General features: G+C 35.7%; 4 protein-coding genes across 5 annotated transcripts; 2 read left to right on the forward strand and 2 right to left on the reverse strand.

Moving 5' to 3' along the window:
* Positions 1-4,276: 4,276 nt before the first annotated feature.
* On the reverse strand, positions 4,277-18,018 carry LOC123549713 (dual specificity protein phosphatase 3-like). 2 transcript variants are annotated; one of them, XM_045338028.2, is made up of 4 exons: positions 17,725-18,018; positions 8,502-8,694; positions 6,553-6,776; positions 4,277-6,168 (listed from the first exon to the last, which is right to left on the reverse strand). In XM_045338028.2, the coding sequence occupies exons 2-4, from the start codon at positions 8,672-8,674 to the stop codon at positions 5,954-5,956; spliced, it is 612 nt and encodes a 203-aa protein (XP_045193963.2). In that variant the 5' UTR covers positions 8,675-8,694; positions 17,725-18,018; the 3' UTR covers positions 4,277-5,953. The 2 variants fall into 2 exon arrangements, with proteins under 2 accessions (XP_045193963.2, XP_045193964.2); XM_045338029.2 differs by lacking the exons at positions 4,277-6,168; positions 6,553-6,776; positions 8,502-8,694 and adding exons at positions 14,420-15,158; positions 15,650-15,873; positions 16,500-16,694 and having other exon boundaries at positions 17,725-17,880.
* A 5,672-nt stretch (positions 18,019-23,690) lies between these two features.
* LOC123550325 (E3 ubiquitin-protein ligase RNF166-like) lies at positions 23,691-50,832 on the forward strand. The gene is made up of 6 exons (XM_045338756.2): positions 23,691-23,833; positions 30,598-30,754; positions 35,547-35,650; positions 36,652-36,766; positions 37,531-37,638; positions 40,711-50,832. Exons 1-6 carry the CDS (start codon positions 23,733-23,735, stop codon positions 40,774-40,776), a joined length of 651 nt encoding a protein of 216 aa, XP_045194691.1. The 5' UTR covers positions 23,691-23,732; the 3' UTR covers positions 40,777-50,832.
* LOC123549712 (negative elongation factor D-like) lies at positions 50,687-78,809 on the reverse strand. The gene is made up of 14 exons (XM_045338027.2): positions 77,496-78,809; positions 71,266-71,381; positions 70,685-70,904; positions 70,406-70,513; positions 68,980-69,132; positions 64,682-64,812; positions 62,472-62,592; positions 61,911-61,983; positions 59,769-59,881; positions 58,234-58,370; positions 57,491-57,701; positions 56,117-56,257; positions 52,905-53,034; positions 50,687-52,060 (listed from the first exon to the last, which is right to left on the reverse strand). Exons 1-14 carry the CDS (start codon positions 77,562-77,564, stop codon positions 52,029-52,031), a joined length of 1,755 nt encoding a protein of 584 aa, XP_045193962.1. The 5' UTR covers positions 77,565-78,809; the 3' UTR covers positions 50,687-52,028.
* A 9,494-nt stretch (positions 78,810-88,303) lies between these two features.
* LOC123549711 (dnaJ homolog subfamily A member 2-like) lies at positions 88,304-101,785 on the forward strand. Its single transcript, XM_045338026.2, has 10 exons — positions 88,304-88,454; positions 90,342-90,401; positions 91,106-91,211; positions 91,468-91,615; positions 91,998-92,078; positions 93,843-93,976; positions 94,875-95,017; positions 95,717-95,915; positions 96,795-96,922; positions 98,810-101,785. The coding sequence occupies exons 1-10, from the start codon at positions 88,386-88,388 to the stop codon at positions 99,002-99,004; spliced, it is 1,263 nt and encodes a 420-aa protein (XP_045193961.1). The 5' UTR covers positions 88,304-88,385; the 3' UTR covers positions 99,005-101,785.
* Positions 101,786-105,485: the final 3,700 nt, after the last annotated feature.

Raw genomic sequence — 105,485 nt, forward strand, 5'->3', positions numbered from 1 at the left:
ATTATTATTATTATTATTATTATATAGATAATAATTATCATCTAATTATTATTATTATTATTATATAATATTACAAATGAAATAATAAAAGACATTGTAATAATATTAAAAATAGTAATGATAATAAAACTCGGGTAAACAGTAGTGAAAATTCAATGAGTTCTTTGTGTTGACAAACAGTATTTTATAATATCATAATTATATTAATATAATGAAAAAGATCATACTGATGAAGGTGATCCTTCCATTATATTTGTATAAAAAATGTGGTGTAACAGGGTCTAAAGTTCACTATTCTAGCTACAACAACAACTCTGTTCTGTATGATAACTACTATTTAATATTGTACTAAGTTCTAAGATAATATATACATCAATGTCTTTCTTCATAATTCTCTAACATAGTTCACTAACATTTCCTCAGTTATTAACAGAACTTCTATTCTTCGACATAATTACTTCAACGTTAATTGCCTCGGTCTTTATCTAACTAATTCATTTTGCTAGTATCGAACATACGCATCTAACCTAAATGAGTACCAGAATGAAAACTGTCTATCGGATGACTAAAATGTTTTTCTCGGAGCACAAACGCAAATGACCATTAGAAAATAAACATGTCATAATTCCTATTTAGTCAGCTTGTCAAACAATTACTAACTGAACAAAAACAACAATCATGACGTGGACAGAGGGTAGTTAACCTGGGCGAGATATCATGACCTGTCACTTTCTCATATGACCAAGTGCTGAAATTATTTTAAGTAGCATTCCGAAATTCTTCTGTGTGTGACTTATAACTTGACCGAAAACAAGATGAATAAAGCTTATCTAATAAGTAAAATGAATTCTTAAAGTTATTATACGACAAAAACTTGCAAAAAGAATGGGAAAATGATTTTCTCATATACATGCAATCACCATCATTGGAATATAATATTACTGGATAAAATCAAATTATTGTGTTCTATCTATACTAAATCTTTAATTTCAGTAATAAGTTGCCTAAAGTGTACTTTTTTCATGCTTTACTTTATACACTGAAATGCACATTCGGCTTTCAAACTTAGACCAAAGAAGTATAAAATACACATCTATTTATTTTTATAGCTCTTTGCTTAGACAAAATTAAATGTTATTTACAATATTCTGCAAGCATTAATTAAAACAAAACGTTTAGATGAGTGAATGTCGCATTTTTCCAAAATGTCAAATTTGAATCTGTGCACATCTCCAGACAGAACTTAAAAAAAATAAAAACTTGATTTTTTTCCCTAAAACATAATAAAATCTGTAACATATTTCTAAATAAGTTTCTTATTATTTTATTATCATGTTTGATAAACAAATGATTTTCCTTTTTATGATAAATGTCAAAAATAGATATAACTTTTAAAGTTATCACATATTATTTTATGTTTTTCGGTGGTTTATCGAAATATAACGGTGAATTATATCCTGATAAACTCACTGGCCACTCAGTGAAAATTATCAAATCTGATACCCGGATTAACGTCAAAAAGTTTACCGAGCGTACTGAAAGCCGGAAACAATATGACGATGACGTCGTTAAAATGACGTCATCTTTGCGATGCTTCCTGATAAAATTTCCCGCAAATTTCGACATTTTATTGAAATAAACACAACAAAAGTAGAGTTTAAGACATAAAATAAACAGAAAAATTGTTGGTATCGATGTAATATCACGGTAATTTCACTCGTGAACACCAAAAGTTGTTATTTTCACTCGTGGCTGCGCCACTCGTGAAAATATCACTTTTGGTGCCCACTCGGTGAAATTATAACGTGATATTACACCGAAACCAACAATTATCCTCTATTTCTAACACAATCCAATCCATTTTCCTGTTAAACAAAGAAGGCTGAAAACAGTGAATTATTATACAACAATTCACTGTTCTGACGTCACAATTATTACGTCATAGCGTCAAACGGCTTAGCGGCGCGCTGGAAAAGAAACCGATTGAAAACGGGCAAATATTTAATGAATGCCGTCAAGGACATTTATTACATAAAATACACTCCACCTTCTTACTAACTGATACACTTATAAGGTAGACTGACTTTCCAGTAAACAGTGATCCTTGTTTACTGGAACCATACTGTGTTAGTCATTAACCCCCAACTGTGCCAATGCAGACAGAAATCCCTTGGCCCACTGCCAAGATCTAGGCCTTTAAACACACCTACCCAATTTATTGAATGGCATAAGGCCCTAGAGGCCAAATGTCCGATGACACCTACTTTTCCTAAATGGCCAAAGACATACATTCGGCTAGACAATTGTAAAATATTCCATTTATCGTGCAAAAAATTATATAGCTCGAGTTTGACAGTTGTAAATTAGGCCTACATGACTGTAAACATGCATTACCTTTATATCCGATCAACTTATATAACACTCTATCTTACAGGTTTCCCTACAATTTCTTTAAACAACCGAAATCTGTTATTCAGTAACGAAATCGGGCCTAAAATACCACCGTGTTTTATGTACGCCTTGGTCCCGGGCAGTTCCTACAAAAAAAGTACATTTCTAAAAACAAAACATATTTTTCCCTCGAAAATATGATTATATCTAAAAAAATCCAAACTAATGAAATGTCTAAGTTATGCTACACCCTTCGTTGTCCTGATATCCCGTTTCAATTATCTATATATTTTTATTCTATATGAAATTTCCTTCTTCTTACCTTCCATATGATGATAATTGTTCGGATTTTGAAACACTGCGGATTTGGGTAGCACTATATCTGAACATCTGTATTATATCACTCGTGAAATTGTATGTAATAGACGCGACAAAAATATTATGAATTTATCAAACTTAAAAGTTTTGTTTATGTTGATTTTTCTATACCTCGGTATGCGCTGCCAGGGCTGACTGCAATTAATTTTAGGAAGTGTCTAGAGGTACCTTAAATTTAGTTTAATACTTTACAGCTTCCTGTGGTGGAGGAAGACACCTAGTGCCGCTCCACGCATCATTTTAGGCATGGGCAGTAGAACCTTCTGCAAACTGACTGGACTGCTTCCATACACAAGGAATTCTACACTCAAGGCGAGGTTTTGAACCCACATCGGTGAGAGGCAGGTGATTCGAGTCAGCGATCATAATCACTCGGTCACGGAGCTAGGCTCCATTTCACGCGGTATCATTTATAGTAAACGGTCGTGTAATTGAGTGAAACGCACCCTTTTTTACAGATTAGACATATTTCAATGCCAATACATGCCTGTATAAAAATAAATGATAACATTGTTTGCATATATTAGGCAAAAGGGTTGAAAAACATTAGAAATAAGCCCTCCGTACTTTACATCGCAAATTCGAAGATGGTGTTTAAAAGCATCATTTGTTTCTGCTTTAAATGATCAGTCCGTTAAAATTTCCATATAATTGCGCATTGGCCCATTTGCTGACCAGATTATTATTTATTATTCTAATATGTCGAATATATTGCATGTAATGTTATATTCAATCGGTCATTTTCAAAGAAATTCATAAGATTAAATACACCAACACAAAACTTTTGATTGTAATTCTATGTGCGAATTTTTCATAAATGTTATTACATTTATTTACCATATTCATTTTATTATCAAAAGTATTACATTTGGTTATTTAACGAAACGTTTTAACATTTACGTTACCACATATGCAAACAATTAAAAATTCATATACTTTAAGATAGTTGACTCATTTTGACACTCGGCAATTACTGTGTGATAACGTATTCTTATTCAGGAATTCGGCATACAGTAAATGTAGCTCAACACGCACATCCCGCAGAAACCGGATAATACCGAAATTGCATACAGAAAATATGATATTTGCCTATTTTCATAAGGGTACCTTAAATAGGGTACCTTAAGGAGGTAGGTTACCTTGTTACAAGGGTAAATTCAAGTTAGTTTAACCGCAACATGTTTTTGTATTTCGTGTAATATGATGTTTTAACTGCTACAATCTCAATTTCGTTTGTCTCTGTCCCTTCAAGTTCAATTTTTATCTAGGTTTGAAGAACATGACCCTCTAAAGATATTTCATATTAAAAAAAGAAGGAAAATACGGATATTTAACACTTTTCAGCGTATTTTAGTTTCATTGATATTCGTAGAAGTCTGCATAAATATTAATTTTCCTAGTATGCACGTTAGCTTTCTAATATAAGCTTTAAATGCATATGTCGCGGGGCTCGTGTTTCCATGGTAACGCATTTTCTCTCATTTTTAAACAACTATGTATAAAAATAGGGGTTTTCGACCGCCTAAGTGGCATTCTGTTAATGACTAACATGGAATATTTGGGAAATATTAGAAGCAACATACCATGCACTTTACATGGTACCCTAGTTTTCTTAAAGTTTACAGTAACCATGGCAACATAGATGTTTAAAATAGCTTATATCTTACTTTTTGTCGTAATTTCTTATAAAAAAAATATTGAATAAGATTATCTTTCTAGTTACTGTAGCTTTAAAACATATTATTTCTAACGTAAGTTATATTTTCTTGTTATTTGCATTTATTCAAACAAATTTTACAGCTTAGAATACATACGGCAGTACCCCTCGCCTGGCATTTTTCATGGAAAAATCGTTCAGCATGCTGATATTATTCTTATGGATATTGTTGAAATGAAAATAAAAAGCCGAAGTTGTGTTTCTTAAATAGACCAGTGTCAACGCTTTTGAATTTTACATTTAGATACATAGGTCACGGGCTTCGTTTCCATGGTAACATCAATTAAATTTAAGGAATCACATTTTTCTACTGAAAATTGAACAGTTTTAGATCTTATTTTTAATATATAAGTAACAAATTATCAATGGAACCTGAAAAATAGGTAATACAAATCAAACTGCTAGATTTTTTATTTGAAAATGGCCGTTACAAGTAACCTTTCATCCAACTATATTCCAAATAACATTGGTTACCATCATCCATTTTCTTACAATCCGCATAACGTTTCAATATAACTACATAAAAGAAGCAAAATATTGATGATTATTCAGAGCAAAAGATTCATAACAAATATTTCAGCAAATATTTGTTATTTGAAGATAGTTAAAATAAAGAAAATGCACAGAAATACGTACTTTCAAGATAAAAGCTATTAATTTTGCGCGGTAACTGACACGTAACGTCATGACGTCAATGACGTCATTTTAAGGCAACATTGTTTTGAAGCGTTTCTGCGGCGATTGATTCATTATTTCTGCATTATTAAACCATAAAGTAACAGATCGGAGGCAGGTTCATGATTTGTTTTCAGGAGAATGAATATACAAACACATTTAATTTGTCGTAAACGTCGTCGTAAATCGTCACGTTAACTTCCGGTTGGACATGCGCACATACAAATATGAAGGTAACCTACCTCCTTAAATACAAAGATTGCACAGAAAGTTCTACAACTTTATGATAAATTTATGCAAAATGTTTGTTTCAATCCACCCCACCCACTTACGCACGTTACCCACTTGCCTCCAGAAAATACAGTTTTAGATTGTTGCATTTTTGCGATGGTTTCACAAAAACAATTGCATATCATTATCTAAACGAGCACCACTGTAACTGTCATGGCAGCTGATCAGAATTCTGCAAGGTGGCGACAATGCTTCGTATCATTAAAATCATACAAATATTGATGCAGGTTGTTCATCCTTCAGTTATACAAGTGATATAAATCAGAAACAATTTTCATCCTTCAGTTATGCAAATGTTATATAAGTAAGAAACATAAAGTTCGTTTTTCAGTTACACAAGTGAAAGTAAGTCAGAAACATAAAGTTCATTTTTCAGTTACACAAGTGAAAATAAGTCAGAAACATAATGTTCATTTTTCAGTTACACAAGTGAAAGTAAGTCAGGAACATAATGTTCATTATCCAACTACCTATAATGAAGTCATGCTATTATTAAAATCTTCAACAAGTCCTTTCTCCTTGTGTTTGCGATGAATACAAGCTATTACTAAGCTCTACTAGCTCTTTCAAAAAACCGTCATTTGGTAATATTTTTCGTTTGTTCCGCACGGTTTTCACGGCATCCATGACAGCCATGTTCCTCTTCATCAACAGAAACGCTAGAACAATAGTGGATGACCGGCTCACACCGGACATACAGTGAACATACACTTTACCTGAAATGAAAAAATGAAAGAAATAAATGGGAATATACTAGTATTTCGTTTCACTATCGAAACGTATGAGCATATTAGTTGTCATTGTATAAATTCTTCTTTATTGAATGACTGTTACATATACAAGGAAGAAGGAATACAGCAGTATGGAAATTGAAATGGTTCTGCAAACAATGGAAAATGTTGTTTTTTTTTCAGCGAATCCAAAAGCTTTATCATATACATTTGTATTTGCAACGTAAAACATTTTACCGCATGTATTCTGTTGGATGTGTCCTGTAGTTCCCTATGTCAGCAACCGCCGTTGGTAGAAGAATTTGTAATTTCAAACTAAATAATACGAAAAGTAAATAAAGACAATTCTATAAATATTTATGTACAAACCACCAGATTCCAATGCTTGTTCAATGAAATTTGCAGCGTCCAGAAAGTAAGGACTCATCCTAAATTTCCAAACATCAACAGCTGCAATACCATGGAACTTTATTCCGGAATCTTCAAAGAAGTTTTGGTCTGTATTGATCATGTTGAAAGTAGAACCACAAGCACAATTAACCACGTGCGTAATTCCAATCGGCTTCAGCTTCTCCGGTTTCTTAGCTATTGTGCTGGCAAAAGATTTAAATACCGAGATTCATTGAAACAGACAAGCATTACAATAAGGAGAGAAATAAACGAATTAAATAGTGTGTCCATCCAGGAAATCAGTTTCAAGATGAATCGCTTATGTAAAGACTCTTTGAAAGAATGAAAGCAGACTGCAAAAGCGATTATTTCTATGGTGGCATATATCTACCAACCTCATATTCACATATACTTATTTCTAACATTCCGATTATTTCTATGGTGGCATATATCTACCAACCTCATATTCACATATATTTATTTCTAACATTCCGATTATTTCTATGGTGGCATATATCTACCAACCTCATATTCACATATATTTATTTCTAACATTCCGATTATTTCTATGGTGGCATATATCTACCAACCTCATATTCACATATATTTATTTCTAACATTCCGATTATTTCTATGGTGGCATATATCTACCAACCTCATATTCACATATATTTATTTCTAACATTCCTATTCTTTCTATGGTGGCATATTTCTACCAACCTCATATTTACACATATTTGTTTCTAACATTCCGATTATTTCTATGGTGGCATATATCTACCAACCTCATAATTACATATATTTGTTTCTAACATTCCTTTAAAATGTCACTTCTTCTGTTATTGTCTGGCAAGTGGAAAAGGTTCGTGCTATCTACAAGGACAAAACTGCCTGTACAAACCTCATTCACTACTGCCAGCCGCATATTTACTTACGTTAAATATATATCTGATGTTTTTCAGTTATCTACATCATATGGATAACAAATATTTTAATTAGCTATTACATACATATCGCAAATAATTTACTGACTGTAGGACACACAAAAACAAACCGTAAGTCTCTACCTGTGAAAACCCGGTATGGAATAAATATCTAGATGAACAAGACACTCTGAAAGACAGCTATGTCCCCCGCCGCTGTTACGGATAGTGAAAGGGTTGATGGTATTGAGTGGAAGCATTGGCGTTGTTAAGTATATTTTATAGTCCATGTATGACGACATCAATACCTTAAGTTTTGAACTTGACCTTGAGTCTGCTTGGCTGACTCATGGGTTTTGCAAATCATCTCAGTAAGGTGAACACTTGACCAAAGTTTCAAGAAAATCCTTCAAGGGGTTTAGGAGATACAGAGCGGACACAAAATGGAAGGCTCAAACCTTTGACATTGAGTTGTGTCCTTGACCTTGGGTCGACATGGCTGACTCATGAGTTCTGCGCATCGTCTTGATGAGGTGATTATTTGACCTAAGTTTCATGAAAATCCTTCAAGGGGTTTAGGAGATAGAGAGAGGACACAAAATGGAAGACTCAAACCTTTGACCTTGAGTTTTGACCTTGACCTTGAGCCGACATGGCTGACTCATGAGTTCTGGACATCGTCTTGATGTGATCATTTGACCAAAGTTTCATGAAAATCCTTCATGGGGTTTATTTAAGTTATATGGAGCGGACACAATTGTTACGGACGGACGGATGGACGGACGGACGGAGACCATTCCTATAATCCCCGCCACGATTAATAAGTGGACATGTCAAGTGGTGCCAAGAAATATACCATCATACCTATCATGACACATTCACACAGCTTTATTATAACTATATATACAAAAACATACACAGTATAGATAACTGCACCATCTTATTATTATCATTTAATAACGGCATTGTATTTGTTCGGTAAACGAGAACTAAAATTTGTCTTACTAGTCACCAAGGAAGAGTGAGGGGTAAACTTCGTTGTAACTGTCCACAGGCGTGGTCATTAAGGTCATCCAGATATTTTGTTGAGACCCGGGAGATACATGCTCAGCCTCTAGCTTCTGTACATGTTCGTTCTTACTCATTAAATAGTCTTTCACTTCCTTACATGTAACCATTGCAACCAGCTCCACGGGTTCTGCAAAATTCAATACATGTGCAAAGATTTATGAACTGATGCAAATCTAAGATTGTACAAGAACAGGAAAGTTTTCCGTCGTGAAAGCCAATTACAAAAAATGTCAATAGCTGATGAATGCCTAAACCCTTTCCCAATAGACAGATGCTCAACCGCAATTCTAACCACATGGGTTAGAAGGAGAAGAATTCTATAAGACTGTGTCTTTCATTCTTATCCTTACCTATATCTTGTTCAAACTATGACGTATGTATTCAATTTGTACATGTATTACTAATACATGGAATAAAATATGTTTAAACTAAACTAACCACATGGGCCTGAAATCTATCCACAATACTCAAAAAGTCTACATATATAAAAGATGACTTTTGTACATATACGGTGGTCCATATTCCGTGTATGTAACTTTTGTTGTATAATTGATATGATTTCTGACTCTTGTGTTATACTAACATATCCGACTTCAAATTAGCTAAATCTGTTTGGACATGCGTTTACTACAAACTGGACAGAATAAACACAAAGTCCAACAATTAATTTCAATGTCAGGTCACAAGCATAGTTCATAAAATGAGTATAATAAACTAAAGTTTGCCGGTAATTCAAGAATTGTAAGTTTCGTGTTTAATTTACCTGGAATCCAGAGGTCTGTAAAATAACAACTCTTAGTGTTTTGTCAATAATGATGGACAATTGTATTGCATTGAAATTCAATAAAATTAAGTCTAAGCTACAAATTTTTCGAACACATCAGTCACACAACAATATTAATGAACTGGCCTATTAAAGAAATAACTTACTTTTTAATATAGCGTAGAACAGCGCCTGAGTTTAGTCAAAGCTATATAGACAAGAGCAATATCTTCTGAGGAAAGTCCATGCAATAATGGTTCACCCATTTAAAGTTACTCGTATGCATTTTCAGTACTATTTTAGTACTAGTCTTCATAAATTATTCATAATATGATGTACTAACGAACGGACGAATAAATGGTGTGCATACTTCCAAATTGCCTCCTATATTTGACCCAGTTTTCACGAAAGTTGTATTGAATTTATAAAATAACAAGCAAATTCAGTGAATTTATACCCCCGATGAATGTTTTTTTTTTTTTTTTTTTTTTTTTTTTTTTTTTGAAAAGTATTTTATTTCCAGATACACGCGAGTTATGTTCAAAAGGAACGTGCAATGGTTTGTTGGCTCCTATGTTTTATAAAATCAAGGAAAAAACTCTATTGTGATCTATAAATTTCATGAAGATTCATAAATTGATTACTTTGTTATCTGGGAATGTATGGACTGTAAAATAATTAAAGCGCAATAAATCTGGTTAATGAGGATATCCTGACGAAACTCTATATTTGTGTAAAGTTCCATGAAGATCCATCAATAGGTATACTTAGATTGGTCATAAATCCCTATTTTTTACCAAATCAAGGGAAACTCTGTTTATACTGGGTAAAGGGTGATAATACTAATTGTGAGCAAAGGTCATGTGCTAATTTATTATTTTTTGAGGTTTGTTGATTCTAATTAAAATACGTTTTGACTCATAAGCATTTCCAATTTACTTTTTACCAAATAAAGGGAAAAACTCTGTTTTACTAGGTCAAAGGGAATAATACTATTTCAAACGTCATGAGCTAATTAATAGTTATGAGAGGTTTGGTGATTCTACCTGAAATTAAAAGCATTTTCATCTTCTCCTTTTGTTCAAACAAATCAAGGGGAATAACTCTGCTTTTAATGGTTCAAGGTAGATAATACTATGTTTGAGCAAAGGTCTTGTGCTAATTAACCGTTGATGATGTGAGCTTTGGTGATTCTAGCTTAGATATTTTTGAATTATAAGCATTTTCAATTTCGGACGCATCCGGACGTTCAACAAAAAACAATATCCCTCCGCATTCGGTGGAGGATAAAATGATAAAGCTGTTACATGGCTGCTTAACTTTCTAATTAATTTATGACCCTACAAATTAACATTATACCGTAAAAAAGACAGACCACTTCTATCAAAATGAAGTCAGAGTTTTCTTGGCCCGCTGCAAGATTTAAACCTCTGGTACATCATCTAGTTACAAATCAGAAACAATGCTCTTGGCCATTTTTATCATTTTGCCTGGATCCCGAAAGAGCTCGTGCATCTCCTCACGCGCAAAGTGTCTTTAACAGTCTGATGGTCTTATTAAAAGAATTGTCAAATTATCGGCCACTGTCACTTTGGCGGTAACCTTTGGTCCACAGGTACATACAGGCCTGAATTTATAGAATGAAATGTTCTACCCCGCTTCACTTGTCACTGAATTCTTAGTAACAATCGCCATGACATTCTAAATACAGACATTCGAATTATAAAATTATCACCTAATGACCAAAGGAAATTACACGGTGCGCTCTAGACCGAAGTAGACTCAGTAACTAACGGGGACAGATTTAGAGTAGCGAACGACTGATCTGATAAGAATGACAGTTACTGATGTTTTACAGTAAAACTGTTGTAAAAGGTACACATATACTTGTGACTTTATATGTGCATTACAAGCAAGTAAACAAAAAAGTACTTGAAGAAGATGATTCATATTGATACATGTGTATAATTTTCTTCCTCAAGTTATGCAGGTATGAAAAACAAATGTTGTGGTCAGTTTCTGTTTAAAAAAATAGTTCTATTTTATGTTTTGTATTCCTCCAAGGATGGGGATTTTTGATCCAATATGAGATCAGAACATCAGAATAGCTACATATCTGGTTCATTTACGGTAATTGTTTTAAATTCTGTATATTAGTACATTTATTTATATTTGTTATCATGGACATGGATAATGTCGTATTATCCATAGACAGGTTTTCAATGCTATTCAATTATTGTGCGCATATTGCCTCAAGCAAAGATTTGTATACAAAAATAGAGTATCCTTTTGCATAACTTGAAATATATGCAGGTTGATAGAACATTATAAAACGATTTTAAAACGTTCCGACGATGTCACTGAAATAATTAAAAGTCTAATAAATCAGTTTTACAGGATCTGAAAAAAATAATCATCGTCATATTTTCCAAAAAAAAATGTATAATCATATTCGGTTTTAAATGTCAAAACTGAAAACAAATTTACACTATTACCCTGCTTAAAAGTATGAAAGATGCCATATATAAACTATTTCTTCAAACCCCTTGTTTAATAGTTCACTATCCCAAAAGGGGAAATGGTAGGTTGACAAAAATGTCGCCCCTTATTCGTTAGAGAAAGAGGCATCAATCCTGTGATGCGTGTATGTGGTCGCACGGTCACATTTTTTACAACGGTGTCCCTTTTAAGTGTGGTGAGATTTGTTCAGTCGGAAAGACTTTAAGTGTGCTGGGGTTACAATTTCTCACTGATCATTGCTAATGACCAGTGTGGAATGATCACAGCTCTGAGTACTTTTCGCAGAACATTGATCATCTAGTAGTGTTCACGGCACTGTGAGTACTACTTACTGGGCACTGTACTGTGAGTATTACTCACTAGGTAGTGTTCACGGCACGGTGAGTACTGCTCACTGAGTAGTATTCACGGTACTGTGAGTACTGCTCGCTGAGTAGTGTTCACGGCGCCGTGAGTATTGCTCACTGAGTACTGTTCACGGCGCCGTAAGTACTGCTCACTGAGTAGTGTTCAATTACCGTGAGTACTGCTTACTGAGAAGTGTTCACGGCATGGTGAGTACTGCTCACTGAGAAGTGTTCACATTACCATGAGTACTGCTCACTGAGTAGTATTCACGGTACTATGAGTACTACCCACTTAGTAGTGTTCACGGCACGGTGTGTACTGCTCATTGAGTAGTGTTCACGGCACGGTGAGTACTGCTCACTGAGAGGTGTTCACATTACCATGAGTACTGCTCACTGAGAAGTATTCACAGTACTATGAGTACTGCCCACTTAGTTGTGTTCACGGCACGGCGAGTATTGCTCACTGAGTAGTGTTCACGGTACGGTGAGTACTGCTCACTAAGAAGTGTTCAAATTACCATGAGTACTACTCACTGAGTAGTATTCACGGTACTATGAGTACTGCCCACTTAGTAGTGTTCACGGCACGGCGAGTACTGCTCATTGAGTAGTGTTCACGGCACGGTGAGTACTGCTCATTGAGTAGTGTTCACGGCACGGTGAGTACTGCTCATTGAGTAGTGTTCACGGCACGATGAGTACTGCTCACTGAGAAGTGTTCACCGAGAATGAATTTAAGGACATGTTTTTGCATAAATACTTTTGAAATCTGAAAATTGAAATCATATGCTAAATATATACTTTTATCTGTCCGATATTTGAGTTGTATGATTATTTGACCTCTAATTAGGCAATTTATGTTAAATACATACTCCTTAAATACATACTCCTAAAATCTGATATATCGTTGTAAAACATTAAACAGAAATATATTTATATGAAAACGTAGACATGATGGGGTGTTTAAACACTGTAGTCATCATTACTTTCGTGGCGACCATCTTGGACCCCATCTTGGATTTCTCAGATCGCCACCATTTATGCCAGTTTATGCTGGCAGCCTGATAATCTTCAGTCCTTTACGAACATTTTGGTGTATAACTTGCCCTGTTAAAAATTTGGTCTGGATTCAACTTTTGAATGGCCTAACTGTCGCCCTACTACAGGTAAAATTTTCTGTTTGTCCCGAACGGCTTTTATTGTATCTATGATCTGCATGTTTCTTTTCATCAGGAGAAATGCTAAAACAATAGCTGATGATCGACTGACACGGGACCTACAGTGAACGTAAACTTTGCCTGAAAATTCTCGAGACTATGCATTCAGTATATTGGGTACGGATTCCAAATAAATGGAGAGTGTCCAAATGAATACACGATATTCTTTCCATAACACAGTCGAATAAATAACAAGAGCTGTCGGAGGACAGCAAAGCTCGACTATTCAACGGTCTTGTCAATTGAATGAATATTAAAGTCGAAAAAAGGGCATAATTTTGTAAAAATCCAACGTAGAGTTATGGAACCTGTGCACTGCATGTCAGATCATCACAGTGAACAAGTGTGTGAAGTTTCAATCCATTCCCATTAGTGGGTACTGAGATACCGGCTTACATAGACTTGACCAAAAACATCTAAGTCAAAAAAAGGGGCATAATTTTGTGAAAATGCAAAGTAGAGTTATTGAACATGTGTACTGCATGTCAGATCATGACAGTGAACAAGTGTGTTAAGTTTCAATCCACTCCCATTAGTGGGTACTGAGACACCGGCTGACATATAAAATCTTAACCAAAATTTTCATAGTCGAAAAAAGGGGCATAATTTTGTAAAAAATAAAAATAGAGTTATGGAACCTGTGCATTGTAAGTCATTTTATCACAGTGAACAAGTGTGTGAACTTTCAATCCATTCCCACAAGTGGTTACTGAGATACCAGCTTACAAAAAACGTAACCAAATCGGGACGGCACTGTTCGCTATTCAGTCAGTATGGTTTTGGCAAAACAGCACTTTTAACAGTTAATGGTATGGCCCAAACTGAAAAATGGCCAGGTTCATTATAGAAATTTAGCAGAGTAAGGGTTGCAATGTGAGCTGAACATGCAACAGAAGTTCGCCTCTGCATTAATCAGAACGTCGAGAAGTTATAGTTCATACGTTCTGAAGAGGATAGTAGTTAAAACCCCACAATAAATATGAATCACATATTCACAAATAGTGATAACTTAAGAATTTTATTCATACATTGTATTAAATATAATGCAATGGATATGTATATTGATGTAGAGTTCGAGATACAGATTCAAACTTCGTGTAAACTTAAAATTAAACAAACGAAAAACATAATAACATAATAAGTGAAAATATACAAGTAATTTATACATGGTGTTAATTTGAATAACAAAATTTTGCACTAGTAAATTTTCTAAGTACTCTATATATCTATAGTACAGAACACCTGTACAATTTATGTCTGCATACCTTTCATATTATTATTTAACCTATTGGATATAAAATTCAAGTAAGTTTGGCGTATTGCAGCAAGTGTTTGTTCGAGATTAGATCGAATTTCAATCAAGTTACCCATAAGCTTAGAGTAGTTTGCACAAGCCCCATTTCCACCAACATTGTCTGCTTGCATGTCTGTTTGCGGTTAATACATTCTGTTTGTGATAATTATGCTATTTTAGAGTTCTGTGTTTCATCATAATTTTGAAAAATCCGTTTGTCTAAGATTGTGGATAGATAATCGGTTACTCATTCTGTTTGCGATGAATAAAGCCTATTGTTGAGTTCCACTAGTTCTTTCAAAAATCCATCATTAGGTAAAATGTTCCGTTTGTCTCGAACGGCTTTTATTGCATCAATGAGCTGCATGTTTCTTTTCATCAGAAGAAATGCTAAAACAATGGCTGATGATCTGCTGACACCGGACATACAGTGAACGTAAACTTTGCCTGAAAAATAATCAAAATATACAACAATATAAATGTTGTTGGTTTTTTTTGTTTTTGTTTGTTTTACTCCGCGCCAATTAATTAGGTTTGAAAACGAATAAAATGAAATACTGTTCCGCGTCATGTTTCTTTTTGAAACGGCAACCACCAAATTTTGATAAAAATTATTCGGTAGCGTGTAATAAAATGTCTTCACAGTAAGACCTTGACCTATTAAATTTCTACGACGGACTGGTCCATCATTCAATTATTCAAAGGGGTGTTCGACTGAATATCGAACAGGCTGATCTTGGCCTGCACTGGTCGCAAAGGCAGAATCACTTACCGCCAGCAGGGTAAAGGTTAAACAGCGCGTGGACAATAACTACACAGAGAATGCACATGTAATTCTATAGCAACTTGTCTATTTAAAGGCTTACGAGAAGATATATGTATATAATTTTACAGCATCTTGTCTATTTAACACTTTATTAGCTCAGTTAAAAACATACCCCCGGAATTTAAAGCGTTGTGTATGAAGTCAGCGGCGGCTTCGAAATGTGACGCCATCTTAAAGGTCATTATATCCGTGGCAGCAATGCCGTGGAACTTGATACCAGAGTCTTCAAAGTACTGTTGATCTGTATTTATCATGTTGAATTTTACACCACATGCACAGTTGACCACATGTGTCACTCCCTGAGCTTTGAGTTTTTCCGGATCTTTGGCGATGACGCTAAAACAGACAGAGTTGGTATAATTAATTACAGCAAAGACGCCAGGTGTGCCGGCGATTTTTTATGTATAAAATTAATAACAATTTTGTGGAAAATGGACTGTGACATAATCATTTTCATTTCATAAAAAATAAACATTAAAAATAGTATGACATGCCGTTAAAGTATTTACTTAACAGTTTATTGCCGGAGTAACATTAAATACTGACTCCGTTGAAAATAGACCCCATGGGTCCTTTTTCAACGTTGAGAATTGACCCCGTCAACATTTCGCCGACAAAAGTCCTTATTAACATCGAGAACTGACCCCGCCAACATTTCAACATTAAATTTTGATCAATGGGGTCAATTTTCAACGGGGTCAATATTTAATGTTACACCGGCTGTATGCCCAGTTTGTACTTGTAAGGTGTTCGACATTGCAAGACTTGCCGTTAAAATGTAAAATTTCAGTCAAAGGCGTGTTAACGTTTTGAGAAACTGTAAATGTTGTGTACAATTTGAATTTCATGAATGCCAGAACGTACATTGGAGAATAATGACAGAACATGCTCCTCTCCGAGTTACTCTCTCAGGTAGTACTTCCCGTAATCAAACCCGAGAGTGAATGAAAATTAGTACTTACTAGTCTCCAAGTACAATGGATGGGTAGACTTCATTATAGTTGTCACTAGGGGGCGGCATCAATGCCATCCATACATTCTGCTGGGCTCCTGCTGGCACTTTGCCCGTTGGTTTCCTATCAACGGTACTCATCAGATAGTCCTTAACGACCCTGAATGTAGGCATTTTCTCCATTGTTTGACTCTGGGTAAACTGCCTGTGTACAAACGAAGGGTTTTTAAAAGTGGTCCACATGGCTATACTGTTTTAGTATGATGCACACAAAATGAGATGGTTAAATGATGAAAACTCCTTATTAAATCTAGCTTTTCTGCCAATAAACGACAGTGAAAGGATTTTTATCTTTATGCTTGTATTCAATACACACACTAAAACAACGGATTTTAGCATAAATCTGCAATTACTGTTACCGGCATAAATCACTAGAGGCTTTAAGGCTAAACCTGCACATTGGGACTTCTGACAAATCTATCGCGCAAGCGATTTTTGGATGATTTGTAAAAAGTCCCAATGTGGTTTTTACTGATATAAATACACAATAATAAAATTACATTCCTAGATTACTTACTACAAAAATATGAGGTTTGTTTCCAAAAATATTTTAAAAAATCATTATAACTCTTCGACTTCTGACCTTTACAGTGAATAGATAGAACTGCCAAAAAGATCAGTCTACGTTTGATTACAATTTGCTTTACGATGACAAATGCAGAGTCGTGTCGATTCAATATTAATCTTTCCATGAAAAACACGTACGAAGAAGAATCTTTCCGTGAGAAAACCGAGTTTTATCTATTATTTAATGTTCTTTTTTATTTTCGAGTTCAAAGATTTTTTTTTTCGAACGATGTCATTTTGTTTACTTTTCTCGTGAACGACGTCAAATCACGCACACTGCCCGTCATGAGGAAGGTGCCGCCTTTACTATCATTGCACCAGTGTTGTTTCAATACGAAAATAAACATAGCTAGTGAATGTATAAAAATAAAATCAGATTTTGCGTTTCATATATACCTTAACGAGTTAAATAGGTTTCATTCCTGTAGTTCTCCTCGAAAGGAACGAGTAGCTTTAAACAACGTTGTTGTTCAAAATCACGCGTACATATTTCACGTGTGTAACTGCAACAAAATGTTCCGTGACAGGAGTAATAATGAACTTATAACCAAATAAAATTACTTTATACGATAAATTCAATAAAAAATAGACGAATAAAAATATCTTACCAGTTAAATATGAAACAAAACAACCGTCATTCTTCAAAATTCACACACGACGATATATATATACTCGTGTAAACAAAACTATTTATTTATAGAAATTACGGTAACTTGCCACAGGGACCGGTCGTTTTACCATAAAAGGCATTGCCTATGTCCGTGGTCTTTCACAAGTAATCGAAATGTGTAATAATTATTAATAAATTCCAGCCGCCTCAGTGACCGTCAGATCATTCCACTAAAATATTAGTCCTTGTAAATTTTCGGACGGTATAATTCACCACAGCAAGACGAAGTGCCGCGTCCAAATCTTTTAGGTAGCAGGGTACACTTAGATTCGAAAATTTTTGGCACGGACAGTCTTACATGTCGCGACTCGCATTGCACTTCCCTTATGAGCGGAATCATGGTGGTCATTTTATAAGTTGCGTGCATGTTTTGTGCTTTTAATTAATGGCAAGATCAGGATTCTCATACAAGAATAAAGAAAGTTATCAAAATGAAAGTTTTACACCATCCATGAAAAATAGCATGCCAAAATCATCAATTTTGCACTTTTTGAACAGCCTGCAATGATCCCGCTGCAAGAACAATGCCCAATTTTATTGCATTTCTCAATTTAATAGTCCTTACAGAACTTCAGGATATAGACCGAATGGGGGCCAATCCAGCTCGTTTTTTCATAAAATAGCGAAAATGTTCCAGAGTATCAATCATCAAGCACAGAACCATTCGGTGATTTGAATTTTCCGCGAAAAGGTGCCTCATTGATTTCATACAAAGCTACCAGCAGTTAGTCTTACAGCTGACATAAGAATTTTACATGTGTCGGCTGTATAAGTTTTCTAAAGAATTAACAATCATTATCTCTCACCTTAATTTACAGACATCCAGAATCACGAAGTTCTAATTATAACAAACATTGGGGCCAAAATTCGAAGTGTACCGTGCTACCTTTAAACGTCAAAGTCACACTGGGAGGTATCATGGGTCTGCTTTCCTTTATGCATAAAATATTCAAATAGCCTGCATAGACAAACATTAACCATAATGTGTGCGTTCCAGGCTCGTATCCCTATCTAAAAGATCAATGTCGCAGATCTAGTTTGTTTTAGATCTAGATATTTTTTCTTGTCCAGTCTATAACTTTTTACATGACTGATTGAATGATGGATAAATATATATATATAGATTCTGTAATATAATAATAATAGTAATAATAACAATAATAATAACAACAATAATAATAACAATAATAACAAGAGCACCGCCTTGCGGGTGCTGACGCTCATCTGATTTTTTTTGTGTAATAGAAATATTGTCCTACCCATGATTTTCTAAGTCTAAAAAGGGCCATCATTCTTGCAAAAAGCAGGATAGAGTTATGTTTCTTGATGTACAGTGTCCACTTATGATGGTGAAAAACTGTTGCAAGTTTTAAAGCAATAGCTTTGATAGTTTATGAGAAAAGTTGACTTAAACATAATACTCAACCAAGAAAATGATTTTCTAAGTCCAAAAGGGGCAATAATTATTGCAAAAAGCAGGATGGAGTTATGTTTCTTGCTGTACAGGGTCAGCTTATGATGGTGAACAAGTGTTGCAAGTTTCAAAGCAATAGCTTTAATAGTTTAAGAGAAAAAGTTGACCTAAACATAAAACTTAACCGAGAAATCTGATATTTTCTAAGTCCAAAAGTGGCCATAAATCTTGCAAAAAGCAGGATGGAGTTATGTCTCTTGCTGTACAGGGTCAACTTATGATGGTGAACAAGTGTTGCAAGTTTTAAAGCAATAGCTTTGACAGTTTAGGAGAAAAGCTGACCTAAACATAAAACTTAACCAAGAAAACTGATTTTCTAAGTCCAAAAGGGGCAATAATTCTTGCAAAAAGCAAGATGGAGTTATGTTTCTTGATGTACAGGGTCTGCTTATGATGGTGAACAAGTAGTCCAAGTTTCAAAGCAATAGCTTTGATAGTTTAGGAGAAAAGTTGACCTAAACATAAAACTTAACCAAGAAATCTGATATTTTCTAAGTACAAAAGGGGCCATAAATTTTGCAAAAATCAAGATGGAGTTATGTTTCTTCCTATACAGGGTCAGCTTATGATGGTGAACAAGTATTCCAAGTTTCAAAGCAATAGCTTTGATAGTTTAGGAGAAAAGCTGACCTAAACATAAAACTTAACCAGGCAACGCCGACGCAGACGCCGACGCCGACGCCGACGCCGACGCCGACAACCGCTCAAGTGATGACAATAACTCATCATTTTTTTTCAAAAAATCAGATGAGCTAATAATAATTATGATTATTTTTTATTATTATATTCATTACTATAACATTAAAGTAATAGTTATTATCATCTATATAATATCAAAATAATTACCATTATTATTATCATTCCACATTCACTGAAGAAAAAATAATTTCTTTCAACTCCACTGCACACATCTTCATGGTCTAGTTGGGGTCCCTGCTGTGCTAACTGCCCTCTAATCAGTTACTGTTACACAATCGCTGATAAGCAGCAGATAAGATGGGAGTTGTATATTGGATTTGGGGGCGGGGGGAAGGGGGGTGGGGTACACTTATATAGTAGTGAATCTAGGCCTTCGAGCATGCAAGACCTAGTTGTATCACCTAGCTAAAATCTAACATTTTTGGTTTAAACAATATTTATTTTTCAAATGAATTACATGCAATTCATACAATATACACACTACAAAGTTATAGCTATACAATATAACATAACAAATTTCAAAAGGTGTTAATGATTGCTCACATAATTGAGGAGAAAGCTTGGAGCTTATACTAATGCCTCGCTTCTGAAGGTCGTATAATGCTGCACTTACGGTGTTCAAACATTTCAGTTATATGGGTTTAAACCTACGTGTAACATTTTTCTAGCGCAATCTATTAACTTTTGTATTTTTGTTTTTCAAATAATTTGGAGCAGACATTAATCTTTTAAAATAAGCCTTACATTTAGACCCCTCGCTCAAAGGTCAAGATCACACATGTCTACAGGTTAAAGATATTATGTCATTGTCTTCTTCTTCTCTTCTTCTAATTACTACACTCCTTCGTAATTTTAAAGATTATGCGTAGGCGCTGAATAAAAATTTATGGTGTTTTTACAACAAATGTGTACGTGCCAAAACAATGTGGGAGATGTTTAAAGATTGAGGGCAGAGATTAGAACAGGCACAGTGACATAAGCTTTGAATGAGTTTTGTCTATAAATTTTTACACGCTCATAAAATAAGTTAATGGCTCATTGTCACAGGGGCAAATAATCAAAATGACTTATTCAAGTTATTGACAATGTTTTTCCCAGAAAACATTGTCATTGTAATATATTTAGAATCTAAGTGTATATGGCTCATGGACCCATACTGTATCCTAGATCACATCAAAGAACTATAAAATATTTTTATAGCTCTTTGCTTAGATTCATCAAAAGAAATGTGGGTTTGAAAGAAAAAACCAACTCTAAACCTTTCTGGAGTTACACCAAGTCGAAGAAACAAAACAATGTAGGAGCAGCACCACTAAAAAGACCAGGGAACTTATTTACAGACTCAAAATCAAAAGCAAACATATTGATAGATCATTTAAAATCATATTTCACTATGGAATCAGAAAAGGATACACTCACCCAAAGAAAATGATAGGAAATACCCTGACATCTCTCAGTTGAAAATAGGACCAACAGGGGTTATTAAGTAAAATTGACCCAACGCAAGCCATTTAGGGTCAGATGGTATACCAAACATTGTACTAAAATATTGTGCAGAAGAACTAGCACCAGTTCTTAGTGGAATTTTTCAATTATCAGTGGATACAGGAACATTACCTCAGGATTGGCGAAACGCAAATATATCGGCAGACTTTAAAAAAGGTGATCGTCATCAAGCAGAAAACTACTGCCCGGTAAGCTTAACATCAGTGTCGTGTAAATTACTCGAGCACATACTTTGTAAATTCATCCTGAGTCATCTGGAAAGGAATAACATCTTGACAAATCTAAATCATGGTTTTCGTTCTGGGTATTCCACAAAAACAAAACTTTTAGCCACTATGCAGGACCTAATGAAAAGCTTCGATCGTAACATACAAATGGACACAGCCATATTAGACTTCTCAAAGGCGTTCGACGCAGTCCCACATAACAAACTTTTACACAAAATTGAATCATATGGTATTACTGGAAACATTCATAAATGGTTAGGATCATTCTTGAAGGAAAGAAAAATGAAGGTACTTGGAGAAGGGGAACATTGCAAAGAAGTAGATGTGCTGGGACCTTTAATGTTCTTATGTCACATAAATGATCTACCAGATGTAGTAAAATCACAAGTACGATTGCTTACTGTATAGACTAATAAGAAACCAAAGTGTTCATCAAATCCTACAGAACGACCTATCCAACCTAGACGTTTGGGCAGAAGATTTGGGAATGCGTTTTAATGCTAAAAAGTGCTATATACTAAGTGTAAAGTCACGCTCTTCATTGTTTTATCAACTTGACAATACAATTCTGAAAGAGGTTGAAACAAACCCGTATCTCAAATGACTTACAGTGGTGCACCCATATAAGAAACATCTCTAAGAAAGCAAATTCAACTCTTGGGTTCTTAAAAAGAAACTTGAAGCATGCTCTTACGGATAGTAAAAGATTAGCATATGTTGCATTAGGTCAACGCTCGAATATGCGGCTATTGTGTGGGACCCGTATAAACAAAGTGATATTACTAATCTTGAAAAAAATTCAACGACAAACAGTTAGGTTTATTAAAAATGATTATAAATCTCAACACGATGGTTGTGTAACTGAAATGCTTAATGAACTTGGTTTACCACCTCTTGAAGATAGAAGGAAAGAAAAACGACTTATATGGTATTCAAGATCGCTAGGGTTATGGTACCAGCAACTAATGCTGACGAGTTCTTTAAAAAAATCCAGCTAAAAGGCAAATCAAAGTGAAAACATTTGACGATTTTAAAACCAGCAATATTGAGACCAAATTCCAAACAAATAACTCTCAGTGCTATAAAGTTGAACTTGCCAAACCTGGAGTATACAGAAATAGTTTCTTTTTAAAAACAATATCCGACTGGAACGCCCTTTATGACAATCAAATACGTGCAGAGACACTAAACGGCTTTAAATGTGCCGTACAGAAAAGGGACTAAATTCCCTACTCGCAAACCCGTAGTTAATGTGCCAGAATTCGGGACTTCTCCTACGCACACATGTATACAGATACAGATACAGATGTCAAAACAAACAACAGAAAAGTAAAAGAAACAGCTTACAACACCTATGTCCGCCCGCAGCTTGAATTATAATACTGTTCCACTATATGGCACCCTTGGCAAAAAAAAAAAAAATCCCTCACATACAAAATTGAACGAGTACACTGAACGATCTGCAGCTCGATACGTATGTTACAACTGTGGTCAAACGCAGTGTCACCCAAATGCTTAATGATCTCAACTGGCAATCCCTTGAACAAAGCCGCATTAAAAATTCCCTTATCAGGCCCTATATTTTCTTAAAATAAGGTAGGCCTACAGTCTTATTGCAGTTGACCATAACCACCTCACACCTACAAGGAACCTGAACTACTTGATCCCACAATCTCATACCATTCAAACTGCTTTTTTCCCAAGAACAATTCGTTCCTGAAATTGTCTTCCCCTACATATACAGTCCAGCCCAAGTTTGATTCTATTCACTGACAGGCTGGCATCTGTAACTTCTTATCTATATGTTTTATCTTAGTAATTGTAGTTCTTTTTAACTTTGCACCTAATGAGCTTGCTCATCCTTTAACTTCCGTCCCAGACAAGCGCCTCCCATGGCAGTTATAATCAGAATTGATTGTTGGGCAGTACACAGTAGATGTAGATGTTACTTCCAGCCTCATTATGCACGTGCCCAATATTTTCTCGCGTACATGATCCGCTACTGTGCGTACAAATAAAATATTTTCCGGAAGTAAACAAATGGCGACGGAAGAAATCTTGTCGTTGGAAAATTTTACTTGCTCCATTTGTCGTGATGTGTACACCAATCCTGTCTTAATACCGTGTGGAAACAACCATATGTAAGTTATATATATATGTTTTTGATTGTACTGTAGCAGTGCTGTCCAAGTAACAGGTCCGAAAACATCGATTGATTCACTTTCGATTTTGCATAATTTGCTACCCGTGTAAACGTAATATTTCCGGATTGCAACAATATTCGGATGAAATTTAGATTTCATAAGATGTAAAAGCGAACAACAGTAACCGTAGTATTTTCAAAACATTAAGATTATGTCTTGACAGTTCATATAAGTGTCATTAATGAGCCATACAGCCATGTAGATACCACTAATTACACAACTTCACAAGGACGTGGGGGACGATCTGGCTGGTCATGCATAGTCAGACCACTTTATTGGCTGGGCATGCAGGGGTTTTTTTTAACAGAAGGGGAAGGGGCCCAGGCCTGTGATTTGGGGAAAAAATAGCTCGGTGTTTGGGCAAAGGGGAATAAAAAACCTGATGTAAAGTCAATTTTTGAGGAAAACTGCATGATTTTAAAGAAATTTTCTGAGGGGAAGCCCTGGGCCTATTAACAGCCCTTATTATGAAAGATTAAAAGTACAGAAAATCTGAAATATTGTCTTGTTAATGTAATTATCCACAACGGGTGCCGGGCGGTATCTGTCATAATTGCCCGCGGTGAAAATAACTTTGGCACACTTTGTGTCAAACCTATCGATCGACCCTGCTTGATTGGATTAATCGTAATTAAATGATTATCTGATGGATATTTAATCCGGTATGATTTAAAAGACGATTTCTTTCATAATCTATAATAATTGTTTTAATAATGTGTGGAATAGGTTTTCTAGCCAAAGTACAAAGGCTATAGGGAACCGGAAGTTTATTTCTTTGCATAAAGCTGTCGTTCAAATTCACTTTCTTTCTTTTGTTAAGTGTCATGCATGTTACTATCTTAATTAACTTTACCATTTCAGCAAACCATGCCTTGCATTATCTGCGTTTACTGTGTCTCCAAAAGTGTACTCACCACATACTGTATGCCATATAATATTGGAATTATATAAACTAGTATGAACGAATGTGGAAAATACAAAAAGAAAAAAATTAATTAATTAAGTAATTTTTGTTAATTAGTATGTTTTATTTTCAATTTGCTATTCACTTGCAAACTTTAATCCAATTTTAAAAAAATGATGCACGTGAAATGCCATAGTATTGAACACCAATTAGTGATCAAAGAATCCGCTGGAAGCTTAAATAGCAATTAAATTATTTTGTAAATTCGCAAACATTTAATGACGCATATACAAAACAATACAATTTTACATTTAATTAATTTAAACATAATACATGTTTAGGGCTAAAAAATTGTTTGTTTCCGGTAGCGTGCTAAAAAAAATTAGGGTAGGTAGGTAGGTAAATTTTTATGCCCCCGGCATCTACTGATGCGGGAGGCATATAGTGATCGTCCTGTTCGTCCGTCCGTCCGTACGAGGTTAACCAAATGGGACCGTTTCGTCTAGCATCAATACCCCTTACTAGAATGACTTGATACTAATGCAGATGTAACCTGTGACCATTCTCCATCTTCAGACATCACCTGACCTCAGTTTGACCTTGACCTTGACCTCATTTTGGACTTAGGTTGCTTTATATGGGCCATCTCTTGGTTAACCAAATGGGACCGTTTCGTCTAGCATCAATACCCCTTACTAAAATGACTTGATACTAATGCAGATGTAACCTGTGACCATTCCCCATCTTCAGACATCACCTGACCTCAGTTTGACCTTGACCTTGACCTCATTTTGGACTTAGGTTGCTTTATATGGGCCATCTCTTGGTTAACCAAATGGGACCGTTTCGTCTAGCATTAATACCCCTTACAAGAATGAGTTGATACTAATACAGATGTAACCTGTGACCATTCCTCATCTTCAAACATCACCTGACCTCAGTTTGACCTTGACCTCGTTTTGGACTTAGGTTGCTTTGTATTGACAAGGATGCCACCGGGGGCATCCGCAGCTTCTTGTTTTTTAATAAGTGGGACTTTTCGCAAATTATTTTTGTGTCAAAAAACGAATAAAAATAAGGTGATTATGCCTTTAGAGCATCAGTAAGTTGATTTCTAATATCTCTGACCATGTTTAAAGCGGCATGCCTCCAGATCGTTTGACAACAAAAAAAATTAAATGTTTTTAGATATCTTGAAATAAATGCTATATTTCTTAAGCAGGCTTTAAAACTTAATTACTGACAACTTTATGTTACGGAAACACATGAGAATTTGCTATTTTTACTACTTTTTACGATGAAAATCGAAAAGCGTTTGTCATGCTTTTTCTCCAGGTAAGCTGTCTTGATCATAAATATCTATATTTTGAAGTCATTATTCACTCCTTCAGCTATAGCGCTATTGGTTACGACGACGGGAAAATGTCTTTATTACCGCGGCGGTCCGGGGTTTGATTCCCGACGTGGTCATCTTTTTTTCTTGATTTGAAACTTTTAAAATATTTTAGAAACAAAAACTCATATTGTAATGTTCATAATATGACCAAACTTCAATTTGAAAGAAAGATTATTTTTTAGCCAAATATGAAGGCATGCTGCTTTAAAGCATAAAAAGTGCAATTTTGCAACTTTTTATAAGTCCATGGCTTACCAGACACTTCTTAGACTCCAGCTGGAATACGGCTCTGAAATGTAGTCACCCTATACCCAAACCCTCATAGACTAGGTAGAGGGACTGTCCAGAGATGGGCAGCTCTTTGGATTAAGGCCAACTGCCATCAAACGAAACCTTCCAGTGTCACAGACCTGCTGCATGTTTCGACAACCTTTGTTTTTCTTTACTATTGCTTATATTTTACTGTAACTTCACATTAACATTGTTCAGCATGCAGACAAAGTATGTGCAGGGGCTGGGCCCATTATACCCAAGGTCAAGGTCACCAAGGTGTTATACTTAGGCTATTTTTAAGGTTAAAGTTTTCAGCAACCTCTGTTTTTCTGTCATATCTTTGTTACGATTGCTTATATCTTACTGTAACTTAACATAAACATTCTCTAGCATACAAATAAAGAATGTGCAGGGGCTGTGTTTCAGTTCACCACAATGTGCCCTTTGTTTTGTTTTCATTTACCACATTGCAATGTGCCCTTTACTTTGTTTCCATTTAGAAAAATATGTCCTTTATATTGTTTCCATTTACCAAACTATGTCCTTTATTGGCTCAACTATTCAAAGAATAAGTAGAGCTATCCTACTCACGTCGGCGTTGGCGTAACACTGGTTAAGTTTTTCGTACCAGTCCACATTTTGACAAAGTCTTTTGAGATACAGCTTTGAAGCTTTCAACACTTGTTTACCATCGCTATGGCCAGTTTTAGGCAAGAGCACATAACTCCACCAGGGATTTTGGCTGAATTATGGCCCCTTTCGACTTAGAAATCATGGTTACGTTTTTCGTACCAGTTCATATTTTGACAAAGTCTTTTGAGATAAATCTTTGAAACTTTCAGCACCTGTTAACCATCACCATGTCCAGTTATAGGCAAGAGTACATAACTCCGTCAAGGATTTTGGCAGAATTATGGCCCCTTTCGACTTAGAAATCTTGGTTAAGTTTTTCGTACCAGTTCATATTTTGACAAAGTCTTTTGAGATAAAGCTTGGAAACTTTCAACACTTGTCAACCATCACCATGTCCAGTTATAGGCAAGAGCACATAACTCAATCAGGGATTTTGCTGAATTATGGCCCTTTTTGACTTAGAAATCTGGGTTAAGTTTTTCGTACCAGTTCAAATTTTGACAAAGTCTTTGAAGATAAGGCTTTGAAATTTTCAACACCTGTTTACCATCACCATGTCCAGTTATAGGCAAGAGTACATACCTTCATCAAGGATTTTGGCTGAATTATGGCCCCTTTTGACTTAGAAGTCTTGGTTAAGTTTTTCGTACCAGTTCATATTTTGACAAAGTCTTTGAAGATAAGGCTTTGAAACTTTTATCACTTGTTCAGTATAATAGTCTCTACCTGTAGGAAAGAGTACATAACTCTGTCTCATATTTTGGCTGAATTATTGCCCTTTTTGGACTTGGAAATTGGTTCTGATTTCATACAAGTCCACGTTTTGTCAAAACTATTTGACATGGCTTTTAAACTTTGAACACTTGTTTATCATCATGATTTCCATCTGTAGGCAAGAGAACATAACTCTGACAACTATTTTGGCTGAATAATGGCCCTTTTTGGACTTTGAAATTGGTTCACACATTGCCATTTAGTGCAAGACTTATTGAAATCCACAAATACAGGAACATTGTTTGTCTAATGTATTTTTTTCTTTTGTCTGAATATCTGTAGAAATATTTTGACCCCATTCTTCAATCAGTTCTTCGAATAGTCAAGCGTGCTGTCATCCGACAGCTCTTGTATTGTTTCCATTTACCAAAATATGTCCTTTATATTGTTTCCATTTACCAAAATGTGTCCTTTATATTGTTTCCATTTACCAAAATATGTCCTTTATATTGTTTCCATTTACCAATTACCAAAATATGTCCTTTATATTGTTTCCATTTACCAAAATGTGTCCTTTATATTGTTTCCATTTACCAAAATATGCCCTCTATATTGTTCCCATTTACCTAAATATGTCCTTTACATTGTTTCCATTTACCAGTTACCTAAATATGTCCTTATATTGTTTCCATTTATCAGTTGCCAAAATATGTCCTTTTTATTGTTTCCATTTACCAGAATGTGTCCTTAATATTGTTTCCATTTACCAAAATATGCCCGTTATATTGTTTTGCCCTTTTCATCATAAACCAAAATGTTGGGTTTATTAGTCCCCTACTGGTTGAAAACCAGTTTCAGGGACTATAGGAATGCACTTTTCCGTCATTCCGTCATTCCGTCCGTCCGTCCGTCCGTCTGCAATTTCGTGTCCGGTCCATAACTCTGTCATCCATGAAGGGATTTTAATATTACTTGGCACAAATGTTCCCCATGATGAGACGACGTGTCGTGCGCAAAACCCGGACCCCTAGCTCAAAGGTCAAGGTCACAATTGGAGGTCAAAGGTCAACAGGGCTTTTTTCCTGTCCGGTCCGTAACTCTCCCATCCATGAAGGGATTTTAATATTACTTGGCACAAATGTTCCCCATGATGAGACGACGTGTCGAATGCAAAACCCGGACCCCTAGCTTAAAGGTCAAGGTCACAGTTGGAGGTCAAAGGTCAACAGGGCTTTTTTCCTGTCCGGTCCATAACTCTCCCATCCATGAAGGGATTTTAATAATTCTTGGCACAAATGTTCCCCATGATGAGATGACGTGTCATGCACAAAACCCGGACCCCTAGCTTAAAGGTCAAGGTCACAATTTGAGGTCAAAGGTCAACAGGGTTTTTTTCCTGTCCGGTCCATAACTCTGCCGTCCATGAAGGGATTTTAGTATTACTTGGCACAAATGTACCTGATAATAAGACGATGTGTCATGCACAACTTTCAGACCCCTAGCTCAAAGGTCAAGGTCACACTTAGCAGTCAAATGTTAACATAGCATGAACAGGGTCTGTTTCGTGTCCGGTCCATAACTCTAACATTCATGAAGGGATTTTAATATTACTTGGCACAAAAGTTCCCCATGATGAGACGACGTGTCATGCGCAAATCCCGGACCCTTATCTCAAAGGTCAAGGTCACAATTGGAGGTCAAAGGTCAGTAATTTTTTTTCTTGTCCGATCCAGAACTCTGTCATCCGTCAAGGGATTACAATATCACTTGGCATAATTGTTCCCCATGATGAGATGACATGTCATGCGCAACACCCAGTACCCTAGCTTAAAGGTCAAGGTCACACTTTGAGATCAAAGGTCAGTAGGATTTTTTTCCTGTCCAGTCTAAAACTTTGTCATGCAAAACAGGATTTAGATATCAGTTGGCACAAATATTCCCCTGGATGAGACAACATGTTATGCGCAAAACCCAAGCCCAGGGTCTAATGTCAAGGTCACACTTAGAGACCAAAGGTCAGACAAAAGAATGACTTTGTCTGGAGCATTTCTTCTTCATGCATGGAGGGATTTTGATGTAACTTGGCACAAATGTTCACCAACATAAGGCGGATTGCCATGCGCAAAAACCAGGTCCCTAAGGTCAAGGTCATATTTAGAGGTCAAAGGTCAAATTCAAGAATAATTTTGTCCGGAGCATTTCTTCTTTATGCATTGAGGGATTTTGATGTAACTTGGACCAAATGTTCACCACCATGAGGCACCCTTGTTTTTAGAATTACGTCCCTTTGTTGTTACTATAAATAGATTTTATTGTAACTTTTTTATGATTGGCCGTAGAGAAAAATCGAGACCACTTTTCTGTGGTACAACATGCATGTTACATCCAATTTTTAGGTGTATTTTGACTTATCTCTACCTGGTAAAGAGTTTCTTGTGGACTTATATAGATTTTTTTTTTTTTTTTTTAATTTAATTAATTTCCCTTTGTTGGTACTATAAATAACTTATATGATAACTTTTTTATAATCGGCAAAAACATTTCAATATGAAAACAACTGTGGGTTTTTATATATGCACATTTTAATCCAGGTGTGTTGTTATAACATATTGTATATAATAGTACAATATTGTTTATACATCATTGACAGATATCAGTTCATGATGTTATACTGCAGTAGAGAAAATTAGGTGCCTTCCAGTAGGGGACTTTGTATTGCATGGCAATACTTCATTCACTTGTTTTTTTTCCATTTTGCAAAATATGCTCTTTACTTCTCAGAGTGTGCAAAGAATGTGTCAAGCATGTCCTGGAAGATCAGGAACCCAAGTGTCCTGTTTGCCGTACAAAATTTCAGTCTAGAAGAATTAAGCTTCAGGATTCACTTGTTAGACGTATGGCAAGCACTCAGCTTCCATGTTTTGGATGTAATACACAGGTAATTCCATGTTTTCGATGTAATAGTAATACACAGGTAACTCCCATGTTCTAGATGTAATACACAGGTAACTCCATGTTCTAGATGTAATACACAGGTAACTCCGTGTTCTAGATGTAATGCACAGGTAACTCCATGTTCTAGATGTAATGCACAGGTAACTCCATGTTCTAGATGTAATACACAGGTAACTCCATGTTCTAGATGTAATGCACAGGTAACTCCATGTTCTAGATGTAATACACAGGTAACTCCATGTTCTAGATGTAATGTTCAGGTAACTCCATGTTCTAGATGTAATGCACAGGTAACTCCATGTCCTAGATGTAATGCACAGGTAACTCCATGTTCTAGATGTAATGCACAGGTAACTCCATGTTCTAGATGTAATGCACAAGTAACTCCATGTTCTAGATGTAATACACGGGACATTGTAGAACAGACATGTATAGATTGACACTACTTTGAAGAGCCAGACAGTCATGGTCTTTATTAGCTCCACTATTCGAAGAATAGTCTAGTTATTCTACTCACCCTGGTGTCAGAGTCAGCATCGGCGTCCCACCTTGGTTAAAGTTTTGCATGCAAGTACATATAGTTATCATTTAAAGGCGTATTGCTTTAAGATTTCTTTTTCTTTTTCTTGGTCAATTACCAACCTCACTGGGTCAAGTCCCATAACTCTGACACATGTATTTTGACCAAATTATGCCCCCTTTTGGACTTAGAAAATCCTAGTTAAAGTTTGCATGCAAGTTACTATCTCCTTAACTAATGCAAATATTGAATTGAAACTTCACACATTTCTTCGGGTTTGTAAAACTTGGTCATAGCATCAAGTTCCATAACTCTGACCTGTATTTTGCAAAATTATATCCCCTTTTGAACTTCAGGTTAAAACTTTGCATGCAAGTTACTATGTCCAAAACTAATGCCGATACTAGATTGAAACTCTATTGATATTTTAACACTTAGGGTAACATTCATGCTTCTGGGACAGCAATTTGAATAGTCGTGCATTGGCTGTCTTACAGACAGCTCTTGTTTGCAAATGGTCCTCATTTAAACGTAAAAAAACAGCTGCAATTAGTAGTGTTCCATTTACCAATTACCAAAATATATATATCCTATTCAGAAAAAGATAAATCTTTTTTATCACAGTTTTGACAGGCACTGTGCCACATTCAGAAAGAGATAGAATGATTTTCCTATACTTAGAAGTTAAAAGTGTAGACACAGGTAAGTTCTATGATTTGGATGTGAAGTTTGTAGCCTTAGTTAGGACAGGTAGGACATAGCTGAGTGTATGTCACAAAATTTAATAAAAGAAAAAGCAGGACATGCTCCTTCTGTTCCTTAGAATATCTGAGTGTAAGCAGTCTTATGTCCTCTCCGGGCAGGGATTGGGCATATTGTTTGTCCCGTCTTCCAGCCGCCGTACGTCAACTCATTTCCGAGCAATAACTGAGAACCATTTGACCTAGAACCTTCAAACTTCATAGGTTGTAGGGCTGCTGGAGTAGACGACCCCTATTGTTTTTGGGATCACTCAGTCAAAGGTCAAGGTCACAGGGGCCTGAACATTGAAAACCATTTCCGATCAATAACTAGAGAACCACTTGACCCAGAATGTTGAAACTTCATAGGATGATTGATCATGAAGAGTTGATGACCCCTATTGATTTTGGGGTCAAAGGTCAAGGTCACAGGGGCCTGAATATTGAAAATCATTTCCGATCAATAACTAGAGAACCACTTGACCCAGAATGTTGAAACTTCATAGGATGATTGTATGAAGAGTAGATGACCCCTATTGATTTTGGGATTCACTCCATCAAAGGTCAAGGTCACAGGGCCTGAACATTGAAAACCATTTCCGATCAATAACTAGAGAACCACTTGACCCAGAATGTGAAACTTCATAGGATGATTGGTCACGAAAGTAGATGACCCTATTGATTTTAGGGTCACTCCGTGAAAGGTCAAGGTCACAGGGGCCTGAACATTGAAAACGATTTTCGATCAATAACTAGAGAACCACTTGACCCAGAATGTTGAAACTTCATAGGATGATGGATCATGAAGAGTAGATGACCCCTATTGATTTCACATGAGCCTGAACAGTGACTTGAGAACCACTAGGCCAGGAGTGTTGAAATTTAGCGGGATGACTGGACATGCCAAGTAGACGATCCCTATTGCAGCCAACCATCAGTGTCTCTTTGACTTAAGCTCCTGACTCCTATTGACTTCTTGCCTTTAGGACTTTGCATTGGGGGAGACATGCGCTTTTTAACAAAAGCATTTTCTAGTTTTTATTGACATTAAGAAAGGGAACACATTAGTGATATGAGCCACACCATGAGAAAACCAGCATAGTGGCTTTACGACCAGCATGGATCCAGACCAGCCTGCGCACCTGCACAGTCTGGTCATGATCCATGCTGTTCGCTTTCAAAGCCTATTGCAGTTAGAGAAACCGTTAGCGAACAGCATGGATCCTGACCAGACTGTGCAGGTGTGCAGGCTGGTCTGGATCCATGCTGGTCGCAAAGCGACTATGTTGGTTTTCTCATGACGCAGCTCATATTATGACCTGACTTTTATTGAATTATTCCTATTGACATTCTAACCCTTACTTTTCAAGTAGCGAACTCCTGTAATTTTTCTCGTTCATAAAAAGAGAACTGTTTGCTCTCCAGGAGTGTGCTTAATAGGTACGTTTGCTAAAGCTGTAAATGATAACATCGTTTTGTATATTAAAAAAACTTAGGAACCATTCAAGATTTTTATGCATCATATGTCAAGTACACGGCTACTAAACACTAGCGCCACCACCAAATTGTGGTGATAAGGAAAAGAGCTATTGACATTTCCGTGGTGCAGCTATCGCCCGTTTCTACTTGTAAACACATGAGTAAAATTTATATTTTATCTTATATTTTTATTGATAAAGCTTTTTTTTGAAAATCGGAGAATGTAGTTCCGTGTAATAACACTTTTACTAGAGATTGGCTGTAATTTTATTAAAATATTATGCAAATTGTAGTGCCAGGAGCTTTTCTCCCGAACTGGACAGTGGCATATTTTCATATCTGCTAGTATTCGAACACCATTTCAATGATAAGACACACTGTAAAAACATACCTGCGCATGCAAATTGTGTAGAACTGAATAACACGTATTCCCATACACCAAAGAATTACGAAAAACACAGTAAAAAGTTAAAACACAACTATTTTTTAAAATGGTGGAGCTATCACCCAAGTGGTGGTGCCATACAGTAGTGGTGGTGCTGTTGTATATGATTAGTGGCTGATATATTCAATTTCAAAATATGAAAATGTCTGACTGCAAGCCACGGAAATTTCCACAATAATTGATGTTATCAACATATCCCACACTACACCCAAATTACGTTACTCAACAAAATACATGTAGTAACCTGTACATAATTGCAAAATAATCTACATGTATATGGATTCAGATTGTGCATCTAAGCTGTATTGATTAATCATATTTAATCAATTGGAATTGAAAATGTACTGTACTTTTCAGAAAGAATTGTGAAAGTAGGGTCTTTTGTTTACAATGCATGCAATGGCAAGTAACTTTCAGAATCTTAATATAACAAATAAATTCTACACAAATCTTTGTTTGAAATAAAAGTATTGCTACTATTTTTCATGACCTGAATTTAAAGTACACCTACGTTTGTATTTAGGTAGAATATTTAAAGGTTAGAAATAATTCTACATTAACATTTTAAACAAAGGAAATTTACTTTGACTACAAGAGTCCCAAGGGTCTGTGAGTATTTTGTTCTTTTTTTTTCTTGGATAGAGAATGTTTCATAAAGGTAAATAAACTATGATCGTGTTTTTCTCTCTTTAATAACATGATTCCTTGCAGGAATATTATCAGTTAGAGAATGTTGGTGTTTGTTTTGTTCCGGATGTGTCAGCAGTTCTTATTACTGAATGTCGTAACAGCGCCACCACTACTGTATAGCGCCATCACTAGAGTTATAGCGCCACCACTTTTAAAAATCCTGGAATATTTCTTCTAACCCGAGATTCTTTTATTCATGGTGTGTGCCTATATAGTTATTTATCATTTCTACACCATTTGCATGTGCAGGTATGTTCTTACAGTGTGTCCATTAATCGGAATGGTGTTCGAATACTGGCCGATATGAAAATGTGCCACTGTCAGATTCGGGAGAAAAGCTCCTGACACCACAATTTGCATATTATTTTTAAATTAATGAAATCACAGTCAACCACTAGTTAAAGTGTTGTTACACGGAACTACATTCTCCGATTTTTGAAAAAAGTTCTATCAATAAAAATATAAGATAAAATATAAATTTTACTCACGTCTTTACATTTTCAAACGGGTGATAGCTGCACCACGGAAATTTCGATAGCTCTTTTCCTTATCACCACAATTTGGTGGTGGCGCTAGCGTTTAGTAGCCGTGAAGTATGGCTTTTTAAAAAACCACAAGCTTTATTACTGACTAATGTTTTCAAATTTTGCATTCATGACTCTAATATCCGGCTTTCATATGAACAGGGACATAAATTCTGTTTTTCAGTGTGAGTAGGAAGATTTCAATACAAACCTTTACACAAAGTTTCTTTAAAATTATCCTGTTGTATAACCACAACTATGTAATTCATTACTGCAAGCATTGGTGACCTACATGTACACTTTTGTGATACACTAATATGATAAAAATTCAAACTATGAAGTGAAGCAACATATCATAATGGTTTAATCTGTTTCAGGTATTGGTGTCCCAAATGAACCAACATCTGGCTGACTGTGATAGGATAGATAAGAGTATAACATACTTCAAACCTGTGAAAGAAACAACTCAGAGAGTACCAAAGTAATTATCTAAATGATGTATTAGCCATGTAATTCTCATCTTAAACATAGAACATCATCATGTCATTTTCCAGTATACAGTCAAACTGCATTCACACCAGCTCAAATGATTCGAACACCACCCTTCGCTTGAACTCATTGTCAGGTCCCAGCAAAATCCCTATATAACGTATATTGTTGGAATTGGCTCAAACTACTGAACACTCAAACAAATTTTACTGGTCCTGTCGGGTTCAAGTGAACAAAGTTTGACTGTAAATATAAATGATTTCACAGTATATTATTATGTAGTAAATTACTTTTTACGACCGTGCTAATCACCTGGATCGGATGACGTCATTGCACGCGAGTGGTTTATTGCAGAATAACCCGAGATTGATTTTGCTCTACATGTATATGTAGTTATTTGCTGGTCATGTTAGAATATGTAGTAAATTAAAAAAGAATGTTAGTATTTAGAAAACTACTTTTTACAAAAAATCCTGAAACAAGCAGCATATTATATAATGTGAAAAGATAGTGTTATTATGATAGCATCCAGACTTCCGAAAAGTCGTCGGTCCGACGGACATGACCAGAAAATGTTGACACAGTCCGCTGTTTCTTAATCCGGATGTGGTCTGACTGACCGGCATTTATCGTACCCTGAGAACTGCAACATCATCATGATAATGGACAACACATCAAGATGGTGTCATTAACATATTATGCCAGGGCAGAACCAGGAAAGAAACATAAATTAATGCTCTACAATTGTAGTGAAAAGAAAAAAAATGTACGAAAATAAGAGGGTTGACCGAACATTTAATGAGAAATGGACTAAAAATCGCACCTGGCTCGTATATGATGGAGAAAAGCAACATATGTGGTGCACTAACATTTGTTTCGGGACATGACCAAGGTGATATTCCCCTCGGACTATCAGTGAATATCACCTTGGTCAGGTCCATAAACTTGGATATTCACCTCATCATCATACAATAACTGTTTGATATATTTCAGAAATTTGCCTAACAGATCGACATTCAAGTGTCCATACTGTAATTTGAAGAACCTGGATACGACTGGTCTAGTGAAACACTGTAATGAACAGCACAGCACAATTTCTGCTCCTGTGGTAAAGTTGATATTTCATACTTTTGTTCTTACTACTGCTGCCTTAAATCTCTGATTTGCTGTAACCATGTTATCATAGATCAGGTTGCAATTTTAGGGTGATATGAAAATGTTTATTTTTGAAGATTCTCATTTTCAAGTGTATCAACTATGTTTTGGTAGTGGGGCCCCTGTGGCCTAGTGGTTAAGGTAGTCAGCTTGAAATCACTTGCACCTGACCTCTGTGTGTTCAAGCCCTACTCAGCTCATCCTGTGAGGTAGATATCCAGCTGGCTACCTGACGATCAGAGGTTCTGTCCAGGTTCCACCCATGGTTAAATAATGCCCAAAGGGGTAGTGTCCCTGGGGTTTGTCTCCACAGTACAACACTGTAAAAATCACTTCTCTGTTTGACCTGACTCGAAGCCCAGTAAAAACAAAATTGTTTGGAGGAATGGGCACTTTTAGCAAATTGCATTTTAATAGCCTTGTTGGTCTCATCTTTTAGGAAAGCAAAACAAGCACCAGCAGTTAATGCATATAGTAAAACAAATACTGGTTACTATCATTTATAACCATATATCTTCTGCATCAGTTGTTCATATGCCTCAGGTTCATAACCATTCCTTTTGTTTTAATGTCTTCAGTTGGTACTGTGTGTTTTAATGTCTTCAGTTTGTACTGTTTTGTGTGTTTTAATGTCTTCAGTTTGTACTGTGTTGTGTGTTTTGATGTCCTTAGTGTGTTAGTATTTTTTTCTGTGTTGTAATTTCTGTTTCTTTTCAGGTGTGTCCGGTGTGTGCTTCTATGCCATGGGGAAATAAAAATCAGACAAGCATGGATTTTATACATCACCTGAATATGAGACACAAGTTTGAATATGATACCTATGTAGTAAGTATGCAGAGAGTCTTACTTATTTTGCTTGGTGGGATGGCAGATGTTATGATTTCATATTTATGTATTTCTATTTAATTTTACCTTTACCTATAGATAAATAACTGTTTACAGCACACCAACATGGTTCGAGTTATATGGAGTCAAACAGAACTAAAAATTTTAGTTCTACATTGTATTTACGTCAAAATAACAATATGAGCTTGAAACTTGTGAACATAAGGAATCAGATGGAGCTTTTTAAGACTTGAAAAGAAGTGAAAAATATGAAAAATTAACTGTAGATGTTGACGATATAATTCTGATATTCAAATCTATTTCTTAATATGCAGTGGCAGCCATTACGGGCACAGTGGCATCAGTTTTCTTTACTTACATAGTCGTTACTATATATTAAGGTAAACTAGAGCTATCACAAAAGGTGATTACTAACCCTAGACACCACTTTTGATACAAGGACAGCAAAATGTTGTGATCTTAGCCTTTGATCCTCAAAAGTGACCTTTACCATGGACCTAGTAACCTGATGTGTGTACTTTGCATAATGTTTTGATCAGGCATAATGTTTTATGTTTTGATCAGGCATAATGTTTTGATCAGGCATAATGTTTTATGTTTTGATCAGGCATAATGTTTTGATCAGGCTAGCAATTGATGTTAGTTTTATGAAAATCTTCCCAACTGTTCACAAGGTATGGAGGGGACACAAATTCTAGACAACAGATGGACAGACAGATGTGTGTCTCAAATAAAATCCTCACATACTTTGTATCAGGGGTTATGATTTATGAATAACATCTAAGGGCATCATATTAGTGGTATAAAATATCACCTTAATCTTAGTTCAAATGTAAATTATATGCTTTAAGTAAAATCCTACATTTAATTGTTTATAATATAACTTTGCCTTCAATACCATGTTTGACTGTTACCATACAAGGAAAGAAAAATGATGACAACTGGGTTAGCACAGTCGTAAAAAGTGATTAAATTTAATGTCTTTTCTTAAAACAAAGTCCTTAAAAATGTCTAAAGGTCCTTGGAAGTACTTAAATTTATTCTTTAGTCTTAAAAGTGCTTAAAAATCATTAAGTATGGTTAAACAATCCATAAATGGAGTGAAGTTTTTTATTATCTGCATGAAGAAACAATGAATAAACGTGTTAAATTTGGTGGCTGTATATGTATAGTGGCCAAAATACATTGCTAGTATCTGGGAAGAACTAACAGTGGGTCAAAAACACAGTTTCCTAGCTTGTGCATTCATCACTGCGTGAAGATGGCATTCAGCAGTTTTCAGTCTTTCCTTCCTGGTTGTCAAATAGTCATATTACTTTGATGAAAAGCGACTGATGAAGTTCCCATAGTTGAGCAGTGTTGACAATAAATTTGGAACAGACTGTTTTAATCACAAAATATTGTTATGGAGGTTACTGTCTGATTGAAACTCTGAAACTCTGTTTGGAAAGACAAGGTCTCATGGATTTAATTTAGTGACACACTGCTTGAAATAGTATTTAAAAAAATATAGAAAATAAGTCCTGGAAAATAAGAAAAATGTTTTTAAAAAGTCCTTCAATTTTTGTGTGATTGGTCTGTATGGACTGTGGTAATTGCGTACAATGGCTGGTGTTTTATTACAAAAACACTATTCAAATGGCTACAGGTATTGTTTTGCTCATTTTCAGACTCTTTCCATTCTCAAACATCTGTCTTATTGAACGTATTTTATTAATCCCCCGCCACAAGTGGTGGGGGTTATAGGAATGGTCTCCGTCCGTCGTTCCATCTTCCGTCCTTCCGTAACATTTTGTGTCCGCTCTGTATCTCCTAAACCCCTTGAAGGATTTTCATGAAACTTGGGTCAAATGATCACCTCATCAAGATGATGTGCGGAACCCATGAGTCAATAATGTCAGCTCAAGGTCAAGGTCACAACTCAAGGTCAAAGGTTTGAGCCTTCCATTTCGAGTCCACTCTGTATCTCCTAAACCCCTTGAAGAATAATCATGAAACTTGGGTCAAATGATCACCTCATTAAGACGATGTGCAGAACCCATGAGTCAGCCATGTCGGCTCAAGGTCAAGGTCACAACTCGAGGTCAAATATTTGAGCCTTCCATTTTCTGTCCGCTCTGTATCTCCTAAACCCCTTGAAGGATAATCATGAAACTTGGGTCAAATGATCACCTCATCAAGACAATGTGCAGAACCAATAAGTCAGCCATGTCAGCTCAAGGTCAAGGTCACAACTCGAGATCAAAGGTTTGAGCCTTCCATTTCGTGTCCACTCTGTATCTCCTAAACCCTTTGAAGGATAATCATGAAACTTGGGTCAAATGATCACCTCATCAAGACAATGTGCAGATACCATGAGTCAGCCATGTCAGCTAGAGGTCAAGGTCACAACTCAAGGTCAAAGGTTTGAGCCTTCCATTTCGTGTCCGCTCTGTATCTCCTAAACCCCTTGAAGGATAATTGTGAAACTTCGGTCAAATGATCCCCTCATCAAGACGATGTGCAGAACCCATGAGTCAGCCATATTGGCTCAGTGGCCAAGGTCACAACTCAAGGTCAACGGTTTGAGCCTTCCATTTCGTGTCCACTGTGTATCTCCTTGGGTCGAATGATCACCTCATCAAGATGATGTGCAGAACCCATCAGTCAGCCATGTTGGCTTAAGGTCAAGGTCACAACTCAAGGTCAAAGGTTTGAGCCACTATCCATAACAGTGGTGGGGGATATAGCTGTCTTTCAGACTGCTTTGTGTAAATATTGTGTTTTTCCCATAATAACAGTTACAAATGTTTAACACTTAGCCTGCTGGCAGCAAGTGATTCTTCCTTTGCGACCAGTGCAGACCAAAATCAACCTGACATCCGTGTAGTCTGATTACGGTCTGCACTGTTCGCTGTTCAGTCAGTATATTTATGGTAAGCACCCCTTTTAACTGTTAATGGTACTGTTCAAATTGAAAGATGGACAAGTTCATTATAGAAATTTAGCAGGGTAAGGGTTAAACGTTGTAAGGAAATGGAAACAGTATTACGACAACAGTTTGGTTTTCAGGATTACAAGCAAGATGATGAAGCAATGCTGTTAGCTGCTATACAGGCTTCATTGAAGGATTCCTGATTACACAGTTACGTAGATATGTTGACATTTATGCAGGAATGGCAAAGTATATCTGTCAGAAAGTTTGACGTGAAAGAATCTTGAGTCGAAAATTGTTCCTTGTATGAAACGTTTTTAGTTCTGCTATGCAGTTTTTTTATTGATGATGGTATGTTTGTAACTCTTTTATGTGATAAAATGTTGTTTTGATAAAATGAGTGATTTGCAAATTCCACTTTATTGATCTAACATCGTCATGTAGTTCCGTTTATGATCGACATTCATTTACATCCTGATTTGATTCAAATAGATCTTTTTTCTCCAATTTGTCATAAATACAAAAGTTTCTCACTAAAATGAGCAAACATAATTACTTTGTTTGCTGTATTGAGTTACAGACGTAATTTCATGTCAAATAGCGAATTTCTATATATCTTTTTGTTATGAACGTTAGACATTTCGTGACAGTCGGGCATCTGGGTAGGGGCACAAGTATTCAGCATACTAGCTAGAAAACTTTGTCAGATGAAAGAATTCTATATACCTGTAGTAAGATTTAACCCTGCTAAATGTTTAGCTCACCTGAGCACAGTTTTTGTGATCGCCATGTGTCCGTCGTCGTCCGTCCGTCGTAAACAATTTGACTGTTAACACTCTAGAGGTCACTATTTTGGCCCAATCTTAATGAAACTTGGTCAGAATGTTACCCTCAATAAAATCTCGGACGAGATAGATATTGGGTCATCTGGGATCAAAAACTAGGTCACCAGGTTAAATCAAAGGAAAAGCCTGTAAACATTCTAGAGGCCACATTTATGAACATATCTTAATGAAACTTGGTCAGAATGTTAACCTTGATGATCTTTAGGTCAAGTTCAAATCTGTGTCAGGTGGGGTCAAAAACTAGGTCACCCAGTCAAATCAAAGGAAAAGCTTGTTAACACACTAAGAGGCCATATTTATGACCCTATCTTCATGAAATTGGTCAAAATGTTTATCTTGGTGATCTTTAGCCAAATTTGGCCAAGTTTGAATCTGGGTCATGTGGGGTCAAAAACTAGGGCACTAGGTCAGATCAAAGAAAAATCTTGTTAACACTCTAGGGTCCACATTTTTTTTTTCAATCTTCATAAAACTTAGTCAGAATGTTTGGTATCATGAAGTCTTGTATGATTTCAACTCTGAGTCATGTAGGGTCAAAAACTAGGTCACTTAGTAAAATCAAAGGAAAAGCTTGTTTATACTCTAGAGGCCACTTTTTTGCTCCAATCTTCACAAAACTTTGTCAGAATGTTTGTTTTCATGAAATCATGGACGAGTTTTAATCTGGGTCATTTGGGGTCAAAAACTAGGTCACAAGGTCAAATGAAAGAAAATGCTTGTATACACTCGGGCAACTTTTTTGGTCCAATCTTAATGAAAATTGGTCAGAATATTTGTCTCCATGAAATTTCGGACAGGTTAAAAATTAGGTCTGGTTGGGTAAAAAACTAGGTTACTAGGCCATATCAAAGAAAAAAACACTAGAGGCCACATATTTGCTCCAATCTTTATGAAACTTGGTCAGAATGTTTATCTCCTTGAAAACTCGGACAATATGAAACTGGGTCATGTGGTGTCAAAAACTGAGTCACTAGGTCAAACATGTTTGTTATGATGTGTTACTCTGGTGAGCGACCTAGGGCGACCATGGCCCTCTTGTTTGAAAATACTTCTATATGTGGGTTAATATGATTTAATGGAGTATCGTTTAATGTTGAGGGAAATGAACAATATACTCTAGTTATCATGGGTTCGGAGTGGTCCAAACAGTAAATACATATTAAAAAAAATTGACCAAGGACAAAGTGTGCTTAACAAGCACAGGAGCTTGAGCCATCAATGCTAGAACAAGTAGTGATTACATGTATTTATCATTTGAGTAGAGATTATTTTCCAGTCTTTTTCCTTTAAACCTTTTTATCCTCCCAAATAGTCAATAATATTTCATTGTTATTATATATAAATATTATAGAGTATGTACATATATAATATAAATGTTTGTGTGTGTGATGTTGATTTAAGGTAATGGAAAACATAATGATAATCAGAAATTTACCTGCGATTACTTGTTATCATATATGTTTTTGGCAGTAATAGAAAATTGCGTTTTCATATCAGCCAGAAAATGCTGGAACAGTGTGTGGAGAGAATGTATCACTACTTGAATCAAATTAATCCAGTTTTTATTACCGTACATGTCCACTCAAGTCAAAGCATATGGTTAGGTTGCAACTTGCAAGTTTATAAAATGTTATTTATAGCTGTTCCCCGATTTTGACCGGTGATGCTAGATGATCAAGAAGGCGAGTTAAATAACTGCTGTGTTATTACATGATGTTGCGCAGAACACCACATTCTATTTTTAGCACAGAAAGTTCTGAAATTTCAGGCTTGCTAGTTGGGTTTAATTTACAGAAAATTAAAGTTACAGGATAAAAAAATCAGTAAACAGTTTTTAACAAAGTTTTTTTTCTTTCAATTATCGTATGAAAAGTTACTTAAGCAATAAGTGGAGCTTCAGGATATATGTTTTTGATTAGAGGACAAGTTGTTCATATGCATGTAACTTTTTTGTCTGTTCACTGTCAGTTTGTTACTGTTTCGGTTGATTCAGTGTGTTGCAGTTTTGTTAATCCCCCGCCGTGGCGGAGGGATTATAGGAATGGTCTGCGTCCGTCCTTCCGTCCGTAACAAAATCGTGTCCGGTCCATATCTCCTAAACCCCTTGAAGGATTTTCATGAAACTTGGGTCAAATGATCACCTCATCAAGACGATGTGCAGAACCCATGAGTCAGCCTTGTCAGTTCAAGGTCAAGGTCACAACTCAAGGTCAAAGGTTTGAGCCTGCCATTTTGTGTCTGCTCTATATCTCTTAAACCCCTTGAAGGAATTTTATAAAACTTGGGTCAAATGATCACCTCATCAAGACGATATGCAGAACCCATGAGTCAGTCATGCCGGCTCAAGGTCAAGGTCACAGCTTAGGGTCAAAGGTTTGAGCCTTCCATTTTGTGTCTGCTCTATATCTCCTAAACCCCTTGAAGGATTTTCATCAAACTTGGGTCAAATGATCACCTCATTAAGGCGATGTGCAGAACTAATGAGTCAGCCATGTCAGCTCAAGGTCAAGGTCACAACTGAAGGTCAAAGGTTTGAGCCTTCCATTTCGTGTCCGCTCTATATCTCCTAAACCCCTTGAAGGAATTTTATAAAACCTGGGTCAAATGATTACCTCATCAGAACGATGTGCAGAAATTATGAGTCAACCATGCCAGCTCAAGGTCAAGGTCACAACTAAGGGTCGAAGGTTTGAGCCTTCCATTTGGTGTCCACTCTGTATCTCCTTAACCCCTTGAAGGATTTTCATCAAACTTGTGTCAAATGATCACCTCATCAAGAACTCATGAGTCAGCCATGTCAACTCAAGGTCAAGGTCACAACTGAAGGTCAAAGGTTTCAGCTCTGTTTCTCCTAAACCCCTTGAAGGATTTTCATGAAACTTTGGCCAAATGATCACCTCATCAAGATGTTGTGCAGAATTCATGAGTCAGCCATGTCAGTTCAAGGTCAAGGTCACAGCTAAAATCAAAGGTTTATCCTTTCACTATCTATAGCAGTGGCGGGGGATTTAGCTGTCTTTCAGACTGCCTTGTTTTATTATTAGATGTATCTCTGTAAAGATTTATGAATGAAGTTGTTTACATTTGTTTCTATATACATGTTTGTTTCTTACATATCCATTAATATATTTCAATGTATTTTATTCAAGAAATAATATATCCCAAACAGTTATTGGTTGTTGAATAAAATTGTGTCACGAGGACTGTGTAATAACAGCACTAAGGACAATGGTTTTATTCAAGAGATAATCACTGTTTGAGATATATTATTTTGATTCTAACACATTTGCAAGGGTTATTTACATCTTTGATGACATCCACAAAATATTTACCTGTTTTGTGTGGTTTTCTTTTCCAGTGCGCCACTATACAGCATTCTTACCCATTGCGGGTCGTCGTAATCCCCCCCTTCAGACGAACCTCTGATTTATTTATTTTTATTAGCTCACCTGTCACAAAGTGACAAGGTGACCTTTTGTGATCGCGCGGTGTCCCGTCGTCCGTGCGTCCGTAAACTTTTGCTTGTGACCACTCTAGAGGTCACATTTTTTGTGGGATCTTTATAAAAGTTGATCAGAATGTTCATCTTGATGATATCTAGGTCAAGTTCGAAACTGGGTCACGTGCCGACAAAAACTAGGTCAGTAGGTCTAAAAATAGAAAAACCTTGTGACCTCTCTAGAGGCCATATATTTCACAAGATCTTCATGAAAATTGGTCAGAATGTTCATCTTGATGATATCTAGGTCAAGTTCGAAACTGGGTCACGTGCCATCAAAAACTAGGTCAGTAGGTCTAAAAATAGAAAAACCTTGTGACCTCTCTAGAGGCCATATATTTCATGAGATCTTCATGAAACTTGGTCAGAATGTTCACCTTGATGATATCTAGGTCAAGTTCGAAACTGGGTCACATGCCTTTAAAAACTAGGTCAGTAGGTCAGATAATAGAAAAACCTTGTGACCTCTCTAAAGGCCATATTTTTCATTGGATCTGTATGAAAGTTGGTCTGACTGTTCATCTTGATGATATCTAGGTCAGGTTTGAAACTGGGTCCCGTGCGGTCAAAAACTAGGTCAGTAGGTCTAAAAATAGAAAAACCTTGTGACCTCTCTAGAGGCCATATATTTCATGAGATCTTCATGAAAATTGGTCAGAATGTTCACCTTGATGATATCTAGGTCAAATTCGAAAGTGGGTCACGTGCCATCAACAACTAGGTCAGTACGTCAAATAATAGAAAAACCTTGTGACCTCTCTAGAGGCAATTTTTTTCATGGGATCTGTATGAAAGTTGGTCTGAATGTTCATCTTGATGATATCTAGGTCAAGTTCGAAACAGGGTCATGTGCGGTCAAAAACTAGGTCAGTAGGTCTAAAAATAGAAAAACCTTGTGACCTCTCTAGAGGCCATACTTGTGAATGGATCTCCATAAAAATTGGTCAGAATGTTCATCTTGATGATATCTAGGTCCTGTTTGAAAGTGGGTCACGTGCCTTCAAAAAGTAGGTCATTAGGTCAGATAATGAAAAAATGTTGTGACCTCTCTAGAGGCCATATTTTTCATAGGATCTGTATGAAAGTCAGTCTGAATGTTGGTCTTGATGATATATAGGTCAAGTTTGAAACTGGGTCAACTGCAATCAAAAACTAGGTCAGTAGGTCTTGAAATAGAAAAACCTTGTGACCTCTCTAGAGGCCATACCCTTGAATGGATCTTCATGAAAATTGGTCAGAATGTTCACCTTGATGATATCTAGGTCAAGTTTGAAATGGGTCACATGCCTTAAAAAACTAGGTCAGTAGGTCAAATAATAAAAAAACCTTGTGACCTCTCTAGAGGCCATACTTTTCATGGGATCTGTATGAAAGTTGGCCTGAATGTTCATCTTGATGATATCTAGGTCAAGTTTGAAATTGGGTCAACTGCGGTCAAAAACTAGGTCAGTAGGTCTAAAATAAGAAAAATCTTTTGACCTCTCTAGAGGCCATATTTTTCAATGGATTTTCATAAAAATGGATCTGAATGTTCACCTTGATGATATCTAGGTCAGTTTAGAAACTGGGTAATGTTCAATCAAAAACTAGGCCAGTAGGTATAAAAATAGAAAAACCTTGTGACCTCTCTAGAGGCCATATTTTTCATGAGATCTTCATGAAAATTAGTGAGATTATTCACCTTGATGATATCTAGGGAAAGTTCAAAACAGGATCACGTATCCTCGAAAACTAGGTCAATAGGTCAAATAATAGAAAAACCTTGTGACCTCTCTAGAGACCATATTTTTCAATGGATCTTCATGAAAATTGGTCAGCATTTTTATCTTGATAATATCTAGGTCAGATTCAAAACTGGGTCACATGAGCTCAAAAACTAGGCCACTATGTCAAATAATAGAAAAAACAACGTCATACTCAAAACTGGGTCATGTGGGAAGAGGTGAGCGATTCAGGACCATCATGGTCCTCTTGTTTATCTGGTGAGCATACGCACTTGTAAATACCATCGAGAATGGATTCAGCCAATCAGTGTTCACCATTATTACCGTAGTCATACCGACTTGAAAATTTAAACAAGATCTTAGCCAAATATTTGGTCATAATGAATTAAGAAGATACTACATTACTCACTGAGATTAATAAAGATTAATTTCTGTAATCGGATGTTTAAAAATTTACCTCAAGAAATAAGGATATTCCTTATGATTCGGTGTTGATATTGAAGTCGACGTGGTCACTCTTTTCTCGGCTGATTTTGATTAGTTCGCTAAGATTTTGTGCAAAATATCGCTGATTGGCTGAAACGTTTTACCTGTAATGTTGCCAAACTAAAAATACCAGCAAAATGTGCCAGAGGTTAAACTAGGGAGCCATGATAAACCTCTGGTATGCGAGAATGCTACGACGGTCAACACTAGGTTATAAAAAGTGTGGAGTTAGAACTGATTGTGTTGCATAATAACACATTCATTGTTTCACAAGAAAATAAATCAGGTTATGCTCGAGTTGACGTTATAATGAATTATATTAATCTGTTAAAGTAATGGTGATAAGGCCTAAAAATATCACTGAGAGAGCACTCGACCAAAAAAATAAAAGCTACCTCAGGTAAGCTGGCCTTTCCCCCCCCCCCCCCCCCCCCCCCAACCCCGTTAGACATAAACTCTATGATATACATGTAAATAATATTAGGCAACTTTTTTCTTCCCTGGTTAAAGTTTTGCATGCAAGTTACTATCTCCAAAACTAATGCAGATACTGGACTGAAACTCTATAGGTATTTTCACATTCAGGGTAATATTCCTGCTTCTGGGACACTTTGAATAGTTGAGTAGTTGAGCATTGGCTGTCTTAGGGACAGCTCTTGTTAATGTTTTATGCTAGAATAGCATTAGAGCATATTCATTTAATGTTATAACATCTTCGCAATACCTCATGATACATTGAAACCTTCGCCCTATTGGGCTCGGGTACAAGCCAGTCCCCTACGATTCTACAGATGTTATAACACGAAAAAACATGCATTACCTCTACATTCAAGTAACAGGTATTTTTCAAAAGTTGTGAAATAACTGTCCTTGTAATTTGCATTTTTTTAGCTCACCTGTCACAAAGTGACAAGGTGAGCTTTTGTGATCGCGCGGTGTCCGTCGTCCGTCTGTCAGTCAGTCCGTGCGTCCGTAAACTTTTGCTTGTGACCACTCTAGAGGTCACATTTTTCATGCGATCTTTATGAAAATTGGTCAGAATGTTCATCTTGATGATATCTAGGTCAAGTTCAAAACTGGGTCACGTGCCTTCAAAAACTAGGTCAGTAGGTCTAAAAATAGAAAAACATTGTGACCTCTCTAGAGGCCATATATTTCACAAGATCTTCATAAAAATTGGTCAGAATGTTCACCTTGATGATATCTAGGTCAAGTTCGAAACTGGGTCACGTATCATCAAAAACTAGGTCAGTAGGTCTAAAAATAGAAAAACCTTGTGACCTCTCTAGAGGCCAAATATTTCACAAGATCTTCATGAAAATTGGTCAGAACATTCACCTTGATGATATCTAGGCCAAGTTCAAAACTGGGTCACGTGCCATCAAAAACTAGGTCAGTAAGTCAAATAATAGAAAAACCTTGTGACCTCTCTAAAGGCCATATTTTTCATGGGATCTGTATGAGAGTTGGTCTGAATGTTCATCTTGATGATATCTAGGTCAAGTTCGAAACTGGGTCACGTGCGGTCAAAAACTAGGTCAGTAGGTCTAAAAATAGAAAAACCTTGTGACCTCTCTAGAGGCCATATATTTCATGAGATCTTCATGAAAATTGGTCAGAATGTTCATCTTGATGATATCTAGGTCAAGTTTGAAACTGGGTCACATGCCTTCAAAAACTAGGTCAGTAGGTCAAATAATAGAAAAACCTTGTGACCTCTCTAGAGGCAATATTTTTCATGGGATCTGTATGAAAGTTGGTCTGAATGTTCATCTTGATGATATCTAGGTCAAGTTCGAAAGTGGGTCACATGCCATCAAAAATAGGTCAGTAGGTCAAATAATAGAAAAACCTTGTGACCTCTCTAGAAGCCATATTTTTCAATGGATCTTCATGAAAATTGATCTGAATATTCACCTTGATGATATCTAGGTCAGTTTCGAAACTGGGTCACGTTCGGTCAAAAACTAGGCCAGAAGGTATAAAAATAGAAAAACCTTGTGACCTCTCTAGAGGCAATATTTTTCATGAGATCTTCATGAAAATTAGTGAGAATGTTCTCCTTGATGATATCTAGGTAAAGTTCAAAACAGGGTCACGTACCTTCGAAAACTAAGTCAATAGGTCAAATAATAGAAAAACCTTGTGACCTCTCTAGAGACCATATTTTTCAATGGATCTTCATGAAAATTGGTCAGAATTTTTATCTTGGTAATATCTAGGTCAAGTTCAAAACTGGGTCACATGGGCTCAAAAACTAGGTCAGTATGTCAAATAATAGAAAAAAACGAGGTCATACTCAAAACTGGGTCATGTGGGAAGAGGTGAGCGATTCAGGACCATCATGGTCCTCTTGTTTTATTGATTGTTTTGTTTGATTTTTGTAAACAAGTGTCAGAAGTTTTACTTGTGTACAGGAGTTTGCTGTCTGCCTCATCTATTGTTTGCACATAGTACATAATATATTGTCTAATATTTTCTATATTCTTTATTATTTCAGATTGTTCTTAACAAGTGTCAGAAGTTTTACTTGTGTACAGGAGTTTGCTGTCTGCCTCATCTATTGTTTGCACATAGTACATAATATATTGTCTAATATTTTCTATATTCTTTATTATTTCAGATTGTTCTTAACTTAAGTAATATTTTAATCGTATCTCACATGCATGTATGGTCAGGTAAAACAAAGTTGTCTCAAGTTTTAAGTAATTAGAAAAGCAACAAACTGGGCGCTTACAACAGTCTTTTCATTCGGAATTTATTAAACAAGTTTAATAAAGGAATAAAATGCAAGGTTAAAGGGTAAGGAAAGGCTGAAAATAAGTTAATTTTATATGAAAGCCATCATCAAGCCTTTCATAATGCTGAAAGAATTTTTAAAATCGGACAACTATTGAAAAAGATATGGCAGTTTGAAAATTAAGAAAATGGCTGATAATGGAGGCAGCCATTTTAGTGTGTATATGACGTCATTTACACACTGCTGAATATTTTATTTAGCAAATAACCTATTAAAAGACTAATTTTCATATGTTTCTTGAGTGTGAGGTGTAAAACATGAGAATTTCTTTCATTATAGCTGGAAAAAGTAGAGAAATTTTACAGTAATAAGTAAACGCAGTTCAAATGTGTATCTAAAAATGTAATAAATCCGCCATTTTTTTTTGTTGCCATGGAAACAAAATGGCTGCCAATTTGACAAAATATTTAAATGCACATAACTTTTTCATTTTTACTCGATTTTGAAATTCTTTCACTACTTTAAATGGTTTATGAAATCCAAGCTGACAAAATTAACACAAGAACAACGTTGCCTTTCCCTTTAAATAGATTCAAGTCTGGAAAAATAAAATGTCAGGTTGTTTTTTATCAGGTGTAAACTTTTCTGTTTAATTGTCAAAATTTGTTTTATAGACCAAGTAACCAGTAAATAAACCAATGTTTTCTATACCTGAAACAGTATATGACAAGGGATCTTGTCATTTCAACATCACGCATGTGATAAATACACTTATTTACTATACTGGCACTTCAAAAAGCTTTCCTTCCCTCTCACATCTTTATTTAATATTTGTATGTAGAAAATAACTGTATATGGTCTTTTGAAACCATTGTTTAGGTGTTATATTATTTTACTTTGTTGACGTAGATGCATTTTGTTGTTTTCAAATGAAAAAAAGGGAAAAATAAAAATCAGACATTTCATTTATTGTTAGTGTTAATTGTTGCAAATTATTTCAATAAAGTTGCACATATTTGCAAATTGCAACTCATGCCACTTATATTAGAGACTGATTTAACCTTTAGCCTGCTGCCGGCAACTGATTCTGCCTTTGCGACCAGAACAGACCAAGATCAGCCCAAACTGAATAAAGGAACTGTCCATTGTAGTAATTTAGCAGGGTAAAGGTTAACTTCAGACAGTTCTATGAAAATAAAAATTTCACTGGATTGTGTCCTTTCAATGTATTCAGGTTCCTATCATACATAAACCAACATGTATGAAATATCTTTCAGCACAGACATGTCAATGTTGCAGTTAGTAAGTGATGGTCAACTCTGTGTATGTATTTCTTTAATTTTCACAAAACAGTTTTCGAATTTTAGTCTGACCTAATAGGCTTCAACTTCCCCTGTTTAGTATAAAACTGATGTCTGGTATAAAAGGGAATGTAAGTTAATTTTATAGTATCAACATCTGTTCCTTTTGCAAAGTTCTCCGTAGAATTTCAAGGACAAGTTTCCACCTCCTTATTTCTAACTACTCAATGTATTTTCTGTAATGTCACACTGGCGAAATTGTAAGTCATAGGGTGACTTTTCTGCTTTTTATGGTGAAGAAAGATCCCTGTGCATCTCCAAACATTGTATAAGACAGTGGCAGGCACCCAGGTAAAACCACCAAACTCCCACAAACAAGCTTGATGCCTTCCTCGCATACAAAAATGTTACACCCCGAGTGAAGTTTGAACCCACAGCGGTTAGAGGAAAGAGATTCAATATGTGCAACCTTAACCACTCGGCCATGGAAGCACCCTTCTAGCAAGTCAAGCACAAGAACTGAAGGTGTTAATGTTCATGGTCAAATGCTTGTACAGCTTTCCAGCTGGGCAACGGCAAAGAAACACTTTAATACAAGTTTTTATTGTGACCTGCACAAACTGAAAGTAAATCTGGTTTCTTTCATCTAATGTCATTGGTTCCCGACTTTCCAATGTCATCATTTGATCCTGGATGTCTGTTGAAACTTGTGTGTATATTTTATACATATCTTCAACATGAATACACTCAACTTAAGTTGTAGAATCCCATGGCACACCTTATTCTTTTGCTCCTCCATAGTCTTTGCAGAAACCACAAACATTTACAAAGTATCTGTTGGCATGGTTTGTTTAATCCCTTCACGTTGCACTATAATTGGCTTTACAATGACCTGTAAAATAAAATATGATCTTTTAAGTAAGATATGTATGAAAACACACTTCAAGGCACTGGATACCTGACCAGTAAATGGCTATGCAGCTCACTGTTCAGAGTCATAAGAGCGAATATGGAGGTCCAGTGTGGCAGTGGAAACATGCCAGAGTAAGAAACCTGATGTCACGAGTTCATGCCCCACCTCCTCCAACTTAATTACTAACTTTTGAATAACAGTCCCATGTATGTGTGCTTTACACCTTGCATGCTAAAAAGCCAGACAAACTTCTAGAATAATAGTGTCTTCTTATAAGGTCCTTCACTGGTTGTAGGTTCAGATGGGTATCTGGCTCGAGGGTAAACTGTTGTGGTAACGAGGCTCTGCTCTTGCATGCCATATTCAAGAAACAACAGTAAAATAAAATCGAATGGATGACTTTCTTTATAACATTTTTTTGTTACAACAGCGTATTTAAATGAAGCGCAGGAATTCAACATCCGTAAACAGGAAAGACATCATGATGTTTCAATGACAAAAAATTATGTTCAGTTCCAGTTTTGTTTTATCATCTGCAGCAATAGCGTTGTCTTTTTTCCATGAAAGAACATTTTGTTTTTTTTTTAACCAAGAAATATTATAAAGGAACAAAGAGGAACTATCAAGGTATTTGATTTTTATCTTGTTTTAAGTGATAAAATATAAATTACTGTATTTATATGTCATTTAAAGCATAGAGTCATCTTACAACCTACATTGGACTATATTGTCTGACCCTGATACAAATTAGAAAGAGTAAAGGCCATTTGAATAATTTGGTAATCTCTTCTTTACCATGATGTGTAACTTATACTGTACTTACAAATAAATTCAGAGACTGGATCGTTACCATCCTCGGACCGCAGTGTTCCTGTGATACCTTCGTTCTCTATCAAGGGTAGAAATAGATTGACAAAGTCCTGGGTATATGGTGGTGCTATCACATCCAACACCTGCAAACAAAATAAATATATCCATGGTAACATCTGAGCACTTCATTCAGCACTGTTACAATTACAAGTCAACAATATTTTTTTGGATTTTTTGAAACAACCTGTAGCTTTCTGTAGAGGGAAATATGGCACGATAAACCCCAATTAATCCTAATTTGAAACCTAGTCATTAGCATTTCTAGATGATAAAATGCACAGTACCAATTTGCAAGAACTGATGCCAATGTACTTATGACTTTGGCACCTGATGAGAAGTAAACAAAGTGTGATGTAATTATCAGTTGCGAGACATAAATTTGAAGCAATGTGGGGGTAATAGGAGTTGGAAAATATACAAGAGGACCATGATGGTCCTGAATCGCTCACCTCTTCCCACATGACTCAGTTTTGAGTATGACGTCGTTTTTTCTATTATTTGACATAGTGACCTAGTTTTTGAGCTCATGTGACCCAGTTTTGAACTTGGCCTAGATATTATCAAGATAAAAATTCTGACCAATTTGCATGAAGATCCATTGAAAAATATGGTCTCTAGAGAGGTCACAAGGTTTTTCTATTATTTGACCTATTGACCTAGTTTTCAAAGGTACGTGACCCTGTTTTGAACTTTACCCAGATATCATCAAGGTGAACATTCTCACTAATTTTCATGAAGGTCTCATGAAAAATATGGCCTCTAGAGAGGTCACAAGGTTTTTCTATTTTTATACCTACTGGCCTAGTTTTTGACCACACGTGACCCAGTTTCAAAACTGACCTACATATCATCAAGGTGAACATTCAGATCAATTTTCATAAAGATCCATTGAAAAATATGGCCTCTAGAGAGGTCAAAAGATTTTTCTAATTTTAGACCTACTGACCTAGTTTTTGACCGCAGTTGACCCAGTTTCAAACTTGACCTCGATATCATCAAGATGAACATTCAGACCAACTTTCATACAGATCCCATGAAAAGTATGGCCTCTAGAGAGGTCAAAAGTTTTTATTATTTGACCAAATGACCTAGTTTTTTAAGGCACGTGTCCCAGTTTCAAACCTGACATAGATATCATCAAGATGAACATTCTGACCAATTTACATGAAGATCCAATCAAGGGTATGGCCTCTAAAGAGGTCACAAGGTTTTTCTATTTCAAGTCCTACTGACCTAGTTTTTGATTGCAGTTGACCCAGTTTCAAATCTGACCTATATATCATCAAGATAAACATTCAGACATTCAAAAATATGGCCTCTAGAGAGGTCACAACGCTTTTTCATAATTTGACCTACTGACCTACTTTTTGAGGGCACGTGATCCACTTTTCGAACTTGACCTAGATATCATCAAGATGAACATTCTGACCAATTTTTATGGAGATCCATTCACAAGTATGGCCTCTAGAATGGTCACAAGGTTTTTCTATTTTTAGACCTACTGACCTAGTTTTTGACCAACTATGACCCTGTTTCCAACTTGACCTAGATATCATCAAGATGATTATTCAGACCAACTTTCATACAGATCCCATGAAAAATATGGCCTTAAGAGAGGTCACAAGGTTTTTCTATTATTTGACCTACTGACCTAGTTTTTGATGGCACGTGACCCACTTTCGAACATGACCTGGATATCATCAAGATGAACATTCAGACCAACTTTCATACAGATCCCATGAAAAATATGGCCTCTAGAGAGGTCACAAGGTTTTTCTATTATTTGACCTACTGACCAAGTTTTTGATGGCATGTGACCCACTTTCGAACTTGACCTAGATATCATCACGGTGAACATTCTGACCAATTTTCATGAAGATCTCGTGAAATATATGGCCCCTAGAGAGGTCACAAGGTTTTTCTATTTTTAGACCTACTGACCTAGTTTTTGACCGCACGTGACCCAGTTTCGAACTTGACCTAGATATCATCAAGATGAACATTCAGACCAACTTTCATACAGATCCCATGAAAAATATGACCTTTAGAGAGGTCACAAGGTTTTTCTATTATTTGACCCATTGACCTAGTTTTTGACGGCACATGACCCACTTTCGAACATGACCTAGATATCATCAAGGTGACGTTCTAACCAATTTTCATGAAGATCTTGTGAAATATATGGCCTCTAGAGAGTCACAAGGTTTTTCTATTTTTAGACCTACTGACCTAGTTTTTGATGGCACGTGACCCAGTTTCGAACTTGACCTAGATATCATCCAGGTGAACATTCTGACCAATTTTCATGAAGACCTTATGAAATATATGGCCTCTAGAGAGGTCACAAGGTTTTTCTATTTTAAGACCTACTGACCTAGTTTTTATCGGCACGTGACCCAGTTTCGAACTTGACCTAGATATCATCAAGGTGAACATTCTGACCAACTTTCCTAAAGATCCCATGAAAAATGTGACCTCTAGAGTGGTCACAAGCAAAAGTTTACGGACTGACGCACGCACGGACAGACGACGGACACCGCACGATCACAAAAGCTCACCTTGTCACTTTGTGACAGGTGAGCTAATAAAAGCTGTCTTTCGTGAAATTATTCACTATACATATTACGTTACATTTTTTTTCAATTTCAAGGAGAAAATATATCTTTCTTTATTAACCTTAAGCCTGATGGTGGCAGGTGGTTGACATCCGTGCAGACTGATCATGGTCTACACTGTTCGCTATTCAGTCACTAAATTTTCAGTAAACACCCCTTCGAAAAATAAATAGTACTGCCCAAATTGAATGATAGACCAGTCCATTTTAGAAATATAGCAGGCTTAAGGTTAAGGGGAAATATAACAGTTTTAGGAGAATATAGCTAATTTTGGCTAGGAGGAACAGCCTATATTCAGCTGTAAAAATAGCAAAAAAAAATCACTGCAAGCTCTAAAACTGTTACATGGAAAATTTGATAAGAGATACATTTGTTTACTGGTCATATACAGACTTAACTTGCTGCATATCATCTGTATGCAAGCCTCTGTGGCATAATGCTAGTTTTGCAATATGCCTGATAATAGATTTGTCAGTATATTTGTACGAATACATAGCTTTGAGCCAAATGTCAAAGAATATTCTTGTATTTTGTATACATGTAAACAAACCTCTGAGACAAAATGCCTGATGAGAGAGATGTCTGTATCTTGTTTGTTATGGCATCCTCTGATATAGTTGACTACTGGAATGACACAGCCACAGCTAAACACATGAACCATACGATCTAGTACTGTCTTCTTTAACTCTAGCTGAAAACCAGAATAATTTGAGGTATTATTCATAATGAATGCATTAACCAAAGGCCAAGACTGAAAATTACCTTTTAACCAAAGGCCAAGATTGAAAATTACCAAACTCATCATACAGAAAGCCAAAAAGAAGACGTTAAATGTAAAATTCATTTTAGTATTGTTTTTACAATCAGTTTTCAACAAAGTTTCAGTTATGTAATGGGGGTCAGTTGATCCATACCTGAGGTCCCTGGATTCCAACACTGCATTGACTAATTCTCAGTTAGTAAATGATAACAATTCTAAACTAGAACTGTCACACGAGTGACAAATAATACACCCACAATACGGCCTTGTCACAGAAGTATGGCAACCATAAGAAAGAAATGGCCACAAAAAGGTGCAATTTCAGTTTGGCAAATTTTAAGTTGGAAATGGACCATAACTACGTGAAACAAGGAGCTGCGTTTAATAAACGCTTAATGCCCCCGGTGGCATCCTTGTCGATACAAAGCAATCTAAAGTCAAAAACGAGGTCAAGTTCGAGGTCAAGGTCAATCCGAGGTCAGGCGATGTCTGAAGATGAGGAATGGTCACAGTTTACATCTGCATTAGTATCAAGTCATTCTAGTTAGGGCTATTGATGCTAGACAAAATGGTCCCATTTTGTTAACCTCATACAGACGGACGAACGGACAGGACAATCACTATATGCCTCCCGCATCAGTAGATGCCGGGGGCATAAAAATGGTGGTTTGTAGGTAAAGTTGAATTTGACCTGTATTTTATGACGTTACATCTGTGTACCAAAATTTGTTTAAATCTGTCATGCCTTTGATGAGGTATTGTCCAGAAACCATGAAAATCAACAGAATGACCGACAAGCTCACCCCTATATCCCACCCCCAAACTTCGTTTGTGGGGGTATAATAAGGGACAGAGGTCAAATGATACCACAGGTGTTGTATCCTCTCAAATAGTCATGCTCGGGGATCAAACAGAACACTTCTAGTGTGACAGTCCTATGCTCTACCTAATAAGCAAGGAATACCACCTAGTTCCCTATGTTAAGCTATGACAGTAAATTTGAGTTCTAAACACGCTTGTCAAAAAAATACAAATACACAATCTGCCTGAAAAAAAAAAACCTCCTTACTTTCTCTATACATGGCCTTCAGAGTGAGGGATTTTGTATTTTCCCCCATCAACTGGGTCTAAAATAATTTACTCTGACAATACCAATATACTTACTTGAACAAGAACATCCAGTTCATCAAAATTGGATTCAAACAGTCTGATTAGGAGATCTAAAGCTTTCTGGTGTAATAACAGGTGATTGGTGACAATTTCATCCACCAGCACCAGATGTAGGGGTGTGTGGTCTGTGTTCAGTTTGAAATAACTCTTGTCTGACAATATCTCGTCTACCCAAGCCAATACCCCAATTGCAATAACTGGAAACCTAAATAATGACAGTACATGGTTAACACTATTTTTTTTCAACAGAAAAAAGAAATTTTTCAAGGGTTACACTATGAAGTACCGCTAGATTTAAACAACTACGATGAATGTTAACACTGTACCCTAAGTATCTTAAACTCAAGTTTCTTTTAATATAAGTTGTTATTCATATCAGTGAAAACAAAAAAGGAATATTTGTTGACTACAAACTGCAAGCCAACAAACATAATATACTTGATAATGTGAGCCTTCTATATTTTACACATTATAGTAAAACATTCAGGATCAATAGCTCAAGACAGGAGAAATCACTAAAGTAATGCATTTTGGTCTCTGACCATTTTCCTTGTTTTCTATGTTTGCATTGCTAGAAACCCTGGAAAATGCATGCATTTTGCTAATCCTCTTGTGACTCGGCAACCGGCATTTCACTGTAGATATAACAAGCTCATTTTATAAGAAACACTTACTGGGTAACTCTACATATTTAAGTCTTATTTTTACATACTTCACTAGTTTCTACACATACATACTTAATACACTGGAAGAGAGTGGAGACATCCACCAATAGTTCAGAAGCATTTTTATTCAGTGCACAGAGTGCCTGCACTTTCTCTAACGCCTGTGTGGTAGGCTTCAGTTCCTTTTTCTCTATATGTTTTCTTACACCCTGAAATAAAAATGGAAAGCTAGACTTCACACAAGTTCTCCTCACATTATAAGCTCCTTATAATGTATTTAGGGAATTTCAAAGATAAAAGGCAGTAACTCATGGCTAAAAACTGAAGTCTGAAGCAACTTCAACTGACAGTGAATAAAGAGTTTGGCACACAAGATTTTCCAGATGTACTTAATTACTGTATTTACTATCTGTATTACTATTAGATAATATATTGTTTGTTAGTTTGGACAAACATGCAAGTAGTTGACACAGGGGGGCAAATTTAAGGTAGCAAAAATAAGTTACCAAGTCTAAGAAAGAAACACTTGACTGTATTTCATGAAGAAACATTAATATGTAGTCGCCTCATGGCTTCTGTACTGGTTGACAAGGTAAACTCAACACCAAATTGCAGCAGTTACAGAGTTTTAATGTATCTAGCTAAAGGTGAAATTTAGTTCAAGACAAAGAATGTTTTAACAATTAAATCACTAAGTGGCAACATTAATTATCCGTGAGTGGATGTAATCTCCCCAACCAGTATGGCCTTTCTTTAGGTTAGAGGTAGTAGGTTCAAACTGAAAAACCAGAGCTTTAGCAACAGCATACCTCTCCAAGTACCACCTCATTTAAACAGAAATGTGAATTTATATACAATATCCAGCCATATCACAAGGACATTTTGTAAAACAAGTTTTTTGGTGGCTTTTGGGGGGGGGGGGGGGTTGTGGAGGTGGGGTTTTTCAACAGTATTTCAGTCATGTAACGGCGGGCAGTTAACCTAACCAGTGTTCCTGGATTCTGTACCAGTACAAACCTGTTCTCCGCAAGTAACTGCCAACTTCCCCACATAAATCAGAGGTGGAGGACTAATGATTTCAGACACAATGATGGGAAACTGTATGCAACCATAACTTACCAACAAAAATTTAACAAGAGACGTTTTAAAACACAAATGCCCCACATGATGGCCCCTCACAGGAGACTTATATATCAAGGACTTATGCATGCTATCACCTTGACTTTTACAACTCATTCTTTCTTTTTTTATTCAACTGTGAAATGCTGACACATATGCAAAATTAGACTTACCTAACAAATTTAATGAAGGTTATATAAAAGATTACAAAAATACAAGTCTCTTTCATCTCACAGCCTGCAGTTCAATGTTTTCTAATTCTTATATTTATAATATTTTGTTTAATAACATACTTATCTAGATATGGTTAACCAGTAATAATTCTAGAACAGTCTGAACGAAATCCCACCCGTAGTTTCAGGAGTAGTCTGGACAAACTTTTGTGACAAATGCACAGACAGGCTGACAGACAAGACAAAAACAGTCCCTCTCCTCTCTATATGGGGAGACCTAATTATCTATCAGTATTTTATTTAAAACAACACTACCTTTTTATAAGCCTCTGTGACACTTGCAGCATATGACAGGAGGTAGATATATTTGCTCTTGTGTTCCTGATTCAATCTTGTGTTCATCTTGAACAGAGATTCTATCAACAGATCTAAAATCGAATACCAGTCACTTCATTACTTTGTAGTTTGTACATATGTATAATTAAACTAAAATGTGTCTGTACACAGGGTGTGCCCCAACTGGTACATTTGTCACAAATAAGGGGCAATAATTCAAATGTTTGCAGTCTTAAGGGGATATAGCCTCAACAAACATTTTATATAAAGGATTCATTATTCCAGGCCATATACTTCTTGAGCTATGAGCATCACAAACAAAAAATCCACTATTTTGGCTATTTCAAGGGCAGTAACTCTGTAATTAGCGCTAAAATCTCAAGAAGAATGCCAAGTGTGCAAGGTCAAATCATGATAAAGACTCGTGCAAGGTTTCATGAATTTACATCAAATACTTTTTGAGCTAGGCACGTCATTAGGTGAAAACGTGCATTTTGGACTATTTCAGGGGCCATAACTCTGGAAATAGAGCGTTGAGCCAGATGAAAAATAGGAGGTGCCCAAGTTTATATTATGATAACGACTCATACAAGTTTTCATCAATTTATATGAAATACTTTTTGAGCTAGGTGCATCACAATGTGAAAACGTGCATTTTTGACTATTACAGGAGCCATAACTCTGGAAATGGGGGGAAGGGGGGGGGGGGGGGGGGGGGGGAGAGGGCAGGGGGAGCCGAAAAATAGGAGGTGCCCAAGTTCATATCATGATAAAGACTCATGCAAGGTTTTATCAATTTATATGAAATACTGTACTTTTAAAGCTAAGCATGTCACAAGATGAAAATGTGCATTTTTTTACTATTTCAGGGGCCATAACTCTGAAAATTGGGGACGGAGCCAGGCGAAAAATAGGAGGTGCGCAAGTTCACATCATGATTAATACTCATGCAAGTTTTCATGCATTTATATCAAATACTTTTTGAGCTAGGCGCATCAGAAGGTGAAAATGTGCATTTTTGACTATTTCAGGGTCCATAACTCTGGAAATGGGGGCGGAGCCAGACGAAAAATAAGAGGTGCGCAAGTTCATATCATGATTAATATTTACACAAGGTTTCATCAATTTATATCAAATACTTTTTAAGCTAGGCATGTCACAAGGTGAAAATGTGCATTTTTTTACTACTAGTATTTCAGGGGCCATATCTTTGGAAACAGGGGGCAGAGCCAGATAAAAAACAAGGAGCTGCGTTTAATAAATGCTTGATGCCCCTGGTGGCATTCTTGTCGATACAAAGCAACCTAAGTCCAAAACGAGGTCAAGTTCAAGGTCAAGGTCACACTGAGGTCAGGTGATGTCTGAAGATGAGGAATGGTCACAGGTTACAACTGCATTAGTATCAAGTCATTCTAGTTAGGGTTATTGATGCTAGACGAGGGTTTTATCAATTTATATCAAATACTTTTTGAGCTAGGCGCACCACAAACTTCGGATGGACAGATGGAAACATGGACAAGACCAAATCTACATGCCCTCTCCACACAGTGTTGAGGGCACAAAAATGTGTAAAAAAATATTCACAATTACACTTAAAATTTCTCTTGCCACAAACTACAGGCATTTAATGGAATAAAGCATTCAAAAATCTAAAGTCAAAATTATTTGTTTTTGTTACGTTTAGAGTCACACCACGACAAATTAGGTCATATGGCCTCTTTTTCCAGCTATTAATGGTGGAGGAAGACTCCAGGTACCTCCTCCAGAAATTGTTTAGACAAGAGTTGGTACCTAGACAGAATGTCTGACCTTCAGTAAGCAAGCTGTATGACTTCCTCACATGAAAAGCTTCACATTCCAAGTGAGGTTTTGAACCCACACAAATGAGGGGGCACGTGATTCAATGATAGCAACCTTAACTACTCCGCCATGGCGGCCGAAAATGATCTGATTAATCAATTTGCTCAATAAAACAGTTACCTTGGAAAGCTGGAAAATGGAATCAATTTGCTCAATAAAACAGTTACCTAGGAAAGCTGGAACATGGAATCAATTTGCTTAACAAAACAGTTACCTAGGAAAGCTGGAACACAGAATCAATTTGCTCAATAAAACAGTTACCTAGGAAAGCTGGAACACGGATGAGATCAACAGGAGGTGGAGGGTACTGGTTATCTGAATACATTTTGTACAACTGCAATGTAAACAGCAATACTGATAGTCCATTTCATATGATATCATGGCAAAACAAGTCATAAAATGATTGAGTTAAGTTGGACATTTAGCATGACTTCTCATACCAATGTCAATACAACATACAGTCAAACCTGTGTTAAGCAGCCAGCCAAGGCAGCAGCATAATCTGGCTGCTAAAGGCAGGTGACTGCTTAAGAGAGGTTGAAATTAGCACAGAAAGTCAATTTTGGAAGTAAGCTGACTGGCTGATTAAGGCAAGTGGCTGCTTAATAGAGGTAACCCCTCAGGCAGGTTCAACTGTATTTTCTTTAAGCTCAATAAGAACACCACTACTAATCTACAATAGCTGCCAATGTAGTGAAACATTTAAGTAATTTGATAAACTATATATACTTGCCGAGCTGGCTACAAACCAAACATTTTGGCTTAAGACATTGACATTTCAATAGACTTGAATCAGATTATACAAAAGCCATCAATACTTACTATGGTGATATCTGCAGGATTAAGAGCCTTTTTTGACAACATGGAAGAAAGGGCCTGGCAAGCTCGGGGGTATGCAGCTGCGCCACTCAATGCTAGAGTAATAGGGGTCACATCTAGTCCCCTGCAACAAAACATGTAGCCAACATTAGAACCAACGGCACAGTGGTGTAGTGGTAAGCTCTCCGACTTGAAAACACGTTACCATGGGTTCGAATTCTTTTAGTCTCCTATAAATCTGTAGTAGATTGGCCATGCTTTTTATTGATGTATTTATTATATGTTTTGTAATATGTAAATATGCCATACATGTGATCTCCCGCGCGGGAGGGTCAAAATCCCGATTTTTTCACCTTGCCTCCCGTCTCCCGACCAAAACCATAATTCTCCCGCTTTTCAACAAAAAAAAAAAAATCAATATTATGACTTGGTTGATAATTACCGAGGAGTGCCAAACATGTTTACACAGTAAATCAAAGTGTCACCGACTGTTGTGTATTATACGTTTGACACGTAGCTGGAGGAAAGAGTTGTTTTTCACAGGTGAATTTTGATAACATGATTAATTGTTTTGATAAGGGATTAGACAAACAGGGCCTTTTCCACCTGTCTCATGGGGCCGAATAATAACCCATTCTCAATGCCAATTAGGCTCCATTTTTTTACCAATGTGAAGCAAAAAAACTCCAGGTCACAAGAAATAATTCCCAGCTGAAATGCATTTTTGATTATTCAAAGAAAATAAAATCACATAAATAATTGTTGGAAAAACCAACCCAGTACTATTTTTAGAACATGAATGTTATTTCCCCTTATGCAGTTACGCCATTTTCTTCCAATGTTTACCAAATTAATTTGCTAATAAATCGGACTTATTTCATTGAAAATTGGATGAAAACACACACTCATTTGTATGATAACTTCAATCTACATTATTTTGGTAAGGGTAAATACATGTTGATGCATTTCTGTTTTCTGTTTTTCATGTCAAAATCATTATCAGTATTTTCATACGAAAGTGGGTGGGGTAAGGAATTTACATAATTTATGGGTTGTGTTCAGACCAATTTAGGGCTTCGTTTTTTTCTTCAGTCCTCGAGTTGAATAATGTTAATGCATGTTCACCACCATTCCAGACCTAAATTGAGACTTTGTTTCAACAAATTTAATCTGTTTAACTTCTGTAAAACAGCATGCTCGACTTTTCTCAGTGATTGACTCTGAATGAATTAAAGCTTTGCCGGTAAAAGGGGCAGTTAAAGCTTTGCTAGTAAAAGGGGCATAATAGTCAATAGCTTTGAATGTAACAGATATATTGGACATTATATTAAACTTTAATCAAAAAATGTAAGTTAAATTAAAAAGTGGCATAACTCTGTCAAAATTCAAATCAGCAGTTATGAGGATCAATTGTTTCTACTGGTGTAGACTTATGTGTTATTTTGTGGCCTAAAATTTTGTATTTTGTCACCAAGTTTTGTGTCCGCGCGCTTAATTTATGTCGATAAAAAACCTCCAGTTTTGAGACCCCAACTCCAGCTGAAAAATGGCAAACCTCCAGTTTTGGGATTCTGAACTTATCACATGTATGAAATATGCATGGATGAAACATAAATAAACTATTAAAATGTAACTGCTAACCTATCAAATCTTTCAATCATGAAATTTCTAGAGAACACAGCAATAAGGTAAGATATATGCACTGTCTTTGTCAGTTTGCAGTTTTGTGATTTTTTTCAAAATTATGACAAAGCTGTCATTAGTCAGTAATTACAATAGAAAGCAATTTTACGTTTTGGGAATGTTCCAACTGTAAAAAACATTCTTTTAGCCAATAAAATATGTAGAAAATTCTCAAAAGCATTAGTAACGCTACTGAAATCTGATATAGTATAGAAAGTATTTTGCAGAACTTTATATAATAATATATTTACTTAAACAATACTGGTTTTCATTTTCCATATCTGAAACAAATTTATGTTTTAAAAAAACTGAAATTCTTATGTTCAAAAGTCTTTTTTAAACAATATTATTATTACTAATAGACAGATTTTATTGGCTGCAGGATAAATAGAATATTAGGATACTGTTTTTCTGAACTTAAGTTTATCCAGCTCATCTCCAAAAAGTTTATCCCCTCGGCAGAGCTTCGGGGTGGATAGACTTCTCCAACTAACCAGATAAACTTAATTTAAACCCAATATTCTCTATACCTGTCGTTTGCACATTTCTGTAATTCCTGACATATCCTCCGGATATTAGACCCTCCCTTTTGTTCCTGGGCTAAAATCGTCATCATCACCTGACTGTATAGGTAAGTATGTTCACCATGACACACCATTTTCTGCAATCAAATCAAAATTGATATTTAAAGGTTTCTTGTTTAGCATAGGTAGTTAACCAAAATCCCCACCTGGAATGGATAAAACAACTAATTTCCAGTCAAGCCAACAACAAGCATCAGAATTACCTCCCCAGCATCCAGTCTAGGCAAATACTGCTTGGAAACAGTACCAGTTTAAGTAAATCATCTGGCAATGAACACTACAAAACTACATGGGATATCAGTCCCTACCAGGAATTGAACCTGCTAACTACTACATAACTACTGTAAAATCATTTAATTTCGTGGGCATGAAAGTTTGTGGTTTTGGTCAAAACGGGAATTTCGTGGGGATATGAATTCGTGGATTTCAACTTTTGAACATAAAATGAATAGGAATTTTACATGTTCGTTGCGATTAAATTTCGTGGACTGACTCAACCACGAAATCCACGAAAATTAGTCCCCCACGAATATTAATGATTTTCAGTATGACTTTGACCCCTATTACCCAAATAAAGTCCCAAGTTAAGTTTTTGTTTATACACCAGGACTGGTGACAATATTTTGATACATGCTTAAGTGACTGACCAAAAATTGTATTTCTTTATAGTAAATGACATTTAAATTTAACCTTGAAACTAATGACCTAAATGGCATCTCAAACTACCTTTCTTATTAAAACATAAAGTAAGTCCCCCACCTGAATTTGAACAGCTACTTGTCAACTAGCAATCAATTTTCTTTTACTCAAAAATAATCAGTTTTATTAAGTTAATTCAAAATATATGGCAGACAAGGAAAAAATGAAACAACGGTGCAGAATGTCACAATATAGGCCCGTCACAGCAAATTTGTTTACACTAGCACCTGTATTTGCAAATGGAATTTTAATTTTCTAGTTGTTTACAATGTTGTTTTTTTTAGAAATTATTGTAATTCTTTTATTTTTCTAAGTCCACAAAAAAAATCCTTACCAGGTAGAGATACCTTAAAATACACCCAAAATTTGAAAGTAATATCAATGTTGTACCACAGAGAAGTGGTCTTGGGTTTTCCCTACGGTCAATTATAAAAAAGTTACAATGTAAGTTATTTATAGTAACAACTAAGGGAAGTTAATCTTTAAAGAGAGAAAAAAAAAAAAAAAAAATCGAAAAAAAAAATTACAAGTCCACACAAAAATCCTTACCAGGTAGAGATAGCTCAAAATACACCTCAGAATTGGATGTAACATGCATGTTGTACTACAGAAAAGTGGTCTCGATTATTCCCTACGACTTGTAATGAAAAAGTTACAATATAAGCTATATATAGTAACAGCAAAGGGAAGCAATTCAAAAGAAGGGACCAGTGCATGACACTCCGTCTCATGATGGTGTACAATTGTGCCAAGTTACATCAAAATCTCTCCATGCATGAAGAAGAAATGCTCCAGACAAAGTCATTCTTGTATCTGACCTTTGACCTTTAAGTGTGACCTTGACCTTAGACCGAGGGACCTGGTTCTTGCGCATGACACTCCGTCTCATGCTTGTGAACATTTGTGCCAAGTTGTATCAAAATCCCTCAATGCATGAAGAAGAAATGCTCCGGACAAAGTTTTCATTCTTGTATGCTTTGACCTCTAAGTGTGACCTTGACCTTAGACCTAGGGACCTGGTTCTTGCGCATGACACTCCGTCTCATGATGGTGAACAATTTTGCCAAGCTACATCAAAGTCCTTTCATGCATGAAGAAGATATGCTCCGGACAAAGTTTTCATTCTTGTATCCTTTGACCTCTAAGTGTGACCTTGACCTTAGACCTAGGAACCTGGTTCTTGCGCATGACACTCCCTCTCATTATGGTGAACAACTGTGCCAAGCTACATCAAAATCATTCCATGCATGAAGAAGATATGCTCCGGACAAAGTCATTCTTGAATTTTTCATTCTTGTATCCTTTGACCTCTAAGTGTGACCTTGACCTTAGACCTAGGGACCTGTTTTTTGCGCATGACACTCCGTCTCATGATGATGAACAAATGTGCCAACTTTCATCAAAATCCCTCCATACATGAAGAAGATATGCTCCGGACAAAGTCTTTCTTGAATTTGACCTTTGACCTCTAAGTGTGACCTTGACCTTAGACCTAGGGACCTGGTTCTTGCGCATGACACTCCGTCTCATGATGGTGAACAACTGTGCCAAGTTTCATCAAAATCCCTCCATGCATGTAGAAGATATGCTCCGGACAAGGTCTGTGGACGCCGCCCGCCCGCCCGCCCAACCGCCCATCCGCCCGCCAGGGGCGTTCCCATAATACGTCCCGTTTTTCAAACGGGCGTATAAAAAGGGAAAACTAAAAAAACTAGAGCTATCACTAAAGGTGATGAATGTACCCCCCTCATGCACTGACACAGTACACTGCAATCTGACACATACAAGACGGCATAATTATGTGGACTGTATGTATACAGTATAGTAACAAAAAACAAAATCCCATAACTATGCAGAATATTTATCTAAAAGAACATAACATGCACCATGCATAACTAGGGTTGGTACTGATCACTTGTGTGAAGTTTCATTAAATTATGTGCAAGGGTTCCGAAGATTAGGCGCGCACAAGACTGCATATGCAGACTGTATGTACATAGTATTTTAACAAGAAACAAAGTCCCATAACTCTGCAATTTTTGTTGTTGAAAGAACCTAACATGCCCTATGCACAACTACTGTTGTTACTGATCACTTTTGTGAAGTTCCATTAAATTGTGTTAAGGGGATGAGGAGAGATGGAGCGCACAAGATTGTGTCTATGTATATAGTATAGTAACAAAAAACAAAGTCCCGTAACTCTGCAATTTTTTTTTCTGAAAGAACTTAACATGCCCCATGCACAACTACTGTTGTTACTGATCACTTGTGTGAAGATTCATTAAATTGTGTCAAGGTGATGAGGAGAGATGGAGCGCACAAGATTCTGTCTATGTATATAGTATAGTAACAAAAAACAAAGTCCCGTAACTCTGCAATTTTTTTTTCTGAAAGAACTTAACATGCTCCATGCACAACTACTGTTGTTACTGATCACTTGTGTGAAGTTTCATTAAATTGTGTCATGAGGAGAGATGGAGCGCACAAGATTGTGTCTATGGACAGACAGACAGACGGACAGACAGACAGACAACCTGAAACCAGTATACCCCCCCCTTACAACTTTGTTGTCGGGGGGTACAAAAACTAGAGCAAGAGTTAGGGTTCTTGTGCAGTGTACTACTCATTGCCATCTACCTATATTCTAAGTTTGAAGTCAATACCTTGCACAGTTCTTAAGTTATTGTCTGGAAAAGCAAAGTACAAGGAAATATAACAACAGCTGTTTGTAAAAAAGCTCGCTTGACTATGCAACAGCTTCCAAGTCAAGCAACGGTCATAATTTGGCAAGACATGTACCTGAGTCATTTTAATACAGTTTATAACGAATCAAAATTTCATTAAGGCAATGATAACAACTTGCATACAAATGATCAACTAATTTTTTTAAGTCAAAAAAGGGCTATGAGTCAAATCAGAGTTATCTAACTTGGTAAAGTCAGAGGGAAGCACTGTGCGAAGTTTCAATCCAATTATACATACAGTTGTTTCTAAGATACAGCTTTACAGTAAGTTGCAGGTAAATCTTTAAGCTGAAAAAGGGTCATAATTCAAAGAATGAAATTCAAACAAGCGCCAGCTAACTTGGTTATTTCCAAAGAGAAGGTAAGTATGAAGCCTTTTCTTAAGTTTCAATCCAATACTAATGTGACAGTTACTGAGATATGAACTTGCAAACTAAACTTTAACCGCAGCATGAATCCCATGCCAATGCCGACTCTCTACTGAGATCTGTACAATAGCTCTCTCTATTCTTAAAGTAGTCAAGATAAACAAGGGGCATAACTTGAAAACAACTGATGCAAGAGTTATGGTTATTGTGCACCTCCTCACTGCCAGTTACCTATATTCCAGGTTTGAAGTTAAATCACAAGCATGTTTTTGAAGTTATGCCCAAGACAAGAAAAGTAGGGACAGACATATAGATGGTTCGATTATAATATGCCACCCTGGGGAGGCGAAAAAATGTTTTAAAAGCTATCGCAACATGATGTTTGGCATCACAAACATATGGCGAAAATAGTAGACAAATTCTAAGAGCTTACAGTAAATTCTGGTAGATTTTTCTCCATAACTTCAACTCCGCCTTCTAAGAATGAGGATATTGAGGTACGTAGAACACGAGAGAAAACTTCAATCTGATGACACGCTGTAGACACTGATGTGATCTCACCCTGGAACCCGGCATCTGATATCAGCTAGAAATGTTCAAGTGTTATTTAACTTGGGAAAAAAAAACTGAGAAACACCTTTCACTAACAACAAATTATCTAACATGTAATATCAGGAAGGAGGTTTTAATACATTCAGGCTTTTAACTTACTCCTCAATCCTATCACATTAATATTATGTTTGTATGAAATGCATATTTGGAAAATAAATATTGTTTAAACCAACATGTAATATCTTATTCAAATATATGGTAATTTTCAGGAGTGTAAGTTTCAAATTGTACAATATCAAATTTTATTTTTTAAAACTAAGACAAATACAGCAAATTACACAATGAGAAATCAAATATAGAAAAGAAACACTTTTAACCCTTACCCTGCTAAAATTCTATAATGAACTTGTGCATCTTACAATCTGGACAATTCCATTAATTGTTAAAAGGGGTGTTTACCAAAAAGATACTGACTGAATGGCGAACAGTGCAGATCATGATCAGACTGCATGGATGTGCAGGCTGATCATGATCTACACTGGTCGCAAAGGCAGAATCAGTTGTGTCCAGCATGATAAGGGTTAAAGCATTCTACTGTGTGCTGGGTATTGAGTAACAGACATAATTCATATGGCTACCTCCTTGGAAATCAAGCCTGCAATGTGAGGTCAAAACATGGTGCCAAAAATGTTTGTAGAATTTGAAAACATTTGGTCAAGAAGCAATTTCTGAGAAACATGCTTACACACAAAAGTTTCACAAATTTCTGTGTTAATTTAGAGTTATGAAACTCCCTCTAATGACATCAAAGACCCTTGTGGAATTTGGGAGAAATCTGCTTTAAATACAAGAAGAACATTCACCAAAATTACTATGTTGAAAAAGGGGCATAATTTTAACAAAATAAAAGTCTGAGTTTTTTTATATGCCCTGTGAGGTCTTCCCATAATGCTGAAGATTTGTGAAGTTGAAAAGCATCTAATCTAGAAGATTTTGAGAAACCTGTTTATATAAAAAAAATTTGAACCAAAATTTCAAAGTAAAAAAGGGAAATAATTCTTCTTTAATATAATAATAAGCCAGAATTATGTAACTTGTCCTGTGAGAACAACTTATGATGCCATAGATATGTGTGATGTCTGAAGTAATTTGGCATATTAGTTTTTAGAGAAACTTTACACACAATATTTCTGTGATGCTGACTGTAGGCTAGCACTGTTGCTGCTATCTAACTTAGAGTGACAACAAAAACTCTCATACTTGAAAAATATTTGAAAAATTTCAAATCGTCAGTACGTTCTACATACCTTGATAGTGAAGTTTAACATAAGACAGTCTGGGTACTCCTCTGCTAGTCTATAGAATAATTCTCTCCATGTTGGAAACTCAATCATTTCAGCCAGCCAACCTGGGGTCTACAATATACAATGTTAGCAGTTTGTTTATCAATATGTCAGCTAGTTATCTGACATGTATTTAATTCAAATCTTCAACCTTATGATGAAATAAATCAATGAAAATGTTGCATTCCCTGACTGCTCTCCAAACTCCAAATTTTATAACCATAGAATCAAGTATCAACATACCTCTCCCTCATCTGAGAAGATAGAATCAGCTTTCTTGGGATCAAATGTTCTCACTATCACCTCTTTCAGATGACTCTCAACCATTTCCTGTACTTCATTAATATCGACTCCGACCTGTATCATCCACTCAGCAAGCAGGTTAACAGTCTGTGCTACACCATGGTAGTTGTCAGACAACAGTTCTACAACACGCTCTGGTGATCCTCCGGCTTGAAGAAACCTATAATCACATCACACACTTCCTGGGAAATCAGGTTTTGGCACCAAAAATTATTTACCAGAAATGTATAGAATACTCATTAGTGTCAGGTCAAAACTTACAGATAATAAAAGGGTCACATTTAGGAAAACACACTGACAATGCCATTGTATTCTTTTTATGTGGGTAAGTTTTTGTTTTTTTTCATGTTACAGTCATTCAATTGGAGGCAACCCCTTTCAAAGATTAGTACAGGTGGTATTTTCGACAAACAGAATGAAATCTAGACAAAACAAATAACAGCTAAACACTGACATATTATCAAGATGATCTGTTATATCTAAAAACAAAGGCAAAAATGTAACATAGGAGAGAAGCTTACATTTTGAGCATTGAGAACACACCCGGCTCCATGATAAAATCTTTTGTACCGAAAGTTTCGAGACATTCCTGCTGTACAGCATCGTCACCCATCTCCTCATCATCATGTTCTGGGCTCTAAAATACAAGTGTATTAAACTATGAGTATACTGTTTGTAACAGCCCAAATTGAGCTAAGAAAACAAAGACTGTAATGTGACAGGGGAAATGATGACAAAGGGTACTAAGAAAAAGTACCAAGAAATTGTTAATTCTTTTTTTTAATGGGAGCCTGGGGATGGATGATGCGGGGATGAGGGGTGGGGGGAATGACACAATATTAAGAAACAATAAGACAATATCAAGAAAACTAAATGTAAAAAAAAAATAATGAGGTAGAGTTGCTGGTAGTGGGTCGAGGGTAGTGTGAGTAGGAGCTTGAAGGAATTTTGAGGTGAGTCACCCAAGAAACATCTGTGTGAAATTATTTTTAATTAAGGCCATCTGTTTCAGAGATCACATGTGTAGTGATGTGGGTGATGATGTGGAACAACCATTTTAAGTTTAATAAAATCCATTTAGTAACAAAAGAAATATGGTGAAAAAACATCATAACTTGAAATTCTAAGTAAAAAGGGGATATAATTCATGAAATATTTGCTACAAAGTCACAATCGACATTGACTTTGTGTTATATATGATGAGGATAATGACCTGGATGAATAAGTTTGGATGTGACAGACAGCGCGAGTCGAAAATTATCACACTATTCCGAAACGTCTTATTATTTGGACTACATTAAAAACGACCTATAGTCCCCAGGTAAAATAATGGGCAGAAATAAACGAACTGGAATTTAGAAAGGGAGAACCTCTTACAAACAATATATTATAATTAGCGATGCATCCCAGTTTCTTATGCCAGAATAGCTAAAAAAAATTCAGCTCAGAGATGTTTATAATTATGCTGTTACAGATCTCTGAGCTGAAACGAATCCCGTACCGACACCTAACCAGAAATCGTGCCTGAAGTCTGTCACGCTATAATTTCATCAAATGAAATGCAATGGACTCACTTTTTTACTTTAAAATATTTCTAATCCATTTTTCTTTTGATCTAACATAAAATAATCCATGCAACATAATTTGAACACAAGTTATATACACACAAGTTTCAAATGGGTACCCCTGTCTACAATATTTTGTCCGCCATTGCAGTTCTCACCTGATAAGGGTAGTCTTCATTTTGAAAACCAATAGGCGGTACAGAATCATATTTATTGACTTTTTCTGAGAACTTAAACCTTCTAAGGTAAGTTTTTTTATGAACTTTATCGAAAATGGATATGTTTATGATATGCAAAATTTTGATCTTGATTTTCACCACATGCTCAAAACTTTTGCATGACATCATCAGTTTCTCACAAGAGACTGTGTGAGATGATGCGGTTTGACACTGGTTAGTTAACCAAATGGGGTTTTGCCATAACTTAATGGACTTGACCATAAGAAAATGAAAACAGCGTCAGTCAGCTGTCAGTTAAGTTATGGTAGCCAGAACTGATAACAGAAGTGTCCTGCATCTCATACATAGAGATACAATATTGACAAAAACTTGTACATGTAACTATACTGGTTTCGAAGCAGTTTCCGTCATCTTCTTCTTCTTGTCGTTCGCATCTACACTTTCAGACCAGTAGCCTCGATGAAACTTGTGGTTTGCCTAAGATCCTCAATGCCTCCATTCAGTTTCTGGTGGATTGAGGTATCTATTGGCCAAGTCGAAGCTCGCTCCTGGTCGTGCCTTTTGCATCTCTGAAGTATATGCTCCGCAGTCTGATCTTCTTCACCACATGGACAAGTTGGCGATGATGTCAGTCTGTATTTCTTGTACATGTGAGCATTGAGCTTGTTGTGCCCTGAGCGGAGCCTGACCATCATCACTTGTTCAGACCGATCAAGGAGATGAAAAGCATCTTCCTCCATCCTTGGTCTCGTTAGTGCCTTGATGATGGTGACTTTCTCCTTGTAACTCACAGGTACTGTTGGTTGTTCTGGCTGAGCTCCTAGCTTAGCCAGTTTGTCTGCCTCTTCATTGCCTGCAAGTCCACAATGGGATGGAATCCACTGAAGTGCTACTTTGCAGGTCATACTCAGGCTCTGCATTCTCCTGGCTAGCTGCGGAGCTTTATTGTTGATCAGGGCTTCCATGACAGACAGTGCATCTGTGAAAAAGACGACTGAGGAGCTTTCTTCTGCCGAGTCTTCAACCATTGAGACGGCCTTCATGAGTGCTTCAGTCCCTGCCTTATAGTTGCTGCAGTGTTTTCCTGTGGTTGCATGTAGTGTTTCTCTCTTGCCAGATGGGTACTGAATGAAAACTCCTGCTCCTCCATCTTTGATGGCGCATGTGGCTGATCCGTCTGTATAGACATGAATCCATAATTCCGGAGGATAGTCTTCATTGATCATAGCAAGTGTGAGGCTCTTCCGAATGCCTTCATCCTCTTGCTTCCCGCGGTCAAAACGAGGAACATCAAGTCTAACAGTCACTGAGGACAGATCATTCGCTAGTGGGTTTATGATGTCTTCACTACCTAATGGAGTCGTTGGAATGCTCAGCTCAGTTTTGAACTCTCGGTTGAGTTTCTTTGCCTCATGTACGAAGCTGCTACGTTTGAGCAGAATCTTTGTATAGCCATCTAGCTTGGCTTTCATGGGATGGTCTTGAAAAGACCTGAACTTCTCTGCTTGAAGCAGAACCTTTGCATATCTTCTGTCTTGTAACTGCTGTGTGCCTGTTAGCTTCTCCATGAAGGAGATTGGTGTAGACTTTGTAGCACCTGTCATGATCCGCAATGCTTGGTTCTGGACCTTGTCTAAAGCCTGTTGGTTAGTTTTGGCAGTAGTGGACCAGGCAGCTGAGCTATACTCTAAATGGGGTCTCACTGTTCCCTGATATACTGTCTTGAGTATTTGCTTGTTTGCTCCCCACGTTGTTCCAGCAAGTTTGCGCATCATGGCAAGCTTTTTACGGGCCTTCCCTTCTGCTTGACTAATGTGGGGCTTCCAGGTTAGCCGTTTGTCAAAGGTCACTCCAAGGTATTTTGCCTCGTCTGCTTCAATCAGCGAAGTATTTCCCATCTTGATTTTACCCGCCCTCTGCTTTGACGACAGGGAGAATAGTGTGGTGGACGATTTCTCTGTATTGATCGATACACACCAATCTTCAGCCCAAGCTGAAAGCTTGTTGATGGCTTCTTGCATCCTGTATGTGGCTGTAGTGGCATGTTCTTCCTTACACCATAACACCAGATCGTCAGCGTAGAGAGCAGCCTTAACTCCTTTCGGTAGTTCAGACACAGATCATTGATGAAAAGCAAGAAGAGTGTAGGGGATAAGACTCCACCTTGTGGGACACCATGACGCAACAGGAACTTCCTACTACTGGCATGTTTTAAACTGACTATGTCTACACAGCTATGTCTACACACTTTCCGTCATAAAATGAAGGTTTTTAAAATATCTTTTTTCTTGAACGTTTCAGTTCCGTAAAATGCTCCCAAAGAGAACAACTTAGCTCTTCTGCTTTATGAAAACATAAATATCGATAGTGTCTAGCGCACATGATAACACACAGAGGGGCTCCAAAAGGGGTGAATAAACAGAGCTGAATCGGTTGACTACAGAAGAAGTTTCCGTCATCAATTTTTGTTTTAATATTTGTGTACATTTTTACAGTGAATACGACTAGAAAAGCACCAGCCATGTTTTTTTTAATCTTTCTGGTGAAATTAATTAATACAATTTTAAGAAGTTTGAAGGTTCAGGTGTTAAATTAGGCTTGTTGAAAATAGTAGGTAAAAAAAACAGCAAAACCTGAGACTCGAACTCGCGATCTCATGCTTGTGAAGCCGATGTTCTACCGATTGAGCTAATCGGCCAGTTGACATCATAGTGACTAGTGTTTCATAATCGGACCCAAAGTGCAATCGATTATCAAATCGAATCGGAAGGGTACAATCGACTGATTATTAAATGAAACACTCATATATATATATTATACATGGTATTGTTAATTGGTTTCACCGCCGTCTACACACCCAAGAACAGTAATGACAATATATTGTTCTTTAATTTATTTTAGTTAAAATGTATACAAAATGTACATGTAATGACTTGTAAGAGTAACATTCAAAACAACAAGAATCAGTATTTGTCTGTAAAATTGTATTGTCACACATTTCGAACTAACAATTTTCTTCAACCTTGGTATATTGATGTGATTATCTCAGGACAATAATTAAAATGGAAATGTGAAATAAAATACATTGGTCACCATTCTTGTTTAAGAGCTTTTTCCACTTGAAAATAGCCAAAATCAACAAAATATTTAAAAAAAAAAAAAAAACATCTTGAAAAGCAGATTTTTCAACAACAAAAAAACAGTGACCTTTATTTCATACTTTTTATTTTCTATTTCTGTTTGTACTGTTTGTATACACACACCCACAAAAAAATATTTACAGTAAAATGAAACACACACACACACACACACACACACACACACACACACACACACACACACACACACAATAGCTGTTGGCACATATATCTCCAAGAATTATATTTCTGCTTTTAAAAACCAACCAGTCCACAATAATTTTTTTTAAATCACACCACGAGTGGCCTATAGAGATATATAAAGAATAGTGCATCACATCAGCAGTACATTCATGTCAAAGATCAAAGCGGTACTCTGTTTGAAGTTTAAGAATTTTGATTGACAGGTAGAAGCGGTTACATCTGGGTGTGATGTAACACTGTGTATTGCAAATATTACGAATCTTATGAATTTCTTTCGCCAGTTAGGGTTATTGGATTAATAGGATGTTTTAACTTTTATAAATTCTTAGGGTAAGAAAATTTTGTTATTGTAATGTTTTAACACGTTTATTTGACTTGTGAAATATCAGTGTAGTTTTTATCCTCGGGGCAGATTAAAAAGATTATGCAGAGAAAAAAGATTGAATCTGAAATTAATATTTGTTTGTAGAATTGTTTGAGAAATTATGATTGTAATAATTTCATGACTGTTACATATACGCAACTGACAGAATGACAGCATCTTACAATCAGTCAAATAGTTGATTCTAACTATCTTTTGTGATGTGTGACAAATCCATTTAAACAAGAATATAATTATATTTCCCCTCGATTTTTCTCACGTTTTTGTTGGGAAACAATTGCTTCACATACTATCCGAACTTACAGGAACAGAAAATTATCCAAGTTCCCGGTATTTCAATGCAAACAAGTGCTCTTCCTTGACCAAAAATTTTGGTAAAATGGCGGAACAACTCCCGTCGTCGGAATCGGGTCCTGAATATGTGTAGCCCTATTCAGCAGGTTAAGTAAATTAATACATGGAAAATAGATCTATTATTACCCGACAATCGATTGCATCTCACACAATCGATTGTCGCCGACCTGGAAAAATTAGCGACGATTATTCGATTGTCGGTGACAATCGGGAAATCACTAATAGTGACAATTTATATATCTTATATACACAAATACTACGTAAGGGATACAACTGTCACTTTGTATAGCACATAGTATGTGACCAGTGACCACCCTTGGATAAGAAAATCTGGCAGGGTATATTTCATATTGGTTTTTGCTTTCTTAATTGTGAAAAAAAATTACTGCCGATGCACAAAATGACTCATTTTTATCTTTATTATGTATTTTTGGTAAATCATCTGGTTTCAACTGCCAAAAGGAGAAACTTTCAACTTGATTGGGGATTACGGAGTTATTCTTTGCGCATGCGCATTAGTTGCACGTGAAATCCCCCATGTGCAGAATGTAAACAAAACAATTATGGAATGAACAATCTGAGTTTTCTTGGAAAGTTTTTACCCTTTGTTGCTGAAATTTCACAGAGCTCTGGATTGCAGGGTAGCATAATTTATGGAAACAATCTCGACTTGATTGTGAAGAACGTCACGAAACGTAAAATAACGTGTTGACGGATACTACTAGCCAATGGAAACTGCTTCAAAACCAGTATATATAACTTCTTCAAAATGTATGTAACAAATTAAGAACTGAATGAAATATTATTTGTTTTGTATGAGGGCTACAACCGTCTAGCATTCCAACCATCCGAAGTCTACTACAGTGCATATTGACTACCGCAATCATTTCGACTGTTTCTCTGAAAATATCAAGAAGAAGAAAAGCTCACTCCATCTGCAAGTCCATCTTCTCCAGTAGCATTCCACATTCCGTCGTCATCATCATCGTAATCTGCCATATTTTAATTTTAAAAAAAAAACAACAAAATTTCCCGATGGTCTCCGTTATAAATATACGTTATCAAGTTTACAATTTCGCCGCTTCGGGGCAAGAAAACACTAAATCCTACTCTTGAAAGAATTCGGGCCTGTAGTGTAGGTATAAAACGCCGGTACGCCTATAGTGCGCAATGGAAGTAAAGTGCGCAATGGTGCGAAATGGAGGTAAAGTGCGCAATGGAGTCAATTTTTTTTATAGCGTCGATTATTGGGTAAACTTGCTGGCTATAGCTAATGGAAACGTTGTTAAATGCCAAGAAATGAAAATGGCACACAAGCAGCATATATTTATGCTAATTCAAATTGTGCGCAATGATAGGTGAAGTTCGCAAAGAACATTTTTAGGAGCGATAATTGGATGTTCAAATATTTAGAAAATACTCACAGTTGTCTGTTTAAAATTGTTTGAAAGATTTTATTTACTCTCGGTAAATGCTATTGCAATAAAATGATAGATGTATCATAATCATAATTATAATTATATCTATCATTAATAATAACCCTTATATAACTGCCGACTTCAAAAATCAATCAATTTTATTGTATAGTCGTTGTATAGGAACGATTATTATTGTGTAAACTTGTTTGAAATAATGGAATTGTCGTGAAAAATCTTTAAAAAAAAAAAAAAAAGGCACATAACAGATATTTGAGCTAAATCACTGACACGCAATGGAGGCAAAGTGCGCAATGGAAACATTCTATTAGGAGCGATAACTTGAATTTTAAAAAAAAAAGTACTCCCAGCTACAGATTTTTTGTTTAAAATAGTTTTACTTAATTTATTATCGGTAAATAATATTGCAATAAAATGATATTTATATCATATTTATAACTTTAACGAATTTTAACAACCCTTTTATTGCTTTATCTAAAATAAGCTGCCGACTGATTAAGGTGTATAATTGAATTATCAGGATTATCACACCTATGCTAACTGATTAAATCACGCATCTGGTAAGTACTTCACGCTATTTTAATCGGTTACATCAAGAAAGAGCGCACGTGTTTATTGATCTAATTATCGCTGTATATTGCCTTTTAATGTATAAAAGAGTAATTAAGTAAGTTTTGAGATTAAATATCCTAATGCTACGATTGTTCCAGGTTGTATTATCGCCTTTCTTAGATATACAAGTACAAATTATTCTGAAAAATGTTAGCACATTATAAATAAAGTGTCATAGGTTTACTGAGCAGTGTGTAAATATTATATATTTTTTTTTTTGTTTATATGTACCATACTATTATTGTTAGACATATCATTTTATATTTCTTATCTTATCTGTATAGTTGGATAAATATTTAGAAAACACTCACAGTTATCTGTTTAAAATTGTTTGAAAGATTTTATTTACTCTCGGTAAATGCTGTTGCAATAAAATAATAGATGTATCATAATTATAATTATATCTATCATTAATAATAACCCTTATATAACTGCCAACTTAAAAAAATCAATCAATTCTATTGTAAAATCGTTGTATAGGAACGATTATTGTTGTGTAAACTTGTTTGAAATAATGGAATTGTCGTGAAAAATCTTTTTAAAAAATAGGCACATAACAAATATTTGTGCTAAATCACTGACACGCAATGGGCAAAGTGCGCAATGGAAACATTCTATTAGGAGCGATAACTTGATTAAAAAAAAAAACTCCCAGCTACAGATTTTTTGTTTAAAATAGATTTAATTTATTATCGGTAAATAATATTGCAATAAAATGATAGATATATCACAATTATAACTTTAACGAATTTTAATAACCCTTTTATTGCTTTGTCTAAAAATAAACTGCCGACTGATTAAGGTGTATAATTGAATTATCAGGATTATCACACCTATGCTAACTGATTAAATCACGCATCTGGTAAGTACTTCACGCTAGTTTAATTGGTTACATCAAGAAAGAGCGCACGTGTTTATTGATCTAATTATCGCTCCATATTGCCTTTTAATGTATAAAAGAGTAATTAAGTAAGCTTTGAGATTAAATATCCTAATGCTACGATTGTTCCAGGTTGTATTATCGCCTTTCTTAGATAAAGTTATAGAGGGAAAACGCAGACGACTTTTTTGAATACGCAGACAGGCCAATAAAACAATATTTAACTACGTGAAAGAGGTGTTTTTATACAAAGGACATTCAACAAAATGATAATAATCGATAAAATTATTAATTCATTTGTTTATATATTAACTGAGAAAAGATAATTAGGTCTACATACAAAGATTCGGACATGGACTTCGTTATCTATCTATCTATCTATCTATCTATCTTCCGTTACCGTCGAACCCCTTGCGGGGACGTAGACATTTTGCGCGTCAAAATCATAAAGAGAAAGAATATGGTGATAAAAATTTAAAGTGGAAAAAAACTAAAAAATAGCTTTGGTGAAATAAAAAGGTTAAAACTTGAGTTAGCATATTAACCCTAAAGGTTTTCTCCCGAAGCAACGTTGTATATTGTATTTCGGATGCAAAAATGAATAGAAATCTAGCGTTTATTTTAAAAAAAGAAACAACAAAACATGAAATATGAATTTTTAATAACACAGGTCTATGTTTGAATGTACAAATATTAATCAAATGAACTTGCGGAAAATATATATAATTTCTAGTCAGTGTGTTCTAGGGTAATATATGTACACGCTATCGTCTGCGTTCTCCCTAAATAACTATATTGTCTGCGGTTTCTAACAACATAAAATCTGTGTTTTCAATATGTAGCCTAACTATTGCCTGCATTTTTTAACTGACATAAAACATTTAGTTACTAACTTACTTACTTACTTACTGATATATGCACTATATTGTCTGCTTTTTTAAGCTACATAAAACACTTACTTACTTACTTACTTACTGATATATGCACATTCTCTATCGTCTGCGTTTTCACTATGTAACTACATTGTCTGCAATTTCTAACTTACATAAAACTTACTTACTTACTTTTTGATATATGCACATACTCTATCGTCTGCGTTTTCACTATATGTAACTATATTGTCTGCGTTTTCTAACTTACATAAAACACTTTCTTACTTACTTACTTATATATGCACATACTCTATCGTCTGCGTTTTCACTATGTAACTATAACGTCTGCGTTTTCTAACTTACATGAAACATTTACTTACTCACTTATTTACTTACTTATATATGCACATACCCTATCGTCTGCGTTTTCACTCTGTAACTATATTGTCTGCGTTTTCTAACTAACATAAAAACATTAACTTACTCACTTACTTACTTACTTATATATGCACATACTCTATCGTCTGCGTTTTCACTATGCAAAGAGCTATAAAAATAAATAGATTGGCAACTTGAAAGGCAAATAGAGCAAATCTCGCCAACCTCCCGTGACAAAAAAACGAGATCTCGTTACCGGAAGTGGCGCTTTATCCACGCGCCATTTTGTATGCGAAAGCAATTATTCATCGGTAAAATAATTATCACCGTATGACCACGCTTCTTTCGTTGGCAAAAAAAACCCCCTGTACTTCGTGTCTTAAGACCATTTCTCATTAATAAACTAATTTTGTTTTAGAAGCTAACATGTATTTTATATATAGTTTTAAAGGTACAAATTGTAACTCCATGCCCGCCGATGTTTGTTTTTAGTAAGATAACGCCGAATCACGCTCTGACACGAGCTCACGCGAGATTACAGCCAGTTGCCATTCTGTGTATTTTTATACTTCTTGCATATGCTTACTGATACGTTGCGTTCAACATAGCAGTAAAAGACATTTTGTATAATAAAGCATGTCTAGCCTATCGTCGGCTATGTAACATATTGTTTTTTAACTTATAAATATTGACTTAATAATTATAAAATGCACACAAACGTTTTCATATGTTACAATCGTATGACTTTTCTAACTTACATAAAAAACTTCTTACTATTAGTTACACTTACTTATTAATTAACAATTGGCATATCGTCCGATTTTCATATGGAACTTCGTTTGCGTTTTCAAATTCATAACGGGTTTATATACCAACTTACTTACTTTACTATTATGCACATACTTCCTACGTTTTTATATAATTATTTCATGCGTTCTAAGCAACAAACCCAACCCTGTATGTTTGCGTGAATATATCTGGGTTATGGGCACTCTATACGACTCTTCCGTCGTTTCTATAATGACCATTATTTGTCATTTATCCTATTATATCATAAAACTTTTGCTTTTCATCTCACATAGTAATTCAATGTTTATTGTTTAATATAGCATGTTTTCAATATTTTTCTCTTTCATAATTCATCTCGCTAGTAAAATATTCTTAACACATCTTCCTGCAATCTTGCATTGAACATTGTAAATGTGTATTAAAGTAAAAATGAAATTGTAGCTGCGAATTTCATTAATACATTTATGACATACTTCAAAAGTAATCGAAAAGTATAATACTTTGTTTAATAAGGGATCATTTTTGTTTCTGTTTGTTGTTATTGTTAAGGTTGGGTGTATTAATGTTAATCTAATTCTATAAAAAATGGTAGTATTTTAAAGCAAGGAGCTCGAAAAAAACACCAATAAAACCACAACAATCGGTATTATCTGAAATAATGAAAATTTTCTAATATAATTCTGTCAGCATTTCAAAGGATAATCGCAAAACAATTATTATTAATTTCATTTTTAAAAATCTTTCTCTTTCATATGTGATAAGTCCATTCAATAAACAATGAGATCTAGTTTATTGACCTAATAAAAGTCATTGTCCAAATCTAAAAAGAAAGCGAAGGCTGAGATATGGTTAGAAGTAACAAGTTAAGACATTGAAGTAACTATCTAATTCAGATCTTCTATTCAGACAGTATTTTCGATTAAATCTACTCTGGAAGTACAGAAGACAAGTAAATTTGGGATAGTATTTAACTCATTTGATTTGAAAAATGTAAAAACTTATAATAAAAGCGGTGCAGAAAATGCCGGGCAGTGTTGATTTTCGCATAAATGATCATTCGAAACAATTCATCAAAAGTTGCTATATTTTATGGTTTGTCAAGGTCTGTTTGTTCTTTTCATGATATTCAGATTAAGATAGCCAGTTTACAGTTATAGAAGTGAAATGGAAATGAACTTAACACTTTGTTTTGCGACGGGACGGTCGTAATCAGTTTTGCTAAATTCATATTGGTTACAACCGATTCAACAACAACACAAAGACCAATATATGTTCTATTTTCAAATTTCACTAGTCAGTATGAATTTTTTTGAATTAGGTTGGATTATTTTGATACAAAACATAATACATTAAAGAATTAATAAATATAGTAATGGTACCCTTATAGACATATATTACAAAATTTTTCCGCTCTTTTTTTCTGTTAAATTATATTATTTTGCAAGTTTCCAAAAAGTCATGCCTATAAACATTTTTTAATAGGTCAAACTATATTCTTTGGATATTACGGTAGTCTTTATGACAGAATTAAAATGATGACATGACCGTCACTTTTTGATCTCTACCGTTGTTAATGATGTAAAAGGATATAACGCATTTTGTGATTATATACACGACTATGTCCATCAAATGGCGATCAAGTACTGTTAAACAAAAACGGACACATGACCAATAATACGAACACGATAAAATAATATATTTTAAGCACGGGTAAAAATTAAAATATTAAGAAATAAACGTTTTTTTTGGGGGGGGGGGGGGTTTGAGTTATAAATGAAAATAGAAATATGAAAATATATTCGCATTAATTTAGTTGAAAATACAAAGCTCGAAAACTGACAAGTTACCAACATTAAGTTATAATAACCAATTATTTTATTGAATATTGGATGACGCAAAACATCAATAAATATGTATAATAAAAATGTTCTTTCAGAATTACATTATTTAATGACTGGGAAAAGAAGTGAAAAATTAAGAATAAATGTATGTATAAATATTTTATTGAAATATCAATATCTGGAACGCTGTACAGTACTTAAAGAATTGCTAATCTTTTATGTTTACCTTGCTGTATTGATTTAATGTTCTAAATGACTCACATTCGATCTATGCAATAACTTGTAAAATTCTTTGCAATAAGTAGATAATATATTCGTGCTTGTTTTGTAAATACATAAAAATCATTTACTTACCTGTTGAATCATTGCACACCTTTAGTCTAGTTAATTGTGCCTACATACGTCTGCGTTTTTTACTATATCTATATTGTCTGCGTTTTGCTGTTTTAATTCATAAAAAAATTTAACTTTACCCCAGACAAAATTCATAATCAGACTTATTCACACCTCCAGACTGTCCTCCGTTTTCCACTTTGTAACTTTCGTCTTGGTTTTATTGTAATTAATTAAAATATTTATTGATAATTTTAATTATGATATTTTAATTACATATTTAATAATTATAGCTATGCATATCTAGACATATTGTTCTAGGGGTTTTTCTTATTAATTATCGTTTTGGTTTTAAATACCTTGTCCATTCATGTGTTAACTTACGGCAGGTTACTTTACTTACTGTCCTGTTTTGAACATATCGGTATGTCTGGTTTTCCCATATAATAACTATATTTGTCTGGCCTATTCAATTAAACCGCCCAACTGTCTTTTTGTTTCGTGCTTTATATATGTGGTTGGTGTTGTAGCGTCTGTGCTTGACGCTCGTGTCGTCTGCATTTTCTATAAATGACGTTTTGTCGCGTTTCCTATTATTTATCGGCAATAATACAGTGTCTGCGTTTTCATCTCACATACGTAATTCAAACTGTTTATTGTTTGCGGACTATCAGCATTTTCTAAGTATCATCATCGTCATAATCATCATCGCCATAGTTAAAACATCATAACCATGACTTCTGCGATCTTTGCATTGAAAATATCTGCTTATGTCATTAAAGTAAAAATGAAACACGTTGTAACTGCGAATTTGATCTTACCATTACATTTATGCACAATACAAAAAGAATGGGAAAAGAAACTGATTTTCTCTTAAATGCGCAGGCATCATTTTTTTATATTGTTGTTGTTGTTGTTATAGGTGGTGGTGGTATATAATGTGATAGGATCAAATTCTTTAAAAAATCGGTAGCTCTTTTACGAAGCACAGAGCACCAAAAAAAAAACACCAAAAAAAACACACACACATCCGGTACTTATCTGAAAATAAATGTAACACTTTTCTTGAATATCACATTCAAATATGTGCACAATTTTCAAAGTAATCGCATAAAATATATTTATTCATGATTTTAAAAAATCAACTGTCTCCTCTTCTCACTTATTGATACAGTATAAAGTAGACCGACTTTCCAATAAACAATGACTCCTGTTTATTGGGACCCTACTGTGAAAGTCATTGTCCCCCAAGATCTGGAAAAAAAAGGTGCGAATGGCCTGAAGATAATGGGATTACGAAGGATAACAAGTTAAGACAAATTAGATGTATCCTACTAATTCATAATTGATTTTATTAACAGAACAGAATCTATTTATTCCAGACTTAAACATACTCTGCAGAAAAATGTACAGAAGACACCAAGTAAAGTTATTGGATAGTATAATAATCATTTTTGAAAAAAGTAAAAACTTACTAACTAGAAAAACGGAATATGAAGAAAAAAATTGTCCCGGCAGATATCTGATTTATCTGCAAAATAAATGTAGTACATTCGAGAAATATGTCATCCAAATTACTATATATTTATGGTATTGATCAAGGTCTGTTTTTCTTTCAATGATATTCAGATTAAGACTACCCACGTTTACATTAGCTAGAAGTGAAATGGTGAAATGAACTTTTACACCTTTGTTTTTGCGACGGGACGGTCGCTAATCGTTTCTGCTAAATTTCAAATTGGTAAAAAAAGTAAAAACAACAACCAAAGACCCAAATAAAGATATATTATTTCAATAAGATAAGTGGCAGTATGGCAGTTTGTTTTTGAAGTATAGTATGATTATTTGATACAAAACATAATTCAATAAATAAATATATAAATGATATGTAGAGTGGGTATCCTATAGACTATAGTATTCATTTTTCCGCTTCTTTTTTGTTTCTTTTTATTAATTTATTATTATTTTTGTCAAGTCAAAAAAGTCAAGCGCTATTACATTTTTTAATCAGTCAAAACCTATATTACTTTGATATTACCGGTAGCTCTTTTATGACAGACATTAAAATGATCGAGACATGAGCGCGTGCCACTGTGTTTCGATCGTCTCCGTTCTTTAATGAGGTGATAAAAGGATTAACGCATTTTTGTGATTATATATGATCACGACTACTGTTCATCAAATGCGTTATTCATTATTATGTTATGTTTAAACAAAAAACGGAACACAAATGAATCCAAATAATACGAATCACTGATAAAATAATAATTTTTAAGCACGTGCGTACAAATATATAAATATTCAAGCCAATATCAAACGGTTTTTTTTTTTTTTGGTTTTTTTTTTTTGCAGTTATAAATGAAAATAGAAATGCATGACATATATATTCGCATTAATTATCAGGTTGCAAAACTTCACAAAAGCTTCGATAAAGAAAGTTACTCAATGCGAGTTTGAAGTTATGAAAATAAGCCAATTATTTATATTGTAATTATTGGATGATCAAAGACATCAATAAATAATGATAATACAACAAGTTTGTTGCTTGATCTGTTAACATTCTACTATTGAATTTAATGACTTGGAAAAGAGATGTTCTGTTCTTCTGATCTGAAATGCAGTTAAGGAATAAATTATGATAAACATATTCTTCATTTGAAATGACGGTCTAATTTATCATGGAAGCTGTAAGAATTAAAGAATTGCTGAAATCTTTTATGTTTACCGCTTACTTATTGATTTAATTTCTTAATAACTCTACACAATATCGAGTATCTAATTAAAAAGCAAAAATAAGACCTATGTAAAATTGACGTTTATGCCAAATAAGTATAGAATACATTTTATATTTGTAGTTCTTTGTTTTGATAAATTCCAATTCAAAAATGCTAATTTACTTTGATAATAACCTGTTGAAATGCATTGCATCAGCTGCGTTGTAGTTTCTCCTATATGTTGTATATTGTCTGCGTTTTCACACTACTTGTCTGCGTTTTCCTTCTATATCTATATTGTCTGCGTTATTCGTCTGCGTTTTAATTCGTGCCAAAGAATTCCAGACTTTTCACCCCCAAGACAAGAATTCAAGAGGGTTGGCAGACTTTTCACCCTCAAGACTGTTCCTCCCAAGACTTTTCCTCCCAAGACCTGTTGTGAAGACTTTTCACCCCCAATATGTTTTTATTAGTAAATATGATATTAATGATATTTTTGTGGGAAAATGTATAATTATGAATAATTTTAAATGTATCATAATGGGTTTTAAATACATTTAATAACCTTTGCAAGGGTATTGAGTACATACATTTTTGGTTCTTAGGGTTTGCTTTTTATATAATTATACAGGAGCATTTTTGTGTTTTAAATGCCATGCCTTTTTGTTTCCAGTTCATGTGTTAGAGATTCACCTGGCAGGGGTTACTTTTATTTACACTGTCCCATGTTTTTGGAACATGATGGGGGTAAGAGTGAGGTTGGGTGCGCACCATAAACCGGTTTAAGCTCCCCAGTAGTGTTTTTGTCACTGGCCATTCCAATTAAGGCAGTGCCCCACTGTGTTCCTTTATTTGTTTTGCCCTTGTGTGTTTGCTTTGATATCGAGTGTGTGTGTGTGTGTGTGTGTGTGTGCGTGTGCGTGTGCGTGTGCGCGTGCGCGTGCGCGTGCGCGTGTGCGTGTGCGTGTGTGCGTGTGTGTGTGTGCGTGTTTTCCTTATTTTCTTTGCATAGTTTTTGCTAAAATTACATGACAGATCTATGCCTGACATGTAGGTAGCATTTTCATTATGAAATAGTAGCATGGCAGAATTTGTCACGGCAACTTGTATCATACACCACTACTGGGGTCTCGTTTTTAAGCGGATTTTGCAGTTTGTGTGTTTGACTGAAAATATTTTTTCTTGCATCAAACATGACCCCACTTTTCTCTTGAATTTTATTCAGCACTGACAATATTCTTCAAGAAAATGTAAGTTACAAGAATAAGGTCAGTAATTCGGTCGAAAAATATGCTTCCGTGGTGCATCGAAAGAAGTCCATAATAAATAGATCCTAATTTTCCCATTTTTAGCGCAAATTCGTGTAGAACGAGTGCTTTAATCACCATTTTTCACTACTAGAATATATTCTGCATGAAAGGACGGTTTTCATGTTCATACACCCCACATGGCAAGTTTTGCAGATCGAAACCGGAAGTAAGTGTTTATTGCGCGGACGAGAGCAAATATGCGCCATTTTTAGGGTAGCAGACCACAACTGACTGGCATTTCACTAGGAACAACATAACCCCCTATTTTCTTTTCATTTTTTCGTTAATCTGTGATAGAACTTTCATGAAAAATAGGTGTAGGAAAAAGTGATGTTCTCTAAAGATACGTAAAGACGACCTGAAGTTGTCGTTTTTTATATGAAACAAAGAAGGATTTGAATTACTGACCTTTAACCTACAGACATTCAAAATGGGTCGGCAATTGGAAACATGTCAGTTTTACATAGAATAAAGAAGAACATCTATAAAGTGTGTTACAATCACAAGATATAGCAATTGTATTTTACAACCTTCTTTTTCTGCATTTTTAGTGTTATATGACCTTAAATTAAACATAGAGTTGCCGTTCTTGTCTAGACAGGTGGCACACCTGTGACGTCATGAATATTTGCTGCAACGGCGTGACGGAATAACCATGGTTGACACAAAACTGTATGATGTTCTTGGTGTTAAAAAACATGCCTCTGACGGTGAAATCAAGAAGGTATATTACTTTATAGAAATCCTTTATTACTTATGAAGCCTTAGAAATCAAATTTTTTGAAAAAATATCCAACAGATCGGCTAAAAATTGTTTTTGTGGAAAGTCACGGATCAGGATGTCATCGACACCTATTTATAGACCTGAAGTAGGCGCACATGTGTCAAAGTGCGAGGAAAATTGGACTAAACACGGGCTCCCGGAGAACTGACTCTTTTCTTATGGTCCTTTTCTTTTTTCTCCGTTATATATATTTTTCTGGCAAATAGTTGTAGACGGCTGCACTTCTGACACCCTGCCTGTCCTGTCCGGTGTCCCTCAGGGATCCGTCCTAGGGCCCTGTCTCTTTCTGGCTTACATTAATGACCTACCAGATGCTATTAGAAGTAAGGCAAGACTGTTTGCAGATGATACCATATTATACCTTACAGTCAAGTCCTCATCTGATGCCCAAACACTACAAAAAGATTTGTACGCCCTTGAAAAGTGGGAACAGGACTGGTCAATGGAATTCAATCCAGACAAGTGTGAGGTGCTGAGAATTACTTGCAAACGAAACCCTGTCATGTTTCCTTACACCCTGCATGACAAGGAACTGAAATCTACCGATACCGCTAAATACTTAGGTGTTACACTAACTAAAGACTTAAACTGGTCTGAACATATTAATACTATTTCCTCTAAAGCAAACAACTCTCTTAAATTCATCAAAAGAAATGTTCAGACAACAAACAAAAAGGTCAAAGAGAAAGCCTATAACACCTATAGATGTCCGTCCACAACTTGAGTATTGCTCATCCATCTGGCACCCCTGGCAAAAGTCCCTCTCATACAAAGTCGAAAAAGTGCAAAGATCAGCTGCACGGTTTATCTTTAACGACTATAACTATACAAGCAGTGTAACCCAGATGATTAACACCCTAAACTGGCAAACTTTAGAACAACGGCTCATACAATCTTCTCTCATCTATTTTTACAAAATCCGAACAAATCATGTATGCGTCGACCATAACCATCTAACTCCGACCAGAAACCTGAACTACCTAATTCCACAGTCCCGTACTCAATACCACATGAATTCCTTCTTCCCCCGTACAATCAGACTATGGAATGGCCTTCCCCAATATGTACAGTCCAGCCCCAGCCTCAACATATTTGCTGAGCGGCTGGTCACTGTACATCTGCAGTAACTTCCTTCACTATGTTTTTTAACTTAGCACCTGTAGTAATTTTTATTCTTTGCACCTAATGAGTTTTCTCATTTTTAACACTGCCCAGACAAGCGCCTTCCAGTCATAATCGTTAATGATTGTTGGAAGTATCATGTAGATGTAGATGTAGATGTAGAAATATGTGACGTGTGAATCGATTGAAAAAAAAATTAAGCTGTAGATCTAGGAATTTTTTTGGTTGAAATATAATTCTGTTCCCAGGTGAATAAAATTAACTTTTAATGAAAAGAAAATACTTTTTTCTTGAAAGTGAGTTTAATTTTAGTAAGCATATGAATCAAATGTCATGTATTGTGGAATATCAATCATTAATACACCGGTAATTGGTACATCCAGGATAACTCATAATTTTAAATAAGAGACTTAATCTTCAGAAATATCTGGCATGTATTTTGGCCAAATTATGCCGCCTTTTGGACTTCCTGAAAATCCTGGTTAAAGTTTTGCATGAAAGTACATATAGCCATTATGTGTCATCGGGGTTATAAAACTAGGTGATAGCATCAAGTCCCATAACTCTGACATTTATTTTTGTGAAATTATGCCCCCTATTGGACTTGGAAAATCCTGGTTAAAGTTTTGCATGTGAGTTACTATCTCATAAACTGATGTAAATATTGAATTGTACATACATGTATAAAGTATAATTTTATTTCAGGCATATTACAAGTTAGCAAAAGAATTCCACCCAGATAAAAATCCTGAATCAGAGGAGAAGGTATTCATTTGTTATAACTTTCAAAATGAAATCGCACCTACAAAGTTAAAATGCAAAATAGCTTTACAGGCGATGAACATTAGCAACTTTCTAATTTATAAATAACTTTCAAATTATAACTAGTAAGTAAGTTACAACTTTATTTAAAGTGGATAACATATATACGGTTTGGATACATTTTAAGCTCGACTATTCGAAGAAAAGGGGAGCTCTCTTACTCGCCCCGGCGTCGGCATGAGTGTCGCACAAATGTTAAAGTTTGTGTACCACCCCAAATATTTTCAAAGTCCATTGAGATATTGCTTTCATATTTTGCATACTTGTTTACCATCATGACCCCAGTCTGTAGAAAGGAGGAGGCAACTCTATCGAGCATTTTCGACTTAGAATATGCTTATTGTAATGTTAAAGTTTTACTCATTGCTTATATTATACTATCAAGCACTGAGAATAGTCGAGCGCGCTGTCAACTGACAGCTCTTGTTCAAAACCGATTAACAATATGGTCCAGTAATATATGGAGGTCCTGCCGAGATATATTAGTGGACCATATTGTTAATCATATAAATATATATTGTTAAAACTATAAAATTTAAATGAAAAATAGCATTACTGAGGATGAACATAATCCACTTTGCATATTACTAAATTTTGATTATGAAAATGTGTTTCATTACTCATGACCGGAATGATTTTGATTTCAGTTTAAAGAAATAAGTTTTGCATATGAAGTGTTGTCTAACGCAGAAAAGAGAGAGACATATGACAGATATGGTCTTCAAGGTCTCAAAGAAGGAGCTGGTGGAGGAGGTTTGTTTAAACTTCTTTATTTTAAACTGTTGCAAAGGCAATATACTGAAAGGCAGTTCTGTAGTTGATATGTTGATTTGTCTATCTTACTGTGTATAACACTATTTTCAGTGTTCATTATTAGTATGATTCTTAAAAAGAAAGAACTTGGCATTATCGTTGGTGTTATTTATCGTTGGTGTTATTTGTAGACAATTTGTTATACTTGTATATTGATATCTGTGTCATTGAAACAGTCATCTTTTCATTTTTTCAGGTTTCGGCGGGGCTGACCTATTTGGGGATTTGTTTGGAGGTATTTTTGGGGGAATGGGTGGCAGTCCATTTGGATTTGGAGGTATGGGAGGAATGGGTGGTGGAAGGCGAGGTCGAAGACGAGGCGAGGATACATACCACCCTCTGAGGTAAACGTAGAACATTTTTTGAATATTGTAAGAAAACGTTTTTTTTTTTCAAAATAATGCTTTGTCCAAGTGGTTACGGTAATTGACTTTGAATCCTTTCACCCACACTGATGTGTGTGCAGTAGGGGTGTGGAAGTCTTCATGTGAAGATGCCATTCAGCTGGCTTACAGAAGGCTGATGGTTCTACCCATGTCTGAAACAATGCCAGTAGAGGCACTGGAGTTTTTACTCTACCATTAAAAGCTGGAAAAGTCGCCATATGACCTGCATTTTGTCAGTGTGACTCTTAAACTGAACAGAAAACATAAATATGTGCAGTAGTTTAAACATAGCTTCTATATTCTATATTGGATTTAGCTTCATATACTCATTATTTTTCAGGGTATCTTTAGAAGACCTATACAATGGAAAAACCTCCAAACTTCAGCTCAGCAAAACTATTATTTGCAAAAAATGCAATGGGTAAGTAGAATATTTGATTTCAACATGACTCAGTTTTCCAATTATGCAATAAATATAGCTGACAGTAAAATAGACAAATCTTGAATGCAAACAGATTAGGAAAGTTGTATGGTGTATTTATACTTCCACAAAACGAAGTTTTGGGGGGGGTATATAGGAGTGAGCTTGGCGGTCAGTTGGTCGGTCCGTCCGTTGGTTTTGCATGGTTACCAGATGATAACTCATGAAAGCCTTGACCAATTTAAATAATTTTGGGTACACAGGTGTAACATCAGAAAATACAGGTCAAGTTCGAATTTGGGGTCAGTAGGTCAAAGGTCAAGGTCACAGTGACCCTGAACAGTTAAACAGTTTCTAGATGATAACTTGAGAACGCTTGGGCCTAGGATCATAAATTTTGGTACACAGGTGTAACATCATGAAATGCAGATCAAGTTCGACTTTTAGGTCAAAGGTCAAGGTCACAGTAACTCGGAACAGTTAAATTGTTTCCGGATGATAACTTGAGAACGCTTGGGCCTAGGATCATCATAAATTTTGGTACACAGGTGTAACATCATGAAATGCAGGTCAAGTTTGACTTTGAGGTTTGTAGGTCAAAGGTCAAGGTCACAGTGACTCGGAACAGTTAAATGGTTTCCAGATGATAACTTGAGAATGCTTGGGCCTAGGATTATAAATTTTGGTACACAGGTGTAACATCATGAAATACAGGTCAAGTTCTACTTTGAGGTCAGTAGGTCAAAGGTCAAGGTCACAGTGACTTGGAACAGTTAAACGTTTTCCGGATGATAACTTGAGAATGCTTAGGCCTAGGATCATGAAAATTGATAGGGAGGTTGGTTATGACTAGCAGATGACCCCTTACAAGTTTGAGGTCAATAGGTCACAGGTCAAGGTCACAGTGACCCGGAACATTTAAACAGTATTCGGACAATAACTTGAGAATGCTTGGGACTAGGATCTGGAAACTTAATCTGGAGGTTGGTCATGTCAAGCAGATGACCCATATTGATTTTGAGTTCCAAAGGTCAATATCATTTAAACCTTTTACTGACAATAACTTGAGAACGCTTGGGTGGAGGATCATGAAACTTCATAGGGAGGTTGATCATGACTAGCAGATTACCTCTATTGATTTTGTGGTCAGTAGGTCAAAGGTCAAGCAAGTTCGGCTTTGACATTGGCTTAATTCTGTGACAAGGTCATATTGTGGGGGTATAATTCGTCACTCCTGTGACAGCTCTAGTTACAATTTGGCACTGTTGTTTTTGGTTTACGAATTCTTAGTTTGAGGACTTTACTAAGTGTTCATTGTTCCAAGCACCTGTTAGCAATGAGTAAGGATGCAGTATTACAGGCAAAGCATCCATCTTCTGTGCGGTAAGGTAGAGTTCGTTATACTGCCTTGCTATATGAGCTGGATTTTAAAGCGACATGGTAGAGTGTCAGCCGTAGGAGTGAGAGGTCATTGGTTCAGTTCCCGGTCAAGACTGGAGTATTTTCAATCTGTTTAAGGGTGTAACGATATATCGAAATTCACTGAATCACGATACGTTAGTCTGGCAATACAAGTATTGTATCAAAGGTCTGATTCACGATACAGAAAAACGATGCAGTGAAAAGTAGAAACATTGAATGAAGACTTTCATACATTAAACTGAACAAATGTATCATTTCTAACAGTTTCTTCAACTTTAAAGCAAAATTTCAAGTACTTTCCGTACATCATTGATATGTCTGATATTAATATTTGCATTTCAGCTTGGGTGGTAAAGCTGGAGCAACCGTTCGGTGTCGTGTGTGTAACGGTCGAGGAGTGAAGGTAACACTTAGACAGCTGGGACCTGGGATGGTCCAGCAGATGCAGTCTGTTTGTCCAGAATGTCACGGAGAAGGTAATTTGCTAACCTTATTATTTACTGGTTACACGTACTTTGATAGTCTATAAAAAATCTTGGTAACTGGGTTAAAGTGAAAGAAATCCAAGGAACTTTCATTCTGTAAGTTACTAACCACTGAATAGAAACTATTTTTTTTGCAATCACTAGTGACAATTTTAGTAAAGATGGGTCAGTTACTGGAAAACTTTTTGGGGTTTCATTAATTATTGAATTAGAAGTTGCAAAGTAGAAGGTTGTCTGGTGGTCCTCCCATTTAGAACTGTATTAAATTTTGCACTTTACATGAAAAGTAGCTGGGGCCTGGGACTACTACAGCAGGGGGAAATCACTGCGCCTCAGCCCTTTATGAAACTCTTGGCCTTCCCTATTGAAAAAGCTACAAAAATGTCCACCTCAAAGGACTCCGACCTAATTCTTAAACAGTGCAGTCAGGACTCTGGGACTTAGTTTTTCAGTGGTTTGACGAAATGTGTGTAACTTTGGCAAGGTAATAAAGTCTAGGAGTAAGTGTTGAATGATAAAAACACTATCTATTATGTATGAAAATCAAGGGGACAGCAGACAGAAATATAGTATATTTAGTGTCCCGTCACTTGCAGCAATTAAGATTTTCATGTTATATAACGGTCCTTACGGCAGTGATTTTTCCAGTATTAGGTTTAAAAAAAATTATTCCATGGCTAGGAAAATGAGGTCCCACTTTCGTCCATAAATATATAAAACAAGACCTTTAGTTAATAGGTCAAAGTAAACAAAATATTTATATACCCATTAAGGATTTAGTGAAATTTCAAATGAAGCTTAAAGGGAAAAGTTGTTGAATTTGTTCTGTTGTATATATATACAAATTAAACTGGCAAATTAATAATAAAATTGTATACACTTGTTTTAGGTGAAGCTATCAACGAGAAAGATAAATGTAAGGAATGTAAAGGGAAGAAAGTAAATAGTGAGTCTAAAATACTTGAAGTACATGTTGATAAAGGAATGAAAGATGGTCAGAAAATACCATTTAGAGGAGAGGGTGATCAGTTGGTAAGTTATTTACAGATTCGGTTTTAACTTCTTTATTTTAACCTAATAAATCTATTAATGCTGGATCAGACTTTGATGTATTAAAATAATTTTTAATAAATATTACATGAGAAAAAAACTTCCGGGTTTAAGGTTTCGACCATATACATTGCTAAATTATGTTTTGTATGCAGAGATTTCCACTAGTTGAAAATTACGACATGTTTATCCCAAAGTGATTTACGAACTAAATGATTTCTGTTGGAAAATAATGTTTTGTTTTTTCTTGGGGATAATCTCAGTACACAAAATCATCAGAAAGAGAAAGAAAAATTGCTTGTCAGTTTTCTGTTTAAGTGACTTAAAAAACGTTTGAATTTTCAGGGGAATATCAGTATTTATTAATGGAGCATTTATTATTCAAACTGTTTTAATGTGAACACCTGGGGGACTCAGCGGCTTATGTGGTTGAGGTTACTGGCTTCGAATCAGTAGCCCCTTGTCTTTATGGGTTTGTTTTGTCATGTAAGGAGACTCTTATTAAAGTGAGCTTGTTTGGTGCTTCTGTCCTGAGGTTCACCCATACCTAAAATAATAACTGAAGGGCACCTGGGATTTTCCTATATTATTAATTGCTTGAAAGTTACAGTGTTATTAATGTGACTTAAAACGCAGCAAAACATTCTAACATTATATAATATTTTCAAAAAATACTTTCAGCCGGATTTAGAACCAGGAGATGTAATCATAGTTTTACAACAGAAAGAACATGAAGTGTTTTCTAGAGACAATGATAATCTATTTATACCACACAAACTCAGTCTTACAGAAGCATTATGTGGATTTGAGTTTACTGTAAAGCATCTTGATGGCAGAGAATTGATTATCAAACATCCACCAGGAACTGTGATAGAACCAGGTTAGTGTTTCTTGTTGTATGACTGATTTATAGATAAGAGTGAATATTTTACACTTTCTGTTACACACTTAGTTTGATTAATGAATCTGAAAATGTTCTTTTTCTGGTCTGACAGTTATCCTATATTGTTTAAGGGAAATCTTTGTTAGCAGCTGTTTTAACTTGCTGACCATTTTGAAGAATGTATGGTTCTAGATAATATGGAAGGCTGCAAGCATCACACATGACCAGTTACTAATTAATTCTCTTAGTGCAGAATGTTTTGCACAATTGGGCAAACACAAACTTAACTTGTCAGTTGATACTATTTTCATAAAAGTGTTCAAGGTGATATATTTATGAAATGATTTTTGTTTGACTGTTTGCTTTTAACCCTTATCAAGCTGGACATGATTGATTCTGCCTTTGGGACCAGTGTAGATCATGATCAGCCTGCACATCCATGCAGTCGGATCATGATCTGCACTGTTCTTCATTCAGTCAGTATCTTTTTGGTATGCACCCCCTTTAACAGTTAATGGTATTGTCCAAATTGAAAGACGGACAAGTTCATTATAGAAAGTTAGCAGGGTAAAGGTTAAATCCCACTGAAACAGTTTAGGTCTAAGAACTTACTGGTTGATGAAGCCTCAAGATGTCCATCCAGACATTTCCAGCATGAGCAGGCACTTTGTTGAACTATAGACCTCTTGTAAATTATTTGAAAAGTTTTGGTAGAGTTTAGAGCTGTAGTGTTAAGGAGAAAGTGATTGAAAGTCAAAGAATTCACCATAACACTCAATGCAATGAGAAAATATTGAAGATTCAAAGATGATTATCAAACAAGGATTAGTAACCAGGCTACATCTTTAACTAATAGATTGCTTTGGAATGTTTTAGGAAAGGTAAAAGTTGTGAAAGGAGAAGGATTTCCACACTACAGAAATCCATTTGAGAAAGGAGATTTGTTAGTGAAATTTGATGTGATATTTCCCCCACAGAACTTTGCTACAACACAACAATTAAAGGTTAGTTTAGTTTAAAACCTTTGACTTTAGTAGTTATATATTGTACAAGTGAAAACTAATGAATGCCAGGTGTTCTGTAGCTTGTAAGTCTGCTGGTAACAGGACAAGGTGTTCCACACAAGCGTAGGCAACAATAGTTTTATATTTTTACATTGTTTACCTACAGTGCATATTACACCACAGGCATCACTATATATAATCATTTTCTTGAAGTATCTCACTTAATTTAGTCATTGTCATAAGGTCAGTCTGTTGTTTCTGAAAAGTGTTTCTTATCAAAAACTAGAGATCACTTGTTTTTTAATGGAGAAGAAAATTCAAGGTATAATTATTTGTATAGTGACAGTATACAGTCTACATCGTATGTGCAATCACCTGTATTAAGCAAATTTTCGGTTAAACGATGGCTTAAAATGTTGTCTGAAAGTTTTTATACGCCCAAAGGGACGTATTATGTTATGACGCTGGTGTCCGTCTGTCCGTTAGCAATTTCATGTCCGCTCTGTAACTCTTGAACCCCTTGAAGGATTTCAAGGAAACTTTACACAAATGTTCACCACACCGAGACGATGTGCAGACCACATGTTTTGGATATCTCACTTCAAGGTCAAGGTCACACTTAGGAGTCAAAGGTCATATCAGTTTGTTTCGTGTCCGCTCTGTAACTCTTGAACCCCTTGAAGGATTTCAAAGAAACTTGACACAAATGTTCACCACACCAAGATGACGTGTAGAGCGCATGTTCCGGATGACTTGCTTCAAGGTCAAGGTCATACTTAGGGGTCAAAAGTCATATCAGTTTGTTTCGTGTCCGCTCTGTAACTCTTGAACTGCTGGAAGGATTTCAAAGAAACTTGGCAGAAATGTTCACCACATTGTAACGATGTGCAGAGCGCATGTTCCGGGTGACTCGCTTCAAGGTCAAGGTCACACTTAAGGGTCAAAGGTCATATATGACTTTGCTTTGTGTATATTGCTCTGCATTGCAGTGGTCTTGTTTTTATTTGGCAGATCTCTTTTTTGTACTTACAATAATTTTTTTTTTTTTTTAATTACTTCCTTTTTATGTAACTATAAATAGCTTATTTTGAAACTTTTTTATTATTGGCCCTAGGGAAAAACCGAGACCACCTTTCTGTGGTACAACATGGATGATACCTCCAATTTTAAGGTGTATTTTTACATACCTATACCTGATAAGGATTTTTTTGTAGACTTTGATTTTTTTTTTTGTGGACTTGGATTTGTTTTTTGAAGTTTTCCTTTTGTTGTTCCAGTCCTTTGGGGCTACAACAGTCAAGTTCTTAAAATTTTGCTCCAATCCTATGATGTAAGCCTTCGGGCGTATATTGCCCCGCATGGCGGCGGTCTTGTTACTGTGTGTATACGTCCCATTAAATGACTTCCCATACGTGATCAGGCACCACGTGAAACTGGCCACAGCATGTAAAATTATCTGCAAAAGTATCTATTAAATGGCACTAAACTTTGGCAGCCGTCTAATAAGAGGATAGGTTTGCACATGTATGTAATTAACCTTTCTAATAGTTCAAGCAAACAGTTACAACAGTTATTTGTATGGGAGAAGTCTTTATAACATTTAAACAGATTTTGAACAATATAGTTTTGTGGGCATGGTTTATCAACAGTTCAGCATATTGTCATTCTGAATTTACCAAAATCGGTTAAGAGACCTTTCTGTTAATAGGTAACATTTTGGCAGTTCCTTGCGTGGTCTCTTAATACAATATTTACTGTGCCAACTTGTTGTTCTTTAATCTGTTACATGCTGTACTCTCAGTTGTGTGATATATTTGGTTTACTCACTGTACACAAAGGTCTGGTGTTACATGCCGTTTATACAAGACTAATTTGTAAATCTTTCAGAAATTGGAGAAGATATTGCCAGCAAGACCAAAGTTTGAAATGCCAGAAGGTGAACATGTTGAAGAAGTAAACCTTATGGAATATGACGACACTCGGTCCAGTGGTGGCGGTCGCCGGGAGGCATACCACGATGATGATGATGAGGATGATGATGGAATGCCTGGTGGTCAAAGAGTACAGTGCGCGCATCAATGATCAAACTTTAATTTTAGTGATTTTAATGTAGAAAAATACGTACCCTATGAGATCTGTTGTAATTTGTCACAAAGAGGCTGGCTGGAGTCACCAGCATCAGATCTCGGCTTCTTTTATACCACCTCCGCTGACAAGCTATATGACCCTTTGAGGCTGGAATTGTTACATGGTGGAAGCATGTTTAAACAGAGACAGATATGACAGAAAAGTACAATTATTTGGCTGTTAAAGTACCACAAGGAAGAAAAACATTCGTAGCTGGCCTAGTGTATGAAATATATATATTATTTATATTGTTTAAGAAATATTCCCTACTGAAATATGATTCTATATACAAAAGACAAGGTGCAAAGAGCTTGTTATTCTGCCAGGAACGACTATTATACCTGTATGGGCTATGGATGGGCAAGATGTGTTTTTCCCTCGAAACATGTTGGATCACAGTTATCACTGATGTACTTCCAAATTTTTTAAAGAGAGGTACAGATTTAACAACTTAGAAATTAAGTTGAAAATGCTAAACTGAAAAGATAATGTTTGAAACAATGGAAATACAGTTGAAATACATGTACAATGTATATTGATTAGTGAATTTTTCAAAAATTATATAAATGATACCAGTTAACTCTTATTTTGGGATGTAATCTCTTAAGATTTTACACAGATTCGTGAGAAAAAGAACTTTACAATTGAGATTTTACTGTTTCCCTGAACAAATGATGCTTGTTCATTGATTTCAGTTTAACTGTCAAGCATTCTGGCATATATTATGCCCCTGTAATATGCATATGGCATTAAAAATATCATTTTCGTTTGTGTTTTGATATTCTTAAAGCTTTCATGAATATTTTCTGTTTGTGAAGAAGGCTTTATTTTGTCCAGTTATTTTTCCTGTGTGCTACAAGCTGTGTAAATTGAGCAGGATTCTCATTCTTTCATCTTTGAGACCATAAACATTCAAAACTCTGGCTTCAATTTTAAATGCATGTGAAGGGAGTAAGAAGCATGTATGAATTTTATTGTAATAATTATTAATTTTAAGGGATATTTTGGTGGTTTAGCAAAGTCTTAGCTAGGTGAAATTTTCATTTAGTATATTTTATAAGATGAATTTTGACCTATTGATATCTGCTGTAGTTGGGTTCTGTGTTTTTATTTTAATATTTTCAACAGAAACAATTATTGAAAAGTAATGGAGACATATTATTTTCTGTATATTTTAATGACAGCAGAAAGATCTGTTACAGGTTTATATTATATTCATACAAAAAAGAACAAACTGAGCCAGTGTTAATTATTTGTTTCTGAGATCTCTTCGTGTCATTGTAAAACTTTCATTTGAAGCCTTGTAAATAGGAAAGTGTATAAAGTTTGCATTTACCCGTCTTGTCAGTAAAAACCCCGGTAGGTTGTGTTTGATACTGTTTCGACTCCTTTCTCATTTAATCCATCAGTTCCCTCTTGTTTACATTCAGTTGTTACAAAATTTTTCAATATTTTTTAGTGATTCCTTAAAATTGTGACTTGTTACTTGCTACTTGCTGTCTGAAGCTGATATATTTCATATATACTCACCTGCTTATCTTAGTAAACCTAGAGCAGTTTAAGTTTTTCACAGTGTACATTTACCAATATTTCGAAGAATTCTGCTTATAAAAGTTATAGCCTCACTGGATATTATAACAAATATCTCAGAGCAACTTCTACTGCCATGTGCCTTATGGGAAACACTTGCATTGTACCGATCAAGTTTGAGTTAACACGTTCGTATCAAGCTCGGTTACCATTCTGTATTAGTAAAACTGTCAATTTGGGGTACAGTAGTATACTGTAACACACTTGATCATTCGACATCACAAGAGGATAAGCAGAGGTCTCTAGTCATCCAGGGTTTTGAGCCAGCCAAACATAGAAAATATTTAAAAATGGCCATGGACCCCATGAATTACTTAGTCAGCCCTGATGCTAGAGCCATTGTTCTAGAACTGGAGTTTCTGTGTATTTAAAAAGAAGGTACATGTAGTGTTGCCTTACTGATAAGAATTAAATCATCTATGATTTTGTGATAGAAGTGGGATTTTAACTCCTTCAGTAAAGTTTTAACTTTCCAGGTAAGGTTGAAACAAAAATTCATTATAGCTTTATGTAAGGGAACTTACTTCAAACACAGTAATCTGTGTTGAGTTTTCTATGAAGGTACCTGCACAGTATTATAGTAAAATACCAGCAAGTTCATTATTGTTTGTGCTAGTAGTCTTCCGATTAACCATCTAAGTTTATTTTTGTTTTTAATGAAAATAAAGTGGTATTGTAAAGAAAATTTACTGGAGTGCAATTGAAGTACAACAAAGAAAAACTAAAATATTTTCAGAATCTTCATTTTTTACTGCAATGAAATAATTTAGACTTCTTCAGTTTATTTGTCAGTTTTTCATCATAAGTTCATTATAAGAGTTGCTGAATACCTTCTCACAATGTTTTCTAGGAACAGTATTAATTTTAGTAAATCCTGGCTGCATACTGAAATTGTATTGGTTAAATCTCCTGAAATTCATCTATTGTCCTAAATGATAAAAAATTAGGCTTGGAACTTCATTTGTCAGTAGATTCAAAAAGTTTTAAGAAATTTTCACCATTTGACTTATAATTAATACTGTGAGGTCTTTCATATTTTTTGTCTTAAACTTGCATCTTTGTTTTATCTCGTATCCAAAATGATAACACTAAATAGATTTACATTGTATTTATTGTAAACAAAAAATAAATCTTGTCAACATTTTTCTTCAGCCTTGTTACTGTATATTTTATGACTGTTTAACCCTTTGCCTGCTGGCGGCAATAATTCTGCCTTTGCGACCAGTGCAGACCAAGATCAGCCTGCACATCCATGCAGTCTGATCATGGTCTGCACTGTTCGCTATTCAGTCAGTAAATTTTCAGTAAACACCCCTTCGAGTAATAAATGATATTGCCCAAATTGAATGATGGACCAGTCCATTATAGAAATTTAGCAGGCTAAGGGTTAATCCTTACATATTATGACCCCCATTTTATTGTTTTGCTCCTGTCAGTCTGACCATACTGACCATGCTTTCGTGTTCAACTAATTCATTGGCTTAGCCTAATACTGGTTTGACTGACATTTTTTCTCAAAATCACATTTACATATATTTATTATGAACAAAGGTCAAATACAGTTTGTGAAAAAAAAGGGATGTCTACCCTTTTTATGTCCCAGATGTCGAAGACCTTGGAGGCACATAAGGTAGCTTTTGAACTGTTACTTGTCAGTCATCTGTCACGTGTACTAGACTCCAACTACATTTTCCATCAAATTGAAATGAAACATTATCAAACGAAGTGGACATGTGAATATTTTGAGACTTGTCTGTCAGATTTTTTGGGGCGAGTTATGGCCATTTTTTTTTAACTTTGAAATATTACAGTTATATCAGAAGATTTCATACTCAACTCCCCTTCTACAGTTTCTATCGAACTGAAATGAAACTTGGTGTATATCATCAACATGAAGTGGACATGTGCGTATTTTCGAGACTTAAATGTTGGATTGTTATGTTCTGGAATTAGCTGCCTTTCTGTGCTTCCCGAAGGGGAGGGGGGCGGGGGGGCATATAGAGGCCACCTGGTCTGTCTGTCCAACCGTCACACTTCTTGTCTGGAGGATCACTCAAAAAGTATTGAAGGTACTAAGTTGTAACTTTATACAATGATAGTGCTCATTCAGAGGAAGTGCAGTGACAAGGAACTATAACTCTAGGTGGTCCAATTTTTGAATGATCTCTAGCTCACCTGTCACATAGTGACAAGGTGAGCTTTTGTAATCGCCCTTCATCCGTCCATCCACAATTTCTTGTGAACACAATAGAAACCACATTTTGCAATCAATTTTAATTAAACTTGCATACAACTTGTATTTGCATAAAATCTCGGTTCCTTTCGAAAACTGTCGAGATCCCGTCATGTTCCAGAGTTATGGCCCCTTAAAAGACCAGAATTTGCTATTTTGGCTTGTGAACACAATGGAGACAACATTTTGCAATCAGTTTTAATCAACCTTGCACACAATTTTATTGGCATAATATCTCCATTTCTTTCGTAAACTGGCCAGATTCCGACATGGGTTCCAGAGTTATGGTTCCTTAAAGGACCAAAATTTGCTATTTTGGCTTTTGCAGCCATATAGAGACTTCATTTATGGTTTGATTTGATACAAGCTTGCAAAATATCTTAAACAACAATAGATCTTGGATTCCATCGGATCCAATCGTAGGTTCTGGAGTTACAGCCCGTAATTGATCCCTGAAAGAGTCAAAATTTGTTAATTTTTACCTTGTGAACACCATAGAAGTGACATTTTACATTTAATTTTTACCATACTTACAAACAACTTAATTAAGTCACAATAAGATCTCGGTTCATTTCAAAACCCGGCTACATTCCAACATGGGTTCTAGAAATTTTTTATTTTGGCCCTTTCAGCCATATAGAGGTTTGACGTTTCATTTATGCCTTGATTTGATACAAACTTGCACAGAATGTTTGTCTTGATGATCTCTAGGCCAAGTTCAAAACTGGGTCATGTGGGGTCACAAGGTCAAATCAAAGGAAAAGCTTATCACCCTAGAGGCCACATTTATGATCCTATTTTCAAAAAACTTGGTCAGAATGTTTTTAGCTTACCTGTCACAAAGTGACAAGGTGAGCTTTTGTAATCGCGCAGCGTCCATCGTCCTTGCGTAAACTTTTGCTTGTGACCACTCTAGAGGTCACATTTTTCATGGGATCCTTATGAAAGTTGGTCAGAATGTTCAACTTGATGATATCTAAATCAAGTTCGAAACTAGGTCACGTGCGGTCAAAAACTAGGTCAGTAGGTCTAAAAATAGAAAAAACCTTGTGACCTCACTAGAGGCCATATTTTTCACAAGATCTTCATGAAAATTGGTCAGAATGTTTACCTTGATGATATCTAGGTCAAGTTCGAAACTGGGTCACATGCGGTCAAAAACTAGGTCAGTAGGTCTAAAAATAGAAAAACCTTGTGACCTCTCTAGAGGCCATATATTTCATAAGATCTTCATGAAAATTGGTCAGAATGTTCACCTTGATGATATCTAGGTCAAGTTCGAAACTGGATCACGTGCCATCAAAAACTAGGTCAGTAGATCAAATAATAGAAAAACCTTGTGACCTCTCTAGAGGCCATATTTTTCATGGGATCTGTATGAAAGTTGGTCTGAATGTTCATCTTGATGATATCTAGGTCAAGTTTGAAACTGGGTCATATGCGGTCAAAAACTAGGTCAGTAGGTCTAAAAATAGAAAAACCTTGTGACCTCTCTAGAGGCCATACTTGTGAATGGATCTTCATAAAAATTTGTCAGAATGTTCATCTTGATGATATCTAGATCAAATTAGAAAGTGGGTCACGTGCTGTCAAAAAGTAGGTCAGAAGGTCAAATAATGAAAGAACTTTGTGACCTCTCTAGGGGCCACATTTTTCATGGGATCTGTATGAAAGTTGGTCTGAATGTTTATCTTGATGATATATAGGTCAAGTTTGAAACTGGGTCAACTGCAATCAAAAACTAGGTCAGTAGGTCTAAAAATAGAAAAACCTTGTGACCTCTCTAGAGGCCATACCCTTGAATGGATCTTCATGAAAATTGGTCAGAATGTTCACCTTGATGATATCTAGTTCAAGTTTGAAACTCGGCCACATGCCATCAAAAACTAGGTCAGTAGGTCAAATAATAAAAAAAAACTTTTGACCTCTATAGAGGCCATACTTTTCATGGGATCTGTATCAAAGTTGTTCTGAATGTTCATCTTGATGATATCTAGGTCAAGTTTGAAATTGGGTCAACTGCGGTCAAAAACTAGATCAGTAGGTCTAAAATTAGAAAAATCTTTTGACCTCTCTAGGGGCCATATTTTTCAGTGGATCTTCATGAAAATTGGTCTGAATGTTCACCTTGATGATATCTAGGTCAGTTTCGAAACTGGGTCACGTGCGGTCAAAAACTAGGCCAGTAGGTATAAAAATAGAAAAACCTTGTGACCTCTCTAGAGGCCATATTTTTCAAGAGATCTTCATGAAAATTAGTGCGAATGTTCACCTTGATGATATCTAGGTCAAATTCAAAACAGGGTCATGTACCTTCGAAAACTAGGTCAATAGGTCAAATAATAGAAAAACCTTGTGACCTCTCTAGAGGCCATATTTTTCAATGGATCTTTATGAAAATTGGTCAGAATTTTTATCTTGATGATATCTAGGTCAAGTTCAAAACTGGGTCACATGAGCTCAAAAACTAGGTCACTATGTCAAATAATAGAAAAAACGATGTCATACTCAAAACTGGGTCATGTGGGAACAGGTGAGCGATTCAGGACCATCATGGTCCTCTTGTTGATGATTCCTATGCCAAGTTCAAAACTCGGTAATATGGGGTAAAAA

This window comes from Mercenaria mercenaria, chromosome 6 (genome assembly GCF_021730395.1).
Source record: "Mercenaria mercenaria strain notata chromosome 6, MADL_Memer_1, whole genome shotgun sequence".
Lineage (NCBI taxonomy): Eukaryota > Metazoa > Mollusca > Bivalvia > Venerida > Veneridae > Mercenaria > Mercenaria mercenaria.

Coding starts and splice junctions, on each gene's coding strand:
- LOC123550325 (XM_045338756.2), top strand. CDS start 23,733: ATGGCGACGGAAGAAATCTTGTCGTTGGAAAATTTTACTTGCTCCATT. Junction 30,755..35,546: donor GTTTTGGATGTAATACACAG/GTAATTCCATGT, acceptor AATCTGTTTCAG/GTATTGGTGTCCCAAATGAA. Junction 35,651..36,651: donor ACAACTCAGAGAGTACCAAA/GTAATTATCTAA, acceptor GATATATTTCAG/AAATTTGCCTAACAGATCGA.
- LOC123549711 (XM_045338026.2), top strand. CDS start 88,386: ATGGTTGACACAAAACTGTATGATGTTCTTGGTGTTAAAAAACATGCC. Junction 88,455..90,341: donor CTGACGGTGAAATCAAGAAG/GTATATTACTTT, acceptor ATTTTATTTCAG/GCATATTACAAGTTAGCAAA. Junction 91,616..91,997: donor GATACATACCACCCTCTGAG/GTAAACGTAGAA, acceptor ATTATTTTTCAG/GGTATCTTTAGAAGACCTAT.
- LOC123549712 (XM_045338027.2), bottom strand. CDS start 77,564: ATGGCAGATTACGATGATGATGACGACGGAATGTGGAATGCTACTGGA. Junction 57,702..58,233: donor ACTCTCTTCCAGTGTATTAA/GTATGTATGTGT, acceptor GTCATTATTTAG/GTTTCCAGTTATTGCAATTG. Junction 56,258..57,490: donor AACTGGATGTTCTTGTTCAA/GTAAGTATATTG, acceptor TCTGGTTTTCAG/CTAGAGTTAAAGAAGACAGT.
- LOC123549713 (XM_045338028.2), bottom strand. CDS start 8,674: ATGGTTACATGTAAGGAAGTGAAAGACTATTTAATGAGTAAGAACGAA. Junction 6,777..8,501: donor TCACTCTTCCTTGGTGACTA/GTAAGACAAATT, acceptor ATCTTTTGCCAG/CACAATAGCTAAGAAACCGG. Junction 6,169..6,552: donor ACAAGCATTGGAATCTGGTG/GTTTGTACATAA, acceptor TTTTCATTTCAG/GTAAAGTGTATGTTCACTGT.